This window comes from Thermobia domestica, chromosome 4 (assembly GCF_964235325.1).
Source record: "Thermobia domestica chromosome 4, izTheDome1.hap1.1, whole genome shotgun sequence".
In the NCBI taxonomy this organism is placed as follows: Eukaryota; Metazoa; Arthropoda; class Insecta; order Zygentoma; family Lepismatidae; genus Thermobia; species Thermobia domestica.
In genome coordinates this window covers 324154328-324298506 of record NC_137457.1, presented here as the reverse complement: position 1 = coordinate 324298506, position 144179 = coordinate 324154328, and the positions used below count along the sequence as shown (strand labels likewise).

General features: G+C 35.2%; 3 protein-coding genes across 18 annotated transcripts in view; 2 read left to right on the top strand and 1 right to left on the bottom strand.

Annotated features, from left to right (window-relative positions):
- LOC145684411 (uncharacterized) overlaps window positions 1-3944 on the bottom strand; it is a 16709-nt gene extending 12765 nt beyond the window's left edge. For 2 of the 4 annotated variants that reach the window (XM_081756729.1, XM_081756733.1), the window contains exon 1: window positions 3852-3944. The gene's annotated coding sequence lies outside the window, so the exon portion shown is untranslated. Of the gene's footprint in view, window positions 1-1171; window positions 1352-3773 lie in introns of those variants that run through there. The other 2 variants (XM_081756730.1, XM_081756732.1) reach the window with 2 other exon arrangements.
- A 10862-nt stretch (window positions 3945-14806) lies between these two features.
- LOC145684410 (uncharacterized) lies at window positions 14807-30660 on the top strand. 8 transcript variants are annotated; one of them, XM_081756721.1, is made up of 3 exons: window positions 14807-14900; window positions 27522-28009; window positions 28996-30660. In XM_081756721.1, exons 2-3 carry the CDS (start codon window positions 27588-27590, stop codon window positions 30527-30529), a joined length of 1956 nt encoding a protein of 651 aa, XP_081612847.1. In that variant the 5' UTR covers window positions 14807-14900; window positions 27522-27587; the 3' UTR covers window positions 30530-30660. The 8 variants fall into 8 exon arrangements, with proteins under 8 accessions (XP_081612847.1, XP_081612852.1, XP_081612854.1 ...); XM_081756726.1 differs by having other exon boundaries at window positions 14872-14978; XM_081756728.1 differs by lacking the exon at window positions 14807-14900 and adding an exon at window positions 15013-15069.
- A 35204-nt stretch (window positions 30661-65864) lies between these two features.
- On the top strand, window positions 65865-141130 carry LOC145684409 (putative gustatory receptor 28a). 6 transcript variants are annotated; one of them, XM_081756716.1, is made up of 5 exons: window positions 65886-66088; window positions 70243-70755; window positions 120101-120169; window positions 122217-122306; window positions 140986-141130. In XM_081756716.1, exons 2-4 carry the CDS (start codon window positions 70385-70387, stop codon window positions 122290-122292), a joined length of 516 nt encoding a protein of 171 aa, XP_081612842.1. In that variant the 5' UTR covers window positions 65886-66088; window positions 70243-70384; the 3' UTR covers window positions 122293-122306; window positions 140986-141130. The 6 variants fall into 6 exon arrangements, with proteins under 6 accessions (XP_081612841.1, XP_081612842.1, XP_081612843.1 ...); XM_081756719.1 differs by lacking the exon at window positions 70243-70755 and having other exon boundaries at window positions 65888-66000; XM_081756718.1 differs by lacking the exon at window positions 65886-66088 and having other exon boundaries at window positions 70644-70755.
- Window positions 141131-144179: the final 3049 nt, after the last annotated feature.

The window sequence follows — 144179 nt, the reverse complement described above, 5'->3', positions numbered from 1 at the left end:
TTAATTCCGAAATCATAACACAATAATACAAACCTGACCTGGCGAGAGTTGGGATCGAACACAGGGCCCCACGCATCAGAACAGAACGCTCTACAGCTGAACTACAGTGGCCTCTGCAGTCGGAAAAATCGCAAGTTAAAATAAAACGTCGGTCCTGGTTACATGATTTTACGACTATGCATGAATTTTGATCCTATACGATCTCCACGCACCACAATCCTACTAACATATTGCTAACGGTACAAACAATACTAAGGAATTTTAACTTTCGCCACATTCCAAATACCAAATTTATGTGACCCTATATAAATTTCGTCAACAAATCACAGGCTCGTCTGCCTTCTATGGTGACACATGTAACATGTCCTTACACTCCAACTTACAATATAACCATTCAAATCGCCGCACCAATTTTTCGAAGTTTACACGCAATCGTGTTCCCTATGGCCTTGCACTTGTCAGACTTTTTCAACACAGATCGAACATAACACGGTTTCGAGGAGCTGTAGTAATGCGAAGTTTGACCGGTAACGGTCCACAGAAATCTATTTCCAAATCCAGAGATATATTCACCAATATCAGGTGTACAGTGCGCGATCTATTGTAATTAAATTGAAAGTGTACCGCTGCGGAATAGGTACATCACGACCTACTTCCAGTAAAGCATAAATATTAAAGATTATGAACCACTGTCAAAAAAAAAAAAAAAAAAAAAAAACATTGGCCGTAAGAAAAAGCTAGTACATGATTAGCGTATGTAATGTTCACTCATATAGGAAAGATGGCTTGCAAACTATTTCTCCAAGAAGAGACTTGCATGGAACACGAGTCTTTAGTTAGTATCAACAGTGTCACATAAATACGTTTGAGACCGTATTTCTAGCGTACAAAAACTGTACTTCACCAACAAGAAGCAACAACTCGAAAGCAAAGTACATACTAGTAAATATAATGAACACTTCATAGAGGATGACTATTAAAAATATAATTTTTCAGCAAGAAAAACTCTTGTTCTACCTTGAGGAACATTCAAATTGACAAATATGTACCGGTACCATGAAAATTTGAAATTTGATATGAAATATAATTAAACACAAGTAGAATTTTTCAGAATACAAATATCAAACAAGATGGTGCAAGGAAGTCTAACATCGACTGACTTATTCCTTACCTGTACACCAAGAGTAAGATTGCAATTCAATGAAGGAAAAGCAAATAAGTTGAAGAAACTTAGTTGTGACATATGTCGTAATTTTAACTATGTAATCCAAACAAAGTAATATTCTATAACAAAGACATGCTGGACTGAGTTTGCATAAGAATCTGGTGTGTTAAGCTTAATCTAGATGGCATGTAGTATCTCTCTCAAATCCATCGAAAACTCCGGAGACCATACTATGACTTATAGTTGGCCAATGTAAACGATAGTTTAAGGCAGCGCCTTCATTGCTTCCGAATGCGAATGCGAATTTCCCATCACGTGTAAATAAATTGGAGTTCTCGACTAACTCCGACCTGCGAATTGCGAAAACCGACGAAAAGATACGAATGCAAACGATCCCAGCATGCTGGATTGTTCGTCCGAATTCGTGCGAATGGAGAGTCGTCTGCGGAGAAATTGAGCGCTACGTGAAAGAAGAAAGCTTGTTTTGCGCAAAAGTAGATGACGTTGCGAGGTGCGGAGAAAAAATAAAAATGGAAATAGATGTTGATGTTTTAGTAAATTGTGTTTTTCATAAAGTTCCATTATGGATCCAAGCTCATCCAGAATACCACAAATGACACGTCGTGAACAAATTATGGGCAGATGTAAGTAAAGAACTTGGAGTGGAAGGTATGTATAATTTTCTTTGTTTTCTCTTTAAAATATGAAGATTTAATTAATACACGAACTTTTTACTCAACTTATATTTCTTCTTTGTTCCTCAAACAATAATTTTACGAATACATGTAATTATTGATTAATATGATTCAAATAGCAATAACGAGTTTTTTACTCATGGAGGAAATTTTCTTAGAAAGTTGGTTGATTTTACAAACTCTAATTTTATTTAGTTAATTATTTTAAAGTGAAAATAGCGATTACCACAGAAGCATAATAATAACAGGAACGACATTCACTCTATTTTGCACACAAAGGAAATTAGTAGATATTATCATTATTATTATTATTGCTCTGGAAACTTTAAGATATGAATTTTTAAGCAAAAATATTGCACATTGAAGGTTTGAAAGAGATATTGCAACTTGAATCGCATTCAAAAAACTTTGGCTGTAGTAGAGGCACATGAATTCGCAGTTCTCATTCGCATCCGGATGCAATAAAGGCGCGACCTAAGAATGGACTCATCATCGCTGACGCGCCTGCTCCTTAAAGACGCTGCCTCTTCTTACCGCTCAGGACTCAGTACTGTGCTCTTACCCATGACTCGGTTACATAGCATTTGTACATTTTAGTGACTACCCAGCACAAATTGATTCGTGTTTTATGTACTGTAATCTTTATGCCATACTATATTTATAATCATGACTACACCGCAGTTACAAATAACGAAGCGTAATCACTACCATATTAGCCAGTCACCACAACTAATTAGGGGGAGAAATTAAACAATACCGCATAATCTTAAACGATAACGCTATCTGGCATGAAACGAATCGACAAATACGAAGCACAGTGTATTTGCAGTAAGATGGCTTACATGCATCCGCCCTCGCTGACGCGCCTGCTCCTCAGGGATGCAACAAGCATGGGTTCAAAACTTCACCGTAACTTGACCTGTCAACGGTGCATCTTTACTATACGAATCCATAGATTGTAAAATGTGAAGAAAACTTTGGTCAAGTCTTTCGTTTCCTCATTTCATGTCAAGAACAGAACCTAACCAAGACCTGCAGAGCTCTAACCCGTTCCTGCTACTACTACTACCTTTACTATGGATAAGCATAATAAATCTGAACGCTGTCAAGTACACGTCTTCCTTTTAGATGCTACTTTGCAGGGGCGTCTATCCTAGGGGTGCTGGGGGCCCGCGCCCCCCAAAGGTCATATTAACCCCCCTATTGTATTTATGAATATATAACATTTGGCATAATTTGAATCCAAGTTGTCTCAAAATCCTCACATATATACCTTCTGCATCTGAATGTCCCCCAAATTTACAGAGAAATCGGCGGTCTTGCTACTTAGCAGAAGTTGGGTCTTTTATTAGCATTGCACTCTTTTGGCGTATGAACGGACACTCTATACCCAAAACAGTTTAGCTTTTTTAAAGTAAATTTGAACAAGGGCTATAACCTCTCCCATAAAGAACTAGTTACAAGGAAAACGGAAAGATTTCCTGATAAAAAAAATACGTAAATGAGTATTGTTATACGGTTCCGTATAATAGAAACTTTATTTGTCCTATGTTTAGCAGAAGGGGTCCAACTCTTTTTCAAAAAAGAAAATGTTAAAATACTGGTAATTTCTGTTCACATTAGATTACTTTAACTTAGGTTAGGTTAGATTAGGTAACTTTACGTTAATTTATCTTATATTATGTTAGTTAGGAGTTAACCATAATTTTCCCAAAGATGATAGAATTTCGCTTATTTCTACTAATATTAGGTTAGTTTAAGTTAGGTTATGTTAGATTTGGTTACGTAATATTACGTCAAAGTACTGGCATCATACAATCCTCCTGAAAATGTTGCGCTTTTACATGTTTCTGGACTCCTTCTTCTAAACATAGTCCCTCTATTTATTTGAGTAAGTTTATCAGAGCTTTTACCTTTGAACTAGGTACAGCTTTCTATCTTATCACTAAATCAATATGCTTCACAATAAGCTATCCTTTTAAATAACCTACCTTACTTTAAAATGTACGAAATGAAGAAATCAACCATGTTAAACAAGTGTTGCCAGCACTCAACGAGAAAAAGGTTTAATAGCTAAATATAATAACTAAAACTGGCTAGGAAAAAAAAAACAAGGTGACAAAAAAACTAATTAAATTCGGTTTTTATAACAACATTCCCCTAACAGATAACTCTGGCATATTTTTGTCGTGGAAATACGGGACATCTTCGATAACCCGCCTCCCCTCCAAAAATCTTTATAACACATTTTATTTGGAAATATTTTCTCTGCATTATTTGAAGTAGATACAAAGAAGTAACGAATAGTCTGTAGTGCAACCTGTACTCAAAAATCTCTGTGCTTCTGGAGAACTTTTATGAGTGTTTTGCATTCATATGAGATTTATTAAATTTGAAAATGCTACCAAAGAATATGTTATTTAAGAGTCTAACAGACGAAGGAAAATCGTTAACCTATAATACCCTATATAGATACAATAGTGCGCAATATAGAATCACTTTAAAAAATTAAGTATCGTTCTTACAAACTAAAAAGGTAGGGCTTTCACCACACAAAAAAAAAATTAGCACATTAAATGTTGTACGAAATAGAATTTTCTTTTCTTAAATACTGAACGTTATGTCGATAAGCTGGTATTGAGAGCAGAAATGGGACGGGACTAAAATACGAAACATTTGCCTCTCTTGACTCAATTAACGGGGCCGCGGGACACCTGGATTCAAAATTGGGACTGTTCCATCTCTTACGAGACGTATGGCGGGCTTACTAACAGAAATAAATACCGCCATCTTCTTCCTTAGGTTGAGGCGACGAAGATTCTTTTGTCTTCGTTGCTTGTATCCAGGTGCTTCTTTTTTTTCAAGTATCTGTAAAATTATGGCTAAAAAAATCATAAGAAAGCACTTTTTCCCACGGTCCAGCACAAATATCTTTCTCTTAGCAATGAACTTGTTTTCATCTAGTTTCAGAATCTATTTTTGACTATACTCACCTGGTTGAATACACAGAACAGGTCTGCGTTCTAATGCGGAAGAACGAATATGAAAGAAAACCAACGAAACTAATTCCGAAAATTAAAATTTGAGTTTAATAAGAACATATTTTATAATATCAGTCATATCATTTTGTAAAACAAGCCATTATTTTGTCAATTTGTCAACTTTTCGGTTCGCTATGAAACATTTCTGTTAATATGTCTTTAATAGTATGCTTGACATGGCATACGACCGGAAACATCGCAAAAAATATTACTGATTTGTCACAAAGATACTACCATACATATTGCGTTCCGTAGCCTTTCGCAAATTAGGAGTTATCAGACAACTAATTTGGCTTACTCTGATTAAACTATTCCCGTAATTTGTTAATAATTTGTCGCATAAATAAGGAGTTAGTTCGATATAATTATATCTTAGATATTATTCATTTTTTTCGATATTCTAGCATTCTTACTCTTGAATTATTTATTCAGCAATTAATGATACTTCACGAGTAATTCTACCGAAACGAAGTTCCAAGTTAAAATTAGAGGGCCATATGCTTAGTCGTTCTGACGTGTTATTAGACCCATATTAAAAAGTGTGACTAGGCCATGTCCAAATATTACACTTGCACACTTGAAATACGCTTATATCCGGAACTGACGTCACCTAGTGTACACTGCATTAGTATACTTGTGTGCTTAACATGGCAATTTGTAGCAAAATAAACTAATAAATTTTTAAAAAGCATACTCTTAATATCATTGTTGAGAGGTGAATTTATTTTTGAGCTGATTTAACAACAATTTACTTGAAAATATGCAAATGATAGATCTACTACAAATAAAATATAAAGATTTTACAGAAATAACAAACATAATTACGTTGTTCTCACCTTGCAAACCGAAAGCAACCAAAAAGTTTCTCTAATAATGCTATAAAGATATTTGTGCTTAAATATTACAAGGTTTATGTAGCTTAATTATCGGTAATGCAGACATTAGCACGTAAATGCCAGATTAATGGCGTATGAATTAAAGTATTAAGCTCTAGCATAGAATAATGAATACCTAGAATATTCATTTTTCTATAGCTAAAGCTGCAGCAGCAAATGTTAATTCGTAGGTAGATAGGCCTAATTTTCTTGTTTGGATTCTAAACAAAATTCCTTTCAAAGCTACCATATTACCTTGTACTTGTGAGAAACTATATGCCAATTATCGTACATTTTGCATTTTTGACAGATGCCCACAAGTGAAATACAGATCAAAAAATTTATTTCCACACATTTATCAAAGATTTTACAAATTTCTCATGGTAAGCCTTTACTTTGGCCATTTCATTTGTTTTCGATTCTTCGAGTCAGTGATTTGATCTTTTGGTTCCGGTTTTCAGAACTTGCCTGTTAACCCATATACGGGGTGTGGCAATTAAATAACGAGACTGGCCACCTCCTGTCGCGCAGGTGAACCTTCATGAGCAGCCACTGTTTCTTTCATGATTCTGAAAGCTTTCCTTTTCTTTGCAGGAGCTCCTCCGTGGCTAAGTGGTTAGCGAACGCGCCTTTGGAGTGGGAGGCCCGGGTTCGATTCCCGGCGGAGCTCATGTGGTTCGGATTTCACGTTAATCAGTAGGTCCACGTCACATATAGCCTCGCCGCTGAAAAGGGACGTAAAAGCACAATCAATCAATCTTTTCTTTGCAGGCTTGCATGAAGAAGACAATGTTTTGAGGCAGTGCCGGAATCATGGTAAGCAGCACATTAACATCAAATTTCTGGTGAAATTAAACAGAACACCGATGGAATGTTGTGCAATGTTAAAAGAGGTGTACGGTGATAATGCTATGTCACGTTGGTGAGTTTCTGAATTTTACAAACGATTTTCAGAAGGTAGGGAGGAGGTTGGAGATGATGAACGACCCGCTGACCTTTGAGTTCAAAAAGGGCGAAAAAGTTCAAAAAATTAATGAACTTGTGCGGAAATACAGACGTCTGAGCATTCGGATGATCGCAGGTATGACGAACATTAGCAAAGAGACAGTAAGACAAATTTTGTATCACAATTTAAACATGCAAAAGTTTGTGCAAAAATTGCCCCGAAAAACCTCTCTCAGGAATAAAGAGGCATTTGAAAGACCATTTGATGTGACCATGGGCGTCTCTGCCGGGATTGACGAGGGGGACGCGTCCCCCCAATATTTTGAAGTACAAAATATTCGAAATTTTTTTCTAATTTAATTTAGTTACTAACGACAGAATAACATAAAAATAATAATCATTATATTTACTAAGAATATAATATTCAGGCTGCGAAATAATTATAAGAGTTCTTAATACACCTTAAAGGGTCCGTGAAGGTAAGCAGAAAGGTAACAAAGGGAATTGAAGATAATAAACAAGTTAGGGTAGGTAGTACCATTTAAATCCCTTTCTTTGATGTCCCCCCCAAATTTTACATGCCAGAGACGCCAGTGGATGTGACGTCATGGAACGACTCAAGGCAGAACCAGACTTGCTAACATGTGATGAAACAGATTTTCCAGTATGACCCCGAGACTAAGCGTCAATCCATGCACTGGAAGACTCTCACTTCTCCAAGAATGAAAAAATCACAAATGAGCAAGTCGAAAGTTAAGGCAATGCTCATTGTTTTTTTTTTTTTTTTTTTTTTTGTCGGTATCAGGGGTATCATTATGACTGAATCAAAGGATGAATCAGACTTACTAGAAATAAGTCCTAATCAAGCTGAGAGAAAGAATAAGAAAGAAGAGACCGGATTTGTGGAAGAACGATGTATGGATCCTCTATCAATATAATGCGCCTCCCATAATGCCCTCTTGTGAAGCAGTTTCAGCGCATTCCTGTACACGTTCATCCTCCGTATTCCGCCTTCCTCTTAATTCAAATAATCCCATCACTGTTCCCACTATGAAATGATTACGAACAAGTAATTCCTTCCGTATACTTGAACAATTAGAGCCATTACGTTACATGCATATTGTATTTTTTTATAAAACCGTCTCTTAATTTTCATAAAATTCTTATTTTATTAGTACTAGTATTGTAATAGTTATACTTGGACGAGGGGATTTGTTTCGTTACTAAATGACAATTTTTGCAGTGGAAATCATGTAGGAGAGACAGTAGGTGTATAATAAATGGTAGAAATAGTCCAATCAGTATGCCTGTAACTAAAGCAATACAGTAGAACTACGATAACTATAATGTCATTTAGGCTGTGTGTAATCTACAGTACGGGAAGCAATTATATCTAATATGAACTCTCTCCCAAAGCAGTTTTGAGCCATATTATTGTAAATAGCGATCCCCTCAGTACTTTAGGTGACCTAATGCTCTTGCAAGTTGCCTACTTTCGCTTGCAATAAAATTCCTAAGCTACTTCGCAACAGTTTCGTCAGCGCCCTAACCACCAGTGCTACTGTTCTTCCGGGGGATTGCCAATAGTTTACTGGTTTTATGCTGTCACGAGTTTATTGTGCACAAAGACAACATACACCGAAATATATATATATATTATATTTACGCTCCGCTCTTCTTAATCTGCGCATGAAAGATCCGAATGACAAATATTTGCAGGTACGACAATGCTGATGCTGTTGGCATACATGAAAGAAGTCATTTTATGCTTACCCCATATTGTCGATCTGTACGATAAATTTATCTTTAATTTAACTGGAAAGTCATTCATCTAAAAAAAAAAAAAGCGTTCTTTTTCTAGTACGCGAAAAAACGACAAAGGCGTCACACGCAGTAAACTAATCATAACGTTACGCACAATAATAGTGGGGGAAAAGCTGTCAAATACGGTATTTTGTTCTTCACGATAAACAACGTTTGAAAGCAAGTGAATGGTTAATTTATAATTCTGTAAAGTACTTTCCCATGTATTTTGGTGCTAAGTGAACTTCCTCAATTTGAGATAGGTATATAAATCTAAAGATAATAAAAACGATTGTTTCCTCAATCTGTACTATTAGATTCTTTTATATGCACTCAACTTTATATGCAATGAGTGTTTTTTGATTTTGGTACTTGTTGACGAAATGTAGGTAATAGAAAAAATCTAGAATGTGCGTCTTTTATTCAGTGATAACGCAATTTCCTGTCAAAATACGGTGCACATAAAGAATAACTCGTTAAATGAAAGAGAACCACGTTTCCTTCACTTTTGATGTTTTCTATTATTCTCTGAGACATTTTGAACTGTTGCGTACATATTGATTGCTAATATGCTTGTAAACTTAGTGCACTGGACATGATTACGTCCTATCCCCGTACGTGCAGTTATTTCATTTCGCTCTCGGGAAGCCTAAGATATTGTTTCTTAAGATAGCAATTGAATTCATGACGTCAAATTCATTATACGACAACTACGCCTTACGCCTATAAAATAAATACGCATAATGTAAAACAACTGTGCAAAACACAAGCAAAGGGCCAAGCGGAATAAGCATTTGAAAACTACCCCCAAGCATATCTGCACAAAATTTACAGTATCGATTAACATTTATGAGAAACTAAGTTTCCAAAAGATTCAGCCCCACAAGCGGTTTTGGAGGGGTTTAGGAGGGGGAAGGAAAATTGATTTTTTTTTCTCCTGAACGGCTCAAGCGATTTGCATGAGATAAAGATGTTAGGTGTTCTCTACAAGAGAAAAGTCGGAAAATATTTTTTTAAAATTTTGGGGGGTTGAAAATGAAAGTCAAAATTTTTTTGAAATTTTCAAAAAAAATAGTGGAAGACTAACTGAGACACCCACAATTTTTGCCAATTTTTGTCTTAAGAGGGTCCCTAAAAACATATATATTGTTTTCATCTTGTTTGCAAGTGTAGGCACCGCTACCTCATAGTGAAAAAAGGCGAATGTATATACGTCAGCATCTATGTGGTATACGTATGATACATACTGTACACCACTAGGATAACCAATACCTTTGAGGGTACCATTTCCAATTAATGAAAAATTTCATTCACATCATGGGCGCCCACACAGGGAGCAATTGCCCCTCCCCCTTGGATTTTCGAAAAAGGTTAACTTTTATAGGTTCTTCTGCTGACAAAAGTTTGAGTTTAATTGCTTTCGGAAGACGATGATGCTTTTTCTCTTAATCTCTGTTAATGGTGTAGTGTTCAGAATGGATATAATACTTTTTTTTTTAGAGTCAAAGAGATGAGAATAGCTTTGTCCGAATTCCGGAATCAAGCAAGTTGAAAGTAACAGAAAGAAACCTAGTTCGTATATTATCTTCCATCTTTTTTCTGCAGAACGCATGATATATCTCTTCGAGGTGATAAATCGGGCGTGTTCCTTGATTTGTTAGACTTTCGTGTCTAGGCTGGGGACACTCCGCCTTATGCAGAGTCGTTTTGAAGTATGAAAAGGATCATACTAAAGGCCTGATTAAAGTAAAAAACATATGTTAGTCGAACTCTTGTAGTATGGCACTAATGACTCGTCAGAACGACTCTGCATAAGGCCGTTGTATTCAAAGAACACATTGAAGGACAATGCGAAATATACTTCACAATGAATTCAGTTCAGTTCACAATCAATTCACAATGAATTGATTTCAGTTGGTGAAAAGGAATTTTAAAATGTTTTAGTTAAGGAAGCAAATAAAGAAAATCATTCTGAGTAATTGCTGATGAAAGTGTGGTCATTTCTGGTGTAGAGCACTTTTCAGTAGGAATTAGATATTTAGACAACTCTAAATTAACCCAAAATAGAAGAATTCCTTGGTTTCTTGGCTTTACAGCAACTTAATGCAAGGGCAATTGTAACTGAAATTTTATCCTTTTTGTCAAAATGTGATCTTGATATGTCGAAATTATGTGGACAGGGTTATGACGGATGCGCCACAATGGCAGAAGTGGAAAGTGGTGTGAACAGAATAATACAAAAAGAATATCCTAAGGCGTTATTTCTTCACTCTACTAGCCATAAATTAAATTTGGTTATTAATGACACTAATGAAGTTAAACACATTCGAAATTCAGTTGCAACTATGCAAAATATAATCAATTATTTTTCTTGAAAGATCTGTCAGAAAAAATCTTGTTCTTAATGTGCTTCTCTTCCGTGAAACATGGTGGTATACAAAGAACAAGAGCATCAGAATATTTTTGGAAAAATCTCAGAAATAGTGAATTGCCTAAAACATCTGATTTCTGGTGGAAACAGAACCGCGCAACAAAGTGCTTATTACGTATTATGTTCTCCGAAAACATGTGCTTGTAAACAGGAATGTGTTCATAGAGCAAGTAAAAGATTCGCTAAGGAGGCAGGGGCGTCATTTAGGGAGGGCAGGAGGGGGCAATTGCCCCCCTCCCAAGTTTGAGGAATACATGTACTTTAGTCGAGTGTAATACTAATATACTAATACAAAACGTGAAAGTTATCCGTCGGTGGTGCTCTTGCCCTCTCCAAGCAAAGTCTGAAATGACAACCCTGTAAGAAGGGTCCTCGTCGGCTAGAATTTCTGTTCAACGAGCACCAATGAATGAAGTGTAGGCTAAGTAGATTATTTGTGTTGTAGATTTTTCCTGTCAATGATATCCTAATATCCAATCTTTTGATTTTTTATATATATATTTTTATAGTTAATGAAGATATACTATGTGCTAACTAAAATACGATCAGTTTGACATGAAGCATACGTCTTTTGATGTGATTGCGTGAGAGTAATATATATATATATATATATATATATATATATATATATATATATATATATATATATATATATATGTGTGTGTGTGTGTGTGTGTGTGTCTTGCCCCTCCTTGGAAAAAAATCTGCAGGCGCCCATGATTCACATTAATATATATCGTGTGTGTGTTCGAGGTGGATGTTCTCATCTTTGTTCATGGTTTTACTCTTTTACAGTGAAAATGTAAGAATTTATTATTTCAAACAACTAGGATAGATTAACACAATTGATTTCTAATTTAAATATGTAGTTATTTAAAAATGGCGTTTAAAATATGTGTAATTGGTTGATTTAAGTGGAAGCAGAGAAATACACTTTTACAGGTAAAGTAAATAACTTATAGGATCATGCCACTACTTATAATAATCTTTCTATTTTTGTGGGCGACAGCATACTTATCAACAACTTCTTCAATTAGAAATTTTCTCCAATATAAAATGATCCTAAGTTTTTAACCCATCAGTCATTGAATTACGTTTATGTCTTTAATCTTTCGAATAGTGATGGGCACTATCGAATACTTTTTCCTATCCAATGATCATTCGATAGTTGTTTTCAACTATCAATAGTTTTTATTCGATAGTCCGATAGTTTTTCTATTCATTCAAATATTGCGTTCCTACGTGCTTCTGTGCTACCTAAATCTTCATTCGATAGTCTCACTAACAAGTCTCCACTCGACTAGACTCCCTGGAGTCTCTAGGGAGAGGTCCGTATATTAACAAGGCGGATGAGAGGGAAGAGCGCTGTTTATAAGTAGAAGCGCGTTACCGAGTCCCTCAAATGAAGGGTCGGCGGCAAAAGAAATTCGTTTCTCCTTTGCAATGTTTATGACAGATTTTTTTCCTCAGCAACTATTCAACCGAATTTCCTCTTGTTGTTTTTTTATTATTTATTTTATGATCCTCATGCTATTGTATCAAGCATATTATTGATAACAGTAAAAGTGGGACAAAAAATACATTTCGAAAATGCAAAGATTGCTTGGCGATTTTTTTTATCTGAAGTCCTCTTTACTTAGGAAAACCCAGGAAAAACCTCACTCACGATGGCTGGCCTAATAAAAGATGTTATACCTTCTCGATCGAGTGACCCCACCGGGAATTCAACCCGGGACCGCTCGCTACAAAGGTGAGAGCGTTAGCGACTACGCCAAGTACGACCACGTGGTAAAATTGAAATAAGAATTACAATCTCCTTAACTGTTGGAACTGCAACATTATTTGTGTGTAGAGTAGACATATCCCGATGAAGAATATCTATTTTTTTTATTTCTATTATTTTCCTTTGTTTTTATTTCAAATATATTTTTGTACTCAGATAGCTTATGATGCTACGCCTATATCGACGCAAATCTGTCTTCAACATTGGAGCGTGGGAACGGGTAAGATAATTCCTTTTTTTCTAGCGATGTTCGAAATATTTTCGATATAAAGTTCAAAATGATGCTGTGGAGGTTCAGGGAAGAAGAGTTGTCTTCAACATTGGAAGGAAGTCTGACACAAATCATAACATTTCTCCGCAAAAAGCACATTTCAAATCGGATTTTTGTGGGATGGACATATCCCCTTCATCCCCCCCCCCCCAGTATTTGCGCCAATGCGCAAGAATACTATTATGATGACTGTACATGCTGTCAGAAAGTGTCCTGAAGCCACTGGTATCATAATGTCCCTTGCGCTAACCAACCTTCCCCTTTCCTTATAATATTATAAAAGAAAAAAATATCCGAATTTCCACTTAAAGACATAACTGTTGAGTATTAAATTAGATTTCATTTATATTTTAAATTCTCTAAGAAACCTGTTTTAAACATCACTAAGTTAAGAAACTATAAATATTTTCAGTCCAATTATGAAATTTTAATATTGCGAGAAGAAAGATTAGCATTTTCAAAATTTCAATTACGGTAAGTAAAATCATAAGGTTTTCCTCTTCGCATCACATATTACATATATTTTATCATAACTGGTGCGTGCTTGAAAATTGCATAGATCAGCTGACAGTTCTTCACGTAGGGTAAATTAACTCTTCCCTTAGATAGGAACATCTATTTTCGAGATGGAACACATTTCGAAATTGAACTTGAAGGAGAATCATATCCCCCCTTCACTCTTCTGCTGGCACGATAACGTTGCAAAATGAGCATATGTATGCAGTCACTTCTTTCCTCAATTCTCCATTCGGAGCTCCTTCGTGGCTAAGCGGTTAGCGTACGCGCCTTTGGCGCGCAAAACCCGGGTTCGATTCCCGGCGGTAGCTCATGTGGTTCGGATTCCACGTTAATCAGTAGGTCCACGTCTCATATAGCCTCGCTGCTGAACGGGACGTAAAACTCAAAATCAATCAATCAATTCCCCATTCCTGCCATTGGTTGAAATTCATTCGATAATTTTTAGCAGTTTACTATACGTTGAAATTCATTCGGTAGCGAAAAGCTAGTAATAATATTAAGCCTTCTTCAGAGCCTCATAGCAAGACACTCTGGCTCCTGAAGTCTAGTACCAAATATTTCAACAGGCTGGATCACTCGCTACTTTCAAAAACATTCATTCATGTGCGTTCTACTAGGCTCGGAAGAGGGCGTAACACTTCTGTTTTCTCCCTGTCAACATGCAGCAAGGCGCCAGGGCCGCTTAACGGTAAACTATCGATAGATTGGTCTGCAGAACGAAAGCAGTCAAGCTCAAGTGCTGGCGTGTTTGGCAGTACAAAGAAAAAAATCATTCGATAGTCTGCTGGGCCTATTGAATACATTCCATAGTACAAAACTATCGAATAATTCGATAGTTCCCATCACTAAGTTCGACAATGGCCGTTTCGGCGAGTGCCTAGTGTGTGCTAGTGCCCTGTGAGAAAGAGAGTTGAGTGGGATTTCCTATACACCTACACTACACTTACAGTTCCTTTTACATTTACACGTACATACATTCCCTTCTTTTTATACTCTTTCGTTTTTCATTTTACTCTTACCACTTTTCTCTAAGTTTTGTCCTGTTCAACTTTGCTTTCAGCCCTCTTTCACTGTCTGAATTTTCTGTCCGATTTTGAACTTTTCCACCATTTATCCTTTTTTCCGGTTGTGACCTTTCTTCCCAATCATGTCCCCTATTTTATTAATTTTTATTCATCAGTCACAAATCCTCCGAGTGAGGTACACATAAGACAAATTTGCAGTTTTAGCACGCACGACTGGAGTGCTGGTGCACCTACCTATTTCACCGATAATGGTCTCAAGATGAGACTTATTAGCGCGCTTTATGCATATTATAAGTAAGATACACTACCGGCTTTATGTGTGTCCCTCTTTCGAAATCAGAATTCAGGTACTTTTTCTCGTAAATTTTACAGAAATGTGCCAACCATAAAATGGGATAGCACACGAACCCCCCTTTCATTAATAGGTATCCATTTTCTTTGGGCTCTATCTGATTTCCTTACCATCTAGATTATAGACAGAAATAGTTGTGATGTCACATCCGTCTCGTTGTTATGGTGATCGTAGTTTTATTTTCTAAACAACATGGCGTAAGAACATAAGTACAAAGCGAAACAGTGACATGTTAACTTCCGGATTGCAAACATTAGAGTAAAAGAAACACTTGCACACGTTTTTTTAATCCAATGAATGAAACTATGAAAATGTAGAAAAAACAAGCTATTAGGTGAAAAAAAAATGTTGAAATATGTTAAGCGTTGAAAGTGAAATGTTTCCCCTGCTACTGCAGATTTTGTGGTTTATACAGTGAAACCTGTCAACTTGGCCACCTCTCTAATTAGGCTACCTGCTTATCTTGGCCTAGTTCGTCTTGAACTTGCATTTTCCAATAAGACATTCGTTAGTTACTACTCTATAAGTTGGCCACCTGTCTATCTTGGAAGTTGGCCACACTGAAGCAATGTTTATCCTATGATGATAATGATAAATTTACCTGCGTATCTTGGCCACGCAAAATACCGTTTTGTTATTTTTCTTAACTCTTCCCATATGAGAGGCAGATGTTCTGTGTATGTGACTGGAGAAAAGAAGCAAGGATTCGCTCGATTTGCTCTTGGAGGTCAATGGCCAGAAGACTACCCTTATAAAGGGGTGGTGAAGGAAGATGTGAATACAGGAAATCAGGAAATGGTTGTTCGTATTTGTTTACCCTGTCTGTTTTGGTTCCTCTCATCAGTGGGGAGCTTTAGTAATACCGGAAAATTCTCAAGGTTAAAGCTAACCATCTCAATTGTCAACTATTGGCACCTGTCGGCTTGTCAAAAGATAGCGGAGTTTTTGAAATATGAATTCCCTCAAGATTTTCTCAAAACATTTTTTGCTTCGAGGGAAACACTTCTAGCTCATTAACTAGAGGTAGTTAACTACAATATTAGAATGTGCATATCTGCCAAAAAGAATAAAACAAATACGTCTAGAATGAACCACCATTCAGTAACAACTGAAAAGATGTCATATAAATTGCATATGAATTTCTCAATTTATAACTTAGCTTTTATTGTTTTCAATCTGAATAACTCAGTGTGCTATAATAATAATTTCAATAAACTGCGTACATACGATTCTATTTAATGGTTATTTGTGCTATTGCTTTTTCAATCCGAATAATCCAATGTACCAGACTAGTTTTCAGAATCCGAATAATTCAATGTACCAGACTAGTTTTCAGGAAGCGAAATGTATGCGCATATATTAAACATACTATAGTAATATTTTCTAGTACTGTATACCTTTATGATTACTCTATATGCATTACTTATAAGTAGCTGTCGTGCCACTGTTTATTAAAATTTTATAATCAAGTAATTCTAAAACTACACCAATCACACTTGTTTTCTGTAAGTTGGCCACTTTTTGATGGAACCGATGGTGGCCAACATAGACAGGTTTCACTGTACATTTAGATGTTACGTTAAGTGTCAAAATATACTTAGCTTATTTATTATCGGATATTTAATTTAAATAATGCTGGAAAATTTTTATTTACTAACATCAATATCACACACTGCATTGCAAATGTGTAGGCCTACAGAATTAGTGTTTAAAACTTATGCTGAGTCGCTCATAAATGAATGTTTTCTTGTACTGTCAGTATATATATTTGTAAGTTAAATAAGAAATATAAAGAAAGATTCGACGCATGTTAACCGATTAGAAATTGGTCCCTATTGAAAATTCTCAACACGCATATGGTTCCAAGCTTTGTCTCTTTTTCTTTTTAGTGATCGTTTATTTCTTTATTTTGTAGCCACTGTAACTATACACTCATATTTTAAAGGGTAGGAGTAAAATTTCTAAATGTGTCAATACAATTAACACTATTTTCAAAGTAGACAATTATTTTTCCTTGTAGAAAAATCTTATATGTGTTCCATTCTCATTGTGCTGACAGCTCATCACTCTGTACCTTAGAGTTTTTACATTGCGTATAGTTGCTTTTGTTCATTGGGCATTATGTGGGTAATGGCGTTGGCATTACTTATGCAAATTCTATCTTATTAGATTAACTAGAGATGCGGCCCCTGTAGAAAAAAGTTCCTTATATGTTACTTCGTTAATTACTAGATTTCATTCGTAAACTTTCTTAATGGTGAACCTATGTTCTTAATCTGTATCTTTTCGTGCCAACTTTACTTTTTCCTTAAAATATTCTAAAATTATTATTAACTGTGTGTTCTTATTAACAGGATACTTCATATAATTTCTATCGCTTCATGCATTTTTTTTTACAAAAAAAAACATGGCGATTACCATGGTAACGAAGAGGAAATTACGGCATCACTGTTTCAGTCTATTAGGCAACTTTATTTTGAGAAACTGTCTTCAGTAATCGTTATTTGGTTGAATTTAACTCTTCTAGTTATTGTTTTTTTTTTTTTCGTTTTATTTCTCAACCACTTTCCCTGCGTTAGGCATATTACGCCCACGGTCAATCTAGTTTTTTTTTTTTTTTCTAAACCGTTTCCGTAGTGTATAATTTTTGAGAATTTCAGCACATACCTTACAACATCAGTTTTGTGTATATATTGCTTAATCTGTCCTTAAAGACCACTTAGTATTATATTTATTATCATTGATAATACTTATTCACCATTGTGACCATCGTCATCATTTCAATGTTGCTTACTTCTTTCGTATGTATTACTGAATGGAGAGTTCTGAGCAGCAACTTGGTTAGGTTACGAAGATTGATGCAATTTTGAGAGTAATGTAGTTGGTATGTTCTTTTTTTTTTTTTTTTTTTTTTTTTTATTCTCAAATTTAGATACAAAAAATGACTTGAAACTCCGGAAAGTTATTTAAATATTTTACTGAACTTGTCACAACGAGATTCACGTCAAGAAGTACGCATCAAAATATTAACAAACTTTTTAGTGTTCTGATAACATATTATGTTTAGACATCGGATTTTTATGCACTTAAAATTCATGAATTATGCATGACACTATGCTGTTAAATATGTTAAAATATGCACTAGCAATCCAGTAGAAGAGAGCATTTTCAAACATGCAGCATAGTTGTGATCAAGTTTTGTAGGTGAAATATAACATCGAAAATGTACTTTGCTTTCACGAACTTCTCTTCAGAATTTATTTTATAACAGTTACAGTTTATATTCTGCTAATTTTTAAAATAAACATGGTTATACGAGAACATGATTTCTATTTTTTTCTTCACATGTGTATAGTAAAGTGGATTTACTTTAATCGAAGTAATACGAGACTCAATATTCTACACGTTTCCATTGTGCAAAAGAAAAGTTTTCCTTATAAGGATTTACTTCTTCCCGTAATTAGCCTTACAGTTTATCACAATAGGCTTTCTTTCATTTTCTGGTGTTAGTTTGTGACGTTTGTAATCTGAAAATTACCAGTGAACACCAATTGATGTTATTGGACTATATTTATAGAGAGGAGCAAGTTTAGTATCTATATTTTCTGAAATTGAAATTTAACCCTTGAAGTTATTTTTCCATGGCTTCAATTTTTGTAGTCGGATTTTCTGATAATACCGTCTGTGAATTTATTTGCCACAGAGCGCTCTCATCTACCTGGAACTGACTGGGAAGGGAGGAGTCGTGATGAACTCAACTGGAGATAAGCATTCATTGAGCAACATTTCTCGCGTCCCTTTTTTCTGAATTGATATCGACACAATATTACAATGTCTTTTTCATTATCAGATTTGTCTTAGCATCTCTGCAGTTGTAACCGTTTCTGCCATGCTGATCTGTTGCTAACATTATTGGTCCTTCATAAACAAGTCACGCTTTCACTCTCTCATGCAAAAAGACGTTTTGTTGCATAGACATGCAAATGCATTGAACATATAAACTAAAAGTGGATTTATTCCTCACTATAAGCATACATCTGAAATAAAAGCTATAGAATATGGTAAATGTGCTCTTAAGCTCTAATGTATGTTCTTTAACCTTTAAAATATGCATTTATATGCGCTATAAAACTTCAAATTTGAGCTGTGTTATCGTTGGTAGAAAGCTCTACCAAGATTAACGGTGATGCATATAAGGAAACAGAATATGCATTTGCATAAAAATCCGATGTCTACTTATGTTTGATGTGGACGGTAGGTTACATGCACAATTTCACAGAAAAGTCAGTGCAACACTGGAAAAATAACACACTGTCTTTGTTTGTGTGGTAATCTTTCAAGCAAGTTGCTACGCGAAGTCCAACATTGCATTCAGTACACTCATAACGAGCGTCTCCCCTTATGCCTCTGACTGCACATAATTTACATTTCCTTGTAGCATTTTTCTTCTTATCTCTACTCGGAACATAACCTGGAAAGTGTCTTTTAGTCAACCTCATTAGATGTGGCTCAGAACTGGCACGACCAATTCGACTTTTTCGGTTATCCCCACAACTGTGTTCCAATGATGTTTTCAACTAAATCTGTTCGGAATTGCAACATGGTTTTCTTTCCTCCCAGCTTCTAGTGTACTTCGTGATCGTTCAAGACACGGATATTCTAAAAGTGTAGAACATGCTTCTTATAATACCTTTTAGGTCTTTTCTTTTCCACTGGGTACGCCTACAAAATTTGATAGCATTTATCCACACCACTCATATAACGGTTATAATCATTTAATACAGCCGGGATAACAGTCTCTTTGCCTATCGTTGTCACAAATCGTCATGGACAGTACTGAGCATACGAATTTCCCTCTTGTCTTTCCATTTCGTGATCATCATTTGCCTTTATATTCGTACACAACTTCCATCTCCTCCTTCTTCAGCTTAGTTTTGTCTACTTCGGGTGGAACTCCTTTTCTTCCTTTCTTGATAGTGTCTACACAGTCCGTTTCATTAGATTTCAAAGCTAGAGCTAATTCTGGAGTTGTACAATAGTTGTCAGTATAAATACAGTGCACAAAGGAAGATCTTTTGCGATAGTGATAACGACAGAAGTAGCATGACACCCATTGCTGCCTTCTAACCTAGTATCTTTGCCTATGTACACAATGATGTTCCGATTGTGACCCGATGTAGCCTCAGGGAGTACATAAGTCTTAATTCCAAATCTACGTGTTTTTATGGGAATGTATTTAACGCACGACAATCTCCTTTCCCACAACATCAAACTTCCATCAACACAGAGTTCCCCTGAAGGTAGATATACAGATTTGAAATTTATAGTACAAGAGCGTCTAATACAGGTTTTATTTTCCACAGCTTTCGATTGGGATCGATGCACTGTTTTGAATTATCAAAAAAATGCAGGAATTTATTGTGCAAAACAAGACTGTTGTATGGCATATGTCCTAAAGTTGGTGTCTCCAATATTATCTTTTTGCTGTAATACATAGGGAGTTCGGGTATCCACACAAGTCCCTGAAGAATTAGAATTACCAAAAATGGCCTAACTTACGTTCTGCGCAAAAAGTCGGCTTCTGTTCTTCAGAAAGTTTTTTTTTTTTTTTTTTTTTTTGACATCACACATCTTTTTTTTTAACAGCACAAAACCATCTGAGAGACATAACTTCAACAATTCAAGAGCATTACCCTTATCATATACATGCCTGTGCAAACCACTATTATTACGACACTTCTCGTAATATACGCGTATATAGTCTTGTCCACGAGGTACCATAAGCATCTACCTTCCAGTCTCATCGTCTCCATCACAAGCAGAGAAATCAGAAATATGATAAAGAAACTCCAGAATCATTGTCACTGGAACTAAGCAGATGTTTAATAATGTCGTCATCTTTAACAACATGTTTCTTGTCATTGTATTCTGAAAATTATATACGTCTACACACTAAGCTTCTTACTGCTTCAGAAACAAGTAGCGGAAGAAACAGAATAAACAGATGTATTCATACTTTAAACAGGCCAAAATCAATAAAATATTGATTTCTTCTTCTTTTAGTAGAACTTCATGCAGGGAAACCCTTCGTGCACTTCATAAATGCTGATAGTTGTGAGATATTTAAAAAAAAAAAACGAAAACACGTATTAATTCGTTCAACACAGGTAAATTCGCCGTGCAGTCTTACTACATGGACGTGTGGTATAAATAGTAATAGGGGTAGGCTAGGAACGGGTTAGAAGCCCCGCAGGGGCTCGTTGGTTTCTTCTCTCGACATAAAATGGGCAAATTAAAGACTTCCCCAATTTTTTCTACACATTTTACAATCTGTGGATCCGTATTGTAAAACTGTTCCACGTTCACTACACTATGTACGAAAGCGTATTATTACGCCGAACACAAAATGAGCTAAACCACAAGGAGCGTATTATTAGGCCGAACACAGTGAATAGACTTCTTAGTCAGAAAATTCTACAGGGGAGAAGTTAAGAAATTATTTGCCCGTTTAACGTTCAATGATAATTGTATACTCTTAAGTGGCTTCTTTGCAGTGTATTTATTCAGTATTCAAAAGCAAACCAAGCGAGATATTGAGAGCAGATGTAGATGAGCATAATTTTCTTTACAATCATTTTCAGTCGTGTGTGTTGTTATTGCTGACTATATACCATTTGATCATTAAGCTAGTTGTGAGTTCTTTAGGCTTGCGTAAAATGCCGACTGAAATATCAGAGGCCCCAAAGTTAACAAGCTTTGTTATTCAGATTTAGTATTCTTGTATTAATAAGATAGTTGTTTTGCCAGCTAAAGTGGATGGAACACGCAGGATCCCGTGCCATGGAAAAACATCATTTCGATCAGGTCAACTCTAGCCACAGCTATTAAAGTTGTGTTGAAAAAATGTTTTCTTGGCTTATAATTAGCAAAAGAAGTCCAGCGAATTTCTTCTAAGAAATGTTACAATTCCGGTAATTTATTTTCACATTAGGTTATTTGTGGCTAGCTTAGGTTAGATTTGGTTACATTGTTAGGTCTAAGAACTTGCGTCATCCTTTTTTCTACGTGCTTTTGAAGATTTTCTGCTAAAGATGAACTATTTGCTTCTTATGGTTCTCCAAAATGATTTGGCTGGGTGACGTGACAATATCCCACTTAGCTTAGACGAGTTTCAACAGCGATACCAAAAGTTATTAAAAATTACAGTTTTTTACGATTTATATATAAGTACAGCGTGGACGTATGACATAAAAACTACAGTGCAAAAAGAAATCAACTTGTAATAGCTCAACACTAAAAGGCACGGATGATATCTAAGCAAGCTGGCAAGGTGAAACTAGTGCAACTTGCTTAGTCGCGTTAACGATGGTGGGTATGCGTTTATATAATAAAAGCGTATGAGTTTTCGAAGTTATACGATTTTCTATAGCACTTGTAATTTTTTCATACTAATAACCCTGCACATTCAAAAATGAAGTACATTTTTCGGTAGACGGCAGAAATACTCCACCAGATGAAAACAATATCTAATACGGTCGTCTTTATTATGGGTTCACTTAGGGTTAAGCGTTATATAGCAGTTTCAATAATTTTGCACTAGTAACCCTACACGTCTCTTTCCATTCAGTGTATTTAATTTTAGCTGTAAATTTGAGAAACTGTTTTGCGCCTAAACATTAACTCCACCGAGGTTCCTTTATGATTACTAGCAGGCTTACTATTTCCTGTTCATTTTATATATACGAAATATTTTTAGAGATTCCGTTACTTATTCTTAGTTAGACCAGGATTGGAAAAAAACATAACTTTTGTTGAAAACGACAGATTTTTTTTTTTTTTTTTTTTTTGGTTTAACTAATCTGCTCTATGTATTTATATCACATGAACAGAAATAAGTTTGTTTCGCCTTGCTCTTACTATGCAATAACCGGGTTATGCTGGAAGGGGTCACATAAGCTTAAAGCGGAATCCAAACTGCTTCTCGGCTTATATCAGAGAGTAACTGTCCTCTATTTGAACTCGAAATCAGGACTAATTGCCAAAAATGCGATATGTCTGCCGACTCCTGATAAAATTACGTTGTACTGCTCTTCACATACTTGTTAATATAGTTGTCAAGAATCATTTCAAAAGGACGAAAAGATAAACAGTTGCACAAGTGAAACCATTATACAGAATTACGTCTGGACAATATCAAAATACTGCAGAGTACAGAAGAACTAATTTAGTTCAAGTTAGTACACTACGACTTTTATTAGCACAAGTTAAAGAACTGCAACGACTTAATTTGCATATAAGTAAGAAAAGTGAATAAAGATACGAATTAACTTTGACTCTAACCATTTATACAAAAATAGATACCAAAGATATTTCTGATTTCAATAAATGCCTCTCGTAAGGTTTGTATGACCTCCCCCCCCCCCCAAAATTACGGCATTTCCATGTATTTTATGAATCGTTACCTAAACTTTATTAAAATGAAACAATATTTATTTTTTTTTATTATTGCAATTGCATAACAATAGATCTTTCATATGTTAGATGCTGAAGCGTTGTCAATGAATTACTTCATAGGCTTCGCTGTGCACTGTATTTTTAGTCATTCTTAGGCAGTGTCCAAAAATGCATAGTGCACACTCGAAGTCTACAAGTGGAGTCCACACTAAATAGTGTACACTTCGTCAAATTAGCTTTTGATCCTTAGTTGTTTACAGCGCCTCATCGTGGTGGAATATGGAACATTGATAACAAAGAGGGTAGAATTTCGCGTACTAGAAAAATTAACATGCTTTTTTTTTTTAGATGAATGACTTTCCAGTTATAGTAAAGATAAATATATATCGTTCAGATTGACAATATGGGGTAACCATAAAATGACGTAAGAGTTTCTTCCATGTATGCCAACAGCTTCAGCTTTGCAGTATCTGCAAATATTTATCAGCATAAAAACCACTAAACTATTGGCGGTTCTATTTTATTAGGCATGTTTGCGCGAGGGAATATTTATTAATCCCCCGGAAGAAAAGTACCACTGGTGGTTAGGGCGCTGATGACACTTGCGAAGGAGATTAAGAATTTTATTGCAGGTAAAAGTAGGCAATTTGCAAGAGCGTTAGGACACCGAGGAGAGATCGCTATTTACAATAATACGGGTCAAAACTAGTTTGGAAGAGAGTACATATTGAGTATAATTCCTTTATGTACGGTAGATACACAAGAATGACACTATAATTGTCGTCGTTCTACTGTATTGCTTCAGTTATAGGCATACTGATTAGACTATTTCTACCATATTATGCTGATGTTGAAGTTCCTTATATGTTACTCTTTCTTTGTGCATCTATAAATTTTACCAGTAAATCTTCAAAATAGTGCCTCCATATCGTTAATGTACACCAAAATAAATACTTACAAGGATGACAAGGAAAGAAGTGGAGTTGAACAACATGAGGACCAAATTTACAGGAAAAAGCTATTATGTCACTATGAAATACCAATTTATAAGGAACACGTGTACTCAAGATGGATAACCCTAATTAAAGTAATATGTTAAAAAAAACAAAAAAAAAATATAAGATTAGTATCTTATAAGCCCGCTTAAATCGAGTTCTGTACATTGTATACACTTCAACAGTTGCGTGAACTTCACTATGCTCTCGGGCCCTACATCTTTTTTGAAATATATCCGCTGTCTCTCCTATATGCTTCCCACTACGAAAATGCGTACTCAGTAACGAAACAAATCCCCTCGTCCAAATATAACCATAAAAATCTACTATTAATTTAATAAAAAATTTATGAAAATTAAGAGACGTTTTTATGAAAAAATACAGTATGCAATGTAGTGGCTCTCATTGTTCAACTATACGGAAGAAATTATTTGTTAATAATCAATTCATGATGGGTACCGTAATGGGATTATATGAAATAAAAGGAAGGCAAGTCTTTACTTTGGCCATTTCATTTAATGAACCGATTCGTAACCAAGGCTAAAAAGATGTGCCCTGCGAGCCTCTAACCTGCCTTCAATCGCTGACGCTGGCTCGGCAATACTACGTGGATTAAATATTAAACTTTGGTACAAAAAGGAACCAACCCAGTAATTAACTTATAAGTTAGTTACTAGGTTGATTCCTGTTCTCAAAACCGGAACCGAAAAATCAAATCGCTGAATCGAAGAATAAAAAAAAAGAAAAATGGAGTGGCCAAAGTAAAGACTTACCAAAAGGAATTTGTGAATTCTTTGATAAATGTGGAGAAAGAAATTTTTGATCTGTATTTCACTTTTGGGCAGCTGTCAAAAATGCAAAATGTATGGTAATTGGTACATTACAGTCTCTCAAGCGCAAGGAAATATGGTAGCTTTGAAAGGAATTTGTTTAGAATCAAAACCAGAAAATTAGGTCTATCTACCTACGAATTAACATTTGCATCTGTAGCTATAGCTATAGAGAAATGAATAATCTAGGTATTTATTATTCTATGCTAGAGCTTAACATTTTAATTCATACGCCATTAAAATTTGTCATTTACGTGCAAATAGCTCCATTACCGATAGTGTAATTATTTCAATTAAGCTACATAAACTATGTAATATCTAAAGGCAAATGCCTTCATAGCATTATGAAAGAAACATTTAGTTGCTTTTCCTATAATCCCTTGCATACTCAAAGAACACAGCGTAAATACGTTTGTTATTTGCGTAACATTTTTATATTCCACTTGTAGAATCACTAATTTGTATATTTATCAAGTAAATATTATTAGATCAGCCCAGAAATATATTCACCTAAACAAAAGTATTAAAAATATATATTTTAAAATTTTTATTAAGTAAATTTGATATTATTGTTGTTCCTACTACGAAGAACTGCCATCTTAAGTACGCAAGTGTGCTAACGTAGTGTACATCCTCGCACACTACAAACTATGCACTCGTAGACTTCTGAACTTGGACCCACAGACAAAGGATATACTGCCTCTGGATTTGACATTCCTTTCCAGCTTTATATATATATATATATATATATATATATATATATATATATATATATATATATATATATATATATATATATATATAAATCAGATTTTTCTTTTTTCCCTTTTTTTTCGAGTTTCCTGAAAATGCCCAAGTTCTGCAAAATACGTCAACATAAAAAGCTGTTCCCCAAATGCAAGTAAAGGAGCCAAAGAGTAATAGTTTTAAATAAAAATATAGAAATTCCTCCTGTGGCTGCGAGTGTGTGCACAGACAAAGGACATCCTTTGTCTGTGCTCGCAGCCACTCTTCCACCACGTGCTAGTATCCTAACCCGCGCCCAGTGAGACAAAGCCTCGAAGGTGGCGTCAGATCGACTGATTAGTTCCGTCGTCGTTGGTGCAGAGGCGCTACTGTTCCCGAAATTTCCAGTTTGCCGCGGAGTTTGCGGTCTGTATATCCTTTGTCTGTGCTTGGACCTTTTGACGCACACTAGGTGACGTCAGTTCCAGAAATAAGCGTACTTGGAATGCACACTTGTATCTTTTGGACACGGCCTAAGTAGCCTACGATCTTCACTCGTAGAGAACAAACGACTGAATGACAAATTGGCAACAAAGCTGAAGTCATTCACTTCTTTCCCCTAAGCAAAGAGAGGGTTTCCTCCGTTAGAGGGCGGCGGGAATGGAGCCAAAGAATAGTTCGCATAGTTTCCGAGGGCACACCTGAGATAGACAGGCTCTAGCAGTACCTTTGGTTTCCTTGATAAACGGTATCTATTTTCCTAAGCATTGATTTTCTTATAGTTCACTATATATGGTTGCTTATTTTAACTAATTGAATTATTTTGAAAATAATTTTATTTTAACGGCAGCGTTTTTTACAGATATATTATTGTATAGTCTTTAATATTGCAGACTATTTAATGGACATGTATAGGTTGGTATGAGCAAGTTGCGGAAAAGTACCACCACTATAGTCCGAAATATTACTCCGTATGTAGAATGAAAGAAAATGTTCTAATAAACATCGATCAAAATAAAGAAGAAAAAGAGAGAGATTATTTTCTCACAATTATAAGTCTCCCAGAGGAGGAAAAAGAGATCCTAAAAATTTGGGCCATCGCATACTAATCAACTAATTACAGAAGATCCAGTATGCGCTTTAACTAAATATCCGTTTCAAAACTTTCCGGACTAGCACTGTCAATTCTCTACTGGGAGTTAACTTAAAGTATACATATTCAGTAAATATTCGTTACGTTAAATAGTAATTAGATATTCGTTTCACTGGTAAGCGAAAGGGTTTTAAACATGGGCATTCAGTTCAGGGCATTTCAGGTGAGGACGTTAAAAAATATTATTATTACTTTCTGCGGTTTATGACTGAAAGGCGTGTCTCAACCCATATTTTTCCTTCCGTTGAGGCATAAACACATGCCGAGAGTATAAATGATTCTATACACCTTCAGCTTTTTCCACTTTAAATGTAATCGTAATGTCATTAATATATAATATGATACTCTTGCCACTCGTGCACGATTATCAAAATCGATTTTCCTATAATAGTAAAATTATTATTCCCATAGATACCAACTTTCATTTAACTTATTCATGTTTATTATTATTCTTGTAGGTTAATGTTATACTCTAAGCTGTGGAGACATTTACTCGAACATTAGTACCAGCTTTGATCTCAAGAATGAATTCGGACTCGTCCACTTATGTCAATTCTCATAGTTTATTTACAACAAAATGTGGATCTGTAAGTGACAGCATGATGATGAGTGTATCTGATAGTGATACAAGTTTACAATATGTTGGCTTATGTGAAATTTCTTCTGTAAGTGCTGGCAGTATCTCACCTGAAACTACAGAGAATACAAAACCCGAAATAGAAGTAAAATATATGGTACAATATAACGATGATTTCAAGTTACATTTTCTTCCAGAGTGTGACCTGCAGCTCAAAACCAACAGAGAGAATATCACAATTAAAGAAAAAGTGAAATTACATTCCAGCAGTACAAGTAATTTCACGAACTACTGCACTCCTGCTAAAACTGATATGGAAAGTAAAGGAACCGAAAAGTTTGAATCAGAATTAATTTTGCCCGATTTCAGGTAGGTGAATATCCTGATGGTGTTAAGTTTGTTGGATTACCTGTTTGTTTCTCTTAGATCAGTAATTAAATGTTCACATGTTTCTAGTTATAGCTTGAAATTTCCTTGTATTTTTTTCTTCCTTTCAACTAATAAAATCAAAACGCAACGCCGTGATTTTAACGGCTGGGATGCTGCGGAGTTGAAGGCAGCGAGAAACCACCATTCTATTTTCCCCTAGTTTACTGACAGCAGATAGCGAACATATGTACAATGGTATTTTGCAAACTACATTAATATTATGGAAATGATAATGCTCTATGGCTTAATCGTAATTGTTCAACTCTTTCAATACATAATACTTTATATAATTCACACTACTCCTATATATCTAAATTCTGTAAATTTGAGCACCAAGCCTTGATTATATAAGTATAAAATATGTGAGGTAGGGTACGTAGATAATTTCCTAAAGTCTGACTTGAGTATATCTTTCCAATTGATATTTTATGCTAAGCATTACCATATTCTGCTGAAGTAAACAAGTTCAACACAGTTACAAAAGTTTTATATAGTGTATTGTTAATTATCCGAACTATACACCTTAATATTTAGTTCTTAGAAGTCAGTAATTTATTAGATATGTAAGCTGGCTATAAAAGCCGTACTAAGAGTCAAAACAATAATGTTGAGTGAAAAGCTCAGATTTTACTGCACAACTCATGGTACATAGGCCCACGCGCTTTCTTCTTACGATTATTTTAACTACTTCCAAAATGAATGGTAGATAGCCAAATTTTAACTGAGCACTATTAGGCAATTAGCCAGCATTTTGACATTAAACCGAACATTTTTTCATTTTTGGCACTTAGCACGAATTTAATTTTCAGTCTACATATGCAAAATCTAGTTTGAGGGAAGTTTAGATGCAATATTTTGTCATAAATAGCTTTGTTCCTTTATTTTGAATATATTTCTAAATTGTAAATAACATGATTTTCCAACAGTGACTTAAAACCTGACCAGCCTACGAAAACATCTCAGCCAGAAGTAATCCAAAACCAAGATTCACTGAACGAATACCTTCTTCCTTCTGAAGCTCAAACTCAAAGAGAACGTCTCGGAGAGTGTTTCCTGTGTCTTCGTTGTGGACAACCTTTTACTGACAGGAACATTTGTACAACTCATTTGATGTCTCATTCAACCTGTGAAGAAAATTTCACATGTGCTGTATGTGGTGAACAGTGTTCAAATGATAATTATTTCAATCATCACTTACATTCACATTTTACAGAAATGTTGTTTCCTTGTTCACATTGTGAAAGAGTATTTTCAAACAGGAATCAGATAATTGCACACATCTCAACACACACAACACAAACTCTGTTTCCTTGTACGTTTTGTGGAAAGCTTTTCTCTGACAAAGATGGTCTTAGAAAACATATAAAACGTGTACATTTCGAACAAAAAAATTTTCCTTGTTCATTATGTAACAAGAAATTTTACACCGGAAGAGAAAGTCGCATGCATTTAATTTCTCATGCAAGGAAAGGATCCTTGTCATGTTTAAAATGCGGGAAAATGTTTTATCACAAACTTATTAACCTAACGGAATATATAAATTATGTTTCCAGTGAGATGACATTCAACTGTACTTTATGCTATAAAACCTTCTCCATGCGGGAAGCTGTCTACAAACATATTAAAACTGCTCACCCAGATAAGTGTTTCACATGTGGCGAGTGTCAAGTAAATCGTTCTGCTGAAGATAAGACATATACTTGTGATCATTGCGGTAAGCAGTTCCTTAAAAGAAAACAATTCTATAGACATCTTAAATGTGTTCATTTTAAACAAATAAAATGTGTATGTCCTTTATGTAGCAAAACATTTTACAGTCGCAAATCCCTTAGCCTTCACATAGTTTCACATACAAAAGAGATGCCTTTCTCATGTACATTGTGTGGGAGGATATTTTCCAGAAAATATACCTTAAAAAACCACATGAAAACTCATTCTGGAATTAAGCCGTATAGTTGTGAATTGTGTAATAATAGATACTTCACCAGTAGTGGAGTTAAATTACATATGGAAACTGTGCATTCCGGTAAATGCTTTACTTGTGAAAAGTGCCATAAAACATTTTTTAACCAGAATAATCTAAATTGTCATTTAAAAACTCATAATCGGCGTGAAAAGCCTTTCTTTATTTGCAATGAATGTGGTGGAAAATTTGGGAAAAAATCATATCTTGCAGCACACGTCTCTAAGCATTTTGATGATATAGGATATGTTTGTGACCAATGTGGCAAGCGTATTTCTTGCAAGGCTAGTCTGGATAGCCATTTGAGATACCATTTGAGAGAAAGAAAATCTTACCAGTGTGAGATATGCAATATGGTATTGACGCAGAAATTCACTCTTACGCGTCATATGAATACCCACTTTAATCTTCCGCGAAAATTTTCTTGTCTTCCGTGTGAGAAAAAATATGTACGAAAGGAAGACTACGTGAAACATATGCAAAAGTATCACACTTAAAATACATTTATTGTTTTCAACATAAAGTAAGATATTTAAATGATGTTAATACTTATAGGATTTTCTAGGTAATTTCGCCATATGTATTTCAATTTTTTATAAAATGAAAATGAAATGAGATCTTTAAGTTTTACGTCCCACGCCTATGCCGGTTAGGCTAAAGGAGACAGTGATAATGAGAAATGAATGTAACGGTAGAATTAAGAAAGTGGGGGGAAACGGGAGAACCCCGAGAAAACCCATGAGCATGGTGTTTGTCCACCGCAAATTCCACAGGGCGTGAGCTGGGATCGAACCAGGGATCCCTGAGCCACCGCCCCCCTCATTTTTTATATAATATATTGGTATATGTAACAAGTTCACATTTGAATTTAAAGATTAGGAAAACGAGATAATTCTCCCGTTTTACTTTTCAAATCATATTTCATTTTTTTGTGCATTACTCTTTAGATACATTAAGCCTTCTACGTCTAATTATACACTAGAGGTTTTTAAAATAGACTTTATAAGCGCCTTCAAAAGCGAGATTTCGTTATAAGAATTTTACTCTTGAGAGGTGATATACTAAGCACGCTAAGAGCTTTGATATTTGAGTTCTATTACATCTATATACGAATCTAATTGCACACATAAATCTATAAATTATCACCTCAGGGAATATAATTTACTGTCATATGTATTTTATTGCTTATAGGAGACAATGATATCCCAGGCTCGAAACGTGAGATTTGTATCACTGAACGAATATAATAACGTAACAAAAAAATGTAATTTTTCTGTGATAAGACACAGTACCACCTTCTTATAACATTTTTCTCGCCTCATATCTGTGTATGCAATTAGGTTAAGGGTTTCCTTCTGCACAACAAATGTTCTGCATGTGTGGTATTTCATAAATTTACCAGTGAAAATTGAGGATTTATTCACGACAAATGTCATAAACAGTTCCTTATAAGAGAAAGTTTCGGTAATCGTATCAAATATATTCCTTCCACACAACAAGAATGATATGTCTATAATATAACAAAATATCTTATAGTAAATTAGAACAAACGAAATAGTAGAACTCTGCCAACTGAATCATTTCAGCTAAGCGCAAATATATACTAAAATATGAAAATGCATTTAATATATGTTACTTAATATTAAACAGTATCGTATAATATTGTACATATATGAAGTACTTTTAGCACTCTGAACCACCAATGTTCTATAGACCGCATCCAGTTGTACTTCGGTTTCTTTTCTCGAATTCACTTGTGTGTTTATTGACATATTTATTTCTTATTCAATTTATTTAGTAGGAGTCTAAATAACTATGCGGGTGGGGGATTCAGCATAAAGATCAAGCTTTTTTTTTACCACATATTGTACTGAAACATGGTGTTAAATGAGGAAATTAGGTGGCAGCAGTAATAATTATGTAATTATTATGTAACGGAAACTAACAGGTAATATTATAAAAGCATTGATTATTGAAGAAATTCATGCATCTTTTGGTTAATAATACTAATTCGTTGTGATGTAACCAATGGAAGTCCTATTCTAATTAGATACTTATGGACAAACAATAACACAACCATTTTACAGAGAAAATAGCAGGAACAAATTATGTTAGATCATGAAATTCCTACGATTGCACAGAAAAATAACATATAGCTGAGGGATTACGGAAAATTTTGATGATGCTAACTAAATGCTTAGGAAATACCGTGTGAGAACCATTTACCTATTAGTGTTCAGAACAAAGTTGTAGTGTATTTCAGCTGTTGAGGGGTGCAGAAGGGAAATGATATTGTGTAAAATACCTGAAAAAAGGTTTGATGGATTTGGCTGAGAAATTGCAAGTCATCTTGTAGGAAAAACGAGTTTGATAGTTTGGCAAATTATACACTCCCAAAGAAACGAGAATGTCAACTGAGAGTTATAAAAAAAAATATTGTATCAAAAGAAAACAAGTTTGCTGCAAGTGCATAAGAAAACCAACTATATAAATTATCTGCTAGTAATTTTATGAAATTTAATTATCGATATAATGTCATGTTCTCAATTTGGTGTAACACATTTAATGTTTTATTATTTGCCTAAAACTCACAAAAGTACAGCATTTTTCGCGAAGAAAGCATACTGAATCAATGTTTCTACATGTTCAGTTTCTAAGCTTACGATATACATTTAAACTTTCGGTATACGGCAGTATATTATAATAAAAGTTCTTCAGAAATCGATATTGTACACTATTGTATACACTATTGAACGTTTTACTAGATACAGTGATTAATAATGTGAAATGTAATGCCATTCACTATTAATAATATGGTATTTTCATGAGTAGTCCAAAGAAACGATTGGCGCTTCTCGGAAGTAAAAATTTCATATGATTCTTGTATTACAAAGCACAAGATATAGTCTTGGCATCGATGTTTCTATATTGTAGTATTAAATATTGGTATAGCGTATGTTTTTGCAAGAATTCTCAGTCAGAGGTAGTGAAATACTAGCTACGTACCTATTTTACAGCACTTGATAATTAGATTCCCAATAAAACTTCTAAGATATCAGATGTAAAATATTTTGATTAACAGAAATTTAAACTTCTAATGTTTTGTTCATATGTTTATATGTAATTAAACATTCATTGTTTTCGGTATGGTAAGTGAGTCTATTAAAATGCTACAATATTGGGATTAGAATCACATATTTTTTATACAGGTATTGGTATTCATACTCCAAACTTAAAAGAGTCAATTTATATATGCAAGTTACCTTATTTTATTCTTAAAGTTTACGTGTACTCCATATTCGAAAGACAATTATAGGTCTTTGTTAAATTTTAACAGCATATTACATATAATTATGAAAAATTTAATATAATATTGAAAAGAAGAAAGTTTTAATTACAATATTTAAATTGACTTTCGTATGTAGTTCTGCAAGCTTTCCAAAAAGAACAAAAGAAAAATTAGAGTACAGCAGAAAATTCTATGTAGTTCCATTAAAAAATAGTTGAAGTCGCATTCAATCTTGGAAAGATTTTAATTCACATTAGTATATAATGATAAATGAGAAAAGTTCCAACGTCAGTTTCAAATGGATTAAAAGTATCGGTAAATGTTTGGTGCAAACAAATGTATATTTAAGCTCAGTTAAAACAGATTTAAGAATACTAAATATGTTTTCCATATGTTACTATTTTGTCTTATTTTGTAATAATTTTGTATGTCCAATTGTTCATCATACAATTTTATGCTGTATTCATCAAACTATGTATTAATGATATATATTACATGTATCAGTCACATTCCTTACATTTAAAAGTATGTATCTTCTTACATCAATGAATAAATATGTATCATATTTCCCTCAAAAATGTTTCATGTATCTTTCAATTGTTTCTGAAGAGAGGGGTTTGACCGCTTCCAAAGGGTAATTTTGCCCTAGATTGATTCCAACAATATTTTTTTCTATAATCTTTCCCAAAGATTACAAACTGATATCTGCACTAAGTTATTTTGCGGAAATTGTAAGCTGACAAATGACAACTCGTCTTTCATGAATTCGAAGAACGAAAAGAAAGAAAAGAGAGGAGGAGAGATGAGAAAAGGTTTTAGTTATACCGCTCTTTATTGGTCACCTGATCGAAACAACCCATCGCTTGACTGAGGCGGGAAGTAAAAATTATACCGCAGCAGGGAGTATATAGTTGTCTTATATATAAAATCCATAAAACTCAATCCCCACAATATTTGTATTGTAAATTTGCAAAGCTGTGACAAATTCACTCCCACGTTACGCGTAACAGTGGGAAATTCAATGCACAAAGACTTAAACTGAAGATAGTGCAAGGATCGCTTTCTAGAGCAGGTCCGAGAGTATGAAATGCGATACCAAAAGCTCTCACGGAAATAGTCATTTAATTCATTTCGAAATTCATTAAAATCACGTTTGATGAAATCCCAGCGACTGGCCTCTCCACTTACGACATGTACAATTTTATGTAACAACTTAGCTAAATCCAACAGTATCAATACCATCTTTTATTGCATATGTGACTTGTTTATTTTCTGATTTATTCTTTTACTTGTATTTTTTTTACTTCTTTTCTTTTTCGTTAATTTTGATGTGTAATATTTACCATTGTATTCTTTTGACAAGGGTTAGGTGGTAGAGCCGCCATGGCTGGCCCTCACCCGCTTCAATAAAGACATTTTCATTTCATACATCGTGATGTTAGAAAAGAGAGTAGGCAGCTCAGGAAAAAAGTCTAAAAGTAGACATACTTGGTTCTTGCATCCAACCCTTCAATTACAGTTTCAGTTTGCGTTAGCTGTTACAGAAGTTACATTTTTTGTTGCATTAATTGAGTTCCTATCCACAAATTTTCAGGAAAGCAATACGGAATAAGACCTAACGAACTAAGAGATGGAGCAGAAACCTTTGGAGAGAGATGAACGCATTCTCGACGATTAATGTTTGCACCATAAACAGAGCTCTATGCGGAATCGCTTTTAACATTGTATTCAGAGTTTGAAGAATGAGTAATATTATCTTTTATATTTGGAAATACGTTAGTAAAATACTCAGCAATTTATATCTTAAAAGACCAGTCTCGACTTTCTACAGGGTTGTCCAAACACATAAGGAGAAATTATAAAGAGGTATATCTCAATTACTTCGATGTCGCCTAATGTGCTTGGTCAAACTTGCAAAAATAAAAATCAAGAAACGCTGGAATCTACTCTACATAGGTCCCACGATGCTTCACATCAAATCACAATTACTTGAAGAGTGTTTTTACAAAACTCGATAGTGTAAATTTTGAGAAACGGATATATATGTATATATGGGCTAGATATGTTTTTATGCTGCCAATCGAGCTGTGAGATCAGAATTGGCGAATCTCGAAATGTGTAGTTTGTATAGAATACTGAATTATGAGCAGGGACGGCGCCAGAAACGCTTGATGGGGTGAACGGAAAGAGGCAGACCTAGTTGCTGGGTGGGTGGACAATGAAAATGAGAACTGCGCAATGCAGACTTTTTTTGACAATAACTAAGTTTTAATTTTTTATTCTCTTTAGTTAGCTAAGGCCCAGACCGAAATAGGGGAGGAAGGATGTGGAAAACAGCTCTCTTGGCCTTATAGAAGGTACAATTCCGGCATTCGCCTGGTGACTGAAGAAATGCAGGGCTTAGGATGGGCTGCAGGAGTTCGTGGCTATATTTTCGACTTACCGAATTCCCCGTGGCAAACACACTACCTCTACTTCCAGTTTTTAAAACAATAATAACGGTGTGTACTGTGTCGATGAAATTTAAGACAGCTTTACCTCCCCTCCCTCCAAGAATTCACATGAATACATAGAAATAAAAGAAGGTTCAAACAACACAGACTAACAGATAATACTCTACCTTTCGTTAATAACAAAATACACAATAAGTAAGAAATGTAAAACAAGGATAAAATAGGCTATTGCAAACATTTTTATCTTGGAAGTATTTATTGCAAGAAGGCAAGAGACAAAAAATATAAATCACTTATATTTTCTCTCATATATTCTTAATTTGTGCACATTAGATCTTTTTTGACGTGATCTGTATATGCAATAGCAAAGACCTATGTTACTAAAACAATAGGGAAATTCGACAGCATGATTGTTTGATAATACCTTTGAAACTAAAACTCAAGTTAGAAAAAGAACCTAAAACAATTATAAATTGGATAAACAGGTAAATAGCAATTAACAAAAGTTCATCATGATCTACAGAAAAAAAAATGTATTTTAAACTATGAAGTGCTGATCACATGATACAGACGAGCTTACAATTAACTTTTATTCCTGCACTTTCATGAAGTGAAATGCGTCGATTTTTTCGTCCAGCATCGAATGCGTTTACCACATCCTCTACAGCAATATTCATTAGAAGCTTTTTATTCTACTGAAAGGAAACAAAGATCCTTAGGCGACCGTTTGGCATTCGATTTCTTAGATATGTTTTAATTCGTCTAAGATACGAGAAAGAACGCTCACATGGTCAGCTAGATACAGGCATGTTGTCAGCAATTATGGCTAATTTGTGAATTTCATGAAAAGCAATTTTGAAACGATCCATCACTTCAGTAAACTGAGAAACGGAGGTAATTTTGCATTGCTTTTCTTCCTCATAACATTTCAAAACTTCCGGGAGAAGTTTCAGTTCCACCTCTACACTATCGACATCACATCCATAATGACATGCAAGTGGTTCACCTTTCTCAAATGAGAGGAAGTGTTCACTTTTAGAGTGAAGACTGCTTATCCCACATAGAATATCTGTATTTTCTGTAAAACGCCTATTTATTTCTGCAAGTATTCTGTCAAGTACAGGAAGAAATATCCTAAGTCTGTAGTCTTCTTGGGATTGGATATCTTTTTCCTCAACCGATATTTGCTCAGTCATAATGTACTGACGTAGATGATGGGGCAGTGATTGTGTTCTGGACATTGAACCCGTTAGAGATATACTGTTATTTTTACCCTTCGTAACTGAAACAGCATCAACCAGTGTGCTCTCCTTATTTTTGTAGATAATTTGACAATCTTTTCAACTTTACAAGAAAAAGTGTAAACAAGTTTAGTTGGAACACAAACTGAAAATTCACTTCACTCAATAGACGTCTTGCTTCAGCAAAGCGACTGCGATTTTCATTACTTATCTCGGCAAGTGTTAGAATAACTGCCCTAAACGTTCTCTTCATAGCCACACAAGCTGCAACCTAAGATAAATGGGTAATAAATATTTCGTTAGTGGTTCAGGAGATACTTAATGCCATAAATAATACTATATATTGAATACCATAAGAAGATAGTACATTAGAAGCTGTCATTTTCTGTGTAGTATCGCTGACGACCTCAGCAATATACAAACGACGCGATGACCGAATAGTTGAAGGTCATTATGATGATGCAGTGTCCTGTCCGAAGATCGATTTTTGACCCGAAGGTCCCTGGGCAAAGTGAGCCCATGATGGCTTGCCATAGACTTCCATGGAGCGATGGTAACGTCCTAAGAACGGGACCTAGAGTGGGATTCAAATCACGTGTGTTCCCACTTGGAATCAAATCCTGAACTTCGTGCTTACAAGGAAACGGGAATCCACTCATCTACCGGGGTACTGGAAGGTCAATAGGAGTAACATTATTTCGCATCTGTTTATTTTTATGGTAACTGTGCAGACAAAATGTGAACCAGTAATAATCTTCAATAACTACAGCAGAAAGCGCGCGTTGATTTGAATATTTGCTTGAGCTGTTCGGATTATTAAATTTCGGCGTAAAAAGGGAGTGCTCAAAAGGCACAAATCCAGTTACAAACGAATATTTGTCAAGGTTTAGTTCTAATCTAAAACATATACAGTGGCGGCGATTGGACGTTGAAAGTGGGGGGGCAAGACATGATCTGAATATTTGTATATCATTGTTAGTTTTCCTTGGTTGTTTCTAACACTTTGTTAGACGAAAAGTTGTATAACTAATAGGATACTATCTTTTTCAGTTAAAATACCGTATATCGTATTTCATATTTTATTAAGTAAATTGACAAGAGCAACGCAAGTAGGTACTAGTCCTTTGCACTCTTAAACAACATACATGTAAGAAGAGATTTGATTCCTTGCTCATGAACATCTTAAAATTCTGTCTGGAAAATTGTGTGATCAAGTTATTTAATAACATATTTGTAAAAGAAATAAATAGAAAGGATAATATTAGTGATAGTAATGAATAATGAGGCTTGTTTCGCAAAAGTTTTATTTAAACTGGGGATTAATCAACAACGTATTTTAAATTTACAATACATGTTCGTTGCCATTAGGCGCAGTTTTCACTTTCTTGGAAAACTCAACAATACTTAGAATCACTCCACACTCCTTATACAAAATAATACTAAAACCTAGAATTGTGTTGAATTCACTAAATTTAATTGTACTGTATATACACTCGTACACTCCTAAACACACCACTTCACTCGTATAATACACTGCAAAACAAAGGAAAATGTAGAAGTTGTTTCTTATTACTCTCTTTTTAATCAATATTCTGTATTCCTTACTATTAGAAAGAAGAAAAGACATTTTAGGAACTGTCAATTTTTGTGCAATTAAAGAATAACTTTTTTTTTTCGAAATATTATCTCCATTACTTTTAAAGCGGCTGACTAACATATCGGGGCCTTGTAAGAAGAAATAAAATTGCGCTGGAATTGTAGCGCTCCAATAAAGTAATTTTTGGGCCATTTTTCGTGCAGCAACGCAACTACGCTAGTTGTCACCCGGATAAAGAACCCGCCCTAGCATCCCCCTGACCAACCAAACCAAAACGCTCTCCGAAATATTTGCTCAATTTTGAGCCCTCCCGATCTGGCGCCCGGGGTACAAGCCCCGTTTGCTCCCCTAGTTACGTCACTCTTTCCGTGGTAATTAAAACCGAATTCCTCCAGCTTTCTTAACTCCACTGGAAGACAACCAGTACGTACTCACGCAACGGCAAATATTATATGGTATCATTTTTATTCTATGACTAGTAACATATATAATAACTGTACATTTAAAAATGAAAGTATATACATTAATAGGTCACTTCAAAAAAGTGGGGAGGCAACTGCCCCCCTTTGCTCCCCCTAATCGCCGCCCATGAGCGTATATGTAGTTAAGCATTCAAAAGTCATTTGAAACAGTCTTGCATTCAAGAAAATTAACCTGATCTAGTCCAATAATTAACAACTGTTTCTGTTTGAGCAACCAGTCTAAAAATATCAACCCCGCCAGCTAAATGTCGTTCGGACAAGCGCAGTCTTACACACAACTTAAGCCATCGTCGAGCCCTGCAGGTGACGTTGGGCACACTTGGTGTCCATCCGTGAATCAGTAACCTGCTATCCCATGAGTTTTGCTCACTGTCTTAAAATCATTGTTCATTGCAGAGTTAAACAGAGTTCTAGAATCAATTACATTACAATCAAAAGTAATACCTATTGCTTTTGAAGTACAGAATGTCACCTTCATTATTCTACTTATTTTGGAGTGGGCGAGACCATTCATTGGGTCGGCGGACGCCCACCCCTAACTCCGTCCCTGATCATGAGCATTTTGTAAGAACTCTATAGAGGCTATGTACCATAATAACAGAAACGCGACTCCTGTAAAAAAAAAAAAATATATATATATATATATATATATATATATATATATATATATATATACATGGTTTGTGCTCTATAGAGTTTTGATGAAACGCTCCTCAATTATTACAATATCTACAATGATTCCGTTAGGAAGAGCTGTCAGCCAATGGCCCTTCCTGTTGATCCACCACTGACTCCACATGAGCAATATCGTTATGGTAGTAATGATCACATAAAATTATGGTTCCAGTCATATTTAATTAACAGTATGCAACACCTGAAAATTGAATCAATTGAATCGGAAATAAGGTACGTTCAATACGGAGTTCGAACAGGATCAATTTTAGGTTCTTTACTGTTTCTTACATACATAATGATCTTATTGCTTATATAGTTACAAAAAAAAAAGCTTCTTTTCTGAAATGAAATGAAATCTTTAAGTTTAACGTCCCACGGTTATGCCGGTTAGGCTAAAGGAGACGGTGATGATGAGAGATGAGTGAAATGGTGGAATGAAGAAAGTGGGAGGAAACGGGAGAACCCCGAGAAAACCCACGAGCACGGTGTTTGTCCACCACAAAGTTCACTTGGCGGGGGCTGGAGTCGAACCCGGGACCCCAAGCACCAGAGGTGAACGCTCTACCACTGAGCCACCGCGCCCCCCAAAGCTTCTTTTCTGTTGATGAACCAGACATATTGGCTTTGCTCGGAAAAATGTATATTTAACCTCTTCACGGATATGACATGAAATGATGCCACATATTTATCAGGAAATAATGTACTTTAGTGCACTGAAATGGTATCCGTTCCTGCACGCTGGCAATGTTTGTTGCCAGAGTGAAATGTTGACGCGCCACTCGATGCCTGGAGCAATCACAACGTGTATAAAATTTTGGTGCAGTTTATAGAGCTGTTTGTTTAATCACGTTGTGTGTCACCACGATTTTGATTTTCTTTTCTATTTTCACGAAGAAGACTGAGAACTAAAGGTAATTAAAAATCATATTCTAAAGCACTGGTATCTTCTCTTTCAAATTATTGTGTATGTATGACGTTATGTCGATCCTTTCGAAAATTATGAGCCAATTAAATGATGGCATCAAATGATGCCTCTGTGCAGATATGGTTGTAACTAATCGCATTTACGTGATATTTATTTTGAAAATGGAAATAGTATCTAACAATAATTTCTTGCGCACATTATGTAACAATATTTGAAACAATCGCAGAGGTACATAAAACGTGTTTTCAGTGTTGCAGCCTGAACTTGTAACAGGAGGTTCGCCCAGTGATGCCAGCCCGTGGGAAAAATCTCATATTGTGGGACTTTTTGACAATGATTTCTCGAAATGGGATAAAGGGAATTTTCGTAAAAAAAAAAAAAAAAAAAAAATAGCAGAATATATTGGATTTTTCATATATCTATTCCATTAACACAAAGAAAATTGACTATGAGCGAGTAGGCAAATAAGCCTTCAATAAACGTGAATTTTATACTCATTGTCAAATTTTGTTAGTATAAAATGCGTGCTACTGTTAATATGATTTATGCAATGCTTGTGAATCCCGAAAACATGCACTAAGAAACGTTAATTAATCTCTAATATTTTAAAAAGAATGAAAGAAAGAACAAAATTAACAGAAGAAGGAAAATTTCCAAAATGTTCCATACAAAATGACTGAAGTTTACCTAGTTTTATTACGTTTAGTGAAAGGTCATGGCAAAAAAAAAAAAAAAATGGAAATACTAAGCTCACAACAAAATGTAATTATGTTCATCAGCATTTTCAATTAAGGAAAATGTATGTTTATAAGCTGTTTGATAAATGTAGACGATCGGAGTTTTCAGTTCGATCATACACTCATATATTGAAGCAAATGGCTATATACTAACTCCACAGATCATATTTTCTAAATTTAGCAAAATTTGTTATTAGTATAGGGTGGGAAATTCAAGAGCAAAATGGGAATTTCAGCCTCTCGAGATGGGAGTTTATGACATTTCAGGTTGGTATCACTGGGGTCGCCCATGAATCACAATAAAGCATTAGTCATTTGTACTGACGATATTTCTCCACAGTAATCACATAGAAACATGAGAATAAGGGAAGTACTGATGGGAGGGATGTTCTCGGAGTTCAAACTCCTGAAACCTAAACTTTATTTGAAAAGTGAGACTGATTTTAGGGATAATTTTACATAAACAGTAATTTACCCTCATATTGAAATTGCTTTGCGCCGAAGATCCTTGCTGTAGTACTTGGTTCACGGCACTTCATCACACAGCAGAATTAGATTATCATAACACAGATGACAAGAAATAAAATATTTATTTTTGACAGGTTAAATTCTACACAAGTTTTGACAGCAAATTGCTAAGTGGCGGATCTAGCTTCCTCTCTTTTCTGGGTTAAAAATTAAATCAGGTTTTTATTCATGCATTCTTTGAAATCTTATATTAGAAACTAGTATATAGGTGATGATGTGTTACATTCCTGAATAGTTTCCAATAGTCCCCCTCCCCTCAAGTTGTTGGATTCTAGATCCGCCAATGAAATTTGCTACACATGTATAACTATATGGAGTAATCGTATGTTTTCCTCCTTGTATTTGAATGTTTATTATTTATTACATCATCTCCATGGCTCAAGGGTTCAGGCAGGATGAAATTACCATCTTCTGTATTCAGAATTCCCATCAGCTTCTGTAGTAGCGATGAGGATGACTATTCACCCAGCGATGAGAGTCGTCCCACTTGTGAGGAAGATTTTCTTCATTCACATGAAGATGACAGCGACCCTAATGTATCTGAAATGAGTGAATCCTAGATCGATCAAGGACAAGAGAGAAGTGCATACTCTATCGCCTTATGCAGGTGCCCAGTCAGATGATGAGGTCCAAAGATGAGACCGCAAGGGAAAGTCTTTTATTCGAATACCTAGATCATTCGGAGTACATCAGATTTACAGGGGGCGTAGATCTAATGTACAGAATGATTGCACATTATTCTCATGGATTCAAAAACAAAAAGTGGTAGGGGAAGTGGGGGCATAATGAACCACCCGGGCAAGATGGTTACCCCGGTATTTAACGGTGTTCCTCTGATGACAGAGAACTGGTATTACTGCACAAGCAGTAGTTAGTGTGGCGTGAAGTGTTAAGAAAAGAACTTGTCACGACCTGCAATAGCGTGTGAAATAATCGGAGAAAACTATTTTCATGGTACATCGATATAAGGTATGTAGTGAATATTCTACCTGTTAATAACAAAAGTAATTACTTGAATAAAACATGTTACACACACAGATAGTGAGAAAGGTTTGACCATCAAACAATCACGCATGATTTCCTTGTGGGAGATGGTTGATAACAGATAAATGGTTTTTCAAAGTTATATCGCGATTGGGGCAAAATGGCCTCTTAAAAATTTTACAGGGGACCAAAATGTCTTCCTGATTTTTCTTCGTCTTTCATTAATATTCTTCCAATTAGGAATCGCGAATACCACTCAAGCTTGTCGTTCATATTGGAATTGCAAAAAGGGTGACGCATGCAGTCACAATAGGACCGAATGCACAATTATTTATACACACAGTAGGGTACCTCCTAACACACTGACGTATGAAGATTAATGCTCCCTGTAACCGAGCGTATGTCCTTGTTCTGTCATATGTTGGCATGTTAAAGACATAGTCTCGTTTTTTTTTTTTATAGTCCCTCTATTCCACTTCGTATTTTCTTTTTCATTTAGTTTTATTTTAGAATTATTTTCGTTTTTTATAGTTTTCCGCTCATTGTTTTATAGTTCTATAGCTAATTGTTTCATCAACATTTTCAATGAATAAGGAAACCAGCAATTTCTTATCCAAACAAAACATAATTTTGGTTAATATGTATATTCTCCAAGGATGGGGCCATTTTACCCAGGGGTTGAGGTAAAACGGTCATTTACAATAGATCAATTTATTTGCACATACAACTTGTTTGGTAAAAGCTTTCACGCCTTATACCTATTTACCAGTGGTGCCCACCCCCCCTTATGTCTATGACGCACCCCCCCCCCCAATTGTCTATCCGTAGGTGTTCTCCCATGAAAAAATCTTCTTTTCGATTAATTTTACCCCCCCCTCATCAACCATATTTATATAGATTTTAACCCCCCCCAAATATTTCAATGACGCAGTTTGCGTCATAGCCCCCCCTTGTGGGCACCCCTGTATTTACATTTGTAGGAGAAAGAATAGAGAATATTGTATTGCAAAATAATCGACTTTCCATTTATAGGAACGTTGCTATTTCAATTTCAACCTTCAGGCGTCCATTATGCTCCACCTCCCCTACCTGAGATTGTTCTTTGATCTCCTCAACGCGAGCATCACTAACGTTCGGATATATTACGGAAAAATGTCAAATGTTCCATTACTTAAATTCAAAGCCGCTATCGTTTCGACACTCATATGCTTTGCAATGAACAATGATAAGAAACGAGGGTGTCTATCAATCGAAAACGAACTTCAACCAAAGACGAAAAAGATCTTCAAAGCACCAAATCCACTCCGATACGGTGATATAAATCATTTTCCACTAAACTTGAGGGTCCAGTAGGCTGCTAGATGCCATGAACGATTGTGCCGCAAGAGAACCAGGTACATTCGCAAGAAATGTGATCAACCTATGTATCCGGATTGCATGGAGAACTTTCAAACGGGACAGTGATAAAAACAAAAGACTTTGCATGAGTATTCGTTATGTAGTAGTCTTATGTTCCTCTTCAGTGAAGTCACTTTTCTATACAAATGCGTTGTGTTCAGTATCAATGTTATGTAGCAAAGATTTTGTTAAAAATTTGTAATACCCGTAGTAAGTGCATTTTTTGTCAATGTGAATAACTATTCTGTATGTGGTCACATCCTAAGGACTTCATCATTTTTATCCCATGAAAGGAAATGTCAAACCATTATGGACTCACCTTGCTCTGGGACCATCGGATCTAAGACTGGCCGTCGGGCAGAACACCACGTCATCATCATCACTTAAGAGGAACACTGAACATTTCAGTTTGTTCCAGGAATGGCATCACTTGATGACAGGTGAAATACTCCTTAATTGCACGCTGCAACAAGTGATGCCAGGCCCTGGGACCTATTAGGACCCTCGCAGAACAAAACTAATATTTTTTTCTGTCTTATATGTCTAATTATTAGCCTCAGTAGAAAATGTCGATTTTTCTTCACATCTAGAACATAGAGCGTGCAAGAAGAGATTAAGAATACAAAAGCAGAAGAATGAGTTAAAAAGAAGTACTCATAAACGCAGTAAAAACAACAATAATGAATGCTAATGAGGGGAAACATAGTTCTCTAATTACATGTTAATATCTGCTAGTTCGAAACTCATACATGTAATTGATAGTTGAACTTTTTTTGAAGATTAAAAATAACTTCTAAGTTTACCTGGGGTGAACATGTTGATTATTGAAGAAGTTGGCATGCTAGTATACCTTCTACGTAAACACAGTAAGATTCGAACTTCGGATACAATGTGAAGCGTTTACTTCGATTCGATTCAATCACTTATATCACACGAAATCATCACAAAAGTATTATTTAAGAATAGTCCGTCACAAAAATGATAGTTTTTCGGATAAAGTGAGTGAGTACAAAGAGAACCGAAACTTTATGAAAAATGTTTAATTCTACTATCGGAGGAATTTTCCCAATCTAGGAAAGTAGTATTTTACATTGACAAGTGTGAGACTATTACAAGGGGTATATAAGGATTATAATAAATGAGCCTATATAAAATACAACTGTAAAGTACTCTAATTTCTACCGACAGAGTATTTCTATAAGATGTAAGAAATTTTATTTTATGTTTTAATGTATAGAGTAACAAATGTGAAATCATCGCAACCGCTATAAATTTTGTGATTTCTTGAAATACAAAGTGTATTTTTTTTCGCATTATCCTTGTTTCTGTGCATGTTATCGAACGCTGACTCGTTCCTCCGTCGAATACATCCCTGATCTGACTATTTTGATAACACATTTATTTTCAGTGACACCTACCACAAGTTGGTTTGAGTTTTCTGTACAGTTGTTTAATGGTAAACGTCCAGATGCGTATTTATATAAAGTGAATATTCAACGATGAATGTAACTCCTACTCTAGGAAGCAATTTCTAAGACACTAGAAGTTAATTTCTTAATGAAGAATTACGAATTAGATTTCTTGACTTAAGGCATCTATGGTCATGTTAGTTCGTCATGTATTAGAGATGACGTATCTCGACGATCATTCTATCTTAGGAATGGGGATGAAATAAGGGTTGGGGAAGGATGCAGCCTGGGACCTACGGTATATGTTAGATACTATCCCTGCATTTGATTGGTGTGAATGAGGAAAAGCCCAGGAGAGTGACTGGCCTGCTAAAGCTTTTACACTTTTTACATTGAGTGTCTCTACCGCGCCGAGAATCGAACCCGGACCGCTCGCATCAGGGACGAGAGCACTACAGACCGCCATAGGCAGGGACGATTTCGTAATTAAATAATTGGATATGAATACTAAGATAGCATCCAAACATTTAAAGTGCTCATCAGTTTGTATGCATATAGTCAGTCTGTATGAAATTATTTGGACATGTGACATCGCAGTAACTACTCAATATGTCTTGGCTAATCAAGTCAAGAAAAGTGATACAAAAATAAATCCTTGTAACGGATTATCCTTAATCTGAACCAAAACTTTATTATTGATAAATAAAAATAAACAAAATTTTCCCATTAAATTCGGATTTACTCTGATATAATACCACAAAAGTCAATCATATTCTAAATTCCGGATTAATATAAACTCAAACCTTGTTTTTAACTCACACACAGGGCCGGATAGGGCCACCGGGCGTCACCCGGTGCGCTCCCCAAAATGCAACATATAAAAGAAAATTTCGGACTGAATGGACCAAGTTTTAAATTGTTAAAATTGATGCGGTGTCATGGAAAGAACGCAAAACTGTTAGAAGCAGATGCTGGTGCCGGCTAAAAGATCACATGCCTATTTACTGCCTCGAAATCTGCAAGACTATCAACTACTGACTGCCAACAGACTGAATACATTATTGGAGTTAGCGGTCTCATCTACTACAAGTAGAAAATGAACATGGAAACTCTAGTTTCATGAATGCTTAAATTAGTGCTCCCACCACGTCATCTACTAATGTCACTGTTAGAGTGAAAAATGAACAAGAAGGTTCAACTTTCATGAATCTTGCAATTGGAGCACTTCATGAAGCCGGGCGATTACAAGTATCTACTTCGACGGAAAAATTATGCAACTCTTGTGCAAGAAAAAATTAAGAGCAAACTACGAAGACGAGAGGTTACAGAATAGCATATCACAGTTCTATTGGAGCCCGGTTCAGAATACTTGGGTCATGCCACACCTAAGTCAGGCACTGGCAAAAAATTGCTGACTCTATATTGGAGCTTTTAGAGAAGAAACAGTACGACGTGTCAAGTCTTGAGGCAGTCGGCAGCGATGGTGAAGCCACGAACACAGGATGGGATAACGGCGTGATAAGTCAGATACAAAGATCCCTAGGAAAGAAACAGCAGCATCTCATTTGCCTTCATACCAACGAGTTGCCATTTCGACACCTGGTTATCGAATTGGGTGGTGGGACGACCGGACCAACGCTTTTTCCGGCCCCATCGGAATGAAATTAAAGGATTGTGAACGTTCACCGATCGTTTCCTTTACACCCATTCCCGTTAAATGGGTGTCTGAAATGAAAAAACCAGATGGTTTAAGCACCGACCAGAATTATCTCTTTAAATTTGTAAGGCTGTTGCTACAGTGATGTGTTCTACCGATGTAGCAAACAGAAAACCAGGACTAATATCACATTCACGATGGCTTACATTGGATGTAGGATGCTTCGCCACTACATCAGTACTGATAAATCTAGTTCAAGTTTCTGTCTACTTTGCCAGTACATAGTTAACACTAGAAGGACGGAGCGGTCAAATTGACCGATTTTCTAAGTTTTCCTGTTGCTCTTCTCTAACCATTTTACTTGGAAATCTCAAAGTCCTTGACTTTTTAACATTTATAGAGCAGATTATGTGTGAACATTTTGCAAACTGTCACATCATTAGGAGGGGGCGCTATGTCGGAATACCCCCAGAAGGACGAAGCGGTCATTTTGACCGCTTGCTTATACTGAAACTGAAATCATAAGTTATTTGCAATTAATGGTCCGTAATTTCGTTGCAATTGTGGTGTGTGAAGTCATTGTTATTTTTATTGTACACTCACACATTATATATATATATGGTGGCGGATCCAGGATATGATCAAGGGAGGGGCTAAACCATAGTTTGCCGCTTTATCCAGTGTATAACGGCACTGAAGCCCATTTTATGCAGTGCATACCTGAGTGTCAACAGGGTCTATAGCCCCTACAGCTCCCTTTTATCCGCGTATATATATATATACTTTGTAGTTACTACGATCTATGTTTCCAGATATAATGAAAAGTTATCACTAGATGTAATTGTTACTAACATTTCTAACATATTATCTATTCTAAGTATAAGGAATTGTACCACTAACATTTACAAAGGCAGTAGCGATTACATACTAACAGTATATAAATGCAAGATGAACAACAGTGTAGCTATTTTGAGTACTATGCATCACGCAGTTCGTCTGTCACAAGATAAGAAGAAACCCGAGACTGTACTTTATTACAACAAAACAAAATTTGGTGTCGATATCGTTGGCTAGATGCTTCGGAAATGTTCTCAAAAATCATCCAGCAGGAGGTGGCCCTTTCATGTGTTTTATAATGTGATGAATATAGCATGTCTCTATTCCTTTATTGTTTACAAGGAAGTAACGGAAAGATTTATAAGAAGAAGACAATTCCTGAGTCAGCTCGCAGAATGTTTGATTAAAACTGAGCATTTACAGGATGAGAGTGACAGTTTCTCGGATGATGATAAGCAACCACAGTGTAAGATGAGAAAACAATGCCAAATTCTGTTATGTAATGGCAATAAAATTACGGATGTGTGCGAGATAGTAAGAAGTATGGAAAGTATGTCGGTAAAATCAGAAATCAATCGTTTTGTAAGAAGTGTGTTTCTCGTTGAGTATTCAATTTGAAAGTGAGACTGCGACACAAAAGTGATTGATTTATGTGTAAACTGTTTCCTTATAAACTGAAAACTTATTTCCACCACTACGCACTACTCGTAGATATTCTGTGGTGAATGGAAATATTTGATTTGTTTTTTCAAATATAGTGAAAAAAATAGTTTCTTGCTTATGACTGTTATAGTTTTGCAGACAATACAGGATATAGCGGTAATCTAAAACATTTACCTCGAAATTTCCTTTGCAATGCACCATTTTTAAATGATACTTCAAAATTTAGTCTAAAATAAATACACAGTGTTAAAATTTTTATAATTCATATTCCTTATCGTAGAAATAACATATCTGTATATATTACATACTTATAACACTGTAGTAAAAGTAAATTCTATTATACTATGTAAAAATATTTCTAGTTACTTATTATGAAGTAATTAAATCATTTAAAATTATTAATAGCAAATTTGAAATCGAATGTCATAAAATAATACCACAGAAGATATCCAATAAATGACTAATAACCCTTCTAGCTTCAAATATAATGTAGCAGTCAAATTGACCGCTTAGTCCTTAGTGGGGGTAAATTTTCTCAGTCCTTCTAGTGTTAAAGTATATGCTCCCGTCTGGTTTTCAATACCACGAAATCCTTCGTGCGAAATGGACGCCATGCATCTGTATAGCATAGTTAAGCTATCACGTTTTCTGCCAGAAAATATACAACACATAATTCATTCTATTCTACAAACAAATGGATACTACGCTCATCATGAAAACCTGCTGATAGCGATGACAGCAGATGAAAATCCGCATATTCAAACGTTAGGCTGGAGAAGGATAAAAAAGTGCTGCAGCCAGAAGACTCCGAGATCAAACCGCCCACGCGACTTCATTGTTCCGAAATTAAACTTTACAGCTGAAAATTAGTACGACATGATTAATTGGCCTAAATGTCTAACAGAGCCGCAAATCACACGAAACATAACGGAAACATCCGAAACATTTAAAGAAAACATCCGAACTTCAGCTACACTAACAACTATATTCCCTTGCCATAGTCAAACTGTGGAACGCACAGTGAAGCTGGTGTCCGAGGCAGCGTCAAAAAGTGCGCAAGAGATATCTAGGTATACGCTAAAGCCAAATTGAAGTCTAGAACAAGAATGCCCCGCTTCGAGATCAAGAAGAACTACGTGACTTAAGGTCAAATGTCAACGTATGCTTACTGGGTGGGTGGATGGGCGGAACTCGATGTGCAACCACCTTCTCCTGGTGAGTTCTGGGTTATTTTGCGTACAGAGCAAAATAAGCGAAGAGTTGTACAAAGAAAATCGCGTTATATGAAATGTTATGCCTATAATCATCGTTAATATGTCATTCCAAACAAAATCTGGACATTAATTCCAACAACTGAGCTAATATGATTCCAACAACTGAGCTAATATGGTTGTACTTTGACTCACAAATATTTACTGGATTTGCTACAAGTTTCTTTTAATAAAATACTTGTATTATAGCCATCAGGTAACTCTAAAAACGAACACAAGTAGCTTTTCTGTCATTGGTGTTGTGCGTGTTGCCTAACCAAAAATTTACAAAACTTTAAGTCCGTTGGGGCAGGGTAAAGGGTTGTCCAACAAAATAAAATAAAAATATGTAAGGTCGGTGCCACTAATGGTACCTTTTTCGCACTAGCCGTCATCGAATTTCCAACAAAAGTGCAAAACGCTCCACCCTATTAAGGAGTACCATGTCTCAGGAACATTTGGAACATTTATGTTTAACTCTATTGACAAGAAGGGAGACACTGGCGGATCCATGGGGAGGGCCGAGGGTCGAAAAGGGTTTTCTTGAACTTCCAGCATTTATCATTGAGGAATACTAATATGGTCTTTTACCGACCGATCCCATCTGTGTGACAAGCCTAGCAGAGGAAGAAAGCGAAATATTATGCAACAGAAGGAAGAACGCGAAATATTATGCAACAGTAGCACATAGGAGCATTTGCTATATTGTGCAAGGCCGTATCTGGAAACGAAGGCTAGTATAACATAATTTTGTTGTTGTTGTTGTAATCATAGCTATAATTGTACTATGCTTCGAGGACCCCACACAAATATATGGATAGATTAATTTTGTACCATTCTTTATGCACATATACTTTTGTTGTCTATTTTTGCGTAGACCGTTCCTTTTTTTTCCAACTGTTATTCAAAATATAAATGATTAGAGTAAATTGTACACTCTTTCGTTAAAATGAATGACATCGTAAATACAGTATTTTCTTTTGTACCATACTGTGCCAGACAGTGTATCTGATATCTTGCGGTGACTGTCTGAAGTGAATCATGACACCTGCCACGCCTCCAAAACGGAAGCACGTATTTAATTTAAATCTACAGAAAGAATATATTTCAATTTAAAAAAGAATGTTAGAAGTTCGGGTCCCAAAGTGGAGTCTGCGAATCAGATTTACACCTACCCCCCTCCAGCCCCGGATTCATATGCATCCCATTCTTACAAATTGAAATTCTGGTCACCTTGAAGCTACGCTCTTCTTCCAGGAAGAGATCCGCCCCCTCCAAACGATCCTTCTGGATCCGCTAGTGGAGGGAGACCAGGGTTCGATTCCAGGCGGGAGATCATGTGGTTTGAATTCCACGGTAATCAGTAGGACCAAGTCTCATATTGCCTCGCTGCTGAAACGGATGTTAAAATCAATCAATCAATCTATTCACAAGGACTTGTTAGAGAATGTTTTGAATGAAAAGGCGACAGACTTTGTAGCATCAAAAAGTAGATTAGCACTAAAATATCTGCTAATTTAGTTGAGTTGATTTTGAGTTTAACGTCTCGTTCAGCAGCGAGGCTATATGGGACGTGGACCTACTGATTAACAAGGAATCCGAACCACAGTAGTAGGGGTCCCCGTATGGCCAGCCGAGTCAGCAAAAATTTTAGTGACGTCATAGGTCAAAGGTCAATGACCTTGGCCCGGGGTCAATGACCTAGGGGTACCTAGGACCACCCCCTCTAAATTTTGGCAGGGGTACCTTGGCCCACCCCCTAAATTTTGGCAGGGGTACATAGGACCACCCCCCTTAAATTTTGGAAATTGAAAATTTAAAAATTGGGTGTGGTAGCCTAGGACCATAGTATGTACCTCTATCAGTATTGGGTGTCTATGTCGTTCCCTTTTATGGGTAAAAAATTGCCAAAAAGTCAAATTTCGGGGGTTTTTGACCTAATTTATCCCCTTTGATGAGGTGTTTTTTACCCTATATGGTTATATGGGCGTATACAGGGGTCCATTAGCTTTCATAACATATGGGTATATTAATGCACCCCTTGAAAAATTTGGGAGGGGGTACGTTGGCCCACCCCTTAAATTTTGGAAATTGCCCAATTTAAACATTGGGTATTATAGTACAGGACCCTAATATGTATCATGATAAATTTGGGTGGTCCACCTCATTTCCTTCTAGGGGTACAAAATTGCCAAAAATATAAACGTAAGCAATACGTTATACCACGTGTTTGGTTTTCGGCCTAATTTATCTCCTTGGATGAGGTCCTATTACCTTATATAGTTATATGGGCGTATACAAGGGTCCATTCCCTTTCATAAGATATGGGTATATTAATGCACCCCTTGAAAAATTTGGGAGGGGTACCTTGGCCCACCCCTTAAATTTTGGAAATTGCCAAATCTAAAAATTGGGTGTGGTAGCCTAGGACCATAGTATGTACCTCTATCAGTATTGGGGGTCTATGTCGTTCCCTTTCATGTGTAAAAAAATTGCCAAAAATTCAAATTTCGGGGGGTTTTGACCTAATTTATCCCCTTTGATGAGGTGTTATTACCTTATATGGTTATATGGGCGTATACAGGGGTCCATTCCCTTTCATAACATATGGGTATATTAATGCACCCCTTGAAAAATTTGGGAGGGGTACCTTGGCCCACCCCTTAAATTTTGGAAATTGCCCATTTTCAACATTGGGTATTATAGTACAGGACCCTAATATGTATCATGATAAATTTGGGTGCTCCACCTTGTTTCCTTCTAGGGGTACAAAATTGCCAAAATATAAACGTAAGCAATACGTTATACCACGTGTTTGGTTTTTGGTCGATTTTATCCCCTTTGATGATGTGTTATTATTCTATATAGTTATATGGTCATGTATAGGGGTCCATTACCTTTCATAAGATATGGGTATATTTGTGCACTCCTTTAAAAATTTGGGAGGGGTACTTTGGCCCACCCCTTAAATTTTGGAAATTGCCCAATTTAAAACATTTGGTATTATAGTACCGGACCCTAACATGTATTATGATAAATTTGGGTGGTCCACCTCGTTCCCTTTTAGGGGTACAAAATTGTCAAAATATAAACGTAAGCAATACGTTGTACCACGTGTTTGGTCTTTTGGCCCAATTTATTCTCTTGGATGAGGTTCTATTACCTTATATCTTTATATGGTTATGTATAGGGGTCTATTCCCTATCATAAGACATAGGTACATTTGTGCACTCCTTTAAAAATTTGGGAGGGGGTACTTTGGCCCACCCCTTAAATTTTAGAAATTGCTCATTTTATATATTTGGTATTATAGTACTGGACCCTAACATGTATTATGATAAATTTGGGTGGTCCACCTCGTTCCCTTTTAGGGTACAAAATTGCCAAAATATAAACGTAAGCAATACGTTGTACCACGTGTTTGGTTTTGACCTAAGTTATCCCCTTGGATGAGGTCCTATTACCTTATATGGTTATATGGTTATGTATAGGGGTCTATTCCCTATCATAAGACATAGGTACATTTGTGCACTCCTTTTAAAATTTGTGAGGGGTACCTTGGCCCACCCCTTAAATTTTAGAAATTGCTCATTTTATATATTTGGTATTATAGTACTGGACCCTAACATGTATTATGATAAATTTGGGTGGTTCACCTCGTTCCTTTTAGGGCTACGAAATTGCCAAATTTTAGAACAACCACGTGTTTGTTTTGGCTCAATTTATCCCATTGGATGAGGTCCTATTACCTTATATGATTATATGGTTATGTATATTTTTCCATTCCCTATTATAAGACATGGGTATATTGATGCACCCTTTAAAAATTTGGGAGGGGTACTTTGGCCCACCTCTTTATTTTGGAAATTGCCCAATTTCAACATTTGGTATAATAGTATAAGACCCTAATATATATATATATATATATATATATATATATATATATATTACTATAAATTTGGGTGGTCCACCTTGTTCCCTTTCATGAGTAAAAAAAAATGCCAAAATATAAAGATAAGCAATATGTTGTATCACGTGTTTGGTTTTTGGCCCAATTTATCCCGTTTGATGCGGTCTTATTACCGTATATGTTTATATGGTCATGTATATAGGTTCATTTCATATCATAAGACATGAGTACATTGATGCACCCTTTAAAAATTTGGGAGGGGTATCTTGACTCATCCACTCAGTTTTAGAAATTGTTTAATATAAGCATTTGGTATCTTCGTACAGGTCTTCAATATGTACCACTATAAATTTGGATGGTTCACATCGTTCCCTTTCATGGATAAAGAACTACCAAAAATCAAATTTCGGAGGTTTTTGACTCCTATTTAATACGTTATATGGTTTATTATCTCTATATGTTTATGTTCTCTTTTAAATTTGGGAATTATAAAATAACATAATTTGGTAAACGTTTTCTAGGACCCATTGGTGTTCCTCTTATGGCCAAATATTCAAAATTTAAAGGTTATTAACCGGCTTTATTATTAAATGAGTACAGGATTTATTACTTTTTCATAAGACACAGGTGTATTTGTGTACCAATCTTAAATTTGGGAGGGGTACATTTCTTATTGTCATATCAATAATTGGTAATTGTTTTTTGGGTAAATCATTGTGAAATATTAGTATGATCACGTGATCAGTTATTGACCTATGATGGGATTAGGAGTCCAGGACATTGGTACATTTAAACTTTGTAGGATAATTTGAGAATGCGTCATTGGTATTGATTATTACAGCCAAATATAAACGTAAGCAATACGATGTACCACGTGATTGACCTTGACGAGGTAGTGTACAGGGATACATAGCTAACCTTATTGAATCTTATGACTCATAGTCTTAAGGGAATACATGCTACAACACTGGCAAAGTTATTGTTGATGCAATTTGATTGGTTGATCACTATCTTTCGTGCAATCTGATTGGCTGATCACTATCTTTCGTGCAATCTGATTGGTTGCTGATTTTCAAATCTTTGCTGCATTCAGTTTTATTTTAACATTTAAAAAGTTTGAAACTTTGGTTTGACATTTTTTCGTTTGATATTCTTCGTTTAAAAATTTTTGTTTCGAAATTTTTGTTTCAAAATTTTGTTTGAATTTTTTGTTTCAGAATTTTGTTTGAAAATATTTTGTTTAAAATTTTTTGTTTGTAAATTTTTGTTTCAATTTTTTTTGTTTAAAATTTTTTCGTTTGAAATTTTTCGTTTCCAAAATTTTTTTCTGTTTCAAGATTTTTGTTTGAAAAAATTTTTCGTTTCCAAATTTTGTTTCAAATTTTTTTTGAAAATTTTTGTTTGAAAATTTTTTTGTTTGAAATTTTTTTGTTGCAAAATTTTGTTTAAAATTTTTTTGTTCGAAATTTTTGTTTTGAAATTTTTTTTCCAAATTTTTTTTTGTTTCGAAAGTTTTGTTTGAAATTTTTGTTTCAAAGTTTGGTTTGACATTTTTTAAAAGTTTGTGCACTCATTAGTAAAGAACCGGAACTGTTAGAACTAAAACCTCTGGCAATATTGTGGTGCAATAGTACACGTCAGAACATAGGGTTGTACTTGAAATGAAAAAACACAATTCATTCAAATGGATCATTTTATTACACTCCACATACATCCATACCAGATATTTGATCTGGATATTGTCGATAGAATGTATTTTGAACTTCTTGCACTAGTTTGTCTTTAGCATATAATTTTAATTCCAATTGAAGTCTTTTAAGGTCTATTGCGATATCAATTGGTGGAAACTCAATGTCCATTTGATCACAAATAAACTGTTTATCAATACAGGTATGCACCCACGAACGATGTTGACAACCATCACAATATCTAGATACATGTTGTACAATATGCATAACACATTTTTCAAAATAGTACTTTTTCAGGAATATACTAGTTTTGTTGCACACTTCCACTGCATGTTTCACACACTGAAATACGCTGATGAATTTGTTCCATTCCGTTTGTGTTAGATATACCATGTTGCGAGGGACATGGAATGTACTCTTTTTACGTAACAGCACCATCTTCTCTTCGAGGACTGTACGCATCACCACTTCATGATTTGAGCCTAATGATTTGACTATGGTCACATTTAGCTCATCGTTCATTTGGTCGATTCGTGCCATTCTTCACAGGTCAGTTGTACACCAAATTGTTCTGCTTTGCCCAATCAAATTACTGGTTCAAATGTTCTAGCACTGATACCAATCACATGTTTTGTTTGAAATATATTTATTGGATAATAGCTTGCGAAGATGAACTCTTTATCGTTAGAAGTACACATCTTTCCTCCTGAAAAGCACTTGCTCAAATGATTTCGTGGGATGACAGTGTATTGGTTGATTTATAGTTATTGCTGACGTCATTGGAAAGGAATGTGCTGACATTTGAAATCATGGTTTCATCACAGTTGCTGACGTCATGCTGACCAACCACATTCATACAACTATGTCTAATGTGCTGACGTTTGAATTCATGATTTCATCACAATTGCTGACGAATCTGGCTGTGTACTAAATTCAAATTGATGACTTCGACCCAAGAATCCTTTGTAACATAAAGATACAGATCCAGTATTTAAGAAACGCAGCAGTTCTTCTTGTTTTGATGCTTCCATGGGTAAATATCTTGCTGGTAAAATTATATTCTTTTCATTTTCAAGCTTCACTACGATTCTTAATCCAAACTTTGTAGGGATCATTTGGCTAGCTAAGATTCTATGAGGTACATTCTGTTGTAAATCAATAATCTTGGTAAATGATTTCATCACATCACGTGTGTTTAGAAACTGCAGACAAGTAGCCATGATGATGTTATCATGAATACTAACTCGAACGATGATGCAAAACTGATGACGTTGCAACATCATGTTCTGACGTGTACTATTGCACCACAATGTTGCCAGAGGTTTTAGTTCTAACAGTTCCGGTTCTTTACTAATGAGTGCACAAACTTTTAAAAAATGTCAAACCAAACTTTGAAACAAAAATTTCAAACAAAACTTTCGAAACAAAAAAAATTTTGGAAAAACAAAAAATTTCAAAACAAAAATTTCGAACAAAAAAATTTTAAACAAAATTTTGCAACAAAAAAATTTCAAACAAAAAAATTTTCAAACAAAAATTTTCAAAAAAAATTTGAAACAAAATTTGGAAACGAAAAATTTTTTCAAACAAAAATCTTGAAACAGAAAAAAATTTTGGAAACGAAAAATTTCAAACGAAAAAATTTTAAACAAAAAAAATTGAAACAAAAATTTACAAACAAAAAATTTTAAACAAAATATTTTCAAACAAAATTCTGAAACAAAAAATTCAAACAAAATTTTGAAACAAAAATTTCGAAACAAAAATTTTTAAACGAAAAATATCAAACGAAAAAATGTCAAACCAAAGTTTCAAACTTTTTAAATGTTAAAATAAAACTGAATGCAGCAAAGATTTGAAAATCAGCAACCAATCAGATTGCACGAAAGATAGTGATCAGCCAATCAGATTGCACGAAAGATAGTGATCAACCAATCAAATTGCATCAACAATAACTTTGCCAGTGTTGTAGCATGTATTCCCTTAAGACTATGAGTCATAAGATTCAATAAGGTTAGCTATGTATCCCTGTACACTACCTCGTCAAGGTCAATCACGTGGTACATCGTATTGCTTACGTTTATATTTGGCTGTAATAATCAATACCAATGACGCATTCTCAAATTATCCTACAAAGTTTAAATGTACCAATGTCCTGGACTCCTAATCCCATCATAGGTCAATAACTAATCACGTGATCATACTAATATTTCACAATGATTTACCCAAAAAACAATTACCAATTATTGATATGACAATAAGAAATGTACCCCTTCCAAAATTTAAGATTGGTACACAAATACACCTGTGTCTTATGAAAAAGTAATAAATCCTGTACTCATTTAATAATAAAGCCGGTTAATAACCTTTAAATTTTGAATATTTGGCCATAAGAGAAACACCAATGGGTCCTAGAAAACGTTTACCAAATTATGTTATTTTATAATTCCCAAATTTAAAAGAGAACATAAACATATAGCGGTAATAAACCATATAACGTGCTAAATAGGAGTCAATAACCTACGAAATTTGATTTTTGGTAGTTCTTTACCCATGAAAGGGAACGATGTGGACCATCCAAATTTGTAGTGGTACATATTGAAGACCTGTACGAAGATACCAAATGCTTATATTAAACAATTTCTAAAACTGAGTGGATGAGTCAAGATACCCCTCCCAAATTTTAAAGGGTGCATCAATGTACTCATGTCTTATGATATGAAATGAACCTATATATATGACCATATAAACATATACGGTAATAAGACCGCATCAAACGGGATAAATTGGGCCAAAAACCAAACACGTGATACAACATATTGCTTATGTTTATATTTTGGCATTTTTTTTAGTCATGAAAGGGAACAAGGTGGACCACCCAAATTTATCATGATACATATTGAGGTCATGTACTATGATAGCGAATGCTTAAATTGGGCAATTTCCAAAATAAAGAGGTGGGCCAAGGTACCCCTCCCAAATTTTTAAAGGGTGCATCAATATACCCATGTCTTATAATACGGAATGGACCAATATACATAACCATATAATCATATAAGGTAATAGAACCTCATCCAAGGGGGATAAATTGAGCCAAAACAAACACGTGGTTGTACTAAAATTTGGCAATTTCGTACCCCTAAAAGGAATGAGGTGAACTACCCAAATTTATCATAATACATGTTAGGGTCCAGTACTATAATACCAAATATATAAAATGAGCAATTTCTAAAATTTAAGGGGTGGGCCAAGGTACTCCTCACAAATTTTTAAAGGAGTGCACACATGTACCCATATCTTATGAAAGGTAATGGACCCCTATACATGACCATATAACTATATAGGTTAATAACACCTCATCAAAGGGGATAAAACCGATCAAAACCCAAACACGTGGTATAACGTTTTGCTTACGTTTATATTTTGGCAATTTTGTACCCCTAGAAGGGAAAAAGGTGGACCGCCCAAATTTATCATAATACATATTAGGGTCCTGTACTATAATACCCAATGTTTAATTTGGTCAATTTCCAAAATTTAAGGGGTGGGCCAAGGTACCCCTCCCAAATTTTTCAAGGGGTGCATTAATATGCCCATATGTTATGAAAGGTAATGAACCCCTGTATACGCCCATATAACTATATAAGATAATAACACCTCATCAAAGGGAATAAAATCGACCAAAAACCAACCACGTGGTATAACGTATTGATTACGTTTATATTTTGGCAATTTTGTACCCCTAGAAGGGAACGAGGTGGACCGCCCAAATTTATCATAATACATATTAGGGTCCTGTACTATAATACCCAATGTTTAAATTGGTCAATTTCCAAAAATTTAAGGGGTGGGCCAAGGTACCCCTCCCAAATTTTTCAAGGGGTGCATTAATATACCCATATGTTATAAAAGGTAATGAACCCCTGTATACGCCCATATAACTATATAGGATAATAACACCTCATCAAAGGGGATAAAATCGACCAAAAACCAACCACGTGGTATAACGTATTGCTTACGTTTATATTTTGGCAATTTTGTACCCCTAGAAGGGAACGAGGTGGAGCACCCAAATTTATCATGATACATATTAGGGTCCTGTACTATAATACCCAATGTTTAATTTGGTCAATTTCCAAAATTTAAGGGGTGGGCCAAGGTACCCCTCCCAAATTTTTCAATGGGTGCATTAATATACCCATGTCTTATGAAAGGTAATGGACCCCTGTATACGCCCATATAACCATATAGGGTAATAACACCTCATCCAAGGGGATAAATTAGGTCAAAAACCTCCGAAATGTGAATTTTTGGCAATTTTTTACCCATGAAAGGGAACGACATTGACCCCAATACTGATAGAGGTACATACTATGGTCCTAGGCTACCATACCAAATTTTTAGATTTGGCAATTTCCAAAATTTAAGGGGTGGGCCAAGGTACCCCTCCCAAATTTTTCAAGGGGTGCATTAATATACCCATATCTTATGAAAGGGAATGGACCCCTGTATACGCCCATATAACCATATAGGGTAATAACACCTCATCAAAGGGAATAAATTGAGCCAAAAACCAAACACGTGGTATAACGTATTGCTTACGTTTATATTTTTTGGCAATTTTGTACCCCTAGAAGGAAATGAGGTGGACCACCCAAATTTATCATAATAGATATTAGGGTCCTGTACTATAATACCAAATGTTGAAATTGGGCAATTTCCAAAATTTAAGGGGTGGGCCAAGGTACCCCTCCCAAATTTTTCAAGGGGTGCATTAATATACCCATATGTTATAAAAGGTAATGAACCCCTGTATACGCCCATATAACTATATAGGATAATAACACCTCATCAAAGGGGATAAAATCGACCAAAAACCAACCACGTGGTATAACGTATTGCTTACGTTTATATTTTGGCAATTTTGTACCCCTAGAAGGGAACGAGGTGGAGCACCCAAATTTATCATGATACATATTAGGGTCCTGTACTATAATACCCAATGTTTAATTTGGTCAATTTCCAAAATTTAAGGGGTGGGCCAAGGTACCCCTCCCAAATTTTTCAATGGGTGCATTAATATACCCATGTCTTATGAAAGGTAATGAACCCCTGTATACGCCCATATAACCATATAGGGTAATAACACCTCATCAAAGGGGATAAATTAGGTCAAAAACCTCCGAAATGTGAATTTTTGGCAATTTTTTACCCATGAAAGGGAACGACATTGACCTCAATACTGATAGAGGTACATACTATGGTCCTAGGCTACCATACCAAATTTTTAGATTTGGCAATTTCCAAAATTTAAGGGGTGGGCCAAGGTACCCCTCCCAAATTTTTCAAGGGGTGCATTAATATACCCATATCTTATGAAAGGGAATGGACCCCTGTATACGCCCATATAACCATATAGGGTAATAACACCTCATCAAAAGGAATAAATTGAGCCAAAAACCAAACACGTGGTATAACGTATTGCTTACGTTTATATTTTTTGGCAATTTTGTACCCCTAGAAGGAAATGAGGTGGACCACCCAAATTTATCATAATAGATATTAGGGTCCTGTACTATAATACCAAATGTTGAAATTGGGCAATTTCCAAAATTTAAGGGGTGGGCCAAGGTACCCCTCCCAAATTTTTCAAGGGGTGCATTAATGTACCCATGTCCTATGAAAGGTAATGAACCCCTGTATCCGCCCATATAACTATATAAGGTAATAACACCTCATCCAAGGGGATAAATTAGGTCAAAAACCCCCGAAATTTGACTTTTTGGCAATTTTTTACCCATAAAAGCGAACGACATAGACACCCAATACTGATAGAGGTACATACTATGGTCCTAGGCTACCATACCCAATTTTTAGATTTGGCAATTTCCAAAATTTAAGGGGGGTGGTCCTATGTACCCCTGCCAAAATTTAGGGGGTGGGCCATGGTACCCCTGCCAAAATTTAGAGGGGGTGGTCCTATGTACCCCTAGGTCATTGACCCCGGGCCAAGGTCATTGACCTTTGACCTATGACGTCACTAAAATTTTTGCTGACTCGGCTGGCCATACGGGGACCCCTACTACTACCACATGAGCCCGAACGGGAATCGAACCCGGGCCTCCCACGCCAAAGACGCGTGCGCTAACCGCTTAGCCACGAAGGAGCTCGTCTGCTAATTTACTGATATAGTATACGTATTTCCCGAACTTCATGTAATACTTTGAAGAATTCAGAATAATATGCTGATGAAAGAATATATAGGTACTAATTGTTAATTATTAATAACATTGACTAACTGTAGAAGAAAATTGTACAACTTGATTTATGACCTTGAGTTGCTAGTGGTTCTTGTGGGGGAAATACGCCCGTGTCCCCCTAATGATGCCTCTCCGCTTCTGATCATGCAGTAATGAAAAATACATAATACATTGTTAGATTACGTAAAACAAATCCGAAATTTCCAATACATGTTAAATAATTGTGATACTATCATCTTTTCTATAACATACATGATTTTTTTAATTCATTATAAGATCAGGATTAAAGTGTATTTGCATTGTCAAAGTATTCATTATACGCACCAGTTAACATTTTAAATATATCCTATATTTTTTTAGTACATTGTACCTTTAATAATACTGATAATATAAGATAATAATAATACGATAATTATTCGTAAAGTATAAATAATATAGTTTTAAAAGCATAATTGATTCTATCAATAATTTCCAACCCTGGGTTAAGGACGGCAGCGTTGCCAATGTGTGTGTAATTACACAAAATGTGTGCAATTTTGTCGTGTGTGTGCATTTTGTGTGTAATGCCAATCTGTGTGCATTTTGTGTGTAGTTTGGCACAATTCAAAATTTTGATCATTAATGATTTTTGTAAAGTTCCTTTCATTCAAATATTCCATATTTCCATTTTTTCTGAAAATTTCCTTCTACAGTAAAATCTACGAGCGTCAACGCCTGACTCCAGAGCGGACCAATAAAACACATTTTGCTTGCTTGGTACCTAACTTCTTGTTTTTTAGAAGCGGGTGTCATGACCATTAGCACTTCCAAGCAAAGCCGCCTTGTTCAAGTAAAGAAATATGAATAAATGTTGACTCTCAATGCTGGCCAAGAAATGAGGCGAAGGGGGTAAGAAAAAAAATCTTTGAGTTTTACGTCCCACGATTATGCCGGTTAGGCTAAAGGAGACGGTGATGATGAGTAATGAATGAAATGGTGGAATGAAGAAAGTGGGAGGAAACGGGAGAACCCCGAGAAAACCCATGCACACGGTGTTTGTCCACCACAAAGTTCACTTGGCGGGGGCTGGGATGAAGGGGGTAAGAAGTCTTTTTTTGCCTTCTCTACACTTGTCAAGAAAATACCATTATGCAAACACATGAACGACAGAGTGAATGAGAGTGATGGGAAGTCTTTAAATAAAAGAGAAGAAGGTGACGATTTTACAACAACAACAATAATAATAATAATAATAATAATAATTCAAACGCTGAATCTTTGAACAAAGGCCAGCCGATGTACGTATAGGTGTGAACATCATCAGACATAATATAGATAGGGTCTATAGATAGGTAGTTATGTATGTTACAATTTTGTGTGCGCTGTCTTCTGGTTTGTGTATAAAATTGTGCAATTTCGACGGATGGTGTGTGTACTTTTGCTTGCCGTGTCTGGCAACACTGGTCTTTACTTTGCTGTTAAAGTTGTGTCCAGTGTTGTCAGATAGCGGGACATTTCCCGCGAAACGGGAAATTCTTAACATTGGCGGGAAATGTTGGTTGGAAATGGGAAATTCTGTCAACTGTTCTTCCCTTTCATTCATTTCATCCCTTTCTTGCTCCTTGTCTTCATCTCTTTTTAATGGAATATATATAGGTACATGGATTGGAAGCGTTTTTGAAGGTTAAAAGAACCAGAACAGGAAGAGAAGTTTACAAACGGAACCAAAATAAAACTGATTGTAAATCGCACCAATATCCATTTTCTGCGAGAAAATAGAAGGGAGGGAGGGTTTATGACCTTTTGGTTATTATATTTGTTATGGCCAGTCATTCAAGGAATGTTAGGGTGAAGTGAGGGGTAGGAAGAAAAGAAGCACACACAAAATGTATATTTCTCTCTATACAAAATAAGCTACAGATAGAAAATAGAATAGTTGTCTTATTGATATATTTCTCCTCCCGCAGGAAAAGATGTACCTCTGATTGATTCTTCATAGTTATTTGTTTTTAACTTGAAGTTATTAATATAATGATTAATTAAATAATTATTAATTAAATTAATTACCGTCAAATGGGGTTACTTGAGACACTAAAAAAAATTCTAAGTGTAACTGTTTATGAACTGTACGATCTATACTAAAACTGACATAATCAGATGTCCGGTCTGCATACGATATTTAAAAGAAAAACAGAATATTTTAATTTATACTTCTAGATTTTTTACAGGCGCAAAAAAACTACGTATCTCAAGTTACCCAGCAAGGCGGGGAAACTTGAGACAAGAATCAAAATTGTGTTATTAAGCACGAGAAACGAAACAATGTCGCAAGTTATGCATCCTAAGCGTTATTTGAGACACAGTAGAAAGCAGGAAAAACGTTTTATTAAAAAAAATACATATACAAGGGAAAGAAAAATACAAAAAATACACGCAGACATCTATGGAGCAATCTCAAAAAAGTATCTTACTCTTAAGCGTGGGAAATTCTTACAGACAATATGTTCCAAATTAACTTAGTTTTAGTCATTTATAATCGGAAAACATAAATTTTGTTATTCACTGGATTTTGAAGAGTCAATAACTCTTTTAGGATGCCTACACTTTCTCCTGATAAGAACCCTTTTCCTTCCAGGGTCGACAGAAACATTAGTCTAATCGTAATTCACAATGAGTTTTGGATCCACGTCTCTCACTGTATCTTCAAGTTCATCGAAATAGCAGTCTAAAACTTCTTTATTAAGGGCAACCCTGGATATTTTAATGTTTTGGCACAGTCTCTGAGTGAGTTCTGCGGAATGTCGTCCCAAAAATGAGTCAACCCAGTCTTGGCCTGGAAGATTGTTTTTAAAACGGGATTCCACAACTCCTTTCCGGTCAAGATACCTCTTCACAATGATACGCACATCAAACTTTGTTAAGGGAAACCCCCACTCACCTGCCAATTTGATACATTCGCTGATTGTGTTCTCTTCATCAGGATTAAAAACACATGGCCGTCCACATGTTTACCCTTATACCTGTGATCAAGCGAGTGTTTGCTAACCCCGTATTTTTCTGCAACTTGCCTCAATGAAGCACCTCCCTTTAGAGCCGCGAGAGCTTTCTCCATCTGGTCTTCTGAATAGTTCCGATAAGGTCTGCTGCCAGCTTTTCGTATATACTTTCGTGGCAATTTGTTAAGAATGGACCTGAAACGAAAAAGAAATGCCGCTATTAGACCAGGTAGTAATAGGATTGTGTTACATTAAACTTAAAATCAACGAAACTAAATTTTATACATGGAATTATACCTCGTTTTTCTTCTAGTTAGCTATTTACTTCCCAATTAAAAACATTCAAGTGTCTCATTTTACCTCTTTTTTTTTTTTTTTTTTTTTCTAGTTACCCCTGATCAACCCACTTCGGAGAAATTTGATTAAGTATGGAAAAGGCATGGCCACATTGGACAGGTGAATATTCAGTCATCTATTAAACACATTAGGGTAGGCTCTAGTCAAAAACATTTCCAATTTCAACAAATCCCTTACGAAAATAATGGACAGTTAGAAAGACAATCAAAATAGATTCCCGAAAAGCTCATTTACATTTCCATATAAATCTTAATTGTAAAATAATGTCTGAGTAATTATTACTTACACTTTTCTTCAGCACCCTTCAAAAGTTGACCGGCTTCAGAAAATGCTTCAAATCAAAACAATTTAACCAACAGAGCTATTTGAAAAGAACATATCATTTTGTCTCAAGTTACCCTTAAGTCTCAAGAAACCCCACTTGACGGTAATGATTGATATTCTTACTTGGCGGGAAATTTTGCAAGCGATTGGGAAATTTCAGGGCTTTGAGTGGGAAGTATGTTATTCTGAATCTGACAACACTGGTTGTGTCTCAGGCGCTTGTAGATAACCGTGTAGACTGCTTTGACTGTTGTAAGAAGTGGTTTTCACTATTGATGTTATCTGAATGTTAAACCAGTTGTATAAGAGTCCTGGAAGCTGGAATTAAGGTACATCATTATAAAGAGGATGGAATGAATAATATGCACTAATTACGAAAGACGTCATTTCTAAATATAAGAACGTCATCTAATAATGGTACAGGTTTACTTTTGATGTTGAAAAATTATAATTCTTTTACTAATTTCCCTTTTATTTTCCTCTTAAGAGTTTCCAGTGGATGATACAAGCATATCATTTGGCACAGATAACATTTAAGAGGGCCGCTAAAAGTTAATGGGCTAATGCTTACCAGAAGTTATCCAGAAATTCTTTCTAAAAATGTTGCAATTTCGGTCCAAAATATCATAGCATTTCGCTTACTTCTACTAATATTATTTTGGTACAAGTTAGCTCCGGTTAGATTTGCTTTATGTTGTTAGGTCTAAGTACTTGCATCATCCATTTGTCCTATAAAATTTGTGTTTTTTACGGCCTTCTGGACCTCTTCTGCTAAACGTAATCTAGGTTGAAAAATTATTATTATTTTACGATGCGTCTAAATATAACCTTGGGATGTGTAGCATAAAAACTACAGTGCGAGTAACAAAGCAACCTGTGCTAGATGGCCACTAAAATACACGAATAATATCTAACCTATTCAAGGCACGGCGAAGCTGGTGCGTGCACGCGGAGCACAAGGGTTCGTCTGGAAGGTGCAGGCACATCAGCAATGTTGGGGAAGCGCGCAAACGACGCTAGTGGAAATAAATTTCTTTTGGCAATGATACGAGCTTCAGTTGGACGTACGATTTCACACTAGTAACGCTCCACTTGTAAATCAAAAATAGATGTTCTGTACACTGAGAAATAAGCCGTCTTTAAGAAAATAGCATCTAATTGAGCCATCTTTCATATGCATTTAGTTATTTTGGCCATCCAGTGGACTAGTAATCATTTTACACTAATAACCTTACACTTGTAAACCTAATGTAAAGCTATATAACTTTGTATTGAATTCTGTCGCCTGCAAAAAAAAAATTTCGTTATAAACATATCTTCTCATGCATTCTGTTGAATTTTACATTTAAATCTTCCGAAATGTGCTGCACCAAAACTGCTGCTAAGCCGAGTAAATTTGTTACTTTTCAGGTCGGGCATAGACTTGATTTTCGGGCAGAAGAATAATTCCGTATTTATGATGAACTATATATTGAGGCTTAGCAACTCAAGATGCAGCGAAGTTTTATTGTACATAAATTCTTTGCATGTATACTTGTGTTTTTAATAAATCTATTTTTTCTGTATTAAACAATCATTTATGGAGTTTGGATATACATTCATCTAAACAGATTCACTCTAGAGGTGTTGCAGGCCACGTACACTATAGGAACTGTTGTTCAAAGGACAATAGCCAACTTTTGATATATGTCTACTTAAGAGCATCAGTACTAGGTAATTGAGTTAGAGAAGGAGGGCAGCAGGGGGTGTGAGCGTAAGCGACGACTGCCTCCTTAGCGAACAGGCGCGTTGGTGAAGGTAGGTGAGCTCACAAACGAAGATACCACAAAATTCTGTATATGATATGAAATTACTTATCTTGCGTGTTGAGTTATAAGTTTCTATGTTGCTAAAGACTTTAATATTCCGTTGTTTTCATTGCTTGGATATTTGTGTTCCAAAGTTATGTAATTCATTACTAACGTGAATTTTACCTATGTAGAACACTTAACTCTTAAACATTAATATAGTTGCGCGTCATGAATTAGCACATTGACAGTACTTCCTTCACTTAAGTTAATTGTGGTTAAACATTAATATAGTTGCGCGTCATGAATTAGCACATTGACAGTACTTCCTTCACTTAAGTTAATTGTGGTTATTCCTACCTTATGGGTGAGTCCGCGATTAGACTTTCATTCATGTATCTTTACAAAGAAAAGTATCTCTCAGGTAACAACACAACATATTTAAATTATTAACCCAATAGTCTATTAAAATATTAGTACAAATCTGTGGATATGTACAGTAGATATAGACTCAAAAGATATTACTACAAAAAATTAGGTGGGTATCAAAATGGGGTTCAGGACTACCATTGCTTATTAACTTCTGCATTTTTAAATAGTTTTAAATGAATGTGTTCATGATATTCTAATAAGTGTGTAACTGTTATTTGTTAACGAAAGCCGCATTTCGGCACGCCTTTTGGTTACCAAATTTAAAAAGAAATAATGACATAAAGATGTGCGGTTTGCGATTGTTGATCTCTTATAATGTTGGCTTTCTAATATTTAAACTACTCTATACAAAACGATGAAATTTTCTGTGGTACGAATGTTTGCAGAGGGACATTATTTAGTATACCGTACTCTCTGATACTACAAGCTTAACAGTGTTCTCAAACTAACATAAAGTTGCGCTTTTACAAGTGGCACAACGTCAGGTTATTTTATGTTTCAAATCTACATAAAGAAGAAAAGGATACAATACTACACTTGTATGCAGCTTAGCAAACTAAGACAGCTACAATGTTACAAACTTCGAAAAAGATCCAGATTTGTAGGCTACTACCACAATAATTACGTAATTGAGACGGAGCGGATATCTCAGTACACTTTATGCACGTTCAAAGTATCTTGATCTTAAGTACAGCGGTTAACATGACGTATTTCGAACGAGTACAAACCAAGTTACAAAAATTGAAAATTTGACATTTCCACAGAATTTTATTTCAAAGTGTTTAGATAAAAATCACATTTAATTACGTTGATGGCTTTAAAATAACGATGAGATTATATTACCATTTGCAGCAATTGGTATCTCTAAGCGTTTTGCAGATATGAAGAAATGATAAAATTTAATATATTGCTTAAAACAACGTATTTTTAAAAAGCTTCGAAAGCAGTGTTTAATTTAATTTGACTCTATGATATTACAGCAACACTTTTCGAAGGTGTAAATACAACAGCTCAAGAAACTACACAATACTTAAAAGTGTCTCAAATTTTAACTGGTTCTACCATATCACCAGATCAATTTGAGATGTTAAATTACTGTAAACAACATTATAGTTTTCACTTCTATTGAAAATCATCTATGCAACTGGAATAGATATATATCTAAGCGGTTTTAGGAAATTAAGACTTTCGAAAAAAAAAGTCAAGTATTCTGTCCGTTGCCATCTTATCCTTAATTATGCAAAATCCGTCATATTATGGTCATAGTATTAGACACTAAACTACTTACGACGTGTATTGTCTTGTTTGTCTCCCTTCTTATTACTGCTGTAGTACCACCAAAAGTTGAATATTTGGGACACTGTAATGTCCTTAGTTTGCAACACTGGAAAATATATGTAGGATTGTAAGTTAGTGCATAGCAAGTACATTTTAAATCTGTAATAACCTGATGCAGCGTTATGTGAATAAATGAAACTATATGTTGTGCTGGCAACACGACCTTGTAGTGTCACATTGTATGGCCTGCTGTTGTATATATATATGAACTATTATAAGTTGCGGAGGAGCAAACAACGAAAGTATAAGGTTCTAACAGGCCAGTAAAGTGAACATTCTTACTATTATCTTAACACTCTTCATGCATAAGTGTAACAAGAATTCAAAATGTCAGTGTGCGTATAATACATTTCTTTACAAGCATGTTAAAATACAACAGCAGATACGTAAAAAGTATAATTGAGTTGCCAGCTTGATTAGAATTCCGAGAATAATATTCAGGTTTTTTTGTAATTTATATTAGTGTGTTGATTGTGCACGCAGAACTATAATGTGCAGAAAAAGTATTATGAAAAGTATTGTTAGAGTAGCAAGAGGGAATTCTTTACTATAACAAAAACAAATATTTGCTACTGTTTTGCCCTACTCATCTTTATAGGGATGTTCAGATTTTGCTTCTGACTAATGTTGTTAGAAGTATTTCCAAAATGTGTAAATCATAGACCTCGTTTCCAACAAGGAACGGACAATTATTGTCCAAAGGTATTTCGTTTTGATTGCTTTTTCGGAGTTTCATATTTTCTGGTTAATGTATTCGTTTAGTGTTTCAGTTTCTTTTACCTCTCTCTTCTTTCTTTTCGTCTTGAGAGATTAGTATTTACCGTCAGCCACTCCTAGAAATTAATTTAATGTTTAATGAAATAATTTTCACTATTTATTTATTTATTTTTATGAGAAACGATAAACTAAGAACTTCTGTCACAAAACATATTAATGTATTCTGGAGAGTTCGATTTTTTTTTTTTTTTTAAGTATTGTTAATAGAACTAAAGAGAATTATTTTATATTTATTAGGTTTTAACGAAGGAAGAATCTCAAAGGCGCTGTGAAGAAATAGAATTTCCAAGGAGTCAGTATTGAGTTAAAAATTACATTTACTTAAATAAGCTCAGAAACGTTTTCAAGAATTGGTCTAGTGTAGAAAGAGAATTTCTTAATGGAAGAAGAACACTATGCTATGAATGAACCATGTAATGTACAAACTAAATTCAATTGTAACCTACAATATATGAATTGTTATGTTAAATTAGAGCAATGGAATGTGAAGAAAGAAGCATTATCTCTATTAAAACAAGAAGAGTTGGAGTTATCTTCGTGCAGAGAAGAACGTTCTGCAGCCTTCAATGTCAGAACACCGTTTTCCAGACTCGAAGTTCACAAACTGAAAGATAAAACCGAAACCAAGCCAAACTCTCTGACAGTCTTTGACTATAACTTAAAAATAGAAGAATGTGAAAAGGACTCGTGTTCTTTTCCCTCAAATGGAACTGTAGGGAATAAATCGTATGATGAGTACGGGGATCAGAGGTAAATTTTATTTCAATTTATGTTTTATATAGAGCAATTTGATCTCGTTGAACTATATATATATAATTAATTGAAAGTAGTTTGATTTTTTGGTATGTTGTACTATGGCCTTGACTTACAGCTAGCAAACCCAAATAACGTAACGGAACCAGAAACAAAAAGGTACTAACCAAGTCGCTAAAAAACCCGGTTCGACTTCCAGGACAAGAGGGAGAAAAAAGAACCTACGGGACTAGTGAAAGTATACAGCTGCTGGAAGTAGAAGTGACATTGGAGGAAACCGGAGTGGAAACTGAAAAGTAAAAGCGAACCTTTATTGTCCATATAACTACACAAAAGAAAATAAAATACGTAGGTGAGAGAAATGAACTTGTTCAGAACGTACCGCAACATCAATGAAACTTTTTTAACTCATGAAGAAAAGAACAATTAAATTAATCTTATGTTAATTTTAAAATAGCAGTAATTGCTTAATTCATAGGAATAATTCAGCTGAAAGAACACGAATGCCGATATATAAATTTTATCATATATTATTATTATTATTACGTATTCTGCCTTTTGGCATGTCCTGGGACTAATGAGGATCTTTTTTGCAATTTTAGATTTGGGCCTGGGAATGTTTCTTCCACTTTTGTCGATCTTCTTCCTCTTTTAACTCCCAGTATTTTCTTCTATCTCTCAAATCATCGATCAGCCGTGTTCTTCTTATTCCTCGCTTTCCTTCCATCTTTCCTTCTATGGCGGTGTGAAGGACACAATTTCTTCTTAAAATGTGCCCAATCCAATTGCCCTTTCTACGAAAAATGGTGGCTAGAAGTGTCCTCTCCTATCCGTTTTAAAGCATCTTCGTTTTTGCTGTCTCTGTCCGTTTTATCTTCTCTATCTTCCTTCAACACCACATTTCGAAGCTCTCTAAATATTTCTTCTCTAATTTCCGTAATGTCCAAGTTTCTGAACCGTACAGTCCAATGTTCTATATATAACACTTGACAAACTTCTCCTGAAGTCCAATATTGAGCCTGCTAGTTAAGAGTGATATTTTCTTGTTGAATGCTTCTTTAGCTATAGCAATTCTTTCCTTGTCCTCTTTCGTGCAGTAAGCATCTCTCGTGAAAATATTTCCACGTACTTTAAATTATCGACCTCTTCAAGTTCTCTTTGTTCTACTCTGATTCGTAAGGGTGTGTTTTCACGGGATATTCTCATGACTCGACCTTTCTATGTTAATTTCCATTCCAGTGTCAACTATTTTGTCAATCCTCTCCTGTAGTTCTCCTTCCCTTTTAGGTATTATAACCGTATCATCTGCGTACTTGATCTTGTTAACGATCTGTCCTCCAATCCTGAAGTCTCCAGTTGCCATTAATGCTTCCTTCATTAAACATTCACTGTAAATGTTGAAAAATTTGGAGCGTTTAACTACATCCTTGTCTGACGCCTCGTCCAATCTTCACACTATTGGTTTCTCTTCCATTCAAGCGCATCTTCACTTGTCTTATATATAGGTTTTGAATGAGTCGTCGATCTCTCCAGTTGATTCCGATTTCTTTAAGTATTTTCAGAAGTTTCGTCCAATTGACTCACCCGAAAGTTTTTCGTCAGACGATGAAGCACAAATAAACTCATCGTTTACATCAAGAATTCTTTTTGAAATAATTTTCATCAATCCAATAGCATCTCTGGTGCCTTTTCCTTTCCGGAATCCAAATTGATCTTCTAACCTCTCATCTATCTTGCTTTCCATCCGCCTGTTCAGTATGCATGCAATGATCATTCCGGTATGGTGAATGAGGCTAATGGTTCTGTGATCGCTGCACTTCTTTCCTTGATTTTTCTTGGGCAATGCAATCATTGTAACATCAAGAAAGTCCTTTGGCCATTCTCCACTCAGGTAGATCTCGTTAATAAGTGAAGTCAAAACTTTCTTTGCATTGTCTCCTAATTCCTTGAGCAAATCTACTGGTATGTCGTCGTCTCCAGTGGCCTTTCTCCTTCGCATGTCTTTGATTGCTTGTACTACTTCACTTTTCAATAAACCGGGTCCTTTTTCATCATCATCCACTTCTTCCTCTGCGTCTATCGCAATATCTTTGGGGCGGTTCTTCGGATCATACAGATATTTTATGTATTCCTCCCAATTTCTAAACATTCTTTGATAGTCAGTGGTTACATTACGTTGTTAATCTTCGATGCCGAAGGTTCGTACACTTTTGTTAGCTCTCCCTCTTAATTCGTGTGCTTTCTGGTACATCAGATCATATCCGCCGCACCGTTGAAGTTCCATTATTTCTTCACGTATCTGCTCCATGTACATTTCTTTCGCTTTGTACGTTTGTCTTCTCAATTCATTATTCAGCCTTCTGTATTCATTAATGTCCGTGTTTTTTGCCCTTCTACGTTCCTCCATCTTCTTAAGCATTGCTTCAGATATCCATGGTTTTCTCGGTGCTCTTTCCATCCTACGAATGTTATTGCGGAGTGTGTCAAGTAGAATCTGTTTAACTTTTACCCAAGTATTCTCAATATTGTCCACCATATCTCCCATTGCACTGAATTTTTCTTCTTTCACATCATCGTCGATAATTCTTAGTCTCTCTAAGTTCCATTTTCGATTTCTCCTCCCATTTTCCTTGATCGCCTTTAACCAAGTTTGCACTTCCGCCACCAGGAGATTGTGCTCCGAATCAATGTCCGCTCTTGGCAGTATCTTCACGTCTCGTACACTATTCCTGAAACGTTGCTTCACAAGAATGTAATCGATTTGGTAGCGTTTCTTATCTCCTAGACTTGTGCACGTGTACAGCTTGTTTTTTTTTCTTTTCTTAAACCACGTGTTCATTATCACCAGATCATGTTGCCTACAAAATCGATAGGCATTTGACCTCGTTCGTTTCTTCTACCTAGTTCAAATGGTCCCACTACTTTATTCGCAGCTCCTTCTCCTACTACACTGTTGAAGTCTCCCATTACTATGGCGTTGACCTTACCTCTTCCTTCCTGATGCAATATGTCACTGATCTGATCATACATTACTTCATTATTATCATAGTCGGTTGTTGGCATATACACTTTTATTATCACAATATCCACTGGTTTTGCACTCAAGCCCCCTATGTACAATAACACATTTGTCCATTTCCATTTTTAAATTTTCAAGTTTTCCCTCACGTCGTAGAATTCGTACGTTCCAGGTTCCCATGCTGAAATGAATGTTATTTTCTTCTCTGATGATTTTTCCCGGAGTAGTCCCCACCCGGAGATCCGAACGTGGGACTATTTTACCTCAGGAAGAAACGTCATATTTATTTATTCTCCTCCTCTGCCCCTTCTGGGAAAAAGATAATGTGGTATTATTCCCATTTCCTTTCCACATCTCCATGCCGTTGACCATCTAGTGGTTCATCCACCTTTTAGGACAGTTTCCCCTCCTAAGGCAAGGTGCCCTGACCTCCTCCCGCTCAACCGCCCTCCGAGGCCATTGGCACTTGGTAGAAGCTGACTCCTTATTCCGGGAGTCGGTCGGTCCCCACCTACGTTAGCCGCCCAAGGCGTTGCCCGCTTTCTCCCACGAGGAGGTGTAGGTTGGAATTTTCCCTTCGTTTAGGATGAGAACCGAAGACTTTTCTCAAACCTCTCCAGCTTTAACAATTAATACAGATTACGTATATCATCAATGATGCATTTAAATCAAAACAAAGAAAAACTTACTTAACGAAATTGTTACGAATGTTGAAAGATGATTTTGGACATTGATAATTTGAGTCTAAAACTAATGCTGAAATATTCCGACCTTAAAAAGAATATAATATAAAGATGAGATTTAGGTTTGGATAAGAGATTAATCCAGATTCTGATTTTTAGTAGTTAGTATCCTAAAGTAACTTATATAGAACGTTATGATTTCGTACAATGAATTTTGAATTTCATTTTTTTTTTAAAGTCTTTCTGACAGTGATACTTTACTTTTAAATTCAGAATAAATTCCCTGCATTTCATGGATTACTGTACGAGAACAATTGTTCTACTTACAGATTAGATTTCAAAATACTTTGTGTAAAAAATAAAAGGACAGCTTTCACATTCGAACAGGCATTCTTAGTCCTTGCTAGGGTATAATATTGCATAATCATACAAGACAACGGTTAAGAATGTAGAAAGCAAGCAGAAAGAATATAAACACAACCAAGGATGAAGATATTAAGAAGTTTGGCAGTTCCACTAAGAATGTAAAATGTATACACCTAATTATTATTATCATAGATATTCTGCCATTATTGGCAGGTCACTTGCTGCAATTGAGATCCTCCCATGCTCCACGGTCTTCCGTTAACATCCTCGTTTTCACGTACGGTTGTTCTGTTTTCATATTGTCAATTAACTGTAGTTTCCTTCGCTCCCTGCCTAACCTTTGTGTAATCTTCTTAAGAGGATAATAGATTTGGCACTTGATTAATCTCTTCTGCGGTAATTTGTAAAGCTGTTTGAACGTGTTACGAACAAAATTCCTACCTTCAAATTCATTGTCGTCTTTCTTCGCTGGTTGACGTTAGCTTCTTATTGCCCTTATTACTTCTTAGGAGTCGCTGCTAGTTTTATACCATATCCATACTCTTCAACATATGAAATTACATCAACTTACCACGATATTGGTGAGTTCTTTCAGCAGACTTTGTTGATTTGTCTTTGTAAGTGTCAAGACCTGCATATATGATGTCACTGAAGGCCACTTTATAACCTTGAATAATAGTAAACGAGATATTTCATCAGAAGTACATTCTTGTCCGTGTAATCCTAGAATGTGGTTTAAGTTATTGCTCTTGGAAAAATCCAGTAGGGATAATTGACTCTTGCGGTTAGCTTTTTTGGAGGATTTTCTCAAAGTACTTCAGGGGTTTTGATTTATATGTAAAATAAATACATGTTTCATTAAAAACAATAATATGAGACATAGATCATTTTCTCGTTTTAAAAAACCCACAATAGTTTTTTTTAGGGGTGTAAACTTTCTTCGAAGAAAGTTTCCCGAAAGCGGCTTCTGATTTTTTTCTTATTTTGCAAAGAGTTGTTTCAGTAATAATTGCAGCGTGACATGAGCGACGAAGTATAGACCGGTAGCCCACACTTTTTTATTTTATGTGCAAGAGCATATTTTTCTCTAATGAAACGAAGATGGATTTGAATTTACAAATAAGCCTGCGTCCAACCACAAATAGAATTTATATATATATATATATATATATATATATATATATATATATATATATATATATATATATACATCATTTGATACACCGTTGTAACTTCTAAACTAATGAACAAAACACGTTAAAATTTTGTACTATGTAAACATCGGCAGAAGGGCATAGTTCAGCACACTCGGCGATACTACAAGGTTAACTGTTTCGAACTCAGCACCAATTTGTATTATTTTAAACGTCACAGCAACAGATTATTACATATTTCAATCCTACTCGTAAACTGTAAAGATACAACTCTCATGTAGTGTCGCGAAATAAAGACTGCACAATGTCACAAACATGAAAAAGCAACCAAATTTTGAAAGGTTCTTTAACAGCAATTACGCAGGGGAAAGAAACGGAGGGGATGCACATACAAGTACCTTAACATTGAACACTAAGGTCTTCACGTGAGGTATCTCGAACAAGTAAAAAGAAAGGCACAGGAAATCGAATGTTTAACTTTCTTCAAAAGACCTTATTTCAAAAAAATGTTTGGATAAATATTACATCGAATTACGTAGGCAATATTAAATAAACATAAAAATCATAATCCCGTTCACTTCAATTTGGTATCTCAAACCACTCGAAAGATATGAAAATTAGCAAAATTTGATGTATTGCTTAAATTGACGTATATATGGGAAATTTTCTTTTCTTCTTCTTCTTCTTTCTTTCTTGTATAAAGTAGAACAATACTTTTTTGATAGGTGCAATTACGAGTTCAGGGAACTACATAATTCTAAACACTAATACAAGCTATAATAGTTTTATTATATCTCCAAAACGTTTGAAATATGAAATTGCACTAAAGACATTGTGATTTTGACATTATAGCAAGGGCAATTGGATAACTTACCTAAGCAGTTTATCGAAATAAAAGCTTATAAAAAGAAAAGCAATTTTTAATTCCTAATGATGTTCCTAATGGTCGTTTTGCGACTATATTTCCATTTAAAACATTGTAAGCGTTTCTAGGCTACAAGCCCTGCCCACCACAGCCTTCTAGACTTAATGACACTAACAATATTCGGTGAACGGTATAAATTTTGCAGTTTCTCGTTATCAAGTTTCCGTCATTCCCGTCTTTCTTAGTTCGGAATGTTCGTCTTAGCATCTTTTCTCAAATACTTCCACTCATGTGGTTCGGATTCCACGTTAATCAGTAGATCCACGTCTCATATAGCCTCACTACTGAACGGGACGTTAAACTCAAAGTCAGCTCAAATATTTCAAGTCTGCGTTCTTTCCTCAGAGTAGATGACCATGTTTCGCAACCATACAGAACAACAGGTATGATTGTCGTTTCATAGGTTTTAAGCTTCAAATTCCTCGATAGAATTCGCGGAGACAAAAGATTTTGAACCTAGATATTTGAAAGTATCCGTTTTGTCGAAAGTCATATTCGATATTTTCATGAATCATTCATAATTTGCAGTATTACGATCCCGATAAACTCCACGTATTTAGTTTTCTGTACATTTACTTCTAAACCCAAGTTCCTGTAAGCGTTTAATAAGACTTCTGCATTTCTCTCTATTATTCTGCTATCATGTCCTATTTTATTTACATCACCAGTATACTGCATAGCCTGGCGAGTATCATTCAACTCTAGGCCTTTGCTGTTGTCTTTGGTTTTCATTATGGCGTAAGCTAGAACAAAGTTGAATAATAATGGCGACGACGTATCTCCTTGTTTCAGGTCATTCTGCTATACTTAACTAAAACTTTTGAACATAAACATATTTCACCTCTGGAATAAATCCATTACATTCTGTAATCAGGGATAGGACTTAATGTTGTGCTATGAAACAACTTCTTTCATGTTCCAGTTCCGTAATAGAACAGCAATTTTCATCTTTGCTCTTTGGAACATAATTACAATTTACTAGGTAAAACAAGAGCTGCTCCGAATGCCTTATAAGATTTCCTCCCTACCAATAGTGAAGGTAGTAACAATTTTAAGTGCTTATTTATTTATAATAGGTCACAGATACAGCACTAAGCCATTTTACTCAGAAGCATTTCAATATTTTGATAACATAACAATATAATCTTAAGATGGTACAGCACAACAGCAACATTACAAAAATTGCTTATTTATAGAGGATTAGAAAGTATACTCATTTGAAAAAAAGAAAGTATACTCATACGATACTTCTACTCATCTACAGTTTCTGGTAACTGATTATAAGTACTGACAATTCGGTTTAAAAGGAACGTATGGACAATATTTACCCTCGTCGCTCGAGTGTAGAAGAGATCACTAAACCGTATTGTTCTAGCGGGTACACGAAAATTGATCTGACTTAATAACTGTTCACATGATATATGCCCATTTACAATTTTATGCAGAAATATTAAGTCAGGAATTTTGTTTCTCACTAGGGAAGGTTTCATACTGAGTGATTTTAAAACGTTTTTTGGAAGTGTTTGGAGGTGAGGTACTCGGTAAATAAAGTATAATAAAGTACATCATTATACAATACCACAAACCCAAGCAACTTACCTATCTGGTTTACTTCATATATTAGTTTTTCTGTTCCTATTGATTTAATTTTCATGGTACCATACTTTTGTAGGATTATCTTAGTAGGCCAAACGTTAAATGTTGGACTAAGTCTCCTTATTCATCTAATGTTAAAACTTTCGACTGAGCACCAGTATCAACATCAAAATTAGTTTTTCTTCAACAATTACTTGTAAAGTCCACTAATTTTCTTTAGTAATCGATGTAATTCTGCCTTATCTTCACGTATGTGAGGTAAATACGGAACCCCCTATGCTTATAATTTATCATCTACATTCTTATTGACCTATTTAATATCCTTAAGTTTGCATCCTACGTCATACTGAATCATCCCTTGTATATTCTCTTACGACGCTGCCAGCTTGGTCTCGGAACCAACAAGTTTCCATCAATTTTCTATAGTCTCTTAGGTAGATCGTTCATGTATGCTGTGTGTAGTTTAAAGTTCGATCCCAGCTTACGCCAAGTGGCCTTTTTGGTGGACAGATACCGTGTGCGTGGGCTTTCTCGGTGTTTGCCTGTTTTGATTTTTAACTATAATTAAATATCTATTAAAACACTATGGTAAAATAATATCTTAGGACAAAAAATGTAAGAAGTATCATATTTTTGTTTTACTTACGACAGTTGATTGCAGATTTGCATAAATTTGCATAATTACTATTTTAGGTTTAGTCAATAGCGTTCACCTCAGGTGCATCGGGTCTCTGGTTCAATTCCAGCTCGCGTCTCGAGGTTCGCCCGTTTTCTTCCATATTTTATACCGCATTTATATTCATTCTCATAAAAACAGTTTTCTTTAGCCTACACTGCATAACTGCGAACTTCAAGATTTAAGTTTGTTTCTGTTTTGTTACGAATAAGTAACATCTCTTTCCTTCAACTTCTTTGGAAAAGTGAAAGACATATCTTCGTACTACAATGTTTTTCTTAAGGTTTGCAATATTTTCAAGCTTTCTCGAACTTCGCCTGTAATATCTAACTAATGCTTCACAGCTTATCTTCAGTGCCTCTACACCAAATGCGTCAAGTAATACAGCAGCTTTATTTTTCCGCCAATTATTTTCATCTCCTATTCCTTTCGTATCGTGAAGACAGCTGATTGCCCCGTAATTTACATCATTTTGGATATTCAATTGTTAAGAACATTATAAAGGTTTATTCATCAAATTGAAACGATCACTCCGTTTCTTTTAACTTTCTATGAGCTAGCATTCAGGCAGCCAAGTATTTGTTAAATCGTTTTACTTCGTCACCTTGTATATTACTAGAAATTAAATGGCAGACTTAGTCATTTCTGCTGTTGCCGCATTCTTTAAAAGACGTCTGTTCCCCAGGGTACAATCCTCGAACGGTAATTGGACGTTTTACGTCATATCGATTGGTTCGACAAAACGAGGCGGCGAGAGTCATCGCCTGAGACTCTGGTTAGAACTGTAAAGAGCTGCTGTAAGTCTACGTTTCCATTTTTGAAATCAAGAGGTTATGTTCCTTCAGAGGAACTCTTGGAATTTTTTATCAAGGTTCAACAGGCGCTAAACGATGAAGTGTAAGGTGGGTTAAGTAGAGAGAAATTCACATAACTATTATTTGTCAAAGCACCATTATCGTCTCCACTTTGCTCTTTACAGGATGAATCGTTTAGTACCATGAGTTTCATCTATAAAAATATTGTTCATATTCGATGAACGTCGATCCACCTACACCCACCTCGCCGTCTTCCATATCACCGGGGAAGAACGAAGGATAGACCCACATTAAAGAGATACTGTGCTTAGTGTCCTTATCCTGAAGTTAATCCCTTCCTGTGCTCATACGCTCTTTTACCTTCCACCATTTTATTGTATCTCTTACATTTTCTGTTAAATTTTGTTTATTCATTCCCAAGCATTTCTGTAACATGAGATGCAAGGGAAATTTGTTAGCTTTCGTTGCCAATCAACCTCTTGTAAAATATTTCCAAACTTACAAGCGCTGACAAACCCCTCTCACAATATATATCAGAAAGTTTTGTATAAACCTACGCCAATTTTCTGCCATTTCGCCTTCCAGTGACACAGTGACAGTTCTTTTGGTATTTTAGGACTTTCCATTTCTGGTTATTATTAGCAATTATAGCTAATGTCTATTAAAACACATTACGAAACACCAAGTGCGATTAACGACTTCGAGGGACAATACTCTTTAAAAACTGACGGCAGATGTACGATTATTAATTTGATGTTACAATTTTCCACAACCTTCTCCATTCTGTCATGTCTCATTTTCCAACTGTCCTTAGAAATGTTGCCAGTACATTAAGTAATATTACAATACTATATCATACAGTATTGTAATTGATCTTAACTATGTACAAGATCTCGTCGAACGTATTCAGAGTTGTTCATACGCGTGACTAACGTCATATTAATGAGTTCGACTAACATATGTTTAATGCAGTACTCATGTCCTTAGTATGCCGCTAATCGCACGTGAAAATGACTCTCAATACTGCACCGTATGTAACAAAGGCTAAAAGAAGAATTATATCTTACTTTTTCTACCTTTGATGTATTGATGACCAAAACCTTATTATTCTTTTTCCTTTCTGTTAGAAATTTGCTGGAAGCTGAACAATATACGCACATTGAAGTTCTGAACCATCAACGCAGTGGTGAGTCAGTAAGTGAAAATGCGGACACAGACAGTCCGGCAGAAACTCATGATGCTATTAAATCGTTTGAATCGGGAGAATTTAGTAGCTCATCTAAAAAGAACACCATCTTGAAGAAACGCTTACTACGTCACGCAGTTTCATCCTCTTTCTTCTGTGAGAAGTCTGGTAAGCCATTTGGGAACAGAGATAAAGCAGTGTCCCATTTCTTAACGAACAAACGAGCAAAGTCGTACTCTTGTCAAATATGTGGAAGATCTTTTCATCAAAATATTGACTTAAAAAAGCATTTAGCAACGCATAAATCTAAGAACTCTTATTTATGTAGAAAATGTGGTAAATCATTTATGTCGAGAAAATTTCTTGGAAATCATTTATTAACACATGAAAGTGTAAAGACGTATTCTTGTGACGAGTGTAAAAAATCATATAAATCAAAAAAAACATTGCGATTTCATATTCGAAAGCATGCATTTGAAAGCCAATATTATTGTGAACAGTGTACAAAATCACTTTCTTCACCAACCGCCTTAAAAGTTCATCGGCTAATTCATACGAACTTAAACCCAGAGTATATTGATTCATTCGAACGTAAAACATATTGGTGTGCAGAATGTGGAAAATCATTCTTATACAAAGAAAATATATTGAAACATATTTCAAAACATACACAGGCAATTGCTAAGGTTAACAAGTTTTATTGTGAGGATTGTGGTAAAGCGTTTAGAGAGAAAAACAGCCTAAAACACCATTTGCTATTTAGTAAGTATCATGCAAATTATAGACCACATTTATGCAATATATGCGGGAAATCATTTTCCAAGAGGCATGGTTTAAATAGGCATTTCATTACGCACTCCAAGGAAAATTTGTTTTCATGTGAACATTGCTGTAAATCGTTCGGTCGGAAAGACGTTCTGCAGTTGCATATAGCAGGTCACTTACCTTTAGAACGTAGTTTACATTTAAAACGTCGTCCAAAGAAAATTTTTTGTGAGGAATGCAGAAGGTCATTTGAGTCCAACAAGGATTTGAAAATTCACATGCTCATTCATTATAACTTAAAACCTCACTCCTGTGAGATATGCTGTAAATCGTTTCGCCAATCAGTGACTTTAAAAAGGCATTTATTAACTCATCAAAATGTGAGACCATTTGTATGTGACATGTGTTCCAAATCATTTAAAGATAAAGCTGCATGCAAAAGACATTTAGAGCTTCATACAGGTGGAAAAAAATGTCTTTGTGAAGAATGTGGTAAATCATTTACTACAATGTCCCGTTTAACTGAACATTCGCAGCGGACTCATCCAAAGTTAAAACCATTTCGTTGTGACATATGTGGTAAAACGTTTGCGTTGAAACGGATTTTAAAGTACCACACAACTCTCACACATTCAAATGTACATCCATTTCTATGTGAGATTTGTGGTCAGTCATTTAAACGTGAATTTGATTTAAAACAACATGTACTACGGCACAGTGCTTCCTAATGATTCAGCGGCTAGCACCTCACTTTCTCGTTTCATTTATCGCAAATGGAATTCAGAATAAGTGCCTCCAACAGAATCTGTTGAAATGAGAAAATATTTCAATTAAGACGCAGCGAATTCTGAAATTTACAAAACAGTGATGGGCACGTGATTCTGATCACACATCTTGAAACCGGAAATTATCGGTTTAAGCTCTTTGCAGCTTCGTCCCAATAAGTTATGGAGAGGAAGTACATTTTTTTCTAAAATGAAAATTTTATAATGAACATTCGGAAGTTCCAAGTTCTGTTCTGTTCTAAATTTTGGCCGTCTATAGAAATTGCATACCTGTGACATGTATTTGATTTGTTTCTAAGTTGCGCATCATAATAACACTCCGGTGTAAAGTGTACTCGTACAAAAGATTATAAATCCTTGCTGTCTATGTAATTTACATTTTTGTGGCACATATTTCTTCCTAATTTGCACATGTTACCATAGCCTTTCGTCAGAAAGTTGCCCTTGTAGAAAAGATGTTATACAGTGTGTGCTTGAACTAAACAAAATGAGATTAGTGAAGTCCTCAGAGTCACACACCAACTGTTCTACTGCTAATCACTAGTATGTTTTATAAAAAAAAATGTGATCTTTTCAATATATAATGAAGATTCTTAAGGAAAATGACGGAAAATTATCATTTTTCTTTGAACTTGTTATTCTTTTTATTTAATCATAATTTAGAAGGTACTAACTTTACTTTCCTCCAGTAGATTTTACAGTTTTTTTTTTTTTTTTTCAACAGAAAAAGTGTAAAATTCAAGAGCAGTCTGAGACTGATTACCTTTGACTTTCGAAGTTCTATCTTTGTTTTCCTGTAATCACTTTCGCAAGCCAAATTATGAATGTCGTTCTTGAATTACTTATGCATTTTAGATGTAACTGCTATCTTGCTTAAACCATGCTGGCAAAACAGTAATATAATTTTGTAATAAAAACAATAAAACCAATATCTTTCTATATTATTTCCTGATAGATATCACTGAATTCGAATCTTATACTACGAGCTTTGCACAAACGTGTGGTTCAGTCGTTGTATATATAAAAAAAAACATAGAAAAGCGTGGCTCTGTCAGTCACGTGTTGACCCAAGGTGATCTGCCATTAATTCTCCTTTATGATGTATCAAAAGAAACAAAAGTCCTTTGTTTTCTTTCAACTAAAGAAAATAATATGCAATGACGCGATGAGGGCTGTTTTTGCGTCTTATGATCTATTGTAAATCGTATCACACTGATTACGTTTTCAACACTCACTTCATTCGTAGGCGTCAAAAACACACACATTCACATCAAACACAGTCACTGCTGCTAGAAGGTCAAATGTCCATTCATATTTTCCTAAATATTTCTCGTGCTTTTGCGTTTAAAGCAAGAATTATCGATATTCTTTCGAGCGCCGATACACAAAGAACAGAATGTATAAAAGGCAATATTTTGAGATAAATGAAAATGCATAACCGATGAATGACTTGGTTACGAGTTAGCTAGTGAGGATTAGTGTTGTGAAGACCTGGAAAAAACCGCAATTTTTTGGTAGAAAACCAGCTTTTTTACCGCTTTCTTCCGAGTAGTGTTGTAAAATTTCCGGAAATTTTGAACCGGCTGCTAAAAACAGTTTTTTTCGGGTTCTTTCCGGAAAAATTGGGAAAATAACTATTAGGTTAATTTTACTACTAATGAAACCGTTCTTCTTTTTCGAACGCGCGTGAAAAATGTAAATTGTGACATTTCAATATTGTGAATATTTTAAAAAGAAGCATCGAAAATAAAACTGTTGTAATTATTCTTGAAAATTAATAGTCGGTACTCATTTTCTTTATGTGCTTTTTAGTCGTTTACTCCTGGTTGTGCATTAATTACAGAACTTTTACAATTCCATACATATCTACCATCATAAAGCGTTTCTGTTGCAACAGATAGAAATGAATGAAAATGAGTTCTTAATGTGTGATTTGATCTTGTGAAACCTTGTTAATTTTAACTAAATTACTTCTTAAAAGAAACAGCAGTAGGCAAATTTCACTAATACTCATGCACTAAGACATATAATTGCTATTATTTAATATTCAAATACAGTTTAATATAAACTTTATGTACAAAATTTTGTATGTAAACAAATACGTTTTCTAGTGCGACAAATTATCTACATATATAAAAATGAAAGTGACTATATTTGTAACTTAACAACTCTTGAACCACCAGACTGATCTCGTTAAAAAAAAAATTCAACATAGATGAGGTTAGAGCCTGAGGATGGATTTTATCATTTCACTTTAAAAGTGCAACTTGGAGGAAGGAAGTGCGGATACATATTGAAAATTACCGATCTTAATGCTGAACTAATAGTTTTCGGAGTTGTTGAGATGAACAGTGACCTTTCCCATGAAGCTTAAATTCAAATTCAGCACTGTAACTTATGGAAAGGGGAGGGGAGATACATAAAATGATCAAAAATGACCGATATCAGTGTCAAATCCATAATTTTCGTGGTTGCTGAGATGAACAGTAACACTTCCGATGCTATTTAAATAAAAATTCAGGCCGGCAACTTAGGGAGGGAAAAGGGAAGATGTATAAAAATAATTGAAAATAGGCTATATCAGTGTCAAATCCATGGTTTTCGGAGTCGCTGAGGTGAACAGTGACACTTTCGATGCACTTTAAACCCAAATTCAACGCCGAAACTTTAGGGAGGGGGAAGGGGGTGATATATAAAAAAAATGATCGATAATGACTGATATTAGTGTCGAATCCAAAGGTTTCGGGGTCGCTGAGATGAATAGTGAAACTTCTAATGTCGTTTAAATCCAAATTTAGCGCCGTCATCTGGGGCCGGGGAGAGGGGAAATATACAAATGATCGAAAGTGACCAATATTAGTGTCGAATCCATAGGTTTTGGGGTTGCTGTGATGAACAGTAACACTTTAGAAGCTGTTTAAATCCAAATTCAGCCCCGCAACTTCGGTAGGAAAAGATATATAAATATGACTTTAAAAAATAGCCAATATTAGTGTCAAATCCACAGTTTTCGGGGTCGGTGATAAAAGCAGTGACATTTCCGATGCTGTTTAAATACAAATTCATCCACGCAACCTGGAAGCGGTGAGATATATAAATATGATCGAAAATAACCGATATTAGTGTCGAATCCGTAGTTTTTGGAGTCGCTGAAATGAATAGTAACACTTCCAATGCCATTTAAATCTAAGTTCATCTTCGTAACTTGAGGCCGGGAAATATACAGGGTGAGTAAAAGGTCCATGGACACCTGAATAAGTTTGAAAATCGACGGGAAAAGTAAAAAGTGATGACGAGAACAGAGGTTTGATGAGAGGCCGCAACTTTTGGAGTGTATGTCATTCATGGCCGCCATCTTGAAATCCGCCATTTTGGATTCAAGTCACATTTTCTTAAATAGGAAAAGGGTGTATGACACACCAAATAACACTAGCTTGAGCTCAGGAATTTAGTGGTGTAATTTGTTTTTTTTTTTCTAACTTGTACATTTTAGAAGTTATTAATGTTCAAAGGTGGGAAATTACCTTGATACTGAATGCTACAACACGTTCTACGTGTTGTCCGTCCCGTGCAATGCACAACTGTAGTCGCCGCAACCACTCTGACTGCACACGGAGGAGAATCTCTCCTGAAATTTGATCACAGGCTTGTTGGATGCGTTCCTCCAGGTGTCTCAAATCACGGATTGTCTCAGCATACACTATCTGCTTAAGTTGTCCCCATAGATAAAAATCAAGGGGCGTTAATTCAGGGGGTCTGGGCGGCCACTCCACTTCGACCAATCCACTTCCCTAGCAGTTGTTCATCCAACCATTCACGGACACCAAATCCATAGTGTGGAGCGGCTCCATCGTGCTGAAAATAAGATGGGAAAATGCCGTCAGCTTCAGTGTGGCAGGGAACAAGGTCCTGCAGCAGCATCAGATACTCTGGTGCAGTTAAGGTGTTGTAAATGAAAATTGGCCCAGGGATGCGAATGTCCCATATGCCACACCACACCAGCACCTTCGCTGGACTATGTTCTCGACTCGGGTCAACCCAGTTCGGATTTGCGTTACACCAGTATCGACAATTATGTCGATTAACCTCCCCGTTCAAAGTGAAATATGCCTCGTCGCTGAACAGTATGCCCTTGGCAAACGCAGGATCCAGTTCATGTTGTTCAGTAGCCCACACGCAGGACTATAACCGGCGATCAAGGTCATCCTCGTTCAGTTTATGTTGCTTATGCAGCTTGTAAGGATGTCATTGATTGGCGTGCAATATCCGGACAACGGAGGATTGGCTTATTGCACATGCTAGGGACACACGACGGGTACTTCTTTTAGGATTTTTCACAAACGATGCAACAACCGCCGTTACAGTTTCCTCATAGGTGGCAGTGTTTGGTCGCCCACTACGTGCCCTATCTTGAACAGAGCCCGTCTCCCGGAATTTGGTGATCACCTGAGCCACCGTGCTGTGCGATACCGGTTCTCTGTCTGGGTGCCATCTGTTGTAGTCAGCTGCTATTGTTCGGTAGCTGCGTTTTCCTGATATAAGGATGATTTCGATCTTCTGTTCACGTGTCAGACCCATTTTAGATCACCTGGAACAAAGAGAGAACTGAATCAGTATCAAGGTAATTTCCCACTTTGAACATTAATAACTTATAAACTGTACAAGATAGAAAAAACAAATTACACCACTAAATTCCTGAGCTCAAGCTAGTGTTATTTGATGTGTCATACATCCCCTTCCCATTTAAAAAACTGACTTGAATCCAAAATGGCGGGCATAAATGGCATACTCCAAAAGTTGCGACCACTCATCAAACCTCTGTTCCCATCATCACTTTTTACTTTTGCCGTCGATTTTCAAACTTTTGCAGGTGTTTAAGGACTTTTGATTCACCCTGTGTATAAAAATGATCGAAAATGACCGATATTAGTATCGACTCCATGGCTTTTGGGGTCCTGAGATGAACATTAACACTTCCAATGCTGTTTAAATCCAAATTCAGGGCCGCAGCTTGGGGGAGGGAGAAGTGGATATATAAAAATGATCTAAAATGGCCGTATTAGTGTCGAATCCATAGTTTTCGGGGTGGCTTAGATGAGCAGTGACACTTCCGATACCTTTTAAATCCAAATTCAGCCCCCATTATTTACTCTTAAAGGAGGAGAGTGACATGTAAAAGTAATTGAAAATGACAGATACTAGTATCGAATCCATAGTGCTTGGGGTTACTAAGTTCATAATTGGTGACAGTTTGGTACCCTTTATACCCAAAATGAAATGTATTCACTCGTGCGAAGAACGGGTGTTCTTCTAGTCTTTAACGAACGAAAATTTCACATGTTAAATTCTTTAATATTATATTTGTCGCTGCTGAAATTTACTCACTTGTGCGGTGTATGTGTGTATATGTAAATAAGATCATTTCTCTTTTTTGGGTTGTTCGAAAAATATAATTACAAATAATAAAGAGGGAATTTTATCAGAAAGCTAAAAGTAAAATTAAAATCTGTTGCTTTAAGTATTTTTTCTGCTAGCGAAAGACGTATATATGCTGCAGACACGCTACAGCAAATAAGATTAGTATGAGGCGAAGAAATAGCTTTCAAATTGTATTCCGGGTTTTGCCAATATTTCCGAACAAAAGTTTTTTCTAATGAGTTCAAAATTTACGGGAATTTTACACAGCACAAAGAAGATACGCATCTCCATAAAATATATATTTGATTTTAATATACTGGTATTAACTAAAATGATTCTGGGGCTGTTATTTTAACACTTCCGTACCATAAAACGGTAACTTCATAAGATTACTTAAGGTAATTTACATGCCATTATATTAATTAATCTAACGAGGATTATAATTTAGGATCGTTTGTAGCCATAACTTCATTCTATAACGGTGCTAAATTTAAAGAAGTGCACAGTTGTCCAGAAACCCCCAAAAACCTGGCCAAAAACCAACTCCTTAAAAATAGCAAACAACCAAATATGTTTGAAAGTCAATGACCTGGGATATTCAAACCTACCTGGGTCTTAAAGAAATTGTCACCTCTTAGTCAGTAAATTGACTTCCGAAGTGAGAGGTTGACCTTATGCATTAATTACTGAAGATTTCTAAGTTAGCGCCAACAAAGTGTGAGAATGTTTTCTACCTAGTCTTCCTGTGTCCAGGTGGAATGAAATACTTTTTTCACATCTATAAAGATTATTATTTATGATGATGAGCTTAGATTAGTGTGTAGCTATTGAATTTATCGATTTATAGGGGGTGAAATGCAAGTAAATTTTAGCAAGAATTTTTTTTTCTCGTAGAGTTATCTTTTGACTTCCACGTACTTCCACTTTGGTATTGCACTCTGGAAGTAGTTCAACACTTCCTCTTCCAGAAACCGTAAACCAAACTTGCTCATTTTTGCTTGTCTGTGAAATATTTTTGTTGTAGATAAGACTCAATGTACAAAGTGCAAAATTATTTTGTACTGTATTTTTTCTTCTTCTATTTTTCAACCATGTCCTATAAAACATCAAGAAAACAGCTATTGGAGGTCCTTTGGAGGGTAAAAGGAGACAGAGCTGTGGAAAAGAAGTACCTGTTCACGTACCTCAAAGATAAAGCATCTGCTGAATTGTCAAAGGAAGCAAAGCAGAGTGTGCACATGTTTTGCTCGAAATTGTTTCACATGCTTGACAAGTGTAACAGTAATTACCAAAAATTGGAAGAGGAGAATGTGGATTGGCTAAACGGTGAGTTATTAATGATGACTGAACCTGTCAGTGAAGACGACTGGAGGCAATCGACTTCAGCAGGTGTGGCAGGACCTGGACGACCAGAGGTGGCTTTCTCTGTGAGCAGGGAGCGCTCAAAGAGGAGAAAAACAGAAACATTGCGCTCCTCATTCAGCGGTACTACTCTTGCTTATGCTACTCAAATGAAATATAGAGAGGAGAGAGAATTGAAAAAAAACGAAACTTCTTCAGGAAATGGAAGAATCGCCTACCAGGGCTGGCAAGATTCGAAAGTCATGGGCACATACCCAAAAACAGAATCCCAAATTTTACAACCCAGAGGTGGCTTTAGCACTGATACTCGAGGGGGATCTGACACGTCACCAGTACCAACTGGTAAGAAACGGGGCGAAGGACTTGGATCACAATATATATCCTGCTTACAACCATGTTCTGGACGCAAAGAAAGACTGTTATCCTGAAGTCATTAACGTCACAGAATCTGTAGCTGAAGTAGCTCTACAATCTCTCCTCGACCATAGAACTGCAATAATTCTGCAAGTATAGGAACCTGTGCTCGAAACCATCCCAGAAAATATCAGAAATTTCTACAACTGATTACCAAATGCGGATGTGACGGAACCTCCGGTCAAGTCCAATACAGACAGCTCGGGAGGAGGGATTTTAAGACAGCGACACTTTTTTCACGTCAGCTGTGCCTATGCAACTTTATTATGAGAAAAGAAGGTGTTAGAGTTGTAGTGTGGCAAAATCAACGTCCCTCATCGACAAGATATTGTCGGTCGATAAAATTACAATTCAGGAAAGAAACTGAAGAACTTGCAAGGTAAAAAGCTAGCCTAATGGAAGAGCAAATTAGGTGCCTGACGCCAAGCGGCATCAGTATTCCGCTGTTAGGAGATCGCAGTAGAGAAACAACTGAATTCGAGGTTACACACAATCTGCAGTTCACAATGGTGGATGGCAAAATTTGTAACGCCGTGACACAAACAAGATGGCACAAACTTGCTACTTATGTGGCGCTAATCCAAAAGAAATGAATTCCTTCCAGAAGGGATCCAGAGCTGAAAAACCGGAAACTTTCCGATTCGGATTGTCCACGCTACATGCCTGGATTAGATTTATGGAGTGGTTGCTGCATTTGGCATACCGTTTGGAATTGAGAAATGGCAGTTGCATAAAGGCGACCAACTGACCATGATGAAGAAAAAAAGAGATCCAAGAGGCCATGAAAGCTGAGTTAGGCCTCAATATTGACGAACCAAGGCAAGACGGCAGTGGTACTTCCAACGACGGCAATACAGCCAGACGATTTTTTGGAAACTATCAACAAGTTGCAGCAATAACAGTTCTGAATGTAAAGCTTGGTAAGCAGTGTGGCGTTTTGCTGCAGGCCTTGTCTTGTGGACTGGCTATCGATCCAAACAAATTTGAAGCTTGGGCAAACGATATAAGGGATCTCTACATCAAGCATTATTCGTGGTTCTACATGCCCACCTCCATTTACAAAATTCTCGCTCATGGGCCCTCAATAATCTCGCACGGCCTATTACCCATTGCGCAGATGTCGGAGGAGGCCCAAGAAGCCTGACATAAGCATATTAAACATTATCGGGAGCATCATTCCCGAAAGTACTCACGCAAAGAGACGATGAAGGATGTGTTGTAGCGGGTCCTCGTAACAAGCAACCCAAAGATATCCACACTTCGGAATCCCATGACACAGAAGCACAAGAAAAGAAACTTATCTTCAGTCGTACTGAACCTTTTGAAAGAGATGGAGTCTCCAGAGCAGCTGTCATCTGAGGATGAATCAATAGGTTTATTGTGTAAAAATCATAAATTGTTCAGTTATTCTTTATTTCACGTGCAAAAATATTTTTCTTATGTGCAAATATATTATTAAAACTGTTAGTAAAACATTTTGTCTTCCTGTTTCGCATTCATTAACAGCTGTTATCTGAGGATGAATCAGAATAGCCTTTATGTGTAAAAATCATAAGTTGTTGTTAATAACATGTTATGCTTTATTTTATATAGAAAAATATTATTCTCGTTTTATGTGCAAATACATTATTATACATGTTCTTCCATCATTTTTCTTATTTTTAGTATAACAACATTTCTGCAAGAAAAACATAAGATTTCAACTTTTCGCACGAAAAGGTAATTTTGGCCAGGTTTTGAGGGTTTCTGGATCACTGTGGAGTGGTACAAATATATACCCTGTTCTAATACAAGAAACATTAAGGAGTACTAATGGGGGCTGAATTTGGATTTAAACGGCGTTGCAAGTGTCACTGTTCATCTCAGCGACCCCGGTTTGGACACTGATTTCGGTCATTTTTTATAGTTTTATATACTATCTTCCTTCTCTCCCTGCCCCAAGTTACGGGGTGAATTTGGATTTAAACGGAATCGGAAGTGTTACTTTTCATTTCGGTGTCCACAAAAACTATGGATTCGACACTAATGTTGGACATTTTGGATCATTTTTATCCTCAAAGTTGCGGAGCTGAATTTGGATTTAAACGGTCGGAAGTGTCACTTCATCTCAGCCGCCCCGAAAACTAGATTCGACACTAATATCGATCATTTTCCATCATTTTTATATATGTCCTTCTTTCCCTAAGTTGGAGTGCTGAATTTTGATTTACGCGGCATCGAAAGTGTCACCTTTCATCTCAGCAACTCCGAAAACTATGAATTCGACACTAACATAGTTTTTTTCAATAAATATTCCCCCTTGTTTCCTCCAAGTTGCATCTTCATAGTGAAATGATACAAACTATCCCAGGCCGAACCTCATGTATGTTGAAGATTTTATCGAGATCGGTCTGGTGGTTCAAGAGTTGTTGAGTTACAAATATAGTCACTTTCATTTTATATATGTATATAGATAATTTGTCCACTAGAAAACGGGTATTTGTTTAGATGCAAAATTTTGTACATAAAGTTTATATAAAAGTCTATACTAGAATATTAAATAATAGTAACTAAATGTTTTAGTGCATGACTATTAGTGAAATTTGCCTATTGCTCTCTTGTTTAAGAAGTAATTTGGTTAAACTTAACAAAACTTCACCAGATCAAAGAGCAAATTAAGAACTCAGTTTCATGCAAGAGCCCTATTTGTTGCAACAAAAACGCTTCATGAGGATAGATGTGTATGCAACTGTTCTGTAATTAATGCACAACCGCGAATAAACTTTTAAAAAACATATAAAGGAAATGAGTGCAGACTCTTAATTTTCAAGAATAATTACAACAGTTTTATTTTCGAATGCTTCTTTTTTTTAAAATATTCGCCATATTGAAATTTCTCAACTTATATTTTTCACGCTTTCGAAAAAGAAAAAAAACAGTTCCATTACTAGTAAAATTAATCTAATGCAAAGATTTTGTTATTTTCCCAGTTTTTTCGAAAATAAATAAAAAAACTGTTTTTTACCATGTTCAAAATTTCCGGAAATTTTACTACGCTAGTGAGGACATTGACTATTCTGTACTCAGCGGCTTATCCGGGATTGAAGAGGATAGTGTCTGTTTCAAGTGAATCTGAAGTTCCTTCGGCAAATAAAAATTTGCGTCGCACAGTGGAGTAAACTGCTTGAAAATGGGGACAAAATTATCTGTAATATTTGATGAACAAGTGAACCATAACAACGCTCTGATAATTGTTTGCAAGAGATATGTTTCGCAAATAATGCAAAAAAATACAAAATGAGAAAAATCGTACCTTGGTGGACTCCACTAGGTATGTCTCAATAGTCCATGTCCGTTTCCAATTCATCGTTCTCGTTGCTGTCGCCTTTGTCTCCTGCGACCACAGCAGTGATCGGTGTCTCTGTGAGTGGTAGTTGCAAAGTTTCGCTCGAGTAAGGTTTCTTCGTCGTCTTGGGTCTAGAGAAGTTTAAGAAGGGTTCAGAAGTGAGGAGTAGCCTGTTTAGCACATCTCGCAGACATTGCTTACGCGAGAACTTCCGTGAAAAATCTTGTCTATATTTGGGAAAATGTTTGTTTCTGACTTCTGATGCCTCCTCCGACAATTGCGCGATTGGTAAGAGAGCGTGGCGGATAACTGTGGCCCCATGCATACATAACTTGTGCACTGTAGGAAACATTAAGCACCACCCATATATCTTAATATAAAAACGTGCAGTTTCTTCTGCGTATGCCGCGAATTTCTGTGTCGATTTTGTGTCCACTCAAGTGTCTCCAAAATCACCTTGAACTTTTTCACCAGAGCGAGGTCCATACCTGTGATTCGAAATGCAGTCTCGTGATCATCGAAGAATCGTCTGGAGATGTTTCCGAATCCTGCTTTCGGGATATCTACGAGAAGACCCATGTTGGGTTTGAAACACTTTTGAATGTGTTTCTTTGTTTCTGCTACTATTGCTTTGTCCTTTGCATTCCTCACGCGCAACTTTTTGACTGGTATCTTATAGGACAAATGCTGCAGTGACTCGAAAACTCTGATCCTTGCATGTAGGATTAACAGGCCAAACCTAATAGACCCAGGATCAACTGCTAGTGACGTCTGCAATTTGTAGAAGTATTTTGCTGTTTGTTCACATATGTGACACCGCATAGTAGATAGCAAGTTCGTTGCGGCATTACACAATTTTGCATCAACCATAGTCGGAACCAAATTATGCTTCATTTGTACGCCTCCTGTCTTTGTAGATATGGCAGTCTTGTGTAACGGACCCCTGATTTTTAACTTACTCAATATCCGCATTTTTGATGTCCTTTGTCTCATGCATAAAACGTACGCATATTGGCCTACAGAACGTGGATGATGATGACACTGGGTTTTGCCATATTTCTTTTGTTTGGTCTCCATTCGTGCATAACAGTCTGGCAGGAACAAATGAGCTTTGAAAAATGTTTGCGTCCAGATCTGCGTGGTTTTGAAACTTCTTTTTAAACTGACACTTGTGATACATCAAAGCCTCATTTGGAGTCGAGCTCTAACGTCACGCATTCTTCATCTGTGAGACCAGCCAATACGTCCTTCAAATATTAACACAATCTTGAAGCAGTGTGGTCGAAAATGTTTTGTAGCTTGATTTCGGCACATGATTCTGTGACGACAATAGTATCATCACTAGGGTAATTTGTCTTTTTGGCTTCTTCCACACGTGATTAACACGGGTAAATAGTCCTATTAGCTGCATGAATCAATTCGTATTGTTTCCACGTGAGATCAATCTCACTAAAGCTTCAAGGGCTTCTGCCGGTGTATGCTTCTTTACAGTGTGTTCTTATGCAGACGAGATCAGTCTTCTGTACTTTAGGGGTCTTGTCGGTGATGCAGTGCTGTCATTATTTTCGACGTATAAGTGTTATCTGCAGCGCGCTGGCTCATGTGCGCTCCGTAGGTAAGCTCCTCATGTGACGACTGCTCTTTCAAGTAGCTTGCTCTCATCCGTTTGCCATGTTCACTTAACTCGCCGAATTATTTTGCCTGTCGTCCAAATTGGTAATATTACGGTTGTGTTGCGCCACTGATTTTTGTCTGAAGAAATGTCACTTTCTTGTAATCAGCTCGTATCCATTTCCTCTTGTATCAGACTTGAAATGTCTTAAAGCACGCCTTACACTACGTTCCTCACCACTTGGGCATTTTGTTTTCTCTATCACCTTTAGTTCCATGATACGCAACTTGTCTTCTATTTTCCTGTACATAGCCCTATAGTGTTTTCCTATACATTTCTATCTTCATTCAAAACACTACAGCAATATCTAGTCCTTTCCATTTATCGATCAATTTTCAATTAGTTGACAAAAAAGTTTATACACCACTACATACTGTACATAACAGTACCTAATATACCAAGTACGTCGGACCCATAAAACGGGTTCACAGAATACTACAAAATACTACGCGTTGTTGGTCTACTATTTTACTGTACAGAGTTTGAAAGGGCGAACCCATTTTGGTTAAGGAGCATAACTACCCATAATGGCCAACATGTATTTGCAAATTAATAAACATTAGACATACGTGACCCAGCAGGATGGCCGCGCGATCTAAGATGTCAGCCTGGAGATCAGCAGGTCTTGACTATCGGAGGTTCCAATTCTCTCCTGGCATGGATGTTGTGGTATAATTTTTACCTTTCATTTCATTATCACCATTCAATTTTCATTGTGGTTTAGATCCAACTTCCAACTGTAAATCCCTATCCATCTGGCTTTGGAGCTCCCTCGTGGCTAAGAGTTTAGCGTACGCACCTTTGGTGGAAGACCCGGGTTCGATTTCCGGCAGGAGCTCATGTGGTTCGGATTCCACGTTAATCAGTAGGTCTACGTTTCATGTAGCCTCGCTTCTGAAAGGGACGTTAAACTCGAACTTAATTATCTGGCATCGGTGCTGACAGCAAAATGGACGTAATCACTCAATCCGCAAACGTGCATGTATTCCGTGTTCGTTTATCAACGTTCACATTTCGGGAGACCCGTGCCTCCTATGTCCCTCCCCCCGGACGCCCTCGCCTGTTGTGTTTGTGCACAATGTATTTGTGACTTTTGTTTTGGAAGCAAGTATGTTTAGTACATTAGTATGAAATAACAGACTACTAGTATGGGTTCCACAATTTAACAATGTACATGTGCATGAACTTCAAACCTATGTCACACAACCAAGCCGAAACATATCTTTGGGAAACATCTCATGAACATCTACATATCCTGCTCACACACACATTTTCACCCGACAAGGTCCGGAACATTAAACACAGCACTTGCATTTTTCAGATTTACCACTTTCTTTGTACATTAGTTTACTCTTGCCGGACGGCATTCATCAACCTACTTGTATTGTAGTCAACATTGGCATTCCATTCTTTATTTTCTAGTACATCCTTCCACTTTCACAACCACCATTCTGGTTTTTCAGCTCCACTTCAAATACGCACACCATCTCATCGCAAGTTCCTGTCTTGACTAACCACAGCGCGACCATCAGCGGCAGCATACTGCACTCGTAACTTCCTTCATGAAAAACTCGTAGCATCCTTCATGAAAAAGTACATAATTTGAAGAATCAACCAGGCCCGGACACGGAAGCAGTAATAAGAGAAATACAGAAACTCTCCAAAAAATGAAGAGAAACAAGAGAAGATGGAACTAGACGAGAATTTAACGTAGACAGAAGTAGTTAGGGGAAGAAAGATTACAGAAAGGAAAAAATATTATGGTAGTAACGGCGAAAATTAAGACTGCATTAATTGTAAGACATAATAAGAGGAAACAGCAAAGCAGACGGTTAGAAGACTATCAGAGACCATTGATCCCAGGAAAGCAAAAATAAAAATAACATGAATGAAGACAACAAAGTATCTAGTATTTTTGGAAAGGGCAACTAAGGAAGATCTAACTAGATTGCCTCAAAGGAACAAATTAAAAAGGATTTGAAGGTTGAATAAACAAGAAAGCGAACTCCTTCAATGATAATATACAGCATCCCAGCAGAAGCCGAAAATGAGGATATCGTTGTCACCATAGTAGAGCAAAACTTTGAAGAAGAAAAAGCGGAAGCAAAGAGAATTAAAGTTAGATCACGTGCAGGAAAGAAAGGCCAGAAAAATACCACATAGTGAATGAAGTAACACCAAGTATAAGAAAAATCACTAATTAATAACGACAAAGTCTGTGTGGATTACAAATCATATAAAACCAAAGACTTTATTGTAATGCCGCAGTGTTACTTCTGCCAGGAGTGTGGCCATGTGACGAAACACTGTGATGCTAAGGAGAAGAGGTGTAGATTTTGTGGCATGCTCAGACATAATAGTGGCGAATGCGATGAAAAAGAAAGAACATATGTGTCGCGTGTAAAATCAGACAGGACATGCCAAGCATCGAATTCTGAAGAATGCGTTTCCTATACGATAACCAGAGAACGCAATATAAGTAAGATTAATTATGGATAAACAAATACAAAAATTGAATGAGGAAAAGTGCAATAAACCACTAAGGAAAGAGAGAAGAGACAGGCAAAGATTAGAAAACTTTTAATAGAAAGAGAAAATTAATGATAACAACTAAAGATAAGTACATTCAAACTGAAGTGAAAGTTGAGAAAATCTAATAGAAGAAATTGGAAATGTTAATTTGAGAACGGAACTTGAAACTAAAGTAAATATTATTAAAACTACATTGGAAGACCAAAATAGCGAAAAAAGAAAGCACTCATTTGTCCAAGAAAAACTAAAATTTCTTTTTCCACCTATAAAAGTTCCAATATAGGACAATACGATAACGTCATGTGAAAAGAGAATAAGACGATATTCAAAGAACTCAAGCAATTGTACCATAATATGAATCACCTATATAGAGATATACACGGAAAAGGTACAACGATCACATATCTTGGAAGAAATAGACAGAACTCAGGACATACGATTTGCCTGCAAATGTACGGGAATTGGTAGGCTTGATCGACGAAGTATTTGAAAGAAGAGGCATCCATTTTGATTTAGAATATGTTTATCAACAAATGTAAATGCGCATGGCAGGATGTGTTTTGACTAACGAAAAACGGAGATGCATGCCTATGTATTTACCAAATATGAACAGCGTGATAACATCATTAAAACTAGCACAAAATAATTCACAGAAATCCAAACTAGCGACAATGGAACTACGCAGATTTGTGGAAATGGTTATACAAGAACCATTTTCATTTAAGAAAGATAGGCCAACAACTTTTCCCGCAACGAGCAAAATTATTTGCGGAGGCGAGGAATCTCGAGCAGGCACAGTAATAATGATTAGAATCCTAGAAGTTCTAAAACTTTCACAATACTGTGACAATTGGATGGTATGCACAGAAATAACAAATGGAACTGAAACTTTCTGGAAAATTCATATTTCGAATTTAGTAAAGAGATTGATATATTTTAAGTAAACTTCAACAAATTATTTGGCATAGTCCTGCAAAGAGAATAATAATTGTAATGGACTCGAATGCAAAAGGTACTTCCTGGGGATCACACTCCACAGATGCACGTGGAAAAATCCTGGAAGATTTCATTGCACAGAATGGTTTAACAATCTGAATAGTGGGAATAAAGCAACCTTCGTGGGTCGCAGAGAGAACCTTTTAATCGCTTAACCCTATGCAGGGGGGCGCGGTGGCTCAGTGGTAGAGCGTTCACCTCTGGTGCTTGGGGTCCTGGGTTCAATCCCAGCCCCCGCCAAGTGAACTTTGTGGTGGACAAACATCGTGCTCATGGGTTTACTCGGGGTTCTCCCGTTTCCTCCCACTTTCTTCATTCCACCATTTCACTCATCTCTCATCATCACCGTCTCCTTTAGCCTAACCGGCATAACCGTGGGACGTAAAACACAAAGATTTCATTTCATTTTTTTTTAACCCTATGCACCCGAAATATGACAGAATATTACCAACTGACATACTTGGGACCGAGCGACGGTAAGTGAATATGAAATTTTAACATTTAGTGTAGAATTGGAAACATTAAGTACAAATATAGAAACACTTAACGTTGGAAAGATAAATTGGTAAATCTTAAAGAAGAAACTCATCTTGTCACAATTGGATATAGAGACAAACAGCAGCAAAATGATACAAAAAAGTTGAAAAGGCATAAAACAGGCAATAGAAGCAACCACTCCAAAGTTTATTCCAAGAGTAGGATATTAAGAATTTTAACCACCAGATTAGAAAAATTCAAGAAGCTAATAAGAGCAATAAGGAAGAGTTATCAAGCTACAAAAATTGCGCAACTAAAAGAAACAATACTTCACATCTATAGGAAAGCTAAAGGGGAATATTTAGAAGGAAATATTAAAATCAAAACAAAAGAAGTTGGGAATTATTCTTAAGTAAGAATATCGGACTTGATCAGAGGGGATTCTCATATAAGTTGATTATGCAGAAAATAAATCTCTAACACTATGTACAATTAGAAAGAATGATGGGACGTTTACGGAAACAAAAAAGAAACATTGGAGAAGCTCACTCAATTTTTCTTCAAGAAGATGAAACCGTAAACGAAACGGAGGATCAGAAATAGCTAAGGAATAAATACGAAGAACCAATAATAATAATAATAAAACAAATAGATGCAATGGAATTGGTAACAAATGAGGGAACTGGGAACATCATTAAAAAATTAATATCAGGAAAGTCACCGAGACTTGATGGAATTCCAAATGACGTCTACAAGAAAAATACAGATGTATGGAGTGCAGTCTTGACAAGATTAATTCTACTACAAAGACAAGGCTTGACGGATTCCTGAAAAATGTCAAAATTGATAATTGTACTAAAAAGCGTAGACAGAGACTCAATGGATGTGAGTTCATGACGGCCAATTTGCCTACCGAAAAATACAAGTAAAATCAATGAAAAGAGAATAGCAAATAGGATCAATAAGTACAGAAATATGAAGGAGGATACATTACAGTTAGGGTTTAGAGCAGGCAAATCGACAGAAGATGTCTTAAATGTTTTTAGAGACCAAATAGAATAAAGCAGGTTAGAGTATAAATATACTATCATTATATCTAAATATCGAGGATGCTTTAGACAACTCCTGTGTTCCGTCTCTGGTTAACAATTTAGCAAAACTAAAAATGCCAACTTATTTCATAAACAATCAGAAACTACCTTTGCAATAAAGAGATTTTGGTGCAAATCAAGGTGAATTGAAAATTCGGAACGAAAAGAAAACTGTTTTCAGGATCAATAATGTGGACATTGTCTTACAACCTTACCTGAAAGAATTAGATGAAAACAGTTTAACAGATAGAATAATCGCATTCGTCGATGGCATAGCAATAATACTATCAGAAAATTCCAGAAGAGAGTTAGAAACGAAAACAAATTGAATAATGGGAAAATTACATAATTGGTTTCCAAGAAAAAACTAATTTAAACTATCGGTTGTGAAAACCAAATACATGTTTTTGGCATAAATTTAAACAGGGATCCACAAATAAAATTACGAAACCAAACCATTGATAAAGTCAGAGAGTTCAAATACCTAGGAATAATAATAAATGAAAAGTTAAGCTTTGGAAAACATACAAAATGCTGTATCAGGAGAGAATAAGGCAGCTAACAAATTAGTAACGTTGGGTAAAAACAGGTATAAATTACCAGATAAAATATTCAGGTTATACCATAAAACTGTCCTATGCGCGACGATTACGTACGGTTCAAGCATATGGGTGCATATATTATGACATAAAATTAAAAATAAAAGATAACTACATAGACCACAAAGGAATTTCTTAACAAGACCTAGTGGGCATTTAGTACCACTCCCAGAATTGTTCTTTGCATGTTACTAAACATCACGCCATTGAATCTAATCGCAATACAGAGAGCTGCGAACTACTGACTAAAGAGAAACAACAAAGAAGAAGTAATGGCACGATTGAGAAACGATATTGAAAACACCCAAGATATTGAGACAACAATAAATGGCGTGTGGGACAAAGAATGGAGAAACAAAGAAATCAAGAAGACATAGGATCTTTATCTCATTATTAGAAAGTAGGGAACAACTCAAAGATTTTGACCCTGGTCCTGGACTTATTTATTTTCTAATTGTGTATGGCCTTTATGGGACCTACTTACAGAAAATATAAGCCAAAGTTGACTCTTTGTGAATTTGGTGAGCAGGAAACACAGGAATTTCACATTTTTTTGGTTTCGCTTGCTAGAAGAATTATATCCGGAAATGGGCGGTATAAAATAAAAAGCTATAAATGATCTATTATGAAATGAAACAGGCAATGACATACTGAGGAACATAATAGATTCATATCCCGAACATAGAAAGGAGCACTTCCTCAGAGGAAACATAATAAACAATACAACTGGAAAAATGTATGTGGTAGAATGAATGGAAAAGACTCTCTTCTAGACCGCAGACGCCAAGGTGTCTTCTGGATAATGCAGGAATGCCGTGTTGTCCCAAGGAGCCCGAGTGATTGAGTCTGTGTTTTTCTTCTCGGGTCGTTGTGCACTTTACGTTTTGTGTTTCTTCACTAGTCTGATAAAGGGAAATGAGACTCCTTTCCCTTTCTACGAATTCCCTAACGGAATGTAATGAAACGTTAATAAACGAGTTCCCTAACAGAATGTAATTGAACTTCGCACTACATGAGAGCGAGAGCCAACATGACACACCACTCAGACTTTGGGCTAAGATCGTTTCCTCTTTCTCAAACTTCGTCCCCTTTAGCTTTCCCTCTTTTATTTTTTCACTAAAAGTGGCAACTTACACTCAAATAAAATAAGTAATCCGTTCTTAAACTTAGCCTAGGGCAGAACTAGTATTGAACTTTCATATACAAATACCAAGTGAAGTGTGCTAAAGTTGTAGATACAAAAGCTTAAATCACTACTCTTTGTACAGAATTTGTATAATTATTCTACCTTTTTGTGATAAATCTCTTTTCATTCTTCAGTTTTACTTCTTTGCTTCTTGTTCAAAAGTCCAGAAGTCGTTGAGTGTCAGCAACAAATAAATACTGGGTAGAACATCCCTCGTACACAGCTCGGTCTCAAGTTGGAAACCCCTAAATGAACTTTCTTTTAGCTAAATTACTATACTTTACCCACTTCTAAACTAGCAGGTCAATGAGAGCAGTACCGTTCGAAATTTCACACGGGAGACCCAAGGTAAGATCTCCACTAGCTAGCAGGAAGATGAACAGAAGAAGAAATCAAACCACGAACACTCATATAAGTAAGAATTGCCGTTTCGAATCTTGCTTAAGTGAGATAATGTAAGCCCTCATTAATTCGGGCTCACATTGCATGGTTTCTATCATGTGAACAATGGAGGTCCTTAGCTAGAATCTCAATATGCTAACATTGTGTTTACTTAAAAGATAACCCACCACAAGTCCCGATAATAATAACAGCCAGTTTACTGTTCTCTTCTATATACAATTAATATCATAACAGGGCCACCATACTAAAAAAAACCGTAATAACTTAGTGCAACGCCGGGCTACAGTCTGGAGGATCCACTGTAAGACACGAAACCGTAACACTACCAACGGGAAAATATTTTACGATGCAAAAGAAGAATCTTTCAGCAATGAAATGGAAAGATGCATATATTCTAAGCACTGTCAATACCGATGGCATGATTAAGAAACCACTGTCCAATGGTAGGCATCAAAAAGTAAAATCATAAGCCATTGTCCAATAGAACAAATACAAGATAGGGATAGACAAGTCAGAGAAGCTGCTCGCGTATTGCATACAGCTTCAAAAGAAGGTCTTTTAATTGGCGGAAAATCTGCTTTTTCGGCTGTATGACTTATTTCTCACTGCTCACATATTATGCAGGAAGAAAACAGTAAGACATATCGCACTTCACACATTTTATGCAAAGATGGCGGAAGGATTGGTGCACACAGCAGGCATTGAAGTAGAGGAATCTTCCCACTCTTCACTCGGTTAAAGGCTGGTAACAATTTGCCGTTACCCATTCAGAGTTCCCCAACATTCGCAAATCATAACACAAAGCTACTACAAATGATTTATTCGTTTTCAAAAGTATTACATGTGCAGATATAAGACAAATGAAAATACCAGCAAACTCACGAAGTTTTCTGAGCCCTCTATAAATAATCTATACAGGCTCTTTGGTCGCACATCCAGACTATAGTCGACAGCTCTAGCCTCTATATTCTTTCTCAGACCTCACCAATAAACTCACTAAGGTCGAGTTATTCTGAAAATGATTCTTTCTAAGAAACAATTGATAAGCATAGTCTCAAATGCTTAGTACCTTATCTTCGGACAATCAGCTAAAGACATTTCTGTGTCGTGGATGAAAGGTGTAAGTGTATAGCAGTTTATACTTTAATTTGTGGCTTTTTTGAAAAATTTGGTTAGTCTTATATTTACTAGTCCCATATAAACTCCTTCCACCAGGGTTGTCTTCAATTTTAGCAAGGTCCAAAGCAATGTCTTCACGCTCAAAGATTATTTGTATAAATTTGTCTTCATCGATGACACGTGTTCTTGGCCATCCAGAAGCAACGTATCTTGAGTCATGGATTCTTGGAATTTTTAGTTGTGTGAGTTCATATTGTAATTCCATCGTGTCTTATACAGATTGCGTGGATAAGTTGATTACGCCCTGTAGTGCTTCAAGTTTTGCAGCCATGGAATTACAGTAAAACCCTTTAAATTCGTAGACATTTTCTTGTGACATCTCGGATCTCGATAATACCCATCAATTCGCAACCCTGCAAAAAATACTTCCTTCTGTCGAACCGCACGTACAATTTGCTTCCCTTCCGTCTTTCTACTGTAGGCCAACCATCGAATTGCAGAAATTGATTGTGTACTGCTACATGAGTAACCATTTGCTCGTAGAATTTTAATAGTATTCGATTTGAGGAAATTTCGACGATGAACGAGATTGTAAGCAATTTCAAGAGTTATAGTTTCCAAGAACGGATTTAGTTTTTCCTATTTTAATTTCGTCATAAAGAAAATGCACACTTCACGAAGGATTTTGACATCTTCAACACAATAGTTGACAATTCCCTCCTGGATATGAAACGTGTCGTTACGATGTGTGTCGTACCACACCATAAACTTGCTCATGTATTCAAAGTACGTTTCATTTACACCATAATACTTCGTTTCAAGCAGTGGTCTAATATTGGTTTGATTCCCCATGATGTTAAAGAATCGCAGAAAGTATCCCATAATTGCAGGCAAATTAAACGCTTTCGACAATTTACTTAAAGCTATATGCAGAAAATTCAAGCAGTCAATAACTGTCAGATTATTTATTGTCAAAATTTTTGTTCCATTTAAAACGGCAAAATGTTTCCTTTGATGCCGTTCTACCATAGGCTTTAGTATGAAATGTCCATCATAACCGATTGCATTATGTGCAAGACAACGACCAAGATTGATGTTCGAGTCATTCTTGCATATATAAGAGAAAGTCATGAACAATATGCTGTCGCTGTCCACAAGTATTGCAAAGCTACATGATGTTGTCGTTTTTTAAACATGTGTAACGGACTAGTGCACACAATAAATTCGGGATGTGCATATACATGTCATGTAAAGTTTCTTGTTCTGCATCGCTTCAATGTCGCAAAACACGAACATTGATTTCATTGCACTTGCGATCAACGGTACATGGGGCATCGAACATTGATGATCAGGAATAATGAAATATTGTTGAGATGCTGCAATAATCTTCTTACATTACAAAACATATTACAGAAATGAGTGCGTTGTCGACTTCGCACAAGAGTATATTCTGAAACATTTAGTACATTGCTTCACAAATTTGCAGGCAAGTTTTCCTTTATAATATAGTACATTCAGATGATTGTTAGAACATACTTTTCCGTAAAATTGACGATTACATTCAACGCATGATATGATAGTTTGGCTTTTGGCGCATAGAGGTCTTCGTAAGCATTTAGGACATGTTACAGGACAAATTTTTACTTGTGCGTTACGCTCACAATACGTTTTATGACCCGTTTCTAAGTAGCAAGAAGTTAAAGTTTGAATATCAAAATGTCCAGCTAAACAAATTAAATTTATGGAAGTGTGATTTTCATCAATTGGTCGATTGTGCATGATATCATGTTCGAAGAAGCTAGAGTAAACGGCAAATTTGTACCCTTTAAGGCAAGTCTGGAATTGACCAGTCTCATTAGCACTAACATAATGGTCCAAATTTACTCCTGCGCCGGTACATAAATTGTCTACTTCCTTGTCCACGACACATTTTGTTTGGCACTGCTAGTGTTTATAACGTTTCATATTTACATTCTTATATTTCCTAAATCCAATGGTAAATACAAGAGCAAACACAATGCATCTTGAATCTTGATTCTTTACGCGTACAATTCATTTTTGCTTCAAAGCCAGGGTACTGCACCCGCAGCTCTGAAAACGCCCCCAGAGGAGACCAAAAAATATGTCTATAATAATAAATAGAATACTACCAGCCGTGCTCCCCGGAACATTGTTTCTGACAGAAAAACTGTTGAAACCAGTTAGTTATTTAGTAGTGCTGCTTGTGCTAAACGGTCTCTATTTCCGTTTTCTGTTGGAATATTCGGTCGATGAAAATGATCGGTGAATGGTTCGTGAAGGAGAAATAAATCGTTCTTTGGAAGTACCCTTTGTAACGAGGCCCACATTGTTTCCGGTATTAGGTTATGGGCTTAGCAGAAACTCACCTAGAACAGTTTATTCGTGTTACGACGAGATATCACTGAAAATCTTACCATAGCATCATCACTGAGTTTTCAAATAAGTGATCCAGCATAGCTTGAAAACTATTACGTACCCAGCTGACGATATTGGTTCCTACTAGTGGTGCATTGAACTGGACTTCGGGCATAAGACCCTCAATATTGAATCGACTATGATTGTAAGAATGTTAATTGAAAATGTTATTGTCTCTCCAAAAGACATTCACAATGCGTCAATAAAATTGAGATTGATGTAAAAAGCTAAACTACTGGTCATAGATAGTTACTTACGTTTGAATATTCAAGATAGGTCTCTCCTTCTTTCATTCATTGTTGAAATCTGCTTAGCACTGAAGAGATGGATTGTTAATTCTTTCTCAATTTTCTTGCAATGCTGTCTACAACTCTTGTCGTGGATTTCGTGAGTGTCGATTCATCATCAAATAAGACAACACATCGATTCCATATCAGGTCAAAAAATCCTTCAGAATCAATGTCTTCTTAGTAGAGCATTGGCATGATGCAGACGTCAGCTGCCATGATCTGATATGCCTTACACGTGTTACTTTGTATCAAATAATTCTTTGTTCAATTTAAATTCTTCAGCAAAGATTTGAAGAATCAGCATTTACATGTTCAGTACTGACTTCAAGTGACTTTCTCAATCAATTTCGATGTTTCAGCGCTCCTTACTGTACTCGAATGTTCGATGTCCTTAATTCAGTCCCGTTCCTTACTGAAAGGCCTGTACCATGTAAACATTCACGTACGAGATAAACAATTGTTTCTATGTACTTGTACAGCAACACGCAAAATGTTCTAGTTTTAAACAGGCGTACACAAAACTTGATGTTGTCCTTTTAATTCCATGTTAAAATCACGATGAACCTGCGTGACACTTGCCGATACATTGATGAACTTTAATTATGTTGTAATGTCCGACGTGATGTAGTGTATAAACAATTCTACACGCCAGTGTTTACAAACACCACCACGTGGTTTGGCAAGAGGATTTCACACCAGATGGATCTACAATCACTTGCAGACTACGGACTTCTGGCCCCTCCCACAGAGCAGAAGACGACCACGGAGCAGCAGCGCCATCGCCACCCAAGGAACCCTATATATTGGCTGGACGATGGCAATTCTGTACCAGTTTTCTGGTGACCCTCCTACTGTTTGCCACATGACATTAGGAGTAACCTAACCCCAGGCCTTTAGTCTGCTACGGGACTACGCCTATCCTATCTTCTGCCTTAGCCTGCTACGGGACTCTGTCTGGGAATCCTAACCTCAGCCGCTTAGCCTGCTATGGGGCTCTGTTGGCCACTCAACCCTCCTCTGCTTGCTACGGAACATTAGGTGCTTAATACTTCTCTGCTTAGCCTACTACGAGGCTCTGTAGAGATCCTGTCTGCGACCTTACGGTCAAAGACTACCTATAACTAACCTTGTATACTAGAGAAATTATTTCTACAGTATTTTGTAAAAATACTTTTATAGAGAAAAGTTCTATAATAAAAGCCGGTAGTGGAAGTCGATTCCGGACGCTCTTTTATTAAAGCTCTACCTATACCTATATCGAACAAAGTTTTACATGGTCGGGGCTTTGACCGGTTCAGTTTTGGTCTGAGCATTCCCCTACCGGACAGTATTTTTATTAACTGGAAGTGAACTCTCTTCTCACATGTATGCGATTTTTCTTATTTGTGAAATAAGTGACTTTGATTTTATTATTTTAGTGCATGCCTCACACTAGATCAGGAAAGAACACTTTTCCGGAGGACGGTGCAAATATGGATCAGAGTTCAGTACCTCCTTTGAATATACCACACCTCACTAAATATTCGAGACACGTTACGGAGGACCCCGATAGATATTTTATGCTGTTTGATCATCTTGCGTTATTGCATTCTTGGAGTGCAGAGAAAAAGAAAGACCTATTACCCATGTATTTACAAGATATGGCACTCGATTTAGTGTTACAGTTAAAAGCTCACAACCAATTGGATTCACTTAATTACGAACAATTAAAATCTAAATTAGTCGACTTGTGTAGACCCAAATTACCTGCAAATATGGCTGAGTTTGAAATTTTTCAGGTCCAGCAGAGCGAAAACGAGCCAATTGATGCATATTTTCTAAGGAAATTGAGGGTTATACAAGTTCTGCCTCAAGCTACCGAGGAACAGAAAATAAATTATTTATCATTAGGATTAAAGAAAAACATTTTACAAAAGATCGCTTTAGAAACGTTCACAACAGTTCAAGGATTACAAGACACACTTACATAACCTGGAAAAGGCGCATGACCTAATGAAAAAACGTGATTACGTAAAATTACAACAGGCAATTTATTCGCTTTGCTATCAAAATTCACCAGTCAGCAGTTTAAATTCATTGGCAATTGCTAGCGCTTCCTTCCCCCACACATCATCAACAATTAACTTATCCATTATGTAATCCGCCATCTAATTGGAATCAATACCAACAACCTGCTTCAGTATTTCCTGTACCTTTAACACCACAGCTATAGGGCCCACCACAAAATCAATTACCTCCAAATCCTATGGTGATATATGGCAAATGACAAGAATTTTGATAAGAGTAAATTTCTCACTCACCAATTTATCTCGGTTCCTGCTCCTAAATGTATCAGTTCTCTTCTTAAGTTTTGAAAATGGCATTAAAGGTGAAACCATTGTGGAATCTAGAGACTATTATGTTCATGATTGAACGTTGTATTCAGAGTATATTTGCTTCTGTTTCTTCAATGCAAATGGATATTACTTGATGGTCCTCTATGAAGCGTGCTTCCAGAAGGGCAAAATGTCCTAGCTGTAGGACGCACGGAAACAGTGAGAACGAATTCTTGTAGTACCAGCAATGTTATAATTCACTTTCCTTAAGTGAAACATAAAGACTGATAAAACTCTAAATGATATAGTTTAATATCATTGTTCCTCCGTTATCAGCTTTGAAGTCAAGTCTGTTATAAATCATGTAAGTGAGAGTACTATACTATTTTATATTTAATTTATAAACAAGTATTGTATAACTAAATGTGTGGATCTTACGTATAGTATAGTTTATTTTATTCCAAAGATTTTTATGTGCTTTGCAAAGAAATTCGTAATCTTGTATTTCTATATTGTTATCAGTAAATATATTCAAAATAATAATAATAGCAAAATATAAACATAAATTATAATCTCAACATATAACAATACCAGCGTTGCCAATGTGTGTGTAATTGCACAAAATATGTGCAATTTTGGCATGTTTGTGCATTTTGTGTGTAATGCCAATCTGTGTGCATTTTGTGTGTAATTTGGCACAATTAAAAATTTTGATCATTGATGACTTTTACGAAGTTCCTTTCATTCAAATATTCATTATTTCAACCATTTTTTCCCCTGAAAATTGCCTTCTAAAAACTACGAGCTCCAACGCCTAACTCAGGCCAGCGCAATAAAACCAGAGAAAATAACAAGTTCTTTGTTATTATTGTTAATCTCTTGTTATTTTCTCTACTGTATGATAAAACCTATCTTGCTTTCTTGCTACCTCACTTCTTGTTTTTCAGAAGCGGGTGTCATGACATCCCCAAGGAAAGACGCTTTGTTCAAGCAAGCAATGTGAATGAATGTTGACCCTCGATGTTGGCCAAAACATGAGGCGGAGGTGGTAAGAAGTCTTCTCACCACTTGTGAAGAAAATGCCATTTTGCAAACAGATGAACGACAGAGTGGCCGATGTCCAATTAAAAACATTAAGTACGTTGAAAGCAATGGCGCAGACTTTCCAAGATTTATGTGGGTGCATATCAATAGCGGGTCATATTAGCCTATATGTTTTCAGGGAAGTCTCGATGTTTGATTGATTTACTTTTAGTTAAAATATTTTATGAACATTGTCATAAAGGCCTGTGCTGTGAGAAAGTAAAATATATCGGTACTATGAGAATAAATTGGGGCTGCCCTAGCTCAGTCGGTAACACGGCTGATTTAAACGCAAGAGAAACTGGATCAAACCCGGGTTCAAGCTAAAAATTTTGTGGGTGCGCCGCAACCACAAGATTATTTATGTGGGTACCGGAGCCCTGGAGCAACCACGTAGTCGGCGCGCGTGGTTGAAAGTAAAATGAATGTGACAATGGGAGGGAACGTTACAGTTTTACAATAATAATAATAATAATAATAAATCAAGCACTGAATCCCTGAACAATGGCTGGTCAATGTACACTCATGTCCAAAATGATTGTCGCATATCTATAACGGTCGTGTATATAATTGGATAATAAACTCGCAAGGTACTTCTAGTACTGTTACTATGTGTATAATCGGGAAATGTATATTTGTGCTAAATTTCATAGAAAAAAATATAAACACGAAAATTATAATGAGTACATCAAAATGTTGCTAAATGGACAAGAAAAGTTTTTTTCGTTATATTGTTCTTATTTACAGATCTTTTGACATGAAATTTACCACATACATGTCTCTGCCGGTTATACACATAGTAAGAGTGTTAAATGTACCCTGCAATATCATTATCCAAATATATTCGCACAACAAGCCTGTTATAGATATTGCGACAATCATTTTGGACATGAGTGTACGTATACGTATATACGTCATTAGATATAATATACATATAGATAGGTAGTTATGTATTGTGTAATGTTGTGTGCACTGTCTTCCAGCTTGTGTGTAAAATTGTGCAATTTGGACGGAAGGTGTGTGTAATTTTGCTTGCCGTGTCTGGCAACGCTGAACAATACTTCCTTTCTACTAGCAGGACTATTCTGTCACATTTGCAGGGCTATAGAATCTATCTACCTGCTGTACAAATGTTCCGATGTTTAATCATTAAATTATATTTCATATTACATTACACATTGTGATCCTAAATTTATCGCAAATTTGTAAATATTGTAATTTTTAAATATCTAAATATTGTAACTTTTAAAAGTTAACGTTCGGCTTAAATACAAATCATGAATCATAAGAAATGAATGAATAAAGCGAGAGTTGTTTCAAAAATCTAATTTCAGATTAATATTGATAGAGACCAAAAACGTATAATGTTGAAGTAGACAAAAAAATTCAGACAACAAAGTACAGGGTGTCCCACTTAAAACGCAAGTTGGAATCAGGTATAGGCTAAATTTTGAATGAGATACACGTATAAATGGTATACCAATTTTTAGCTTGATACATGTAGATATTTTTAAACATAAAATCAGCTAATGGAGTCCACGTGTGTACATGAAGTGTTGCCAAATTATGTGAAAGTGTAAAAAAAAATATTTATAAAACATGGTAAATCACATGTCACACGTGTGCATGGACATGCAGCCCACAAATTTCCAAGAGCGGATTTGTGGGTTGGATTGCTAGTTATCATAGTCGAAGAAGAGTGGTTCATTTTCACCATCAACTTGTCCAGAATACTGCCATTAATGGCGTACCCACTGTTTTGAAGTTCTATGCTACGCACTGACAACACTGCCTGTGCTTAAGTGCAACAGAATGTGTGTTTAAGTACTGTTCAAGACATGGAATCACTGAAAACATCTAATAGAAACATTGGAAAAAGTAGTAAAAATAGCGTAACTGACATTAAATTGGCATAACACGAAACATGAGACTGTATTTTCATCATTCATCTCCAGTGTTGCAAATATTAACTGTGTTCATATTCTAACAATTAGCTCCACCATCTCATAAAGATTCCTTTTAAACGTTACTTTTTGATGATATTCGATTATCTATTCTCTGCAGGACAATTATATATGAAGTTTGTCCTATGCCTTTTACTTATGGCTATTATGCTGTAAACTATTGATTGCTTTAAAATGTCTTTAAATTTAGATTGTTTATGGTTTGTATTTTGTCACTGCTAGGGTTTATGTGTGTCATTGTTAAGAGTATGACGTCACTATTAGAAACAAATCAAACATTGATAGATATAATACTTAACACGGTATATAAGCACATAAGTACAAAGTAAATAATGTATTACAATAAAATACTTTCAACTGCATCTAATTGGCACCTAAAGACACAGTTTTAGTGTCATAAAATACAGTTTTTGTTCAAAACTACAAATCAGAGCATAACCTCATGCGCGTAATTTTGTTTGGTTCATTTTCGTCTAGTGACTGATTGTGTACCTTATCTTTGAACAATATTAGAATGAATGTAAAAATTTAACTTAAAGATTCAGTAATAACTTTTGACTATTCTTTATTAATCATACTGTGTATCGTTATCTTGCTATTAACAGAATAAAAAACTTGATTTGTGTGTACTTCAGTATAATTTTGTCTTAATAACGTTGTACTGTTATCACATAAAATCAACTTTGAGGCTTACATCTCTTCGATTTTCTCAAAAATTACTTATTATAATTTACTCACTCATATAATTTTATTAACCTCAAAGAGATTTATTAATTGTATATGTTTAATTTTGATCCATTTTTCTTTCTTTTTCCTTTTTTCTTTCTTTTCTTTGTTAAACTAATAATATAAGAGAATTTGTTTTATCTACTTTACACAAAATATGCTACTTGTGCCTCCTCTTTCTCAAGATTGCCTTGGTAATTATTGAACTATTTGAAACCAAAATGATATATTGAAAACTACATAGGAAGTGATTGTATCATTAATTTGGGTCCTTGTATCCAGTGTAATCTCAATGCGTTATAGCTCGCGACAAGTGTGATTTGTGGTAGACAAACACCATGTGTATGGCTTTCCCCGGGATTCTCCTGTTTCCTCCCACTTTCTTTAATGCACCACTTCATTCATGCTCATCATCACAGTCTCCTTTAGCTCACATTGCATAATCGTGGAACGTAATACTCCAATACATTAGCCCTGATTTTATTTTTCAATACATTAGCCCTGATCCTTTTTATTTGTGCACAGATTACAGATGATTTCTTTTAAATAAAAGTTATTCCGTTTAATATATGTCACGTTGTAAATCCTCGTATGGTCAAGAGTTTCATAGAATTCTTATTTTTATAATTTTAAACTACGATTATCCCTGATTATCCCTTCAAGGTGGATGAAGACTAGAATGTTGCATGACATCAAACTATTGATCACGCATAGCAAATACCAATACGGTAACAGCTATAGATAGTGATAGTGATCAACAACTGATATGAACATTTATTCTTAGGTTTTCTTGAAAAGGTGATTTGTATCGTAGCCATGGATTGGATATTGAGTTTAGCGTCTATTTCAGCAGAGAGGCTATATGAGACGTGTACCTGCTGATTAACGTGGAATTCGAACCACATGAGCTCCCACCGGGAATCGAACCCGGGTCTGTCTAACCGCTTACGTAGCCATGGCGTCCTGGTTGCGAGGAATGAAGTCCAGCTTCGGAAGACCGTCTGTTTGGGAGACCCACTAGTGTACGTACTGTTTACGACTGCTCGTAAGCCACTCGCAAAAGCACCTTCCTCTCAACTGGCAGTAAAAACCCAAAAGCTTCCAAACAATGGGGAATTGCAAAGAAAAATATTGAAGCAAGAAAGTGTTGATTTTAAGACTACCCAAGACAAGTGCTCGTTTCATAAAAGGGAGGATTCGTTGAATAGAAAATTCTCTATTTCGTTTATTCATTTAAAAAGCTTTACATAATGAGTCGCCTGAGAAGAGGAAGATTTTCGTAAAGTACGAAAACAGGAAAGCTAAAACATAGTAGAACATGCTTGTATATTGCTTATTAGCATGCGCAGAAATATGCCAAGATATTTTGTATGGTTTGTTTGTCACTTGAATATTTTGAGTTTGTGCGACTGCATTAAAACAATTAACACAAATTTTGCACACATAAACTTAGATATTAGTTTTTGATCAGATATCGATTGATATCCATATTTACCAATTCATATTACTATTTACAATAGCACCTAGTCCCAACCTTAAATGATTCATCATTAATTGAATAAGCTACATCTTTTCTGCACCTAAACATTAGTTAATTCAAATGTGATCTTAAAAAAATGAAATCCCATTTTAGCTTTGAATTATCTAGGTATGTTCATGTTAAATTTTATTGAACTAGAAAAATACTTATTACGTTTTATCACGAAATATACTGTACTATAGTATAATCACTCCAAATTTGAAAATAATTTAAAATGCGTCTTAAAGAATTATATACTTTATAATGGCACTATATTATGAAGGATAAGTACATTTCATGATTTTTTAAAATATATTGAAAGAATTTGGAGATTTATGTAATGGAATGTTGGTTAGTAATTCTTGGTATAAATATTTGATATATTGATTAAATGTCAATTTTGATGTGGGCATGGCTCTGTTAACGCCTATGTGAATAGGCTTAAAATAATTGAAATGAATTAAAGTTCACAGTTTGAAAAGAAATGCTCATTTAAACGTTTACGTTGAATAAGTAAGTGTTTGATAATGAAGTTTACATCAAATGTTCATGGGTATTGCAAGTAAACTCAAGAGAATACCGAAGACCATATGTCGATAATTTGTAATTCTCTGCTCATGGCAATATGCTGTGATTGTGCTTCCGATACAGAATGACCTTTTTCACGTAGAAATAAGATTTCAGTACAACTTGTGATCGCTTTCTTTCGTCAAATACATGTGTATATACATACTTGTTAAACTGTTCTTTACACAGCATGAACTTATTTTCAGCATTCGACATCATTATTATATACACCAAAATATCTGGTTTGGCACCAATTTCTACGCATTATAAATGCCTCTCTTTTGTGTACATGTTTTCGACCGTCGTCGTGTCCAATATATTTCTTATCTCCGTAAAAATATACAACATCTCCTTTGATTCCAAAATATTTAAAATATTTCGTGACTTTTTAGAATTGTTTCCAGCAATATCTGGATTTACAGGATCTATTTTCTTCATGAAAGTTTCTTATAAGAACTCTTTGGTCATGATAAATTCACTATCCAAAATATCAAACAGTCTCTCTGTTGAAGCTAAACAATATAAATCTTGGATCAGAACCAGAATATTACTAGTAACTGTTGTTTTCTTTGTTCTTATCGCAGTGTTCCTTATACTCGTGTTTGGTTCCAGAGATTATCCTATATACATTAAAATTATGTTGTTTTGTTACATATTTTTCCAATTTCAAAACTTAGTAGAAGCAAGTTGGTACATAAGCCTATTGCATGTATTAAAGGACCATTTTGTATTCCTTAACATTAATATTTCCAAAACAAAGAGTGACTATTTGATAAGAAACTCCATTATTGTTAAGAGATTTTCCTACAGAGATATAGACACTTACCGGCAAACTTTTCACAATTTGGTTAACGTATTAGGACAACTAAATTCAAGTTATGGATTTCCTATGCTGACACAAATCCTGGACATTCAAGCATCAACCTTGTTTATTGTTGTTTCAATCATTCAATCCATTAGCAACATTAATTTTGATCAAACCAATGAGTTTAGAATTTTATTTTTCGTTTGTTCACTACTTTGGTGCGCTGGGAAAGCGTTTGTTCTTCTAAAGCTATCGTCAGCAGTCTGTGAAGAGGTAAGTTATCCACTCGAATTTACAGAATATCTCTAAGGACTTCATTCTGTTTCAAAGTGTTATACCTTGAAAACGGTTAACTGTATTAAAATGAACACCCACTGTTAGAAAGACGGAGTGATTAATGTGATTCGCAGCAGATGTGACTAGTATGCAGGGCCAATGCACGTTAATGATATCTTCCGCCAACCATCAACCAATTTGCCAACTCCTGTATTTGTTCAAAGTATGGGAAGAGTTGGAGTCTCTACTTGCTGAAGGAGACCACACTAACCACTTTTAAACTGAAAATTCTGAACAGTGTATAACTACAGTTATTTGTACAGCATTCTTGATTTCAATTCAATAGAACACTTTGAAATTAAATGATATGTGTACAAATGTATGAAGATCAGTTTTGTCCTTGAACTCCAGTGTGGTAACTGTGCAACTCCTCGGTGCCGGGGACTCGGATTTAATTACCAGTGGGAGCTCACGTGGTTCGAACTTCATGTCAAGCTGTAAGTTCATATCTTCATATAGTGATGGTACTGAACGTGACACAAAACTCCAAATCAGTTAATCGGTGTTGTGACCGAAGCCATTTGAGATTATCGACAAATTCTTGAACGAAACCGCCAGTCACTAACGTCAATAAGGCACATGCTAGTTTCGTTAACCACGAATTAACGTCACTGGAATCGGGCTTGTTTTCCTCAAAGAGACAGTCTTTTGTACTTATTAGGCTTGTGCTGGCACTGAGTCAAGCTCATTCTTGCTATCCACTTGTAGGATTGGTATTCCCATGCTTACATTTTCAGCTCAAGGCCGTTGAATTCTAGAGACGGGTGTATAAATTCAGACATCTCAGCTCTTAACACCTAATCGTAAAATTTCAGAAGCGTTTGACTAAACTTGAGATAAAAGTACTGAGCCATTAGATATTAGTAGTAAATTTATTTGAGATAATGTATAACAATCATTAGTTATGGCCATTTTCTTTCACTCGATGATGCATAATTAAGATGTTGGTTCCAATGAGAATTTTACATGATTGACAGTGTGTTGAAATCAGAAAATATGTGAAAAAGAAGGTGAGAGAAACTAATGTTTAGAGATTCGTATCTCTCTTCATCAGTATTAAACTGTTCAAGGTGTTTACTCTTTCATAGATACTTTCAAAGAAATTGTGAATATAAGAGACTAACTGTCGACCCTTTTGCGAGTTATGGAACTTGAAAAATAACAACGTTAAAAATAATCATTTTGTACATTTGCAGATTGGGTACAGTGGTTAAAAGCATGTTTTATAATTCAGTCCTATCTTATCACTTTGTTGAGATCAATAACTTCTATAGATTGCTGTGCGCAAGGATGTTACAAAATAGATGATCTGCCCTTACAACGAAGTCTTGAAACCATATATCACAGTTTCGCTCCCCCCCCCCTTACTCTGTCCACTACACCCAATAAGATCACAATGCTTTGAGCCAACAATCATGGCGGAAACGAAAGTTGCTAATCAGACGATGACTGAAACGAGAGTAGCCAATCAGACGTCCCGATGCTCTGTTGTTTTCTGGCTTCATTGATTTAATAGGATGAAGATACATATGGGCAGATCCTCCATTTTATAACATCCTTGGTTGTTCGTCTTGTTTGATATTTTTTTCTTTTTCTAATACAAATAGTATTATAGAATTATTAGCAATCTCTGCCAGAAACATCCATTTTCCTTGATTTTGTCGAAAAATGCGCGTGATAGTTTGCTTTCATCCTCGCCGCGTTCTTCAGCTGCATATAACATATCGATATGTCGGTTAACTTTACACAATATTATAGTTATAACTTAAGAGTTAATCTTAATTGCGACTATTTCTCATTAACTATATCGTTTACTATTATCTTGCTAGTGTCACAAGGATAGTTTTTAGTAACAGATTCATCCTAACAGATGACGTGGTTACCGTACCGATAAACTTCTATTCCCAAACAAAAGGCTTTCTCAAAAACTAATCCTAAGGATTTATGATCACTTATATCGTTTTGTTTCCTTCTAAGCGAATATCCCAATCAGCTTCTCTTTTTAACATAATCTAAAATAGTATTTTTCTTGCCCACTATTTCTAACACCCTCTCATTCGTTTTCTGCTCAACCCAACTAATTATCTCCATTCTTCTGCACATCCACATTTTGAAAGCCTTCAGTCGCTTTTCATCACTTTTGCATAATGTTCATGTTTCTGTCCGATACAATACAATACTCCAGAAGCTTCTTTACAAGTAAGCGGTTAGCGTACGCGTCTTTGGCCTGGGAGACCCAGCTTCGATTTCTGGCGGAAGCCCATATGGTTCGGATTCCAGCTTAATCAGTAGATCCACGTCTTATATAGCGTCAGAGTTGAACGGAACGTTAGACTCAAAATCAACTCAACTCAATACAGTACTCCACACATAGCATTTTATGAGTATTTTTGTCAACTCTTTATTCATGCTTCCATGAAATAGACTTTTCTTCCTGCTAAGGGCTTCTTTCACCGTTCCTATCCTTGCTTTTGCTTGACGTTCGTACTTCACATTATCACTAACAATATTACGCAGGTATCTAAAAACAAGTTACTTGTTCTATTTTATTCTCTCCTACTTTAATATTTGATACCGACCGCTTCGGTGATAGAGGTTACAGTGGCAGGAAAGAAAAGAAGGGAGCGAAGGAGTCTACATTTGAGATTGTATCTAAACAGGAAAATCGTACGTCAAGACGAAGACGTTACCGGAAGAACGTAAAGCATTGACGCTTCTCAACTGCAGCAAGTAACCTATCAATAACAGCATTGATACCCATGATAATTGTGATGGTTATTATTATATCATTATATATATATATATATATATATATATATATATATATATATATATATATATATATATATATATATATATATATTATTTGTTCAGTTCCATGAAGTCTATCGATTGACAGATGTTTAATTTCAGACAATTTCACGTTAAATTCTAATAACATACAAATGAAATGAAATCTTTAAGTTTTACGTCCCACGAATATACCGGTGAGGCTAAAGGAGGTGGTGAAGATGAGAAATGAATGAAATGGTGGGATGAAGAAAGTGGGAGGAAACGGGAGAACCCGGAGAAAACTCACGAGCACGGGGTTTGTCCACCACAAAGTCCACACGGCGTGAGCTGGGATCGAACCAGGGACCCCAAGCACCGGAGGTGAACACTCTACCACTGAGCCACCGCGCCCCATCTAATAACATAGTAATTGTACTTGTCTACATGCAGTGATTGAAGTTGTCAATAAAATTATAATGGTCTTTACAAGATTAATAACGTAATTGAACTAACATTATTAATTTTCAATTTCACCTGAATATCAGTAAATGCCGGAGATTCAGTTTTATAAAAATGACGAGCTGTTAATTTGTGCAATTTCTTAATTCCATTAACAAAAGTCGCAAATATTTGATTATGCCTTAAAATGCTTTCAAATTCGTTGATAACCATTCTATTCAATACAAAATCTAAAAAAGACACGCCTAGATAAATAAATAATCTTCCTGAGAATTCGGTATCAGGAATTCACTTTTCCTGTAAATAAAGTAGAGATTGCGATGGCCGCCATCCCACAACTTAAGAAAAGTTTATAAGTTTACTATTGCTTTCTGGTTTAATGTATGATCCGCATCAAGTTTCAGCAAGTTCTCGAGGGAAGAAATACTCTTTGTTTTGAGGAGTTCCTGTTAGCGGCTCTGTTTTGATTTGTCTCTCCTATAGATTGACTTGACATTTGAGTGGGAAATATACAGGGTTCTGTGTTTATCGTTTTCAAGTTTTGTGCCACTTTGCTATTTCCTGCTGTCGGTTAAGTATACTTTTCCGCATTTTGTCCACGTAGTTTACCTGTGTTTTGGGAAAATGGCCTGTTTTAAAAAGCGCTTTAGAAATCGCAGTGAAGCTTGTAAGAGTGCAAGTAACAATGTAACAGGGGCATTTACAATTCGACCACTGAAACAAATTGGCTCAGTGGTAGAGCGTTCACCTCCGGGGCTTGAGGTCCCTGGTTCGATCCCACTCGCGCTGTGTGGACTTTGTGGTGGGCAAACACCGTGCTCGTGGGTTTTCTCAGGGTTCTACCGTTTCCTCCCACTTTCTTCATTCCACCATTTTACTCATTTCTTATTATCACCGTCTCCTTTAGCCTACCGAGCATAACCGTGGGACGTTAAACTTAAAGATTTCATTTCATTTTTTTTTCTAATTTTAGGTTTTCCTATCATATCTCTCAGCTATTCGTAATTATATATAGTAATATTTTTGATTGTTACATTGAAATTGGTTTATGATGCTAAGCATTATGGTAAAATTAAATTAATACCTAATCAAAACAAAACTACGTAAAAAGAAATCTGTAAAACACACAACACTAAGCCCACACTATCCTCTAAACCATCTTATATTGTTGAAAGCCAAATCTTAATCATGTTAAACATGTGACCAAGCAAATAGATATTGCACTACTGTGTCTTTTGAATTTCGAGTTAAATAAAAAAAAACTCAAAATTTGAAAGCAAGTTCTAGTATATTGGAAATTACACTCTATTTCTAGAAAGGTTAATTATTTGCTTATTCTAGAGTAAATGATAAACCCTAATTTGTATTGTTTGGTAAATTTTAGTAATGTGTGTATGTGTAATATAGTATAATCTATGTCAACTAGTTTACTTCATAATTCCTTGGAAGTATGTACCAACTTACTCCAGCACTAAAATTGAAACCGAATTTTGTTTGTTTGTTATAGGCTAACGCAACCAGTGGAATTGTTTATCGTCTTATTCGAAGAAACATGGATCCTGATATTAAAGAGCAGGTAAATAGAGTCTTTTCTATCTATCCATTAGTCTTTTTCTTAAATTTTAAATTTTCACTAGTGTTTGTACCTGGTTAATGTTGGTTAGCATTCTAGTGCTCTTGTTGCAGTACAAGTAGGTTTCAACCTTTTGTCCTGTGTTCATTTGCATTTTCCATGTATTATCTAAAATATTAACTGCGTGCACAGTTCGGATTCAGATTCAATTTAATTCTGACACTTAATTTCAATATTATAGTCCAGAAGGTATAACGTCGTTGAATTCCCGCGCTTGGACCTGCTCGTCACTGGGGGTGTGGTGAGACGATAGCCAATCACCACCAACCGTCTACTGCGCACAGTGAGCCACGAGTAACCAAACTGGCCACTCCTCTAAACGTCACATACAACTTTCCGCGGGAAGCCAACGACGTTACACCTTCAGTACTATAGTGTGGATATAGGATGTCCATTTTTCACTACATCTAATCAGGCAACTTAGTATTAGTTGAATTAGAATACAAGAGATATGTCTCGTTCTGAATACCTTGTGTTACCCATGCGACGATAAATATCTCGTCTCGAGAAGGTATCGAGACGAGCCTCGCTGTCAACACTAGTTCAGGAAAGTCTTAGATGTCAAAAACTATTTTAGTCTTACACACACAAAAAATAACTTTTAAATTGATAAAGTGATTATACGAACACAATGAAGAGAATTTATCAACGTTCTAAAACACGCAAGTAATTACACAAAATACTTCAATAATAATTTTTATTTAAATGGTGTCATGTTACTCCCTTACCTTAATACACTTCTTGTAGCACAAAGAATTCTGATAACTTCTAGATTAAATTAAGAAAAAAAATGAAGGCACAATTTTGGAAGACGAGACTAGCAAAGATTTTTCGAAAATCGAGACGAAACTTTTACAAAATTTATGAGACAAAATGAGGAAACTTTGTTTATCGTTTCGTCTCGCGCAAATTTCGCAAAGAGGCCTTAATTTACATTTAGTGTACACAAGTCGAGCCTGATACCAAAAATAATACAAAGTCTGCCATTTTTGCTTTTGCTTGTTTTTCATAAGTGAAAGGAGATAATGCAATTCAAGTTACCGCAATCGTAGATAATGTTATTCTACAACAGAAAATATCAATCTGAAGGATTTTCAGTGTTGCCATCCACAATAAATACAGTGTTCTCAGAATAACATTTCCCGCAAAATCTTAGTTAAGGCAGCGACTAGAGGAACGAATTCAACTATATTTGATTACGTATCATGTTGTTTTGGTATCCTGTGAACTGTATTTTAAATAATAGTTGTATTTAGTTTGTAATAAAGAAAATAGTTTTAACAGACAGTTATTAAAATTAAATATTAATGTTATTTAAAAAGTAATTCACAGGATGCCAAAACAACATAATACTTAATTAAATGCAGTTGAGTTCGTTCGTCTAGTCGCTGCCTTAATTTAGATTTTGGGGTAAATGTTCTTCTGGCAACATTGTAATTCCCATGGATGGCAACATTGAAAATTCTTCAGGTCCATATTTTATGTTGTAGAATAACATTATATATGATTTTGGTAACTTGCGTTTGATAATCTCCTTTCACTTATGAAAAACAAGCAAAAGAAAAATGGTAAATTCTGTATTATTTTTAGTACCAGGCTCTTAAGTTTGATGGGTCAGGAAGAGACAAAGAGAACCTCAGATTAACAATTTACAAGGCATTTGCGATCTTTCGGTTTTATTTATTTTTTTTTATTTTTTGTTTGTTTGTTTGTTTGTTTTTTGTTCGAATCAGAAAGAATTTATAAAAACTTTGCGTTTCCTTTCTATGTTCTCCATTCTTTCATCACTCATGTTATGAAGCTTTTGTCAATTCTGCATAAAATCCTTCAACTTTCGTTCAGTCTACGCCTATTAGAGCCCGACACTCAAGCATTTACCGTAGAAATGCACACCGCTGACTTCACTTATATACGTGGTCATGTACCCAAAATGTTACAACAACACAATTTATATCTAAAGTAAGTTAAGTGTTTCTTACTCTCTTTCCAGTTGCAGATATTCGCAAACGAATTATCGCATAGGAAAGTGCAACTTACAGCGTGTGGGGTGTTCCCTCTGGACATGACTCTCTTACATTCAGTAAGTAGCAATCGTAAACTTACTTTAGTATTTTGAATTTTAGTACTTAGAAGAAGGTCATGTCAACACACAAAGGTAATCTATATATTTCTCATTTTATCAAAATCAGTGGTAGAGCGTTCGCCTCTGGTACTTGGGATCCCGGGCTCGATCCCAGCCTCCGCCAAGTGAACTTTGTGGTAGACAAACACCGCGTGCGTGGGTTTTCTAGGGGTTCTCCCGTTTCCTCCCACTTTCTTCATTTCATTCATTACTCATCATCACCGTCTCCTTTAGCCTAACCGGCATAATCGTGGGACGTGAAACTTAAAGATTTCATTTCATTTTTTTTTTCATTTTATCAACGAAATTTTTCATGACATGATAATGTGTAAAATAATGAACAAAGAAATTTATTCATAGACAAATACAGAAAATAAAAACGCAAAAGGAAGTTACATCCTACATCTCAATTATGAACCAATTCCAATTTGAAGGATAGCATCGTAGCAAATTGTCATCATTCATTGCATTTAAAGGTAAATATTATTGGTAGTTTGTTCATAAGCATATAACGTTTAGTTCTATTCACTCTTCGTTATATATATGATATATATGCCGTAGGTACATTTTGAAGTACTAAGGAATTACTTAAACGTGATTCACAAATTAACTGTTCAAAATGACATAACACAGAATATGATATATGCGAATATATGCAAATGCTTTAACATTTACCTTCTTAAGTTTACAAAATATATTCTTTTTATAAGAATATACACTCATTCACAATGGCAGAGCTTTTTATGTTCTAAATTGACTGTAAAAAACATAGATACTCATGTCTGGCACAAACTAAATAACATATAGAGGCAGATCTAGCCTTAAAGAGACTTATATCATACATTACGGACCATAGTCCAAACTAATATAAACACATTATCGTTATAAGTAGCAAGTCAGTCAATTACTGCCAGTATCATGTGTATACCACGTAAAGAAGTTTGGTTTGTACGTGATGTTATCTCAATTAATATTGAAACTGGAAGTTGTATCGGATTTCTACCACTTCCGATTTTGGTAAAGAGTAAAAGATGAAGATAAATGTATTCTAACGACCATTTCTCTCTATCTACTATCATTCTTACGCTATTACGATCCCAATTAAAGCTCGAAATGTTTATTTTCTGCCATTTACGGTTTTAATGGAGATATCAGTGAAGATGGAATAGATTCTTGGGATGCTTAATTCACTGTAGAAAACAGATTCCTGGTATTTGCTGTCGTTTCTACTCTGTAAGAATCAACGTTAAAATTGGAAGTGGTTGATTTCTACCACATCCGTTTTAAGCCGAGAGTTTAGAATGGAAACGAAATATGTTCTTGAGACACTGTAATGAGAGCAGAAAGTAGCTTCTCATGATCTATTATGTTTTTTATTCTATGGTGATCAACGTTAAAATCGGACGTAGTTAATTTCTGCTATTTCTGGTTTCAATAGAAAGTTACGAGAGAAAATGATATATATTCTTAGAACACTAAATCAATTTTAAAATACGACTCATCGCTATCTGGTAATAGTTGAAACCGGAAGTTGTACTGAGTTTCTACCACTTCCGATTTCAGCATAGTTAAGAATTGGTAGAAATATGTTCTTGTGACGCTTAATTTATTGCAGAAAACTTCTTTTCGCTATCTATTGTAACATACCTTGTTTGTTACAGACAAGTTAATAGGCTCAATGTGAATATTAGATTATATTACTCATATTAATATCGTAATTTTATAATAGGGCAATTTAAAATATCCTTATGTTTATTATTCTTTCGCAAACATTGCGTTGAAATGCAGATTTTGTAGTGTTTAGACGTTGGTTCTCTTAGTAAACTGCTCTTGAGTTTGTTATCAATGTTCTTCTTCTTCTATTGAGTCGTCCATAGTAGGAGAATATACAGGCTAGGAGCATTACGGAATGAGGCCGGTTTATAACGTTAATTTATAGTTCAAATTAAGGTTGTAGTATTCTTTCTTACTATATCTTTTATTCATAAATATCTATATTCTATGCAAATTATCTTTATTTTGTTTAATAAAGCTGTAATAAAAGTTTCACCAAAATTTCCAACAATGGAAATAAAAAAAAGCAAAGCAATAAAACAACTATCTTTATATATACTGTGTACTTCACCAAAAAGCCAAACAAGAGTAACGTCATAATTTTCTTTCTTCTGTTAAAAGAAATGTAATTTGTAATGTATTAAAAACTATTTCGTCGTCTTATTCTATATAATAAAATTCTCTAAGGATCATAGTTGTCGACAAAAATATAGTTCTTTCTAAATTATAAACAAAAAGTAAATAATTCAAATACAAAAGGGGAAAGCCTAATAAACACATGGTAATTCTTTTGTAAAAAATAACGTGTTGTAAAATTTGGTCATTACTTCTTCTAGTAGCAGCACTTCAAGTAACGTAATTAACTTTAAGTTTATCTACAATAACTATTCTACATGTAAGCCTTAAAGTAAAGTAAACTTAATCTTGTTTTCTAAAAAACTTCAATAATAAACTCAAACTGCCAAAGGTCAACAAATATATCTATATTTAGTTCAATTAAATTATTTTAAAACACAAACCTACTAAATAAAACTATTCTTTCTTCGTATTAGCTACAGTGGTTTATCAAAATTAAAAATTAAATCTACAGTTGTTTATTAAAGTTAAAATAACAAAAGCACTGGTGTTCTTCAAAAGTATAAATTAATATTTATAAGTACAAAAATGTATAATTCACAAGTGTATCTTATACACAGCACAATGTCCAAATAAAAAGTTCCTATAAAAAAAACCTTCTCCCAAAGGGGCCCAGCCTATGCACAACCTCAAATAATCTTAACCAACCCTCTCATTATATAAATCATAAATAACATAAATCTCTCTCTCTCTCTCTCTCTCTCTCTCTCTCTCTGTTATAAAATTCATTAAATATTAAATTAACTATATTAAAAATATATCTAAATAATTTCTATTAAAGCTTCAGTCCACATAAAATTTCATATAATATATATATATTAATAGTATTTATCAGTGTTTCTTGCTATACATATTTAAAATTCAAGTAATTTCATAAATAAAATTGCCATTTTACAAAAATGGTCTAAATAGCATCTATAATTCTCCAAAGTTTGTCCACCTTCGGTTATCATATGTTACAATAATAAGTTAAACGTTGTCCCTCTGCTTAAATTGCTGGTGTTTCTAACTACGTTATGTCAAATTGCTGTTTATTCAATAACTATCTATCCATAAAAATATAAGCATATCTCGTCCATTCGTCCAATATTTGTCTAGTTAATATATATATACAAAGTCTCATCCAATTGTCCTTTATAAAGTATTATATACTATCATATCCATTGTCTACCTAATCCAAATTGTCTAATATTTTCTATTATTACTGTCCACCTAACTTGTCCGCCCAAAAGGAAATATTATTATTACTAAACGTCCAAGTCATCAATTGCTGTGTCTGCCCAGTAAATGTTCAGCTGTACACATTACTATTTAAATGGCTACGGCATATTAAGTTATGCAAAATGTGTAAACAAAAATTCTATCATGCTAAAATAATAATTAAAACGTCAAGTGTACTATATTTAACTTCGTATAAATTGCATTACATTATAATCAATAATAAAATGCGCCCATGGTTAAAGCTGCCAAACAAAAATGTCAATAAATATTACCTCCGTTCCTTTATTAATTATATTTGGCACTTAAACTAAACCAAAAGCAATAACACTTCTTTCAGCTGACGCTCACTCAAGCAAAAATCACTCTGTTCTATTATTATATCATACCTATAACAAATAATATAAAACTCTTAACTTTATTTAATTATCTACAACTGCAATATGGTTGTTCCTCTTAAATAATATAACAAAATATCAAGTAATAGTTTCTAACAATTACAATACAATCTACTTCAACTATTAATCTATAAACAGTTCTCTAGTAAAAAAAAAGTTAACAACAAAATCTAATAATAATTAATATTATAAACAAATTAAATATAAAATTAACAAACAAAATTCTAAATGTGTTCTATTAAAGTTTTTTTTCTCTCACAATATTATAGTACTATAATAAATATACTAGCACCTTACATTAATTGTAAAAGTGTGGTTAACTACCACACCAATCTAAGTTAAAGCATTGTTAATAAATAATATCTAAAAATATTTTTTTTTCCTTTTCAAAATACTTAATATAACTAAAATAAAATATTCATATATACATACATATTCAAGCTAAGCTTTATTAAAAAAATTAAATAAAACTATTACTCTCTCTTCTAATCTGCATCCACCAAAAATAAATTTCTAATTCTTCATTCTCTTTTGTTTCCGTTTTCATTTATTACTTTTCCATTACGTTTATTACTTATAAATTCCCTTCTCAATTCCTTTCGAAGTTGCTAAAACTTCAAATTAAAAATCAAAAAGGTGAGTTCAAGGGAGGTAGTCATTACGTATTAACAAAAATAAAACTTCCCTTGAACTAGGCTTTTAAATTGTAGCAGTGCGTAATACAATTTTTGGCGACCCAGCCAGGATTTTTCTGACGGTAGGATTGTGGATGGAAGGAGAGTAAAAAAAAAAGAGAGAGAGAGAGAGAGGAGAAGGAAAATGAGAGTGAGGCAGACTGTTTGGTGACGTGCACTGGTAGGGTTACTGGTGTTGGTTTCTCCCAAGGGAAGTATTCTATTGTATTGATATATACATATATTATATATTGTGTAATATATTTTGTGATAGTGTTGTTGTGTACTTGTTAATATGTCAACGTCTGAGCGAATTTCAGTTGGGGGCAGTGTTGCTAGCTCCGATTCTGATAGAGAATACGCGTGCTGTAATCCAAGTTTTAAGTCTGTAATATCAAAAACTGCTGAACGGGAAGATTCAGTCATGTGTGAAAAGTGTACCCGATGGTATCACTTCCGTTGTGTCGGGATAAAAGAATCCGATAGCATGTTTAAATTAGTAAGTCGGGATTCGTACCAATGGATTTGTCAGGGTTGCCAACCCTCAAATAAAAATGGAAAAATCAAAAAATCTTTTAAAAATGGTGTTTTGGTTAAGTCCAACCAAAATGAAGAACAAGATGTTGTAAAAATCTCAGTAATTACCTCGTCCCCTATTGGCGGATCAGAGAGTTCAATGGAAACGCGTTTGTTTGCATTTTTACAAAATATAAATGAAAAACTAAACAACCAACGCGAAGAGTCACAAAAGCAAAACGAGAAGCTTGATAAAAAGCTTAATAGGCAGCATAATAAAATTTTAATCTTAGCTAAAAAAATTAACGAAGTCAAATTAAAAATACACAAAAAATAGTCAAAAAATCAAACAAACTACGCAAACAAATAAATGTAATAACTAAATCCCAGTTAAAACAAAAGGCTCGACTGCAAATTGTCGAAAGTGACCTCTTAAAAGTAAATCAAAAAGCAAAAAAATTGCAAGGTAAATTGCAAAATTTGCCTGAATTAGTTAACACTAATAGCAAAAAAATAACGGCAATTAAAAAAAAATATAAAACTACTGCCACTATTCTCAAATCGGTTTGTAATAAACAAAAAAGCTTAACCAAAAAAGTCTCTGTTTTGCAACAAAAACTTGAGCTTCGTTATGAGCAGCTTCAAAAGGAAATTAAAGAAATTAAAGCAAAATTTTCGGTTTCAAAAAAAATAAACATTAAGACTGAAGGGGGAGACGATAGTGTTGCTCCTAAAAGAGTTTGTTTCACAAATGTCAGAAAGGATAGGACGTCTGCTAAAAAAAGTAGGTTTAATTATAGTAATCAGCCGATTCCACATTCGGATGGAATGTTATTTAATGGTGCTACTACAGCAACTAATACTTCCTGGTTTTCTAAACCTATCCCTAATGTTCCAACAATAAAGTCCCCGTTTAATTTCAATACTTTTGGAAGTATTGGTGGAAATACCATACCTGTCTTTGGCAATAGTAGTTCTCCAATCTATACTATGTCTAATTAAAATTCGAGTCACTCGACTCCGAAATACTCATCATTCAATCAACCCAGTTGGGGTAGTTCCATTAGTAATCCAATCAATCCTTTGAGTCAGTGTTCTACACCTTTCTATAATGTGTCCAACTTAAGTCCTTTTGACAATGGTCCTATATGGTCTAGGATTCCTGGTCAGCAATATAATTATGAATCTAAACAGATTTCACTAAAAGATCTTACTTATTTTCCTACTTTTGGTGGAAAAATTCGTCCGGGTGCATCTAAAGCTTTCCTCAAAAATTTCAAACGTTGTATAAATCAATATTCCGTTTCAAATTTTGAAAAAATTAGAGCTTTTCAAAGTTGCTTGAAAGATGGAGCTGAAGTCTGAATTCAGTCTGTCCTACATAAAATTCGTTCATTTGATAATTGTATCCGGCTATTCAAAAGTCAATATTGTAATAAGAAAACCAAGTTAATGCAAAAAAAATATCTTCAATCTTTAAAGTATAACAAAAATAAATATTCCTCGTTGCTAAAATTTTCTTGGTTCTTGGTTAAAATGTACTATAACATTACCAAAAATCCTAACTTTCAGGAACTTTCAGGTTTAATTTTGAAAAGTTTACCTTACAATGACGTAAGATTATTATCTGTTAATCCAAGTCAGAACTTAGTCGATCTGATGATTCAGATTGGGAATTTGTCTTCGATTACCGGTCCGCGTACCGAGTTTAAACCTCCTTCTAAAAAAAAATCATTTATTAAACAGGCAAAGGTTATCAAATCTAATCAAAATTTTAATCAAAATAAAACGGTTAATAGCAATTGTCAAACTAAAAAAAAACCGGAGTATTCTCAAAACTTTAATAATTATAATAATAATTACAATCAAAACTCGTTTCGAGGTAATAATCGCAATCAACAATTTAAAGGAAAAGGAAATCCGTATCAAAATAATAAAAATCAATACTACAATAACAATAATAGTTATAATAACAATCAAATAAAAAAAATAATAAATCTAAACAAATGTCTAACAGTAACAGTAAAGGGTCTCCAAATTCAAAAAAACAGGTAACCAGTTCGGAAAACATAACTCGCAGCTGCCAATGAGAAAGGAGCAGGCAAGCTGCGAAGAACAAGACCCCTTTCAAAATATTTGCACAATAACCTCGTCAAACTCTTCTAATTCTACAAATCCGTTTTTAAAATTTCATGTTAATTTTGTAGTCAAAGACAATTATGTCTGTTCCTCGTCTGAATACTATTTTTCCCCTTCACCCATAATAAAAGGGAACATTGCGGGCATAGATCTGCGGTGTACGGTGGATAGCGGCGCTAAGCTAAATTTAATGAATTAAAAAGTATGGAAACGTCTAAAATTAACTTTCCCAGCGGCCAAACTACATCAGTATACTAAACTCACTCTAAAAGCCTTTGCAAAAAAAAAATTCCAAGTACAGGGATTACAAACTTTTAATTTAAATTTTCAAGGTCACCTTTTTAAAACTCCTATATTTGTAATAAAATACTTACAAACTAATATCATCTTAGGATGTCCCTTCCTAAATAAATTCAATAGTATTATTAATCAAAGTAAAAATAAAGTTAAACTCCAAACTTCATCTAAAACTCAAATTTCCTTACAGACCATAAGGCCTGAAGTCTTATTTGTTAAAATTTCGTCAAATCATGTGAAAGTTTCTTCACCCACATGGCCAGATCGAGCTATTGAACGGACGGATAAAAACACTTCTTTAGTAACTTCAACCATTGAGGAACCTCAACAGTCACTGAAGCAGCCTACGAAATTTCCGATAAATCCTGTTGAACATTATTCGTCAGAGAATCCAGAGCCTAATGTTTCTGAGGTTGAAATTCAGGATTACGTTAAGTCGAAAATCGACTTAGATGAAAATTCAAAACAACGTTTAGCCAGTATTCTTTTGAAGTACCAATATTTATTTTCGGAGTATCCTAGACGGGTGTGTGCACCACTCTATAAAATTCAATTAATAAATAAAAAACCAATAGTAAAACCATACTATCCTGTTCCACAAGCACTTCAACCTGCATTTAAAAAAAACTCCAAACCAAAATCAAGCTTGGATTAGCTAAAAAACAACCTTCTCCGTATCGTAATCCAATACACTGCGTACGTAAAGCGTCAGGAGGAGTACGTCCAATTTTAAACCTCCAAGCTCTAAATCAAAAGGTTTTAGAGCCAAAAATTCAAATAAAACCCATAGGCAAAATTTTAAACCATGTAACAAAAACAAAATATTTTAGTTCTTTCAACTGCTCTTCTGGATACTATGGAATTGGGTTAAATCCCACATCATATCCATGTACTAGTTTTGTATACGCAGGTCATCAGTATGTAATATGTGTATTACCAATAGGTATTAAAAGTGCACCTTCAATTTTTCAAAATATTATGCACTCTTTCTTTAATCAAACTACTAAATCTTTTGCCACGGTCTACCTAGACAACATTTTAATTTCTAATTTTTCCCTCAAAAACCACTTCAAACATTTAAAAAAAACCTTTAAAATTTTTGCTCGTGCCAATTTCTCATTAAATTTTCAAAAATGTCATTCATCCAACCCAAAATACATTTTCTAAAACACATTATCAGTAAAAACAATATCAAAGTTAATCCTCAACATAATGAGCCCATTCATTATTTCCCAATTCCAAAAACCAAACGGCAATTAAAAGCATTTTTGGGTTTAATAAATTAAAAAAAAAATCATAGCTAATTTCTCTGCTTTAACATCTCCTCTATATAATTTGTTAAAAAAAATAAAAAGTTTGTGTTCACTCCTAATTTATTAAAATTATTTCACAAACTAAAAAAAACTAGTAAGTCAACCACCGGCTCTTAGCCAGCCTAACTTTTCACTTCCATTCCATATTTTCTCAGATGCCAGTGGAGAAAATTTAAAAGGATTTCTTGCACAATATCTTAAAGGTAAATCGTCCCCAATCATTATTGCTTATGCTAGTAAAAAGGTAAAGCCACATAAGCTGTCCTTATCCATTTTCCAACTAAAAGTATTAGCTATTCTCTTTCTTTGCGACCATTTCTCGCAATATATTCTAGGTCGTCCGACAGTTGTACATTGCGATAACGCAGCAGCTACGCATGCGTTTACCATAAAAAGTTTAAATCCTAAAACTACTCGTATTCTTCTAAAACTTCAAAAATACAATCTACAATTCCAACATGTGTCATCAAAAAACAATTTCATTGCTAATATTCTTAATAAATATCCTCCAAAACTTCCTAAAAATAATACCCATCTCTCGGTTAATTTGTTGTCTAATCTTAACTTTTCCTTTCTTAATCATAAAAAATTTCTTCAAAGTCAATCTAACAATCCATTTTATCAAAAAGTTCAAAAATCTCTCGTTAATCCATCTAAAGTCTCTAACTTCGTAAAACATAAAGGTCTTCTTTATCGTAAAAATGTTCGTACAAATCAATGGGTTCTCATTGTGCCACAATGTCTGGTTAATAACATTGTTAAAGCAGTTCATCTGCAAAGCCATTTTGGAGTATACAAATGTTTGTCAATATGTCGTAAACTTTTCTATTGGCATAACCAACAAAATTCTATAAAAAATATATAAAAAATTACACTCATTATGCTAAAACCAAATTCGCTAATCAAATCATTACTAAAAAAGCATATCAAATAAAAGCTCAAGCTCCTCATAATAAATTAAAAATAAATTTAATAAAAAAGCTACCTTGTAGTAATAAATATTACTATCTTTTATCAATTATTAACATTTATTCTAAATTTATTGTCTACCTACCTCTTCGCACAGCACATGTTAAAAAAATTATTTCTGTCCTCAAACAAAAATACTTCTATTCTTTTCCATACCCTCGGGTAATCATATCAAATAAAAATTCACAATTTACCTCACAACTCTAAAATTCTTTTTGTCATCAACATAATATAAAGCATCTTCAAACATCTAGCTATTCGCCAAATGCAAATAAAGTAACTAAAAGGTCTCATAAAAAAATTAATCAAATTCTTCAATTAAAATATAATACTCAACAAACCAATTAAAATAAAATCATCAAAATACCTCAAAATCTTCTAAACCATTCCATTTACAATAATACTAAAAAAACTCCTACCAAATTATTCCTCTCATATTCTGCTACAAAAGCATTTAAACATTCATTCCCATAGCCTCCTAAACTACAAAAAAAATCAAAAGCCCGGAAGCATATAGTAACTTCTATATGTAACCCTAAAAAAATGTCAAAAAATAAAAAGAACTAAAAAAATAAAATTAAAAAAAGGAAATTTAATAATAGTTAAAACACACTATCTTTCTTCAGCTATTAAAAAAAAACTTCTAAATATCTTAATTGTTTTATTGAACCCTTTTTAATTCATAAACTTTTAAAAAATTGTGCAGTTTTGCATAACTTATCTGATAAGTCAGTAAATACTCAAAATTTTCAAAACTTAAAAATATTTAATTATTCTCCAAATAAGCAAAGGAAATTATTATCTAACTATTCTAATTAAAATTTAATTTAAATAAATATTATTTATTATTATGTGTGTATCGTTTATTCAGTCTTCATTTCTTCAAGGGTCAAATCACAAATTGAAAAAGAAAAAACAAGATTTTTTTTTCTTTTCCAAGGCTCGGTGAGAACTGTAACATACCTTGTTTGTTACAAACAAGTTAATAGGCTCAATGTGAATATTAGATTATATTACTCATATTAATATCGTAATTTTATAATAGGGCAATTTAAAATATCCTTATGTTTATTATTCTTTCGCAAACATTGCGTTGAAATGCAGATTTTGTAGTGTTTAAACGTTGGTTCTCTTAGTAAACTGCTCTTGAGTTTGTTATCAATGTTCTTCTTCTTCTATTGAGTCGTCCATAGTAGGAAAATATACAGGCTAGAAGCATTACGGAATGAGGCCGGTTTATAACGTTAATTTATAGTTCAAATTAAGGTTGTAGTATTCTTTCTTACTATATCTTTTATTCATAAATATCTATATTCTATGCAAATTATCTTTATTTTGTTTAATAAAGCTGTAATAAAAGTTTCACCAAAATTTCCAACAATGAAAATAAAAAAAAGCAAAGCAATAAAACAACTATCTTTATATATACTGTGTACTTCACCAAAAAGCCAAACAAGAGTAACGTCATAATTTTCTTTCTTCTGTTAAAAGAAATGTAATTTGTAATGTATTAAAAACTATTTCGTCGTCTTATTCTATATAATAAAATTCTCTAAGGATCATAGTTGTCGACAAAAATATAGTTCTTTCTAAATTATAAACAAAAAGTAAATAATTCAAATACAAAAGGGGAAAGCCTAATAAACACATGGTAATTCTTTTGTAAAAAAATAACGTGTTGTAAAATTTGGTCATTACTTCTTCTAGTAGCAGCACTTCAAGTAACGTAATTAACTTTAAGTTTATCTACAATAACTATTCTACATGTAAGCCTTAAAGTAAAGTAAACTTAATCTTGTTTTCTAAAAAACTTCAATAATAAACTCAAACTGCCAAAGGTCAACAAATATATCTATATTTAGTTCAATTAAATTATTTTAAAACACAAACCTACTAAATAAAACTATTCTTTCTTCGTATTAGCTACAGTGGTTTATCAAAATTAAAAATTAAATCTACAGTTGTTTATTAAAGTTAAAATAACAAAAGCACTGGTGTTCTTCAAAAGTATAAATTAATATTTATAAGTACAAAAATGTATAATTCACAAGTGTATCTTATACACAACACAATATCCAAATAAAAAGTTCCTATAAAAAAACCTTCTCCCAAAGGGGCCCAGCCTATGCACAACCTCAAATAATCTTAACCAACCCTCTCATTATATAAATCATAAATAACATAAATCTCTCTCTCTCTCTCTCTCTCTCTCTCTCTCTCTGTTATAAAATTCATTAAATATTAAATTAACTATATTAAAAATATATCTAAATAATTTCTATTAAAGCTTCAGTCCACATAAAATTTCATATAATATATATATATTAATAGTATTTATCAGTGTTTCTTGCTATACATATTTAAAATTCAAGTAATTTCATAAATAAAATTGCCATTTTACAAAAATGGTCTAAATAGCATCTATAATTCTCCAAAGTTTGTCCACCTTCGGTTATCATATGTTACAATAATAAGTTAAACGTTGTCCCTCTGCTTAAATTGCTGGTGTTTCTAACTACGTTATGTCAAATTGCTGTTTATTCAATAACTATCTATCCATAAAAATATAAGCATATCTCGTCCATTCGTCCAATATTTGTCTAGTTAATATATATATACAAAGTCTCATCCAATTGTCCTTTATAAAGTATTATATACTATCATATCCATTGTCTACCTAATCCAAATTGTCTAATATTTTCTATTATTACTGTCCACCTAACTTGTCCGCCCAAAAGGAAATATTATTATTACTAAACGTCCAAGTCATCAATTGCTGTGTCTGCCCAATAAATGTTCAGCTGTACACATTACTATTTAAATGGCTACGGCATATTAAGTTATGCAAAATGTGTAAACAAAAATTCTATCATGCTAAAATAATAATTAAAACGTCAAGTGTACTATATTTAACTTCGTATAAATTGCATTACATTATAATCAATAATAAAATGCGCCCATGGTTAAAGCTGCCAAACAAAAATGTCAATAAATATTACCTCCGTTCCTTTATTAATTATATTTGGCACTTAAACTAAACCAAAAGCAATAACACTTCTTTCAGCTGACGCTCACTCAAGCAAAAATCACTCTGTTCTATTATTATATCATACCTATAACAAATAATATAAAACTCTTAACTTTATTTAATTATCTACAACTGCAATATGGTTGTTCCTCTTAAATAATATAACAAAATATCAAGTAATAGTTTCTAACAATTACAATACAATCTACTTCAACTATTAATCTATAAACAGTTCTCTAGTAAAAAAAAAGTTAACAACAAAATCTAATAATAATTAATATTATAAACAAATTAAATATAAAATTAACAAACAAAATTCTAAATGTATTCTATTAAATTTTTTTTTCTCTCACAATATTATAATACTATAATAAATATACTAACACCTTACATTAATTATAAAAGTGTGGTTAACTACCACACCAATCTAAGATAAAACATTATTAATAAATAATATCTAAAAATAATTTTTTTCCTTTTCAAAATACTTAATATAACTAAAATAAAATATTCATATATACATACATATTCAAACTATGCTTTATTAAAAAAATTAAATAAAACTATTACTCTCTCTTCTAATCTGCATCCACCAAAAATAAATTTCTAATTCTTCATTCTCTTTTATTTCCATTTTCATTTATTACTTTTCCATTACATTTATTACTTATAAATTCCCTTCTCAATTCCTTTCAAAATTACTAAAACTTCAAATTAAAAATCAAAAAAGTGAGTTCAAGGGAGGTAATCATTACGTATTAACAAAAATAAAACTTCCCTTGAACTAGGCTTTTAAATTATAGCAATACATAATACACTATTACCGTTATTACTGTATAGTAATCAATAGAAAAACGGGAAATGGTTTATGTCTATCTCCTCCAGTTCGAATACCTGCTCCGAAAATAAACTCGACTCCTCTGCATTCTGAGCAAATTTTCTTATTATCCATCAAGTAATTCCTGACATATTTTACCTCCTGAATAGACGGACTGACAGACAGGGTAAATAAATTATATGAAAGAGTTTGGGTTGACCAGATTTCTTAATAAATTAATTATATCACGTTCTAAGTCTGTTAATAGAATATTTATTTACGAAATATGAACGAAGATGCTCTAGTCATTTTTTGAGGAAATCCTCTGGAAAAACTTACCCTTTCTAAACTTGTCCCAGAGAAACGACTTATACAATAATATAAGGTTGTTAATGGAATATTGATTTATGGAAAATAAACAAAATCGATAGAACCGTTTTTATCAGCTTTAAGTAAACTACTCCTATTTTGTGGGTGGGTAGGTAAAAGTTTGAATAATGAAAAAATCCTGGAGAATTGCATAAAAAACTTAAGATTAAAATTTGGTTTCGACACGATAAGTGATATGGCCTCTACGTAAGTATACATAGAAACAGATGGACGGAAATATATCGAAAAACAAGAATTTTAGGAATGATTGGGAATGAAAATTGATCAAATTATTGCGATCTCGGCCAATAATTAGTTTTTTGAATCAGGAGCCACAACATTTTTGAACGACCCCTATATCGAGTTTTCATACGAGGGTCGTTCCGAAACTAATGTATCCTATTTTGTTTTCATGGAAACTAATGGAGATACATAAATAACAACAGAACTGCTAAACGGAACAATATTTCAGCTACGGACTGTCATTTTTCTACGTAGTTCGCACCATTCGTTATGCACTTTTGCCAACGATGAACCAGAGCCTGCATACCGCGCTTGTAAAAATCGGAACCAGCTGAGACGAACCATTTCCTTACAGCTTTGACAACAGCTTCCTAGTCTTGAAAATTGTCACGTTCAACTTCGTATTGGTCCAGCAGGTCCCGAAAAATTTTCATTCGCTGAGTTTTGTGATCTTCTGTAAGGATGGCGGCACCCATCTCGCACAGGCTTTGCGATAACCAAGATGTTCCAACATTTTTTCCAAGGCATCCGACATTCATCTTTGTACACAATTCTCTGGTTGTTCTCCGGCGATCAGCATCGGATGAGTTGATCAAGACGCTCTTCATTGCCAGGGATGACAGCTGTGCAGGATCTACCAGGCCGAGGCTTGTCATGAACACCCTTTTCACAGTGGCGGAGCCAAGGGAGAGTCTGGGGGGCCAGGTCCCCTTGCTCAAATATTTGGCCCCCTAACACAGAGTGATACTGCTATAGGTCGACAAACGATCAGTTGATAGTGGCCACAAGTGAAACAAGTAGGAGACATTAATTTCGGAACGACCCTCGTATTTTTATGGCATAAGCACATCATACTGAGTTAAGTGATAGCTTGGATTTGGATACACTGTCTGTAGTTCTCCAGATATACGGCGTACAAGAAAAATTTTGATTGGAATATATTGGATCTTCTGATCCAATGACTCTTGGTATGTAGAAGCCATGTAGATCTGTTGAAATCTCAAATTTGATTTTCTTTTTCTTCACGATCAGTATACTTTCTTCTCTCCTATCGTTGCTCGAAAGTAGAAACGAGTTCGTGCTTATAACAACAAACAATGGTAGGATTTCCATTCTTATAAGTGTTATCAGAAAGTTTACATACTCATTAGATTATTTTCATGAAGGAATACAGCAAATATCATAGATTATTCGTTGCTTAGTATAAAGCTTACTATTCGTTGCTTAGTATGTTACGCGTAAACATTTGTTCAGTAAAAGTAACAGGTAATAGGTACTAATTCTCATTGTCAGTTACTAAATATTTATGATATTGTCAAAAAGAGATACCCGTAGAGCTTTTAACTACAGTCATCTCACCAAACCAAGGTAGTTCCACAAGAACTCTTACCTTCCCCTTTCCTATAATCCGTCTACACGGCAGATCTCCCAACCTCACTCAACACCATAGTCACCAACTTCGCCAAACACAATAGCCATTGCTATGCAACGATATACCTGAGGCACCATATCTCCTTATTCGAAGAATGTACAACCTCATAGAAGGAAAAAATCAATACTAATAGGACGGCGTTATTGTACTTTACGAAGAACACTAAACATCGTCCCATGCAACTAGCCTTATATGGAACAAAACTCAAAACACTACAAAAGGCCAAGTATAAGGCGTGCTGCTACGCCACCGCCTTACCTCACCAGTCCATCTAACGGACGTCACGAAAAGAACAATATGGCGCTTCAGAGCCTATTTCTGTGCCGTGCTAAACTCCCATTTCAACCACGAGACACACTTACCATTGGGTCGTCGCTTTACCCCATCACCTCTTGTTTTGTGTCCTGCTAAGTTTCCACTTCAACCACGAAAACAAAAGACACACATACCATTGGGCCATTGCCTTACCCCATCAGCCCATCTAATGGAGTCGCCAAAAGAGCCACACGGCACTTCAGAGCCTTGTTTTGGGTCCTGCTAAGCTTCCACTTCAACCACGAAAACAAAAGACACACATACCATTCAGCCGTCGCCTTATCCCATCAGCCCATCTAATAAACGTCGCCAAAAGAGCAACACGGCGCTTCAGAGCCTTGATTTGGGTCCTTTTAAGCTCCTACTTCAGCCACGAGAACGGAAAACACATCTACCACATATCTATCCGACTGGTGTTAATGTACGTTCATCTAGTTTCGTCGGAGGCAGCATCAGCACACACCTGTAACACTTACAAGTCATTGAGAAGAAAGTAGCGCGGGCTATGATAGGTGACTCAATGAACACATTCACCACCCAGTTGCATGAAAACCTAGAGCACCATAACTCAAGAAATTACGAACATTGCAAGCAGTCAAATTCTGGAGAAACATCCAAAGTCACATCATCCTCACATTCAACTGATTGGGACACTCGACCCTCACTGAAAGGACTACAGAACCTACGACCAGAGGAAAATCCCTGAACTTTACAAGTAATTCACTAAGAAGAGGTGCAACCCTCGATAATATGTAACCTCTACCAACTCGCAACAAATGGAAGACACAAACAGAGGCCTGAAACTTCTCCATACAAAAGAGCCATGATAACAATCCCTAATTTTCTGGCGGATTTCCTTTGTTCCGGCACTAAACGATTCTGAATCATGATTTTTTGAATAGAGGGATCAGAAGTCTAAGATGATGCTTTTGCTCAATTTCTAGTAGTTTTGGAGATATTCATCTCCAAAGTTTATTTCCACATACTTTCGGTAGCCTGCAACTTTGAAACTAAGCTATTCCGAGGAAATGTTTACTGGCTTTTTTTTATTTCTGTGAGTAGATTCACCTCCCAAGCGTTGTCAGTCGTGAGCATTAACTCTCTGTATATATCGGGTGTATCAAAAGTCCGGCTTCATAGACCATCTTCGTTTATGAAGAATTATACGAAGAAATGGAAAGAAAAGAAAGTTGTAGCAAATGGGTGGTTTTCAATCTAAAATGGCGGAATCATCAAGTCGCATTAACCGTTTGGGTTCTACAGTGGTAAGGCGCCATATACCTGAATGAAAATGTAACGTATGTAATCTCAGAAGGCTGTTCAAACGCAAAACTAGCAAGGTCAATTTGCACATTGTTGTGTGGGGGTATCTCAAGTGCCTCAAATACTTGTTTTTGGTATGTTGAAGGTCTAAGGGAACAATCTGCTGAATTGGCAATATCCCTACCTTCCCAGAAGTTCTTGTTTAACTGCTTTGTTGGAATGATGATATTTAACATTTTAACTATACCGTATTCCCGTTGTCCTGTTTGCCATTCCGTGTGTATTCCGATATGCCATCTGCTTTGCTAAACATGTATTTCTGAACATGTATTACAAGGCTACAATATTGTAATGTCGTTGTTGTCGCTTCCTACAGAAACCTTCCATTCATTGACTGCCACTACGACATTTATGATTTGACCTCTTTCCCAATAACATTAGTAGTCCCGTGACATTACTTCCCTTCTCAACACAAATTTCCACGTGGTTTTTCACTGTCGACGAGCTTTTCACGTAGTTTTGAATTAGTTTCTAATCTTGATCATCAGAGTATAGTCTGGAAGAATAATTTGCCGTTAGTGCGTAAAGTCTTTCCAGCCTTAGAACAAAGTAGACCTAAACAAAGCAAAACGTATTACTCCGCGGCTCACACGTGCTTCGGTAGCGAGAGGCGTGAAGAGCAAGGTCGTCTGCTTACTTACAGTCGTCGCACAATTTCCAAAGTGTAAGGCTACAGTTGGTTTAATTCATGCACTGACACTGACTAGTACTATATTGGAAATATGTATGCTCTTAAATTCTTATATAACGAAATTGCCTCTGTTCCTGTTGTCCTCTTTTGTGTTTTGTAATACGAGATTAAAATGGATTATTGTCACACATCATCGTCATGAAACTCGCATTCTATAATAATTTTAAATGAGTAGGGTAGGCGCGCGAACGCATACGCATGCGCAGTAAATACTATATGTCCAAATATGAGTGAGGTTCAAATAAAACTACATCTGTTGTTAAATATTATATATATTGCGTTTATTATCACAAAATGCAGGATAAATTCAGATATCTTTATTTGAAATTATTATTTTAGTAGGGATTATATTGCGGTAGGATACTAGTGCAGTGAGACCAACAACTAATCACTGCTCATCGATCTACTGGTAGTCAGGTGGGTTTATTTACATCTACTTTTTTCTAAGACTGGAAAGATAATAGGTACCCGTTTAATACATATTCTTTCGGATACAAATTGAATTTTTGCAGTCTTATTTCATATACTGTAGATAAGTATACTATTATTCTGCATTGGTTACGGAACATCCTATTGAAGTTGACGTATTCCTTTCTAAGTGATTAAAAAAAAAAGTAAGAGCGCGCTCTTTCCTGCGAGAGCATAATGTACTTTTCTTAAGGTTTGTCTTTTAAAATTAATATTGATTTTTTCTTCTCTCCGTAGATGGCAGCATCTGCAATGACGTACGTTGTAATCTTAATTCAATTTATCGGCCAAGTAGAACAAGGTTGATTGGACATGTCAGTACCTGTTGTAAACTTCACTTTCTTTCATACAAGTATTTGAGCAAGATTTTCGAAATTTTAAAGCAATACATTTAAATATTTGTACTACAAATTTGTAATAAATTTATAGTATTTAGAAATTTCAAGTGTTATTTCATTGCAAGTGTTCTTATATACCTCTAGCACTTACCTGTTTGGTTATAAAAAGTGAGAAACTGTACTTATCACTTTTACAAGCGCAGAAATAAAAATATGAGAATGAACGAAATCCCATAACTCCCTTCTAATACAATAGAAATAACTGAATATTATGTTAGAATAGAGAAGGACTCTAATTAGAATTCCTACAGGAAATACTGAAACAGAGACTGTATCATTCGGTAAGATATTTATTTCAAATGAGGAAGAGGCCTTATCTATTCCACAAAACGTATGTGGTACAAAATAATACTTTTTCCTGGATTACTTGTTCCAAATTTCAATGATTTCCTATGTTTGCTTTCTTTCTAAGTGTTTATTCTAACTTCCACCCATTTCTCTTTTCTGACTACCAGCATCTTTCATCTGAAATTCTACAAACATTACGACTTTTTTCTTTTCTTCAAACTTTTGATACAGAAAGTCTTTACAGAGTTGTTGGAAAGTATCTGCTTCAAGGACCCGAATACTAATTTGTCTCTATATGCTAAAATCTTAAATTACTAAGCTGATATTTGGTGAAGCTGAAGTTAAAGAGCTACCAGGAAAATTACGCTTATATATAACAGCATTAGTTCGTGGTTTCCATCAGTACCTTTGTGAAAATGAAGTCTCGATACAACTACATTGTCAGAATCAAACCTTGATCTCAATTACAATAACTTTCAGCGAATTTGTATGAGTGTTTTCTCAGTAACTTATCTAGTTCTTGTGTGCATGGATGGATAAACTCTACATTGTTGTACAATCAGCGACAAAAGTTATTTCTTTTGATGAAATTACTTTCGTGAATAACTTCACAATGGAAGTATAATTTGAGTACAGTTTTCATTAAATTAAAAATAAATGTTATTTTCTGCACGTTCCAGCAATACCACCGTTATTCTCAAAATAATTTTTACCAAGCGGAAAAAGCTTTGTCGCTGACTGTACATCATAACTGTAGAACCGCTATTCTAACAGTCTAACTTAAGTAAATATATGGGCTCAAGGCTGCTCCAAGATCGTCATTCTGTAGTTGATATTAAAAGCAAGAAGTAATACGAGACGACGAGGACGTGTCGGAGATTCGTGCTGAGTACCAGTGCCGTAACTTGTGGGGCAGGGGGCAACTGCCCCCCAGAGCAGCTCCCCGCCGTTCGAGGGGGGCCCGTTTTAAGACAAAATTCTCTTACTCCATATACGATACGAACATGAAATTATAAATGAAGCATCAAACAGGTTCACTCCATTACATAAACAAAACTGCACAAAAAATGTCAATAAAACAAAAATGAGTCGTGGGCCTATTACAGTAGAAAAATGTCTACTATTAGGGGCCCTAGAAATAATATTTATTCGTATGGCTTTGAGATTTGTCAATATTGTTCCCTTAATTAATTTGTCATGTATGGAACGGGCCCAAGGTCGTAACTAACGTCCCCGCAGACCTCACCGTACGGGAGGGCCCACAGACTCCTGGGAGCCAATAAAGAGTAAGCGAAAGAGGAGGCCCAAGAATTAGAAAAACAGCTTTTCTAGGGGCCCAGATATTCGTATTAATGCTTGAACTCGCAAGAAAAAATCTAAGTTACGGCGCTGTTGAGTACCTACGCGTTTACTTGTAAAAAAGAAAAGCACTGGTTACCAGCTATACAGCTTACCATGTATTCTTTTAAAAAATAATTATTAAAACTCTTCGTCTAACAATTGAACGCACTTTGATCGTACGTCAACTGAAACTCTTTTGTGTTTAAAAAGTTGTAGACGTCTTCTACAAAGAGCACAAGCTTTTCTGTTTGATTTGTTCTCACGTAGAAAAGTTCTTAAAAGGCACAACTGTCTTTATGTACAAACATCTTTTATATCTGCGAAATGGTATTTTCAGAAGTTATGTTGACTTTCTAAAACCATATTTTTTATTCGAACATCCTTCTATCTTTTTCTTGACATGAATATAAAGAAGCATATGTGATTGAATACCAAGCGAAATTAATTATTTATAAAAATGATAGTTTACTTTTCATAAGAGTGGCGCTGTGAATAATCTTTTCAGAGAAGAAAATAACACTTTTTTCCAACTAAGCAGAACTGGACAAAGGGTGTTGGTCACAAGATGAGAGTTATCTTTCACTTTCCATTCGCACTCTTGATTCTATTATCAAAAATATTTGGTATTTGTCCAATTTCCACTCATTCTATTAATAGTTTATGTTATAGACTTGCCTGCTACCTATATATATTATTAATCTTTGGTTTAGGCTCTGGCCCTTCAGTTTACTTGCTCGGAGAACATCTTAACAGAACAATCAGGGACAAGCAAGCCCACAACACCAAAATGTTTATATCATCAGTTGTTATATGTATAATACACTCATCTAGATTATTTTCGGGCTTAGCCTGTCTGATATTCTCATTTAGATATTCTAGAAATGTAATTTTGAGTGTAGACGAACTAAATGGTAAACATTCGAACTTGAAAACTTGTTTTAGACTACATAAAGGATTTCAAATATTTGTGTTCAGCCAGACGGTGGTTATAGTAATGATAATACCAATATTAGCTATCTACAAATACATATACAGCCCTCGTAGGCCCAGTTTTAGCAATATTTTCATGGCTTGCTCTGCGATTGTGGATCTGCAAGCAGTACTTCTCGATTTACTGTTTCTTAATATTGTGTCAATTATCAAACAGCATTACCTCGCTATCAATAACAAACTTGCATTATCTAATTTGCCTTTAAGTGCAAGGAAAGATCCGTCCTTTGACTTTCTTTCACATCTAGTGCAGGTACGATCTTCAAGGTTAAGCACGTACATTAGACGGAGGACATGTAGAGGTAATTATAAGTTTCTGCGAATGTTACATGACGATTTATGTGAAATAATTTCAAACTTAAATGGTTGTTATGGATTCCTGCTGCTAGCACATGTCCTTGAAATCTTTTGCTA

Coding starts and splice junctions, on each gene's coding strand:
- LOC145684410 (XM_081756721.1), top strand. CDS start 27,588: ATGAATTCGGACTCGTCCACTTATGTCAATTCTCATAGTTTATTTACA. Junction 28,010..28,995: donor TTAATTTTGCCCGATTTCAG/GTAGGTGAATAT, acceptor ATTTTCCAACAG/TGACTTAAAACCTGACCAGC.
- LOC145684409 (XM_081756715.1), top strand. CDS start 70,385: ATGGAAGAAGAACACTATGCTATGAATGAACCATGTAATGTACAAACT. Junction 70,756..81,119: donor GATGAGTACGGGGATCAGAG/GTAAATTTTATT, acceptor CCTTTCTGTTAG/AAATTTGCTGGAAGCTGAAC.